At 38.9% G+C, this 118,059-nt stretch overlaps 7 protein-coding genes across 8 annotated transcripts; 5 read left to right on the forward strand and 2 right to left on the reverse strand.

The window, feature by feature from the left end:
* The first annotated feature begins 6,527 nt into the window (after positions 1–6,527).
* LOC135462033 (uncharacterized) lies at positions 6,528–17,069 on the forward strand. The gene is made up of 9 exons (XM_064739367.1): positions 6,528–6,563; positions 7,914–8,096; positions 8,828–8,946; positions 11,083–11,146; positions 11,595–11,708; positions 12,254–12,338; positions 13,204–13,292; positions 14,987–15,097; positions 16,515–17,069. Exons 2-9 carry the CDS (start codon positions 7,914–7,916, stop codon positions 16,701–16,703), a joined length of 954 nt encoding a protein of 317 aa, XP_064595437.1. The 5' UTR covers positions 6,528–6,563; the 3' UTR covers positions 16,704–17,069.
* A 6,032-nt stretch (positions 17,070–23,101) lies between these two features.
* Positions 23,102–32,593, forward strand: LOC135463502 (uncharacterized). Its single transcript, XM_064740764.1, has 9 exons — positions 23,102–23,233; positions 26,778–26,960; positions 28,244–28,362; positions 28,842–28,908; positions 29,747–29,860; positions 30,195–30,279; positions 31,221–31,309; positions 31,776–31,886; positions 32,405–32,593. Exons 2-9 carry the CDS (start codon positions 26,778–26,780, stop codon positions 32,591–32,593), a joined length of 957 nt encoding a protein of 318 aa, XP_064596834.1. The 5' UTR covers positions 23,102–23,233.
* A 4,717-nt stretch (positions 32,594–37,310) lies between these two features.
* On the forward strand, positions 37,311–45,562 carry LOC135463513 (uncharacterized). Its single transcript, XM_064740775.1, has 7 exons — positions 37,311–37,346; positions 39,154–39,291; positions 41,947–42,065; positions 42,709–42,775; positions 43,229–43,342; positions 43,708–43,792; positions 45,420–45,562. Exons 1-7 carry the CDS (start codon positions 37,311–37,313, stop codon positions 45,560–45,562), a joined length of 702 nt encoding a protein of 233 aa, XP_064596845.1.
* Positions 45,563–49,771: 4,209 nt separating this feature from the next.
* Positions 49,772–59,035, forward strand: LOC135462043 (uncharacterized). The gene is made up of 9 exons (XM_064739381.1): positions 49,772–49,863; positions 52,379–52,561; positions 53,318–53,436; positions 55,411–55,477; positions 55,753–55,866; positions 57,022–57,106; positions 57,942–58,030; positions 58,338–58,448; positions 58,805–59,035. Exons 2-9 carry the CDS (start codon positions 52,379–52,381, stop codon positions 59,033–59,035), a joined length of 999 nt encoding a protein of 332 aa, XP_064595451.1. The 5' UTR covers positions 49,772–49,863.
* A 3,479-nt stretch (positions 59,036–62,514) lies between these two features.
* Positions 62,515–69,936, forward strand: LOC135463523 (uncharacterized). The gene is made up of 3 exons (XM_064740785.1): positions 62,515–62,734; positions 68,558–68,827; positions 69,620–69,936. Exons 1-3 carry the CDS (start codon positions 62,515–62,517, stop codon positions 69,934–69,936), a joined length of 807 nt encoding a protein of 268 aa, XP_064596855.1.
* Positions 69,937–74,309: 4,373 nt separating this feature from the next.
* Positions 74,310–80,093, reverse strand: LOC135461312 (tripartite motif-containing protein 2-like). Of its 2 annotated transcripts, XM_064738336.1 has the most exons (4): positions 79,980–80,093; positions 78,598–78,771; positions 76,210–76,354; positions 74,310–75,845 (listed from the first exon to the last, which is right to left on the reverse strand). In XM_064738336.1, the coding sequence occupies exons 2-4, from the start codon at positions 78,731–78,733 to the stop codon at positions 74,909–74,911; spliced, it is 1,218 nt and encodes a 405-aa protein (XP_064594406.1). In that variant the 5' UTR covers positions 78,734–78,771; positions 79,980–80,093; the 3' UTR covers positions 74,310–74,908. The 2 variants fall into 2 exon arrangements, with proteins under 2 accessions (XP_064594406.1, XP_064594407.1); XM_064738337.1 differs by lacking the exons at positions 78,598–78,771; positions 79,980–80,093 and adding an exon at positions 77,236–77,743.
* A 4,069-nt stretch (positions 80,094–84,162) lies between these two features.
* On the reverse strand, positions 84,163–113,993 carry LOC135463532 (uncharacterized). The gene is made up of 9 exons (XM_064740793.1): positions 113,888–113,993; positions 99,761–100,027; positions 97,950–98,090; positions 95,226–95,408; positions 94,744–94,878; positions 92,811–92,945; positions 92,160–92,309; positions 88,072–88,215; positions 84,163–86,657 (listed from the first exon to the last, which is right to left on the reverse strand). The coding sequence occupies exons 1-9, from the start codon at positions 113,991–113,993 to the stop codon at positions 86,512–86,514; spliced, it is 1,407 nt and encodes a 468-aa protein (XP_064596863.1). The 3' UTR covers positions 84,163–86,511.
* Positions 113,994–118,059: the final 4,066 nt, after the last annotated feature.

Here is a 118,059-nt window from a genome sequence, read left to right on the forward strand (position 1 = left end):
TAAATATTACGAAAGTGTGCATCTCAATGTTTTGGGCAAGATAAATATGTAGTATTTCAACGTCTCCAGTTAGCTTGTTTCTAGATAGAGTAATATAACCGTAATCACCCCCACTTTCACAGCAGTGTTTCTTGGTACACCTGGTCGGTCTTAGTGCAGACATCTGTATAATACTGCTTCACTAAAACGCCATGTCAAAGCCACCAGGTTTCGCTGCAGACGATTTGCATGAATCTGGCCAGTGAGATTGTAGCTCTCACTGTTTCTGCTACAGGTCCAAGTTAGGAGGTTTGTAGGCTACCTGGTGAAAGTCGGGTGGTTTACTTAGGCCACTCCGGGTTCGTCCTCCCAAAGCCCAACCGACCCCCTGTACGAGAAAAATTCTCAAGAAGGGCGTTAAACACCAATTAAAGTAAAGATTTCATTGTTACGCCTGACCCAATGGTATAAATGCAGCTTTTCTTCGTGTGAAATTCGAGGATTGAATTCACATAAGCCTCCCTGGTCACTGTGCATTGTTTTAATGTGATTGTCTGTAATATGTGATGACAGCACAGCATTTTGAGTTATTGTAGACCAGAGGCGTCTAATAAATTAAAATTAACATCACTGGATTTTCTTACCTAATTGTATTTAAAGTGAACATAAAGTCTGCAGCTATATATATATAATAGAAAAAATGATATAGGATATAAAAATTCTACAATTTTTTGAAAGCCCAGAAGATGAAGTTCAGCATTAGGGATATGGCACTGACGGACAGTTCACTCCGAGTAGTCATCTTGTAGAAGCTCTTATGAACTTGGCCAGTCACTAGCGCTGAAAGCGTGACGTGATAATTGGCGGTCACGTCAAAAAACCTATTTGCTCTCGATTGTCAGTGTGGTTTTTTATAGTCGATAGGCAGATATCAATGCAATAAACTAGATTTTGCGGTTAGCTTAAGTGTTAAACTGATGCATTTTCAACCACACATTTGTGAGCAGGGAACTGAGAACGGCTGCCCGTGTCACAATGCGTACATGTTGGACAGATTACTGCTGTAGCTTGTCAGGGTGAGCTGGCAAGAAAACTGCCTCGGGAGAGTTATTGGTTAAAGAAAATATTGTGACTTAGCAAAGTCAGATTTATTACGATTATTATATCTTCCCAAAATCTGAATGATTGGGTCTGTTATCAATCAGAAACTCCTGCTCTGTTCGGTGAAGTCGGTACAGCCAGCTAGACCAAATGCTTAGAGAACGAGCAGAGCAACTAGAACACAACGGTTGTGTCCACAAACATCGCCCCGACCGAGCGCCAAACTAAAAGAATCAATGGCCTCATGAAAACGGAACAGAGCTGATGCTCTTTGATTGGATATGAGGCGTTTTTGTATTTTCTCATTGTCACATTGTTTAATCCTGACTTTACGGGAGAGTTCCTATGTTTTGTGACGTCACTCTAGGCAGCTATAGCATGGCAAAATGGCGTCACCTAATGAGTGGCTAGGTACTGACGATTGTTTGCTATTTACTTTGATAATCAGAGTAGAATTCTTTTTAAATATTTTAGAACATTTCTGGAATACTGCTTTATTAACTAATTCAGCTTTAGTGGCTGACTTTATGTTCACTTTATGTCAAGGTGATAGGGGAGTACAATCTGCCACTATTTAAGCATTTAAACAGTTAAAATAAAATCCTGCCTGAGATAAATTGATAAGAGGCCGTATTTCACCGGTAACGTGTGACTATTTGCCAGTTATCACCATGCCGTCGCTGATCTGGTTCACTCTTTACGCCGCAAGTTTATAATCATATTTCTATGTCATGTTGTCTCGATGTTCACTAAAAGGGGGTCACTGTAAAATTAACGTCAAAAGCAACAAGGTACTATTTCATTCTACTGTTATAAATTTTAGGATATATTGGGAATTTTCATTGTTTACTGTATAGCTGGAATTCCTTTGTAAGAACGCGAAACGACTGTGTGCAGAAATTATTTAAAAATATTCTTTATGATGCTCGAGACCTTGACAGAGATTTACACACAAAAAGACTTGGGTTCAAATCTAACACAATTTGTGTTGTCTTCTTTCAACACAGAAATCTGTCACCCCAACCTAAAACGTGTGTTAAATAAATGTGAAGTGCATATGTTTGTGTTACAAAACAATAAAACACAAACTTGTGTTGAACCAAAATGAGGTAATTCATGAAATGCAACAAAAACTTGTGTACTTTGCAACGAGTGTTGTGTCAGATTTGAATAGAACGAGATAGAACGAGATAGTCCTGGGGCAAAACTCATATTTTGAACCTATATCTGTGTAGGGATCAGGTATGTTCACTGCTCTCTTTTTGACAAAAGAAATAATTTCAGTTTTGAAATTATAAATATGGACAGTAATTAAACAAAGAGTCCAGCATGCATTTCTCGCTTTGCAGCTTTTGCTACAACAAGTGTAAATGTGACGATTTCAGTCAACGTCACCAGCTATTCATTCAAAAATTGGTGTGTGAAGGACACTTCATCAAACGCCTTCAGTATTACTTTCTTAAAATCTACAGTGAGCGCAACACTCTTGTTAGCAATAGTGGACAGAGTGTTCAGGATCTGTGGCGATTGTGTCATAATTTTGTTTATAAAACGGCTTAACCCGGGACTATGAATGTATAAGCATGCAAGTTTTTTTACGTCAGCATGGTGCTTTTTGGAACAGTTGAAATCACAGTAGATCTAAGACAACTGTATTGAAAAACAGATGGAAGTTACTTGAATCTAATGTACAATTTCTACGCATGATGCCTGTGAAAAAAAATGGTGTATTGTGTTACTTTTTGTTTCATCGGAGGACAAAAGTAAGGTCAAATGCAGATTTCGCCAGTATAAAGCTTTTTCCAGGAGGGATCTCCTCTGTGACTTTAAAAGTCTGATATCAAAAGTTTTTACATTCTGTTGCCTAGAAAATATTTGTAACTGTTATCACCTACATACTGCATGCTTTGATAGGCGAAGCCCCACTTGTCGTAGCTTCACGCCTCAAAAATCAATCAAACCAATAAAGTCATATTCGCTGTCGTGTAACAAGGGAGATAATTCACAGCCAGCCTATTCACCATATTACACCAACAGTCCAGGCGGCAGTTCAATTCCTGTCACTGGTTCCACGTCGTCAGTGGTTAGTATGTTATGGAGACTGCGATTAAACCACACAAGAAACTAATCTTATTTGTCAATATTTTGCCAGGCTCCATATTAGAAAAGTTTCAAAAATGTCTGGATGATATATAGTATATATTTTACTTCCAGTCAAAGAAGAGTGTAGCCAAATGTGTTAACGTAGTGTCCAAGATGTTCTATTCGACGTGCCACGTGTTAGGTGTCAGCGTACCGTAGAAATGCACTGTGGGACAGACCCTTTCATACGTTTATCAGTCCATCCACTTCATAAATGTCGTCGTCAGGTGGATGAAAAATTAAACTGAAAAAAGTACGACGTTAAACCCCAAACATACGTGCACCCTGAATAAAAGCCCCACAAATGCCCAGTTATATATTCACCTAACAGTTTGCAAGACAATACATTGCCAAAAATCATCTTACATATCTGACGGAAGAAGATATTAGCCCATGTATTTAAAAAGAAAGACACAGTAGGCTATATACAGTAGCTAATGCCTATACCTGTTATGTTTGGGAAGCGCTCATCTTTTCCCAGAAGAGCTGCTACTTTGAGTAGGTTGGCAATCTGCCTAAGTGACTGGCGCACGTTTTCTCATCCCTTTACAATGAGTCTTTTTAATTTGATTTCATGCCTGGAATATTTACTGTCTTTCCTGCATCACTGAAAACTGACGCCTCTCTTACTTGTTACACTTGCATGTTAGCAGCAGTAGTTGCTATTTCTTTATTACTTTTTACATATTCCTTTGGTACCGGTAACTGGCCTTTTAAGTAGTTTCAGAATAGTTTTGCAATTTAGGTTTCAAGCAATCGCCTTGAAACGCCCCTTCCTAGTCTACAACTGGTATATGAATGTCGGACTTGACGCTTAGACTTCTGTTACACTTTAGAGACCTATGTTTGAAACTAACCTTTGACAAAACAGCTAAAGTAAGATATAGTAGTAGGATCACCACGAATGTGCATAATATTGCCCTCGTTCTGTCTGGCCGAATGATGACCTCGTCCTATATTTACGTGTAGTAGTATACTGGCACGTCTGCATGTACTCGCATAGCCTCAGTGTAGTTTTCACATAACTGGCTTTTGTATTGCCAAGTTAGCACTCAGCGCTGCGATTACTGATTACAAACGGACTGTAAACTGAGATAAAGACTTCTGGAAACTTGTGCCAGCAGTGTAAGTAATTTTGTACTTTTACAATGATAATGTTTGATCACGTTTCCACACAGACTGACCCACTTTTCTTTATCGGTGCATCGGAGACCTAACTATAGCGGGCCATCTGATCTGGACTGGACGTTTGTGTTTTGCTATTGCATCTGTCAACCGTAAATGAGAAAACTGTATGTGTAACGAGTACCCCACATCACCACCAACCTAACATTTACAATACTAAGGCACATTACATAGTTTCGTGGAAAACAACCCCGAACATGTAAGTGATTTTGTGATCACACTCATCACACATGACAACTTCTGTGGCCCAAATTTAGACCATGCGCCTCGAAAGTCGGGAGACGTGGCACACCGAATGTTCAACTGGAGTAGACCCAGAATCCTCGTGGCAGCGGGGTGTTCCGGCCCGTCACAGTAGTGGGACGCTACTGTAAGCCCTTAAGTCTGACGCAGAAGCAATCCATAGCCAGAAAGCAAGATGGGAATATTTTATCACAGCTGACTTGGCCATGCGAACTTTATCAAATATACCATCAGGAAAAAGCACTTTGAAGTATGTGGTGTCGAAACCCATTTTAAGGTGTTCGCGTTTACGCACAATATGGCATGGACATACCTCGCCAGGAAGCCGCTCCTGGAGATCTTACCGGGTTCTAGGTGACGTAATGGAGGATTGAATTACGAAATGAACTACTCGCGGGGGGAGGGGGTTGGGGCGCAAATCTGTTAATAAACTTGATGAAATGGAGGCCCTGCAACAAAACAGCCTGTAGCTGTCAGCTCCCAAAACAGTGATTGGCCCGAGCTCTTTGAACATGTTGGTCAAGGCTAGATCTCAGCCACCCATCATCGAATTTTCCAACAGCAACAACTTTCGTGTTCCAGTATTTCTTCGGCGCTAGTAATCGTCGCTCGTGTTGTTGAAGGTTGAGATATTCTGCTGTCCCCAGTGGACGTTATGATTGCCGGACATGCTTCCCAAAACAAAGTGTCGTGGCATGATAGCCCTCCACAAAAAGTTCGAGACGGCCCATAAAGGGGCTTCACTCTCATCGATATATCGTACTCCCCAGTCCAAATGATCAACTGTGGATTATCACAGATGAATCGGTCAAAATAAAATTGCAGTGGCGCAGCACTGTATGTTTCCCGTCAGTGCAAGCGGCCTTTCTCAAGATTCTTCAGCGTTGCTGTTAAACATTTCAGCCCTTACCCGATTAAATCAGAACACAAGGTATTAATTAACAGTAAACCCTGTCCAATCTTCAAAAAAGCTTCCTCAGTTATCCGGAGATTTTCATTGGCAAAATATCTGCCTTTCTTCGCCGTCCAAGTTAACACTGACCAGCCGTACTGCCTATCGTCGAAGAAGCTTACCAATATGCAATAATCTGAAATAATTCCTCCTTTCAGTTAATATTGCCATAGACGGCTCGTTAGTATATGTCATTGATATAAAAAGACATATGGAGTAAAAGCAGAGCAGCGACAATAATGTGGTTGATGGCATATTATCGCGTGTAGCTTGTGAAATCCGGTCTTATTTTGTGCTATATCCCAACTGTTCATGTAAATGATAACTTAGTAGCAACTTAAGCGCCTCCTAGTTCTATGGCTTAGGCAAAATTAGATAATACTCAATATCTATTCAATCATCTCGTGACTGCACCGTTATTCCACTGCAGTTCTTTGTTAGCCTTCCTCGCCGCCTTTAATTTTAAACTTGATCATCCATCATCAAATCAGTTTAAACAGGTCGTTCCTCGTCACTTTTCCCGCTCGTTAGCGTCCAAACCAATTCAGCCCCCGAATTTCAAGCTTTCAAGCCTCAACCAAACCTTAATTATTTGTTTACAGTCCAAATAAAGACTGATAAACATGGGTCGAAAGGTCCAAAATGTACATCAATAGGCAAAAGACAAGCAAATGTATTATGGTGCAAATTTTCCAAATCTCATGTCCTATTTGTAAAGATCTTGTATAAACATTGTATACTGGCAAAGGTGAGAACTAGTAATTATACATTACAGATAGCTATACATCCATTAGGCCACGAGGTGGACAACCTCTGCGATAACCAACTTATGTGAGGTGATAAGCGGCATATAAAGAGCGGTGCGAATTGATGAAACAGTCAGGTCGGGACGTTATCCAGTTTGGAGAGACGCTGTTAGAGTAATCGCACAGAAGCAAAGGATACCTGTAGGAACGTCAAGGTAAGCATTCGACGAAGTTTTAGTTTGAATTTTTTTTTCTTCTAAGGTGAAACTACTCTTACAAATTCATTCTTTAGGTTTTCTTTTGTTTTAAGCGAATAATCGTTTCTAAGTCTCTGCACTAAGAAATGTTGCCCGTATTCTCATCACATCAGTGTGCCATGACATAGTGCAAAGAAAAGGGTTCCATATCGAGACGCTTTGACATTCTAAAGCTAAATTTTTACATATTCTCTTTCTGATATGTCATTTATTTGGAACTTACGTGATGCTTTCACTTGTATATCCGTTCCATTACCCATTTGTACCATTATCTTAAGATTGACTTCCAGTGGGCTTTTGAGATATTGTGTTTCAGGAGCGGAAAAAACACCATGAAACGATATAATTTCAAACCTTAATCATATAAATTACAGCCCTTTCGCACCATAGTATATTTCTTTTAGCCAGTCACCTATATTCAGCTGTCTGTAAAATCAGCTATACTCGCTACCAAAATTGCCTTTAGTCAGTGACACGTAACAAACAAAGCCCTAAATATTGACATGTTGAACGTTCATACTATTACAAAGAAAATGAAAATATTTCATAATGTTAAACTCCATAATGAAAATATTTCATAATGTTAAACTCCATAAGCTTAGTTTCCACACCAAGAACTCATTGCCTCGGGTGACGTCGTAATTACTCAAAAGCCACCTGCATGCTGGACAATTGGCGTGGAGAGTAATTTGTTTTACAATGGCTGCACCAACAAACGGCCAGAACAAACTGCACGCAGTAACACAACCTACACTGCTATGTCTGCAAACAGATTACATTGCTTAAATTTCCTAACATCATTTTCTTGCCGTTGAAACCGAGCTTTTGGACTTTAAAAATAATGGAGTAGAAAAGAGTTCTATCTTCATTTTCCTGGCAAGAATATGGACTTCCAACATATTCCTTTGTAGGGGTTGTGTTGTTACGTGTAACGCTTAATAAAGGGTAGATTTTAGACGTAAATGTGGAGTGATAACAATATTTCCGGACAGGAGTTCGCTGGCTCGAGCGGTTAAAACACTGGCTCACCGGGACTGATGAGGAACAGGCGCTATTACTTTGGCTGTGGCTTTAGTCAGGATGTTTGTAATGTGCCCAGGGAAGGGCGGTGTTTTATTCCCGGATCTCCGGTTTCCTCCATCCATAAGCCTGATCACTGAGTGAAAAAATCTTGAGCACTGCGTTCAACACAAATCAAATAAACCAATGATTCATGTCTCGACATTTTACTTGACTTTCACTTCGTTAGTTCCAGTAAGTACAGTTTTTGTAGGACGTTTTAACCCTAATACAAAGTTTCCCTTTTAGATGGGATCTTTTGATTTTTCTGTCGTGGACTTCTCCATACTGAACATAGCAGATGTTAGGGGAAGCGAAGTGCCTCTGTTACGGGAATGTGATCAGCTGACGGCATTGGCTGATGAAGTCATGGCGGCTTTAAAGGAATTTGGCATTTGCTACCTAAAGAATCATGGTATATCCCCCGAAAAGGTTGGATTTTTTGTTCTATGCAATTTTTTGTTTAATATCAATTTCTGTTCGATCATACTGGCAGTAATAAAAGTGGCCTGTAATTACGGCCTTAGCACATTTGTATTATTTACCTCCCAAAGAAACGTGTACTATTATTATAATTATATTAAATATACATATATGTACATATTTCATATTCTATAGTGGAAGTTTATCCAACTTTTCAACCATTACAGTCTTTAAGAACTAACTGTAATTGACAAGAGCGTAATTTTAGCCTTAAAACACAGGCATTGGTCTAATATGTTTACAATAGTTTAATGATGGAGACAAGGTGTCCTTCATCTAATGGTATGAAAGATTACGCCATTAGTTACTGGCAAATGGGCTCTCTCTGATTCCTCTGTTGTTAGCAAGTAACAGACGAAGTGAAAAAAGCGGTAGTATCAAATGCTTTTAACAAATCAGGTCGCTTGGTCAAATCAAGAACTCGCTGGTTTGGCTTGCTCTTTAAATTTTGTCATGAACAATCTCGATTCCTCCACCCATAAACCTGACTTTCGTCAAATGAATTAAACATTCTTGAGCACGGCGTTAAGTAACAATACAATAAAAATTTTAAAAATCAATAAATCAGTGAATCGATAAACTGAAATCATTTTACGGCACATCTTAAAGAACATTAATAAAAATAATGTGAGACTAATTGCGCAAATATGAGTTTAAAATATTCCTCTTTTCTTTTGAAGACAAAGACACTCTTTGACCTTACCCGGGAAGTATTCGCACTTCCGACGGAAGTGAAGATGCGCATGTCCCGACGACTGGATGCTCTTTACCATGGGTATTGTACTAGAGAGATAGAAAGGTGAGGGTTCAGTTAATAGTAGTTCTGAATCTGCGAATAGTCTGGCGTGGTTTACAGAATGTGCCGAGCGATTAAGGGCCAAGGGTCAGTTTCACAAAGTGCACTTAGTTCTAGTAAGCCCTTAACTATCATGACAACGTATGTTGTAGAGATATAAAGTACACTTAGCTGTGGGCTACTTATCACTAAGTACTCTTCATGAAACCGGCCCAGTCGTCAACATACATTCTGTCGCCACGCAGCTCTGCAGGTTCTCGGTTCCAACAGCAATAAAGGTGAAAGTTATCAAATCTTCTAATGACAACCCACATAAAGCTGCCAATTAAAATATATACACAACAACAGCTTCAGGTTCATAGAAAATTAAATACTCAGACACCTACTTTAAACACATATCATTTTCCGGTGTTCGTTACACAATAAAAAAAAGTGGCGGTAAGTAACCCGTTATCTATCTATCTACTTATGCATTTGATTGCTGTTTTACGCCGTACTCAAGAGTATTTCGCCTATTCGACGACGGTCAGCATTATAGTGGGAGGAAACCGGACAAAACCTGGGGGAAATCCACGGCCATGAGCTGGTTGTTGGCTCGTATGGCCGGAGAGAAAGCCAGCATGAGCTTTCACAGCGACCGTATTGGAAAGAGGCTCCTGGGTCATTGCGCTAATACCTCTGCCCTGGATGCCATAAAATGATGCCCTTGTACCCAACACGGTTCAAGACAAACGTTGTTGAGTGGGTTGGCCGATAAATGAATTATTTCAGTAGCCAGCTCTGACAGAAAACAGGTCACTGGTGTGCAGAGTAGTGAGAGAACTACATGTTTTAAAATGTCCACAAGACTCTTAAGATATGTCAGAATCCGTGGTATCCATTTCCATGAATTTTGATAATTTCATAGCAGAAAATGGTTTACCCTTTATACGAAACAGCATTTATGGAAAAAACATAACGCAAAACAGAAAGTACGCTAAATAAGTACTAGGAAGTGTCCAATGGAAAGACTTGATTCTTACATTTAAACACCTTGTCCCGTGTTACATGTCCCGTGTTAAACACCTTGTCCCGTGTTACATGTGCATTAAAATGCGATAAACACCCAAAGCATACATATACAAGCATTAAAATGAGCATTAGTTATAACATGCTAGTTAGTTAGGAATATAACATGCATTTCTTATTGCCTAAGCTGTATGTAACCGCCTGGTTACTCACCGATATGATAAGTATTTATCTATCAATACGAGGAACATATCAGCCGATAACCTGTGGTTTGCAGATAACTGCTTTTATCTACCTCACGTGCTAACCTTTTCAGATAATAACTGCTTTTTTCTACCTCACTTGCTCCACACTTAGTTCGCATATGTCATACTAGTGTTTTAAGCGTTGGTCTTGGCGACCGATAACAGCCCCTGACAGCTAAAGGAACGTTAATAATGGTATATCCTAAAACATTCAGCATGTATTGAGCTCCGATGGTGCCTATAATACATGTTAATCAAAATGGGGATGAGATGGGGTCTTCAATCATTGATGCATATTAGCATACCGTAAACTACCAAATTCTCCATTTAACTGATTGTACATTGGAATGAGCCTGGGGGAAGTCACGGCCACCCGCAGGCAGGTTACTAGCAAACGCTTCCCACGTAAGACCAGAGGGGAAGTCTCTCAATACACGAGCTGAACTCACAGCCACGGCATCAGTGAGAGGTTCCCAAGTCAATATGTCGTACCAGCAAGTTAACCACTTGGTCAAGGACTCCTCGTTGTATATATATATAAAGCACAATAACTCGAGATAGGTGTTCCATTGTTGAGTTTGTATGCGTAAATTTCGAAATCGCGACTTGCGCACTGGAGCTGGGATTAAGATAGTCTATCTTAATCCCAGATTAGAGTACTGGTACTGAGAGCTTAACCCGACTAACTTGACATTCAGGGCCATAGGCTAAAGGTCAATGAACCAATAAAGTTGTTTAATAACGGAAATCTAATGACAGATGTAATGTAATGTTGTATAGCGCCATCAGCGTCAGTTTTATTGAGGACGAAATCCTGTTATTTCACCTTCACACTTATGGTCATGTGTGTGCAAGTTATGTAAGCTGTGCTTCTTCATTTGAGCAGGCCAAAAGACGTGACCTCTGTGGAAAGGTACGAGACTTTTATGACGTGTCCTCGACAAGCCTTTGTAAGTACAGTAACATATAAAATGCCAACAAAACCAATAATAAAACAAGTTATTTTGAAGTATCACCATCCATGTTATTCCCTTTTTCGGTAAGGCCTAATCAGTGGAATCGCACACCGTTCCAAACTGTAGGGACATTTTCATGTACCATTTCGAATCTTCTTGTCTTATATACAAAAATATCACATTGAAGATTAAATTGCCCAATTATTCATCTGTCATTTATCTATTATCAGAGATCAATTTATTACCTTTATATTATTATGTTGTTTTCACATGCCTATAAATAAATATACATTGTATTCGTTTGCCTAAAATGAAAGGTACACGTCTGATGAAATTGTTGTGTAGTGGGTTTAAGGTTATAAATATTCATTTATTTATTTATTTATTCTGTTGACGTGGTATACAGTGGTTTACATTTTGTTTCGTTGATCATCTCCTCCAGGCCTGGCCGGACGAGGTGCCTGCTTTTAAACCGGCATCCTTGGACGTGTTCTATGAGTTCGAGGAGTTGTCTTTTCGTGTCTTTGATGTTTTGGCAGTTGGCCTCGGCCTGCAGGTAACACATCTTCAAATTGAGGTTACAATGCATATGTTTTTTAAAATTCTTGAAGACAAAGAAAACACTAAAGTGATGAAAGTACCAGATGAAAGATCTGATCAAGATTTATTCGGAGAAAGCGTGCATATGTAGGCCTATACACATTTGGAGTGGTGAAATCTAGCGGTCCATGAGTGTTCAGTGGCAAAATCCTGATGTGACGTCACTGGTCCCAATAAGTCAGAAAAGGTCAACGTAGAACCAGACGTTTCAAATACATGTACATTTTACTAGGTTGTACAATTTAAAAAAAAAAAAAATTTCTGTACAGTGTTATCTGACATATATTCCACATACATTCTGACATATGTTTTCTTTGCCTTTAAAATACTTATGTGAAGCCAAATGTTTGAAAATCAAGTTAACATGAAATCCGAAATGTAAATCGATTACCCAAATTCACATGTTCGTACATGTATGTTCCAAAGCAGGTTATAGGTTACGAGTGATATCTTGTGTTTAGGTTTTAATCACTATCGCGGTTTTGAACCTTTCTTTTTCAGGATCGTGGATTTTTAAGACGAAGCCACATGGAAGACAGTGGGGATCTGAGAAATTTTCTCTATCACAGTTATCCCGATGATTTCGGTAGGTAAAGGATTCTATTCCATCTTACCCCGATGAATTCGGTAGGTAAAGGATTTTATTCCATCTCACCCCGATGATTTCGATAGGTAAAGGATTCTATTCCATCTCACCCCGATGATTTCGGTAGGTAAAGGATTTTATTCCATCTTACCCCGATGATTTGGGTAGGTAAAGGATTCTGTTCCATCTTACCCCGATGATTTCGGTAGGTAAAGGATTTTATTCCATCTTACCCCGATGATTTCGGTAGGTAAAGGATTTTATTCCATCTTACCCCGATGATTTCGGTAGGTAAAGGACTCTATTCCATCTTACCCCGATGATTTGGGTAGGTAAAGGATTCTTTTCCATCTTACCCCGATGATTTGGGTAGGTAAAGGATTCTGTTCCATCTTACCCGATGATTTCGGTAGGTAAAGGATTCTATTCCATCTTACTGGATGATTTCGGTAGATAAAGGATTCAATTCCATCTTACCCCGATGATTTCGGTAGGTAAAGGATTTTATTCCATCTTACCTCGATGATTTGGGTAGGTAAAGGATTTTATTCATATTAATCTCACATACTCAGTGATGTAACACTGTTATACACTGAAGTCGGGGATAGGTTGTGCCTATGTGTTCATCCATGCAAAGTTGAAGAATGAAAAGATAGAAACACAATTTTAAGGTAAATTTTTGTAAAAACAATGCATGCGGGAGTAGTAAGAAAAACACTGGGACACAACGCTTGCGCACTAAATCGAGATCGGATCGGGTTGCATCTGTGCGTCGATCCAAAATATTGTAAAAAAAAAACCAAATCTGCGGTGATCTGTCGTTGTTACAGGCTTATGTCTATTTTATGTTTCTTCCTTTGATCAGTTCCAAAACCGCAACAAGTCCGACTCACAGAACATTATGACGTTGGAACTGTGTCATTTGTTTACCAACGTGACGTTGGAGGACTAGAGGTAAATGACATATTAAAGACAACCTTCCAAGTATCTCAACATAATTTTTTTTCCAATTTGACCAGCTATGAACCATCATGTCGGATCCTTTCTTAAGTGATTATCTATGTTATTCAAGAGATATGAATATAAAAGATACTGAAAATGAAGCAATGAGAATATGTTGTGAGAACATGACTATAACGTAACTATATGTTTAAATAACATATTTGTATTCACTGGAGGATTTTATAAGATCGCCCTTGAAGTATTCAACACAACCCACATATCTTATACAATATATTAGTGCAGCACAATGATTCCGGAACTTCTCACCAGTGCTGTCGACGTGAGTTCAAATCCAGCTCATACTGTATAGCTTCCTCACAGGAAGGTCCTTAACAATGAAATACATGGATAAATCAGTATGTTAGATTTAATTTGTTTAAGATGGGATAGCACTGTCTATGATCATCTGTCATCTGAGAAGCATTTCTGGGTTCCTGTAAAGATCTTGCCACGCAGATTTTATTGAATGTGCGTAACCATTACGTGAATGGCTTTTAATCATAAGTCAGATAAAACATCATACATCCGACAGGTTGTATATGTGGGCATGTGTCAAGGTGCAGAAAAACAGGCGCATTTTGAGTATACTACTGTGTGCATGGAAACCTGTTTTAACAAATGAATTGGTTGGCCAGGCTGCGACAAGCACGCGACAGCAGATTATAGTTACAATGTAACTACGAATATATCAGTATAACTCACCATAGGCGTTACACTCGTTGCCCTTTGAGTACGAATGCCTCAATACATTTCAGCTATCATGCCGTCTTGGCTACTTCTACCTAGAAATACCCCATAACATTCCAGTTACAGTATCATGATTTGTTCAGTTGCCTTCCGACTACGAGTACCTCTTCAGGCACAAATTACCCCACGCTGGTATAGCCACATTGCCCCCCCCCCCCCTTATTACTTGCTGAACATCTTACCACATATCATATTGTCGTAACTACTTTGGTTTAGCTGACCTCACAGGTTTTCCTCTTTCCAAACTCTGTAAACTTGACTTCTGTCCATTGAGCGAAATAGTAATATAGTTTGGAGTAAAGAATAAAGTCCTACCTTTCTTCATTAACACAAACCAGAGAAAAGACTAGAAATTCCCTACCCACCTTACAAATAAAACTCAGAAACACAACTTGAATTAGTGTATGAGTTAAGAAATAACACTGATATTTTTTTATTCCAGGATGTAAACTTTGCCACGATAAGGTTTTTTGGGGGGTTTTTTTCGCCAACAATTTTAAACTCCAACATTGTTTCTCTTGAAAGATTTGTTTTTGATCCACAATCTTTTTTCCATGCAAGTTATTCTCGTTCATCGTTATTTTTCCTCCAAGAATTATTTTTTACCTCCACCATTCACATGATCACTTCAAGACTCATATGAATGGCCATGGATGAAAATAACAAGTCTTCCACTAATAAAGAATCTTTGAATTAGTAATCATTTAACTTGAAACTAATTTTAGATCAAAAAAATTAATATTTCATAAAAGAAGTAAAATAAACGAAAAAAGAAACTTATTGGGGTAAAATCCAGCCTTGGTGTTTTTTTTTTTACACTTTAGTATTCCATACTTTCATCAGTATAGTGATGGAGCTGTATATGCAAGCTATATAAACCCCTTTTTGTTTACCGCAAGATTCAAACGAAATCCGGAAAGTGGATTGGCGTCCCATGCATCCCTGGCACAGTGCTTCTGTTAACTGGTAAACTCATGGAAAGATGGACGAGTGATAGGCTCAAAGCTGTGGTGAGATTTTTTTTCTTTGTCATTTAATGTCAATTCAATTTAATGCCGATTCAATTAAGTGCAAGTAACAAACGAAAAAACTAAATATTCTCTATTTACCTAAAACAGTAACTGAAAGAAAGCAACATTTGCATCAACATCTAACACTATAAATAATTAACTAACGTTTATATGAACAATCTTCATAGTTTTGTATTTTGTTCACTATAGTGGGAATATTTTTGTGACATTTCAATCTAGGGTGCTCAGGCTTTCTTAGACCACTCCGAAAGCCCAATTCAGTTCATTTGGTTTATATTATTCGAAAAGGACCTGGTATTATAAGGCAGGAAAATCGGCCTCAGTGCAAAAAATTGTGACCCTCTAAAAGCGAAGCTGACTATAGCTGTAATTCACAGCTGTTGGTACCTTCGTAAGGCCACTTCGGTTTTCAGTTCCGTACAAATCCTCTTTTCCTGCTATATGACAAACGTGCGATTTATAAACCTTTCAAAATATCCACTGAAGCGAGTCTATATCCGTGTATGGCGACATAGATCATAAAATCCAAAAATTGTAGCCCATGGTCTAGTCACACCGAAACACATCTTCGATTTAGACACTGTAAAGTGGGGCACAAAAACTGCATCCCACATGTAACTTGCTGAAAAATAAATATATAACAAATGTAACTTTCAGCATTATAATTCCAGTACATATTACACATACTGTAGCATGGCAAGGTAGTGATAGGCGACCACATGTGCTCTCAAGCAGGATTCACGTATGATTTCGGTGTAGTTGCTACACGTTACTCATGAGCATACCTAACAGTTATTGATTCTGATTCCTGAAAACACGTATTTAACACAAGTTATATCTTGATTCACACATAAAAAATGTTTCCAGTGAAAAAGAAATGAACAACTGAGATTCTAACTCTTTCTCTAAGTGCTACGTATTCTCCACACTGACATTGTTAGTTCACTATTTCATGAAAGATGCCTTTCATATCTCGTCAGAAATTCGTATTTTGAACTTTGTATAGCTTATGCTTTACATATGAGGGCAAACGTTAACCAACACGAAACTTTGAGAGCACGTACCAATTCATACGTGAAGGTTTCATTTAAAATGTTTTTGGTTAACGTCTATCTGCATACATTAAATTAAAATCACAGTGCCTCGGGTTATTACTAAACAATCACCTCCTCTATTACTATATAACTTCACGTTAGCGCTTAGCGCTTGGACTGAGTTTTAGTACTTCTGCTTCAGAAATTTACAGAATTGTTCTACATGGGGTTTTGAAATTTGCACTTTCTTATAGTTCTTAGTCTTAATGCACTTTATCCGCCTAACCGTACCAGTCTTTTCTTTGATAAGACTGACCATGTTTATCTCGATGTGTTATATTACATTCCAACATTCCTTCCAGTTCCATCGGGTTGCTATCCCAGAGGACCAGGCTTCAAGACGCAAAGATAGACAGTCGCTAGCGTTTTTCCCGCTTACGGCCGATGATTTTGAGTTCCGTTGCTTGGATGGGTCCAATAAATACGACCCCATCACTCTGAGAGATTACTGCGCAAAAAATATATTGAAAGGAGAATATGTCGACGTCTAGCATCACCTAAATACACTGGGCTGAGCGACATTCAGACTACAGGATGTCGCCATTTTCGTTATACATAATGGACGTAACAATTAGACAATTACAGTTTTGCTTGTTTACATAACCGGATAATGCTCGGAAAAACGGAAATTATTGTGAAAGTGATTTTCAGTTTCTAACAAAAAACGATCTTAAAATTAAACTTCACTGCGAAATCATGTTTGTTTTGAAAATGGCAATATCTTGTGTGTGTCTTTTTGTAACTTACTTTTGTTATGCATGTCTTGGACTCATCTCGCCCTTCGAGAACACCAGAATGACACCTCTACAATATTCTGGCAAAGGTTTAACCAGAGCGTGGCCTGCGACTTCATTAAGGAGCCCTAAAAAGTGACATGGTGAGAAAAAAATAGAAATAAACACACACACAGACAACTTTCAAAGTGTCAATTATGTTTTTAATAACAGTATAATTGATTAGTAGAATGCATAAGTAAGTTGTGCGCACGATTTAATAAAGACCTTTTAATAAACTTTAAAAGCTGTGTTTTTTTTTCTATGTACAATTTTTTTTCTACAATGCTACTGTTACGGCTTTATTCATCTCTTCAGATGAGAATCATATGACAAGCTATGTGCACACGAGAAAATCATCGCCGGTTGGCTGTGTTCACGTCACAGATCTAGGAAATCCCCTGAACCAAAATAGCTAAACACTGTACTCTGCCCTGAATATATGAAAATGGTTTATCCCTTATGTTGGCGAGAAGGCCAGTTTATTACCTGACTAAATTTTAACCACATTTGCAAAGCATTAAGTAACACTAACCAAACTGACACCGAAGGCTAACAACGTGAGGGCACCTGGAACGTGAAACGATTTTCTTCTTTCATATAATTTATTTATTAATTTATTTGAATATTGTTTAACGCCATATTCAAGAATTTGCATTGACAAAAATCAGCACATGTGTGCAGCCCGTTTACAGATGTGTGTCTTGGTATCTTTTGCATCCCCCAGGGCTTTGTTCGCTTTGACCATCTATACATTCCGACTGTAACGCTTCAACAACATATACAATCATGCACTACAAAGCGCAAGATCCATAACATTGTTCACCAAATGATGTTCTAAATATCTCACAACAAAACCATAAACACAACGAAATACCATGGTCATACAAATCCTCAATAACATAAATATAATGTTTCTGAACTTTACATATTTTTCTTCGGTAATTTCGATTATCTTATCTTCTACAAACTCTTTACACAAGGACAGCTGATATGAACAGTCACAGACTCCACACATGCTTGGAATAACTGGAAACATGATCTGCTTCAAACACAACCTCTGCAACAGCCACTTGATGTGAGATGTAGAAATAAAATGCGCCTGTAAGGTGTAGATGGTAAATGCGGCTGGAGTAGTGGTGCGACAGCGTTGTAAAACAGGCTCCAGGGCGTGTGCTCCAAGCTTCAGGATGGTTAATGCGCCTGGTGTAGTTGTTCGATAGGTTTGTAAAATAGGCCCCAGGGCGTGTATTACAAGTTATTTATTTATTTGAATAAATTTGAACGTCGGCCAGCATTATGGTGGGAGGAAACCAGGCAGAGCCTGAGGAAAACCCACAGCCATCCGCAGGTTGCTGCACGACCTTCCCAGGCCGGAGAGGAAGCCAACATGAGCTGGACTTGAACTCACAGCGACCGCATTGGTGAGAGGCTCCTGGATCATTACGCTGCGCTAGCGTGCTAACCAACTGAACCACGGAGGCCCATGTACTACAAGTTTCAGGCTGGGATTCGGATTAGAGGTTTATATACCCTTAGAGAATCTGGCTTGACAGTACGAAAACAAGCTTCAGCCAAATTCAGCTAAACTGTTCTGTGAGAATATTCTGAATTTACAAAAGCGACGAGGAGCACTGAAGCGTCATGCCGAAAAATCTGACATGATACCCGACTCAATAACATAATATTGACACCAGGCCAGTAAGTCATGTTCCCGTGCTCTAACCTCTCAGTGCTGAGTGACAAGCCAAGTATCAACAAGTACCATTTTTAAAGCTTTTGGTATGACCCGATCCGGGTTTGATCTCAGAGGCGGATCTCAAAAACCATTAGTCCACCGAAGTTACCCTTTAGAATCGAATTTCTTAGTTCAATACAATGTGTTTTAGCATTAACATGCATGCAGTATGAACTAAATATTACGAAAGTGTGCATCTCAATGTTTTGGGCAAGATAAATATGTAGTATTTCAACGTCTCCAGTTAGCTTGTTTCTAGATAGAGTAATATAACCGTAATCACCCCCACTTTCACAGCAGTGTTTCTTGGTACACCTGGTCAGTCTTAGTGCAGACATCTGTATAATACTGCTTCACTAAAACGCCATGTCAAAGCCACCAGGTTTCGCTGCAGACGATTTGCATGAATCTGGCCAGTGAGATTGTAGCTCTCACTGTTTCTGCTACAGGTCCAAGTTAGGAGGTTTGTAGGCTACCTGGTGAAAGTCGGGTGGTTTACTTAGGCCACTCCGGGTTCGTCCTCCCAAAGCCCAACCGACCCCCTGTACGAGAAAAATTCTCAAGAAGGGCGTTAAACACCAATTAACTGACTCAGTGTAGTAAAATGACAATAAAGTAAAGATTTCATTGTTACGCCTGACCCAATGGTATAAATGCAGCTTTTCTTCGTGTGAAATTCGAGGATTGAATTCACATAAGCCTCCCTGGTCACTGTGCATTGTTTTAATGTGATTGTCTGTAATATGTGATGACAGCACAGCATTTTGAGTTATTGTAGACCAGAGGCGTCTAATAAATTAAAATTAACATCACTGGATTTTCTTACCTAATTGTATTTAAAGTGAACATAAAGTCTGCAGCTATATATATATAATAGAAAAAATGATACAGGATATAAAAATTCTACAATTTTTTGAATTCCAGAAGATGAAGTTCAGCATTAGGGATATGGCACTGACGGACAGTTCACTCCGAGTAGTCATCTTGTAGAAGCTCTTATGAACTTGGCCAGTCACTAGCGCTGAAAGCGTGACGTGATAATTGGCGGTCCCGTCAAAAAACCTATTTGCTCTCGATTGTCAGTGTGGTTTTTTATAGTCGATAGGCAGATATCAATGCAATAAACTAGATTTTGCGGTTAGCTTAAGTGTTAAACTGATGCATTTTCAACCACACATTTGTGAGCAGGGAACTGAGAACGGCTGCCCGTGTCACAATGCGTACATGTTGGACAGATTACTGCTGTAGCTTGTCAGGGTGAGCTGGCAATAAAACTGCCTCGGGAGAGTTATTGGTTAAAGAAAATATTGTGATTTAGCAAAGTCAGATTTATTACGATTATTATATCTTCCCAAAATCTGAATGAAAGGGTCTGTTATCAATCAGAAACTCCTGCTCTGTTCGGTGAAGTCGGTACAGCCAGCTAGACCAAATGCTTAGAAAACGAGCAGAGCAACTAGAACACGACGGTTGTGTCCACAAACATCGCCCCGACCGAGCGTCAAACTAAAAGAATCATTGGCCTCATGAAAACGGAACAGAGCTGATGCTCTTTGATTGGATATGAGGCGTTTTTGTATTTTCTCATTGTCACATTGTTTAATCCTGACTTTACGGGAGAGTTCCTATGTTTTGTGACGTCACTCTAGACAGCTATAGCATGGCAAAATGGCGTCACCTAATGAGTGGCTAGGTACTGACGATTGTTTGCTATTTACTTTGATAATCAGAGTAGAATTCTTTTTAAATATTTTAGAACATTTCTGGAATACTGCTTTATTAACTAATTCAGCTTTAGTGGCTGACTTTATGTTCACTTTATGTCAAGGTGATAGGGGAGTACAATCTGCCACTATTTAAGCATTTAAACAGTTAAAATAAAATCCTGCCTGAGGTAAATTGATAAGAGGCCGTATGACTATTTGTCAGTTATCACCATGCCGTCGCTGATCTGGTTCACTCTTTACGCCGCAAGTTTATAATCAGATTTCTATGTCATGTTGTCTCGATGTTCACCAAAACAGGTCACTGTAAAATTAACGTCAAAAGCAACAAGGTACTATTTCATTCTACTGTTCTAAATTTTAGGATATATGGGATGTTTCATTGTTTACTGTATAGCTGGAATTCCTTTGTAAGAACGCGAAACGACTGTGTGCAGAAATTATTTAAAAATATTCTTTATGATGCTCGAGACCTTGACAGAGATTTACACACAAAAAGACTTGGGTTCAAATCTAACACAATTTGTGTTGTCTTCATTCAACACAGAAATGTGTCACCCTAACCTAAAACGTGTGTTAAATAAATGTGAAGTGCATATGTTTGTGTTACAAAACAATAAAACACAAACTTGTGTTGAACCAAAATGAGGTAATTCATGAAATACAACAAAAACTTGTGTACTTTGCAACGAGTGTTGTGTCAGATTTGAAAAGAACGAGATAGAACGAGATAGTCCTGGGGCAAAACTCATATTTTGAACCTATATCTGTGTAGGGATCTGGTATGCTCACTGCTCTCTTTTTGACAAAAGGAATAATTTTAGTTTTGAAATTATAAATATGGACAGTAATTAAACAAAGAGTCCAGCATGCATTTCTCGCTTTGCAGCGTTTGCTACAACAAGTGTAAATGTGACGATTTCAGTCAACGTCACCAGCTATTCATTCAAAAATTGGTGTGCGAAGGACACTTCATCAAACGCCTTCACTATTACTTTCTTAAAATCTACAGTGAGCGCAACACTCTTGTTAGCAATAGTGGACAGAGTGTTCAGGATCTGTGGCGATTGTGTCATAATTTTACTTATAAAACGGCTTAACCCGGGACAATGAATGTATAAGCATGCAAGTTTTTTTACGTCAGCATGGTGCTTTTTGGAACAGTTGAAATCACAGTAGATCTAAGACAACTGTATTGAAAAACAGATGGAAGTTACTTGAATCTAATGTACAATTTCTACGCATGATGCCTGTGAAAAAAATGGTGTATTGTGTTACTTTTTGTTTAATCGGAGGACAAAAGTAAAGTCAAATGCAGATTTTGCCAGTATAAAGCTTTTTCCAGGAGGGATCTCCTCTGTGACTTTAAAAGTCTGATATCAAAAGTTTTTACCTTCTGTTGCCTAGAAAATATTTGTAACTGTTATCACCTACATACTGCACGCTTTGATAGGCGAAGTCCCACTTCTCGTAGCTTCACGCCTCAAAAATCAATCAAACCAATAAAGTCATATTCGCTGTCTTGTAACAAGGGAGATAATTCACAGCCAGCCTATTCACCATATTACACCAACAGTCCAGGCGGCAGTTCGATTCCTGTCACTGGTTCCACGTCGTCAGTGGTTAGCATGTTATGGAGACTTCGATTAAACCACACAAGAAACTAATCTTATTTGTCAATATTTTGCCAGGCTCCATATTAGAAAAGTTTCAAAAATATCTGGATGATATATAGTATATATTTTACTTCCAGTGAAAGCAGAGTGTAGCCAAATGTGTTAACGTGGTGTCCAAGATGTTAGTCCTATTCGACGTGCCACGTGTTAGGTGTCAACGTACCGTAGAATTGCATTGTGGGACAGACCCTTTCATGCGTTTATCAGTCCATCCACTTCATAAATGTCGTCGTCAGGTGGCTGAAAAATTAAAACGAAAAAAGTACGACGTTAAACCCCAAACATACGTGCACCCTGAATAAAAGCCCCACAAATGCCCAGTTAGGCTATATATTCACCTAACAGTTTGCAAGACAATACATTGTCAAAAATCATCTTACATATCTGACGGAAGAAGATATTAGCCCATGTATTTAAAAAGAAAGACACAGTAGACTATATACAGTAGCTAATACCTACATCTGTTATGTTTGGGAAGCGTTCATCTTTTCCCAGAAGAGCTGCTGCTTTGAATAGGTTGGCAATCTGCCCAAGTGACAAGCGCACGTTTTCCCATCCCTTTAAAATGGGTCTTTTTAATTTTATTTTATGCCTGGAATATTTACTGTCTTTCCTGCATCACTGAAAACTGACGACTCTCTTACTTGTTACACTTTCATGTTAGCAGCAGTAGTTGCTATTTCTTTATTACTTTTTTACATATTCCTTTGGGAAATGGCCTTTTAAGTAGTTTCAGAATAGTTTTGCAATTTATGTTTCAAGCAATCGCCTTGAAACGCCCCTTCCTAGTCTACAACTGGTATATGAATGTCGGACTTGACGCTTACTTCTGTTACACTTTAGAGACCTATATTTGAAACTAACCTTTGACAAAACAGCTAAAGTAAGATATAGTAGTAGGATCACCACGAATGTGCATAATAAATGATGACCTTGTCCTATATTTACGTGAAGTAGTATACTGGCACGTCTGCATGTACTCGCATAGCCTCAGTGTAGTTTTCACATAACTGGCTTTTGTATTGCCAAGTTAGCACTCAGCGCTGCGATTATTGATTACAAACGGACTGTAAACTGAGATAAAGACTTCTGGAAACTTGTGCCAGCAGTGTAAGTAATTTTGTACTTTTACAATGATAATGTTTGATCACGTTTCCACACAGACTGACCCACTTTTCTTTATCGGTGCATCGGAGACCTAACTATAGCGGGCCATCTGATCTGGACTGGACGTTTGTGTTTTGCTATTGCATCTGTCAACCGTAAATGAGAAAACTGTATGTGTAACGAGTACCCCACATCACCACCAACCTAACATTTACAATACTAAGGCACATTACATAGTTTCGTGTAAAACAACCCCGAACATGTAAGTGATTTTGTGATCACACTCATCACACATGACAACTTCTGTGGCCCAAATTTAGACCATGCGCCTCGAAAGTCGGGAGACGTGGCACACCGAATGTTCAACTGGAGTAGACCCAGAATCCTCGTGGCAGCGGGGTGTTCCGGCCCGTCACAGTAGTGGGACGCTACTGTAAGCCCTTAAGTCTGACACAGAAGCAATCCATAGCCAGAAAGCAAGATGGGAATATTTTATCACAGCTAACTTGGCCATACGAACTTTATCAAATATACCATCAGGAAAAAGCACTTTGAAGTATGTGGTGTCGAAACCCATTTTAAGGTGTTCGCGTTTTCGCACAATATGGCATGGACATACCTCGCCAGGAAGCCGCTCCTGGAGATCTTACCGGGTTCTAGGTGACGTAATGGAGGATTGAATTACGAAATGACCTACTCGCGGGGGGAGGGGGTTGGGGCGCAAATCTCTTAATAAACTTGATGAAATGGAGGCCCTGCAACAAAACAGCCTGTAGCTGTCAGCTCCCAAAACAGTGATTGGCCCGAGCTCTTTGAACATGTTGGTCAAGGCTAGACCTCAGCCAGCCATCATCGAATTTTCCAACAGCAACAACTTTCATCTTCCAGTATTTCATCGGCGCTAGTAATCGTCGCTCGTGTTGTTGAAGGTTGAGATATTCTGCTGTCCCCAGTGGACGTTATGATTGCCGGACATGCTTCCCAAAACAAAGTGTCGTGGGATGATAGCCCTCCACAAAATTAAAGTTCCAGACGGCCCATAAAGGAGCTTCACTCCCATCGATCTATCGCACTCCCCAGTCCAAATGATCGACTGTGGATTATCACAGATGAATCGGTCAAAATAAAATTGCAGTGGCGCAGCACTGTATGTTTCCCGTCAGTGCAAGCGGCGTTTCTCAAGATTCTTCAGCGTTGCTTTTAAACATTTCAGCCCTTACCCGATTAAATCAGAACACAAGGTATTAATTAACAGTAAACCCTGTCCAATCTTCAAAAAAGCTTCCTCAGTTATCCGGAGATTTTCATTGTTTCTGTCGATAGTTATTCGTTATCAACCATCCGTGCGCCGAACTGTGTTAACCACCGGTGCAAAATATCTGCCTTCCTTCGCCGTCCAAGTTAACACTGACCAGCCGTACTGCCTATCGTCAAAGAAGCTTACCAATATGCAATAATCTGAAATAATTCCTCCTTTCAGTTAATATTGCCATAGACTGCTCGTTAGTATATGTCATTGATATAAAAAGACATATGGAGTAAAAGCAGAGCAGCGACAATAATGTGGTTGATGGCATATTATCGCGTGTAACTTGTGAAATCCGGTCTTATTTTGTGCTATATCCCAACTGTTCATGTAAATGCTATCTTAGTAGCAACTTAAGCGCCTCCTAGTTCTATGGCTTAGGCAAAATTAGATAATACTCAATATCTATTCAATCATCTCGTGACTGTACCGTTATTCCACTGTAGTTCTTTGTTAGCCTTCCTCGCCGCCTTTAATTTGATCATCCATCATCAAGTCAGTTTAAACAGGTCGTTCCTCGTCACTTTTCCCGCTCGTTAGCGTCCAAACCAATTCAGCCCCCGAATTTCAAGCACTTCTCCAAGGCAGGCTTCCGCTCCACCACGACATTACCATAAAATTGGGCGAACCCCTAGACATTAACAAAAACTACCCTTGCTGAGAAGGCTATCCAATTAGTTACGCTATTGTAACGGCAGATGCCTGATGGCGATCGTCCACATTCACAGCCATGTTACATTTCTAATTGTTTTCCGCACATAAAATGTCCATTTTTCAGTATTCAGGAGAGAAAATTCCTGTCAATAGCCAGGAAATCAGCGTTGAGTATTCCTTATGTAAAGTAAACCGTAGCCACCGTGTCCAACGTGTCCCAAGGTGTCTTGCCACTTTCTGGAAACATAACAATTGCAGACCTGGTCTATAGATTTCCCCCCACAACACCGTACTCGTCCTTGTGAACGGTACCTTGTTGTGTCCTATCGATTGCGCATCTTGTGAAATTAACAAATTCACAGGTTTCCAACTTTTCAAAGTATCATACAACGTCCGAATACCTGAGTGTTACACAGTGGCCGCCTCAGAATTGAATAATAGACACCAAGATTCATAGTCATCTGAAGATGAGAATAATACCGATATTGTTCTATCACCCCACCCCACCCCCTCCACTCCTCTGTCCCGTTTATCCCTCCTGTTTTATCCGTTGCACCCTTACCGCCTATATTTATGACAACATGTACACCCGATTTGTCACGCTTGACTTCACACATGAACTCCCAAAAGTAGAATTCAACCGCCAACAAAACAGGTGGAAGGACCCGTTTACTTGTAGTGCCACCTGTAGGGAAATTTGCGGTAACTCCTGCCATTACAACCCCGCCCCCGTGTCACCCATCCACGCTGACTTCACAGAACAGTGTGAAAGTCCCGTCTTTGACAGATTATGTTCTGCAACCATTGCTTGGCTCGAAACCTCTGTAGTCATCAGTGCATTCTGATGCTGCTCTGCTTGATTTGGATCAAGGAGAAGAATATTACTGGGAATCTAAGGTCTATATGGCCGGTGATAGCTTTCCAGGGAAGATACACACCTGCCTTCCTACGGCCAGTGCTAGTCCCACTTTGAGTAACTTTATGGGGCATATTAATCTGCATTTAAATCAGCAATTGTGATGCTCAGTTTGAACTGTTGGACATTAAAATTTGTTGCCTGTCTCGTTGAAATATCGGTTTTCCAATTTCTGCATCACTATATTTGACATAAAGCGTCTTGCCATGTACCCGGGTTACTCTTACTGTGATTTACTTTGCTTCACTTTACGTGCTATAGGACATACATTCTTGCCTTATCTGGTGTGAGATACATTTCCATATAGAGATGTCCAAAAGGGAATCACGCCAGTATTATGTCTGTGTTTGTGTAGTATCCACAGCCGCGCTTGCGCGCAGCACTCTCTCTCTCTCTCTCTCTCTCTCTCTCTCTCTCTCTCTCTCTCTCTCTCTCTCTCTCTCTCTCTAACAAAATGTCGTATATCAAATTTTCGCAATTTTCCTTGTAAATGATGTTACGTTATGGCACTATAACCTTGACAACGTCTTTTGGGAGCAAAGGTATGAGAATTATAACGTACGAAGTTTTGGGAAAGTGGTACCCCACGTCTCCAGTTCGTCTTGTGGCAAGGCAACTCAGAGTATAATTCCTTCGATCAATATTAATGTTGCCGAATTTTTGTGTTCCAGATGACATCAACTGACCTCCCTGTTGTGGACTTTTCCATGCTGAATATTGCAAATGTTAGGGTTACCGAAGCACCAGTCTTACGGGAGACTGGCAGACTGAAACCATTGGCTGATGACCTGATGAAAGCCTTAGAAGAATTCGGCTTTTGTTATTTGAAAAATCATGGGATGTCTCTTGACAAGGTTAGATACTCAAAGATATTCCTTGAAAAAATATGTACTTGGATATAGTTTTTGCTGGATTTGTCGGGTATTTCTCAAGGTTATATCGCCCGCACAAACATTCTCAAGCCATTCGGGACAAAACGTCATATTTCTCAACGCATCCAACAAATCGCGTCGCTTTCTTTAGGAGATGTTAGTTTAGTGTTTACGCTTGCAGCTCTTACTTATCGACAGGCAATTATGAACTTTACGTAAGTCTAAACTATAGGAACTCAGGCATTTAAATGTTTTTTTACTGAAAGTCTAGCCGATCAAGTAAAGGATGACAAGAAATCTATGTCCACTGTCGCCATCGGCCACCCGGATTATGACGTCTGGTTTGTTGAATGCAGTGTTGTAATACCATGCCTGTCTCACTTGGTATATACTGTGATTATAGTCAGCAGTCCTTTTAGGCAACTTTAAAGACAATTCTCGCATTACATGTGGTAAATGTAAACTTTAATGTTGAACGAAATTTAATTAGTATCGAACTTATAAATAGATACAAATATATATGAACCTCTACGTTTGATATCGGAAATGCAAGGACATGTAATATCAAAGACAGGTGTGACCAAAATATGCAAAACTTGAAAAATAACCCTATAATAAACATAGATCCTTATCATGGGTTGTTTTATATTTTATCTTTTCTGAGCTAACACATGGTGAACACATTAACAATTCCAAAGTATTGTTGGTCAAAGTCTGGATAAAATTTCTTATGTCTCACCAACCTATACATAACCCTATAATAAACATACATCCTTACCATGGGTTGTTTTTATATTTTATCTTTTCTGAGCTAACACATGGTGAATACATTAACAATTCCAAAGTATTAATGGTCTAAGTCTGGGAAAAATTTCTTATGTCTCACCAACCTATACATAACCCTATAATCAACATACATCCTTACCATGGGTTGTTTGTTATTTTCTCTTCTCTGAGGTAACACACGGTGAATACATTAACAATTCCAAAGTATTAATGGTCAAAGTGTGGTAAAAATGTCCCACCAACCTATACATCCATGTGTAAAGGTAGTATCACGTCAGGGCTGCATGGATTTTCTCTGTTACAAATATCACAAAGCGCATGCGTAACCAATAAATGTAAATGCATGAACATAAGGCTTTAGAATGACTTGAGGTGAGGTAACAATGATCCAGCCAACCAAATTTCAATAGTCTAGACTTAATCACGATACTTATGTTTGAGAAATCGTCTAAAATATTTTAATGCTGTATATTTTCAAGATGAGACACTTGTTTGAAGTAACCAGAGATGTATTCGCATTGCCTGAAGACGTAAAGAAAAAGTACTCCAGACGAGACGACGCTCTATATCACGGATACGGTACCAGAGAGATTGAAAGGTAAAAAAAAATCCAATGAGACTCTTTCGCTGAAAGCCATGTTATGCCAAAAAAAAAAGAAAAGAAAATTTCATGTTTGAGGAATATTTTGAATTTTATATAACCTCTCTTATTTATTCTCCCGGTCTGTTTCTTCTGCCCTCACTGAGTTGTTTTGACAGTTGTCATGGTTAACGTCACAACTGCAAGATACTTAATTTCCAGACTGACCACTAAGGCCATAAAAAACTGTATTTAAAGCCCTTTTAACGTCCCAAGAAAGAAGCTGGGAAACATTTTTGTACATGCATTGAATATTAAAAATAAATATTGTGAAGCACATTTTAACTAGATCCTTTACAATCAGAATAGCAATGTATACTGTATCAATTACTGATATATATTCTTGTGATATGACCCCGGGAGAGTTAAAGACGTTTTATATAAGAGTTAGTAAAGCATCATGTCTACTTATGTATATTGTACGTTTTGCTCACAAGGTCCCAGGAAGTGAACTCTGTGGAAAGGTACGAGACATTCATGGTGTGTCCCCGACAGGCTGACGACGTACGTAGTGTAAAGATGATTTTTGACAGTGTTCAAATCCTGGCACTAGATACTGCTTTAGGCTAGCTGGAAGTTGGAATTATGTAGCTTCACCTTGTGCTTTCTAGTTTCAAAGGCTTTGCATTCGCTTAGAACATTTCTTCCGCCTCTCCAACAACATTAAAAACTGGTAAATGCTCTCTTTGTATAATTCTGTCATAATTTTGCGCTTAGTATACTTTCTTAGTTCTTTAGTTCTTTGGTGGTTTGGGTTAAGCACCGTTCTGGGAATCGTCCTTGCGATTATTGACCCGGAACGTCCATTTTAGATGGTTCTTAGTATGTATATGTTACAACACTAGTTATATCAGTCAATGTGAGCGGGGTTGATGCTAAGGAGGAGGAGGATGGTGATGATGGTGGTGATGGTGGTGGTGGTGGTGGTGATGATGATGATGATGATGATGATGATGATGATGATGATGATGATGATGATGATGATGATGATGATGATGATGATGATGATGATGATGATGATGACGACGACGACGACGACGATGACGACGACGACGACGACGATGATGATGATGTCGGATATGAGGAAGTTCTCTCCCCTGTTAGCATAACGATTATTCATGACGACGGTACGTGTTTTGACAGACAGGATGAATACACTAATATGCCAAATACAATCACGACATCTTTGGCTGTGGCACTAGTAGTTGTCACAAGTTTTATATCAATTGTTAATCAATACACATTTAAATATAAGAATGGTTATCAAATTTAGCTTCAGTCACGGGTTACGTCACTGAAATATGTAAATACAACTAAATATATGACTTGTTTTATCACTCAGCACTGGGCTCAGGAAGTGTCCGAGTTCAAACCCGCCTCTCTGGACGTGTTCTATGAGTTTCAGGAGTTTTCTTACCGTGTTTGTGACGTGATCGGGGTCGGACTTGGATTAAAGGTTTGTGTATATTTAGAAACAACCATTTAATGGTCGATGATTTGTCGTTTTAATGTTGGATTTACTATCGCAGATTCAGGAAAGAAGACGGTTTTGAGAATGTGATTGATGTTTAACTCCAGATCATGCTGGCTTCTTTCCGGCCGTAGATGGAAAGGTCTGCCGCCGTAGTGTAAGTAAAGTATTCTTGAGTACGGCGTAAAAACACAAATCAAATAAATAAATAAAACTGATTTGCGGTTGTACTTTACTTTAGCTTCAGAATATGTTTACCTCCCTGGTTTTTACGCTCCAGAGTATTTTCCTGTAAATCACTGTAACTTATCCCGTTTAGGATTGTGGTTACATCAGACGATGCCACCTGGACGACCACGCGGAATTGCGAGATTCTCTCTATCATAGTTACCCGGATGACTTCAGTAAGTGACAGTGGTTCATTCTCTTCCCACTGCAAATCACTGTCAGTTCTTACCAAAACATTGCGGCTATTATGCATAGTAGTTTTATATTAACACTCAAACAATTAATCTGATAAATTTAACAGAAAATCTGTTGCCTGAATGACGCTAAAGTATATTTTGCTGTGATAACATAATTTAACATCATGTTAGTCCAATTTATTCTTGAGTACGGTGTAAAACATCAATCAAATAAAATAAACATAAATGTTAGTCTAATAGAATATTTATGTTGAATTAATAGAATTTGTGTGTTATATTTAACATTAGAATTTGCTGCAGTAACAGAATATATTCTAGCATCACTCAGATGCCGTTAATTAACTGAAAAAATTAACAGATTAATTTTTTCAGTGAAGGAAGAAGTTTTCGGTCTGTTTCCAGTATAGCATATGTGGTTCTTACAATCCACACATTAACATGCTTAGCCAGTGAAAGTGAGCTTCTTGGTATATTTCGGTATAGATCAAATAGCCTTTTAAAGACAGTGAAACAGAACTGGAAAAATCTCCAGATACAACTGACTCAAAAAAATACACACAAAAAAATTGTGATGTATGAACACAAGCTTGTGTGGTTTCCAACAAAAGTCTTGTGTCATATTTGAACAATTCTGCCTTGTGTTGAATTAACACGACATCTTGTGTTGAAAAACTGAAAACAAGATGTGTTGGATTTTATACACAATACTTATTGCAAACTACACAAGTTTTGCACATTAATTGCCTCATTTTGGTTCAATACAAGTTGAAGTTTGTGATTTATTAATTTGCAACACAAACATGTGTAATTCACGTGTATTTAACACATGTTTTGTGTTGGGGTAACACAGGGTCCTGTGTTAGATTTCAGCACAAGTGTTTCCTTTTTTCGTCTTCTCGTCTTTTTGTTTTCCTTCGTAGTACCTCAGCCCGGGCAAGTTCGTTTTCTGGAGCACTACGACCTTGGAACCGTGTCCTTCATCTACCAGGACAGTGCTGGCGGACTTGAGGTAACTACAAACACTCAATCTTAATTATTTATCTTCACGCTACAATCACGTCCGCGCTAACATTTTCCAGGCCTTGATATCCAAAACGTAGTTTTTACTCATAGTTCCTGTTGGAGATTTGATGGATTGATACATTATTGGCATTCATAATAGTTATTGGTGTTCCCAATGTATAAAGCGTGAAAACTTCAGGTGACAACAGGCCTCAGTAGCCTTAATTAATTACTTCAATGTCAAGGCCTTTCTACAAAACGTTGCTGTATTGCATTTATTTCAGATTTGATGGATACATGCAAATCGAGCATTCATAATAGGTAAAACCTTCCCAATCTTGCAGCCTGTTCATAGGTTCTTCCATTACGTTACCTGCCCTATTGGATTTTTTTTCTGCAAATTTCTGGTTATATTTCATACCTGTTTAAAATTTGCAATTTTTAAAAAACAATTGAAATTCGTTTATATCTAGGTGATGCGAGAATCGGGAGAGTGGATGGCTGTACCGTACATCCCGGGCACAGTGGTCATGTTAGTAGGCAAACTCATGCAAAGATGGACCAGCGACAGGCTAAAAGCTGTGGTAACACTTAGGGAACATGAATTGTCCCATCTTGTCAACCCTGCCATGTGCCAATATATTACAATTTTAATGTCTAACTACGGTGTATGGTCAAAAACATGCTTCAGAGTGGCTGACCCTGAAATATAGGATCGGAAAATAAGGGTTCGAATTGTTTGACGCTAACAGCAAGGGTCATTGTTCTGAACAAGACAGATTTTTAGGGTTGAAACACTGACCTTATATATTTGGGACCCTCATTTTTAGAGTTGAAAACACATGCAAGTTTTTCCATTTGACTCTAAAATTTACACTGAGGCCCCGATAGCAAAGTTGGTAGAGAATATCAGGGTCATATCTGACTGTAGTTTTTCTGGTAGTTTTGACCCTTTTCTCTTAACTGTGTAAATTTGACCGTTGACTTTCCTTACATATAGTATATAAAGTACAACATTTAATGAGGTGAATCCGTTTCATATCCGTTAATAGTTTGAGTTGTTTGTTATAATTGAATTATTCTTTTCTTTTCTTTCTGCCAGTTTCACCGTGTAGTTATTCCCCCTGACCTGGAATCCAGACGGACAGACAGACAATCCTTAACGTTCTTTCTGGTACCGGCCGATGATTTTGAGGTCAGGTGTCTAGACGGCTCAGATAGATATGAACCTGTTACAGTAAAGAGCTACGCTGCCAAGAATACTTACGAAGGAACCCTTGTTGACGTTTAATAGTGTATCTTATCATACATGATAAAAATAATCATGAATGATTTAAAGATGGAGAAAAGACAAAAAATTAAAAATAAAAAAGTTCAGAGTTCAGAGTTCAGAGTTCAGAAAGAGTTTAAAAAGTTAGTTGTAAATTAGTTTTCTACTTTCCTTTACTGAAAAAAGGACATTAGAAAATCATTTTTGTAGGGTGGGTATTGGAATCTTTTCTTGGTATATATTGTTTTAGCATAATAATGTTCTATATGAAGATGTAACGCTTGTTTAATAAATATATTTGTGGTAGAATTTTGTCTGTTTTGTGGTTGGTTCAGCCTGAGTTTTGTTCATATTAATATTTTTAATATATTCATAAATATTATCATCATGCAGATTAAATGCATGTGTTTGGATATTAAAAAAAGTTACATTCAATTCAATTTATTAGATATGCATCACATCCTTTTTAGAACATTATTATGCAAGAAAAATAAATACCAAGAGGTGGTCCAAATACACACTGTTGATACTGATTTGTGATTATTCAGATAAGGGTATTACAATATGTGAAAATTTGAAATCTTTGTAGTTTACATTAAGATTTTTACAGAGTGATAGGGTTTCTGTCACGGTTAGCTAATGTTAAAGTCCGTATCGGTTATACATGTCGGTTAACATTTTTTACAGTGAAATTCGTAAATAAAAACATGTGTTTTGGTTTGAAACAAATTGCTTTGTGGAAGGAACTGTGTATGTAGTTAAAGTGTAGACGCCAGAAATCGTAAAACAATATTGCAAATAGAGCTTAAGGTACAGAAATCTCACCGTAACTAGTAACATGTCGTGGTAAAAGCTGTGGTACCTCAAGAATACCTCAGATAAACAGGGCTGTGATAGCATACGTGATCACATGCGGTCCTACAGAAATAAATACTGAGGTACTGTTGTTCAGATAAAGTAATCACTTAACTGCTTGGTTTTATCAGTCTTAATACATGAATCTGCATAATTTTTCTGTCCATTACCTGACCATGTGGTAGGCATTAAACATCCTTACTGCGCATCGTCAAAAATCAGAATGAACCCATTATTGACTTATCGCCAATTCAAATTGAACGTCGGAAGCCTTTATCCGTGGAGAAAAGATATGGAACTGGAAATGACACGCTTTTACATACGTCTTTTGCAGTAATGAGCATATATGTGAAAACTGAATGAGATTGTACAATGAGAAGAGCTGTCATACCTTATCCTGACGTCTCCGCCCCTTGGTTTAGAGATATGGACGAGAGTATGTCAGAATGCCGATCTACCTGGTTTCTTCATGCCGTTTCCTTACAGCTGGCTGGTCGAAATTCCGACATGTTTATAGTGCTTGAACTGAAACGCCAAGTCGAAGTTATATGGTGGCGTTTTGTTAATTGTAACTAGCCAGTCCAAATGCCAGCATACTATTCGTGCTGCTTCACTCGGAGGCTCTGCACAAGTGTAGCCAATCAGATTGCTGGCTCGAGTTCAGATCTCGCGTGGTTGTCTGTTGCTTTCAGGTACAACGTTTGTCAGGTACCATAGCGGTGGTTTACTCCGGGCACTCTGGTTTGTCAGGTGCCATAGCGGTGGTTAACTCCGGCCACTCCGGTTTGTCAGGTACCATAGCGGTGGTTTAGTCTGGGCCCTCCGGTTTGTCAAGTACCATAACTGTGGTTTACTCTGGGCACTCCAGTTTGTCAGATACCATGGCGTTGGTTTACTCTGGGCAGTCCGGGCACTGTGGTTTGTCAAGTACCAAAGCTGCGGTTTACTCCGGGCACTCCGGTTTGTCAGATACCATAGCGGTGGTTTACTCTGGGCACTCCGGTTTATCAGATACCATAGCGGTGGTTTACTCTGGGCACACGGGGCACTCCGGTTTGTCAGATACCATAGCGGTGGTTTACTCTGGGCACACCGGGCACTCCGGTTTGTCAGGTACCATAGCGGTGGTTTACTCCGGGCAGTCTGGGCACTCCTGTTTGTCAGGTACCATAGCGGTGGTTTACTCCAGGCACTCCGGTTTGTCAGGTACCATAGCGGTGGTTTACTCCAGGCACTCTGGTTTGTCAGATACCATAGCGGTGGTTTACTCCGGGCAGTCTGGCCACTCCTGTTTGTCAGGTACCATAGCAGTGGTTTACTCCAGGCACTCCGGTTTGTCAGATACCATAGCGGTGGTTTACTCTGGGCACTCTGGGCACTCTGGTTTGTTAAGTACCAAAGCTTTGGTTTACTCCGGGCATTCCGGTTTGTCAGGTACCATAGCGGTGGTTTACTCCGGGAACTCTGGTTGGTCAAGTACCAAAGCGGTGGTTTACCCCGGGTACTCCGATTTGTCAGGTACCATAGCTGTGGTTTACTCCGGGCACTGCGGGCACTCTGGTTTGTCAAGTACCAAAGCTGTGGTTTACTCCGGGCACTCCAGTTTGTCAGGTACCATAGCGGTGGTTTACTCCGGGAACTCTGGTTGGTCAAGTACCAAAGCGGTGGTTTACCCCGGGCACTCCGATTTGTCAGGAACCATAGCGGTGGTTTACCCCGAGCACTCCGGTTTATTCCACCCATAATCCTGACCGATATGTAGTATGGGCCTACATGTGAGTGAAAATTCTTGACTATGGTGTTAAACAGCAAATCAGACATGTCAAAAGAAAATAATGGGCTATTACTTGTTTACTTATTTATTTATTTATGTGATTGGTGTTTTACGCGGTACCCAAGAATATTTCACTTATTCTACGGTGGGCAGCATTATGGTGGGAGGAAACCGGGCAGAGCCCGGAGGAAACCCACGACCATCCGCTGGTTGCTGGAAGACCTTCCGACGTAAGAAGCTATCACTTATGCGCCAAAGCAGAAAAGTACCGAAGTTACCCGATTTTAGAGTCTTCGTAATGACACAACTCGCAGTTTAATTCCAGGTCACGTGAATGTGAAACTCGAGGACTGGGCACGCATAGATTAACATTCACTGAATATGAGGGGCCTCCGTCGCTCAGTCGGTTAGCGCGCTAGCGCAGCGTAATGACCCAGAAGCCTCTCACCAATGCGGTCGCTGTGAGTTCAAGACCAGCTCATGCTGCCTTCCTCTCCGGCCGTACGTGGGAAGGTCTGCCAGCAACCTGCGGATGGTCGTGGGTTTCCCCCGGGCTCTGCCCGGTTTCCACCCACCATAATGCTGGCCGCCGTCGTATAAGTGAAATATTCTTGAGTACGGCGTAAAACACCAATCAAAAAAAAAAAAAAAAAAAAAAAAAAATCAATGAATATGATCATGAATAAACAGCTGAAGTAAGTCACACTGCTTTTGATACGCACAGAGCATATTATTGTCGTTTTATATTCTTACCGAGTGATAACACTGTCTTATACTTTGAGCGGATTATGCATTCCGCATTACTGTCTTCATGTATTCTGGCGAAATGAGAATACAATTAAAGACTTACACCATAGAGATTAAAACCAGACCTGCGACGACAGTGTGATATGTTGCAAATGGTCACACATAAGCGATGAAATAGGGCCTCTTTGTCAGTTTACTGTCAGGGTTTTATTCTGACTGTTCATGTAAATACATAAATAGAACAATTCACACCACCCCTAGCACCAGGGCTTGAACAGAATAATGACTCCGCCCTATATTAGGAGCAGACTATGCATAATACATGTACTGTCTTCATGTATTCAGACCGAATGACAACATCGTCCTATATTATGAGTAGGGATGCACTAACACGTCTGTGACGCGTTATCGCAGGAAATACATAACTGACTTCAGTACTGCGCTTAGTGACTTAAAGCCGATTGCAAGACTTCAGAAAATACCCAGGAGCAGAGTAAGTCTTCTTCCGCTTTTACATTAATTATGCTTGGTTTCACTGGTGTGCGGACAGACCCAAATCTCTGTTGACGTTATAACTGTACGTCTCACAGCTCAAGCTGCTACATACACGCTGACCGCGTATCGTGTACCATGTTCTTTTTGTACGAAAGAAAACACAGATATTTTCCAACCTACATGGGATCATAAGTCATAAGGCCCAGATCTTTGCTTGCACATACACGCGCATCAGTGTGTTTAAACGTTTCTTTCTCATTCTTTGAAACCTGGTAAGAGGTATTTCTGTCCGGCATAAAATGCAGGCGTACAGCCCAGCCTTGAGCTTGATCCGAATTTTCCGTGCCTCTTGCAGCGAATGAAAGATAAGCATATCAACCCTGCGGTCACAACTCAATTTAACCCAATTTAGATTTGTTTGTTGTAAGTGGCATGTGACTCGCAGGTAAGCATCACAGCAAATGAAATTTCATGGGTATTTTAGCGCCTGTATTAATACAGGTCCTAATAATGCATTGGATAATACTAAAAAGCGATGTATTTGAGTATGGAAGCCGGATGCGGCAAAGCTCTCTCCTACATATTTCCCAAAACATGAACTGCGATACTTTTAGTCGAGATTGGGTCGAGATTAGGACGACAACACGAGATTCAGTCGAGATTCCCAGGAGACTCCAACGACATTTGGTCGAGAATCTCGTGCAAATCTCGCGTCCTCGTTGAAATCTCGCTCCTTCGTTCAATTCTCGACCAAATTCCGTCTGAATATAGATCAAATCTTGACTTAATTTCGTCAGAATGTCGCCTATTTTTTTAACCTCGTCAGATTGTTGCTCTCTCTACAAAATAATTAACCATATACCGAAGATGAAGTCTCATAACGAGCGACATTCGGACAACAAGGTGATATTTGAACGAGATTTGATCGACAGTGCGGCATTCAGGCGAGATTTAAACGACATTGAGTTGAGAGGGTGACATTTTAACCTATTCTCGCTCTGTCGTTCGAATCGCGGGTTAATATCGACCAAGTCTTGTGCTGTCGTCTGCATGGCCTTGAAATCTTAACTAAATGTTGCGTTCTTGACTAAATGTCGTCTGAATGTTGCCCTGTCATCCAAATCTCGACAAAATCTCGCCGTCCAGGCTAGTCGGGGCTACAGGCGGAGAGTTTGCCTGGTGACCCATATAACTTAGTGGGTGTGAATGCGCGCGCGCGCGTGTGTGGGGGGGTTGGTGGGGGGTGGGGGTGTGGTGTGAAAGAGCCATATAGTAGCTACTTACATACCGTTTACTGTTAATTGTAAGCCAGGAATAAAATAAAAATAATAATAATAATGGTGATGATGATGAAAAACAACAATAACTAAAGAAAAAGGATAACATGAATAAAAAGACGAACTCCTGCGCTTCTCCTTTGATAACAATCAAAAACATGCTCATTGCAGTGCAGCATGCAGTCTCTGTTTTAAATAATCGTTTATTTATTTATTTATTTATTTGGTGTTTTATGCTGTGTTCAAGAATATTTCACTTTTACGACGGCGGTCCGCATTATGGTGGGAGAAAAACAGGTCGAGAAAAAAAAAACCAAGACCAATAGGCCAGCCTTGCCTGAGCAGATCGAGAAGCTTAAGTGGCCCGGCCAGGGCAAAATATAGTTTTATCTGTGTGTACAATATCCGGAGGGCCCAATCACTCACTGATGCAGAGCAGAGTAGCGACGACAGTGTGATAGATAGCAAATGGTCACAAGTAAAATACGGCCTATTGTCAATTTACCTCAGTCAGGGTTTTATACTAACCGAATTAGGTATTAACAAATGCAGCGATATTAATTGCAATTTATTAGACGTGACTGGTCTAGAATTACCCAAAATGCCGTATAGAGCAGACAGTGACTGCCATACATTGTGCAAATATATTTATTTATTTCATTGATGTTTTACGCTGTACTCAAGAATATTTCACATATACTACGACGAGCAGCATTATAGTCGGAGGAAACCGGACAGAGCCCGGGGGAAACCCATGACCATCCACAGGTTGTTGGCAGACCTTCCCAGGTACGCAATTTTTGATTACATGTAGAGTATATGTTAAACCATGCATCCCCTGTTGGAGCCTTTGACACAGACTGTTGAATTTAATTCTTTGCAGCTTGCTTGGTAAGCAATAGAAAGCTATATCATATGGAGTTAAGTTCATGGATGTACATGCGGCCAAGAATAACCCATCTTGAATGTGCTGACGCTGACACTTAGCTGAGGGTTGCAAACAGGGACGCGAACCTGCCGCTGATAGCCCTGACTAGACAGGAAGCCGAAATTTGGTCGAGATTCGGACGACATTTAGTCGGAAACGCTAGATTTAGTTGAGATTCAAGCGCCATTCAGACGACAGTGCGAGATTTGATCGAGATTAACACGCCATTCGAACGACAGAGTAAGGTTAGGTTAACATGTCGCCTTCTCTTAAACAGTGTGCATTTGATCATACACGTGCAAGAAAATCAACTGCAACTTCTCAACGATCTAGAATCCGAGTATGCGCACTTTTCAGAAAACATGAAGTTCTTGCCAAGTTTTGACATACCCCTGTGCTACGACAGAGTATGATGGGGCATAAAATCAGAAAATATCGTCTACATAAATATATCTTTCAAAACCCATCGATCATCTATGATGATACTTAACCATTGGTTTTTCAGATGACGTCATTTAACCTCCCAGTTGTAGACTTTTCCAGCCTGAACATTGCCGATGTTAAAGCTAGCGAATCGCCGGTGTTGCGGGAGACTGGCAAATTGAAACCATTGGCTGATGAGCTAATGGAGGCCTTAGGAGAAGTTGGTGTTTGTTATTTAAAAAATCATGGGATGTGTTTAGAGAAGGTTAAGTATTCAGATGTGTAGTTTGATAAAGAAAAAGATTTGCTTTATTATGCTTTCAACCTTCCCTTGGAAGACGATTGTTCTCCCTGCAGATTATTTCTTCTCTAACAACAGGTTTTTTTTTTCGTTTGCAAGAAAACTGCGTGTCACAGCTGTTAACTTTCTACACACATGATCATTACCATGTCGCTTGGGCTACCCACTGGAGAACAAAATTTTAAGCACTTGTAACCCACTTTTCTGCCATACCGCAGAAGCATGAAAACCTGGGGAAAAAACTTCTCCAGAACCGCTGATCCGAATGCGTTGAAAACTGATATGCATGTACTAGGCTACAGGGGGTATTAAGATTGAAATTTTATGCAAATCGGTTGACAAATGTTGAAGCTCGTTATTGGTCGTTTCATTCACCTGATGAGCTATGGTTAAATTTTGAGAAAAAAAAAAAAACATGACAGCAATGACATGTAGTTTGACCTACTGAAGACAACCGCGGTTGTAGTTTTTCCCCACGATGTAGTTTTTCTTTAAATTGCAATTAAAACTTATTTTAGTGTCATTTTCAAATGTCACGTGACCGGACACCGTAATAGTTATGAAGCTGAAAATTGATCAGCAGGCAGATCTACTGCAATATCTCCAAAAGCGGAAAAGCAGAAAAAACAAACTTGGCATTTTTAATAACGAACATATAAAGCAGTTTTTGACGTTTTGTGCTATTTAGCCAGTTGCGTGATTTAGCAGTAATTTCGAATTTTATTGATAAGCTTAAACCATCTTTTTGCGTAAAACGTCTAATGAGGAAATTTTATTGGCAAATGGATCACCGTACATATATTGTGAAAAAACTTTTTTTCGTCTTTTTTCTGGTAGTCTGCTATCTAAAAAGTTTATGATTATGGAAAAGAAGAAACGCGAAACTTTCCCACGTACGACCAGAGAGGAAGCCAACATGAGCTGGACTTGAACTCACAGCGACCGCATTGGTGAGAGGCTCACGGGTCAATGCGCCGAGCAAGCGTGCAAAGTCTCTCGGCCACAGAGGTCCCTATCTTTAATTAGCTTGGAGAAGTATGGAAATCCAGAAGGAAAAAAACCCCTTCTGCTCCAGAACCGCTGATCCGATTGCATTGAAAATGTACAAGACATACTGGGGGTATCATGTTTGCAGATTTTATGCAGATCGGTCGAGAAATGTAAAAGCTCGCTATTGGTCGTTTACGTCATGAGATAACCTACATGTATTTTTTAATATTGAAACAAACAAGATAACATATATAGTTTGACCCTCAGAAGACGAAAGTGATGTTAGTGTTTTTCCTACGATTAACAGTTTTTCTTATACATGTAATTGGTATTACATTTCGTTTTAATGTCACTTTGCGAACGTCATGGGACCGTTGGCGCTGAGAAGGTGAAAGTTAGCCAGTAGATAGATCAACTACTATTCTTCATTTTTGTCATGGAATCGAATGACTACGAGTGATCAGTATTTTGCTCTTACTTTTAGCTGGTAATAGTACAGTGCTGAAAATAAGTTATATAGTGATACATTGTTCATTGTTCATAGCTCAGCAAAGTAACCTAAGCGTGATAATGTAAATGTAACTAAACCCGCCATACCCCTCCCTCCACCTTTTCCCCAGAAGCATGTAAATATAGCTTTGGCTCGCAGGTCAGTGTAGACTTGTGCCAATATTTGTTCTTAGGTATACATTTTTTCAAGGTTATTTAAGTTTTATTTTTGTTTCAAGCATTATGGTAACTGTAAACTTTAAAAGAACTTACACCTTCTCATTTAATGAACGCTTTCTGACGAAAGCATAGTAAATGAAGAAAAGGATGGTGAGAATATGAACAGCTTTTGCCACTATTATTCACCAAAATTTTACAACGCTGACAAAAGTTCATGTACACCACTCGGTCAACTTTCGCTAGTCATAGTGTTATACACAAGATCTTGTGACATGTAGCAAATAGATGGCCTATTTTTCCGATAACCTACTTGTAGTGTTTTTAACGAGCGTAATAATATAATGATATAGGAATGATATAAAAAAAAAACATAAGGAAAATACGTAAGGCCTACAACTTATTTTTATTTTTTAATGACATGCTGCGTCCTATGACGTCATCGCTCGCGCACGACCCCTCCACCAATCACAACGCCCCATTTACGTACCCTCACCCCTCCTTCCCCCCACCCTTACGCACCCTCCGCCCCTCCTCGCCCTCCCCATAAGAATAACCCAGAATTCACTCCGCCGCCTCACCCGCCGCCCCTTCCCTATAAGAATAACCCACAAACGGCGAAATTGACCTGATCTATTACTCGCGTCTCACCAACTTGTAATTGCCCATGTTAAAGTATTAAAGTATAGTGCTGAAGGAGTTTTGAACTCAGTGCCTCAGTGCGCATGCGTAATGAATAAATGTAAAGGCAAGACAAAATAACACAACCAGCTTTAATACAACCTTGTACAAATGAAACATTGAACTACATCTAACAACAAAGACATAGCAACAGTTGTCAGCAAACTTTGAATACGTTTGACTTCATTAACCTACTGATTTGAAAACTGAAACATTATATTTCTGTGTCATTTCAAGATGAGACACTTGTTTGATGTGACCAGAGAATTTTTTGCTCTGCCTGAAGATGTAAAGAAGAAGTACATTCGAAAACCCAACGCTGTTTTTCATGGATATGGTACCAGAGAGATCGAAAGGTAAAACCCATCCAATCAGACTTTCACCCAGAATGTTCTGTTGCTTGCAGGCTCGGCCAAATTTCAGTGTAAGCAGTACAAGTACGCCGGATTTCAGATACGTTGTATGATAGAATCCTAAGATGATAGGTACCTGGTATGATAAAATCCTAAGAAAACAGGTACGTCGTTTGACAGAATCCTAAGATTACAGGTACACGGTATGAGAGAATCCTAAGATTACAGTTACCTGGTATGGTCCAATCTTAAGGTTAAATGTACGTCGTTTGAAAGAATCTTAAGAGTACAGGTACCTGGCAAGGCATAATCATAAGATTACAGGTACGTGATATGACGGAATCCTAAGACAGACACCGGATCAAACACGGGTCGGGTCATACCCAAGACAACAGAAATTTGTCGCTGCCTCGTTTGGCGCTCAGCACTGGGGCGTTTAGTGGTGGCAGCTCTTTCGCGGCATGGACTCGCCCTGCTTTTGGGAGACACAGTATATGTACACACACTTACTGACTTCTCGTCGTCAGATGACTGAAAAATTGTTAAGGACGACGTTAAACCCCAAGTATTCATTCATTCACAACAGTAGGGTAAATGTTACGGTATAAAGCTATATCTCTAAATTTGTATATTTTTGTTTGATTAGGCCTAAGCACGTGGATTCTGTGGAAAGGTACGAGACTTTCATGGCGTGTCCCCTATATGCTGACGAAGTACGTTGCGTAATCATGCGCCCATGGCGAATTAATGCTTTAACATAGCTGGAAGCCGAATCAACTTGAATTTTCACCTTGTGCTTTCAGTGCGGAATGTTGGACATACGCTTGACTAGTTTCAGCGGTCTTTCTGTACATGTTACTACAAAATTTCTTGTGATATCAGTTAGTTTAGTATACGTGGTTGTTGATACCTATGATGATGATGATGATGATGACTTTGATAAAGGTGATATCGATAATGACGATGTTCTTTCCGCCTTAACAGTTATTGGTGACGACAGAGAAGATGAATACACTATATTTGTTGCGATATTTTTTCAGACTTTAATTATAAAGCAAATATGTGTTGATATGAGAGTGATTTTTAAATTTGGCTTCGACGACAGATTACATCACTGAAATATGTAAATAGTATTATGTGTATACATGACTTGTTTTATATTTCAGCTGTGGGCTCAGGAAGTGTCTGAGTTCAAACCCGCCTCTCTGGACGTGTTCTATGAGTTTCAGGAGTTTTCTTACCGTGTTTGTGACGTGCTCGGGGTCGGACTTGGATTAAAGGTTTGTTTACAATAAGAAACAACCGTTACCGATGTGTCATTTTCAGAGTTTATTCTCTGGTATTCAGGGAGGAAAAAAGCTTCCGAAAATGATAACGTACTAAATTCGCTTTAAGTTTTTTTTTTAATTTCCTGCTTCTTGCGTTTCATATTCAAACCCGGGTTGGGTCATATCAAAGGCTTGATGGAATAATGTGGTTCGGTGGGGTGTCATGTATGCTGTCACACTCTTAGGCATGATATTTCAGTGGCGGCAGCACTTTGGTGGCATGAACTCTGCCACAAGAAGACACAGTATATACAGACTAATCGTCGCCATATGACGTTAAAAACCAAAACATCCATACATACAAGTTTCCATTTCAGGACCCTGGTTACATCAGACGATCTCACGTGTTCGACTATGGAGAATTTCGAAATACTCTGTACCATAGTTACCCCGATGACTTCGGTAAGTAACAGTGATTCTGTTCCAACAGTAAATCACGGTCAGTTCTTAACAAACCGTTTTACCGTCCTTGTTAAGGGTTACAACAAAGAAGTTTTATGTTTATCTCGAGTTTTGCTGATGTGGGCTTTGAGTCTTGGAACTGGGACCTTACTATGTTAAATGACCATCTTGTTTCCTGGTATCAAGAGCTCCATAATTTAAAATTTGAATCGCATGATCGTGTATTTAATTAGTCATGTCCACACATGGGCAGTTTATTCCATGCATTTGGCTATCTATTCGTCTTACATGAATTTCTCTTGTCCTCCGGTAAACTAAAGTTTTGAGAGTTCATTGCCCACGATGCTAAAGAAATCTCGTCTGTATAAGTTTAAGACGTTGAACATTTCTACCACCAAATATGTGTGGGTGATGTCCTCCAGGTGCCACTAAAACAGCACAAGCCTAGAAGTGCCCCTGAAAAATGATGCGCAGCTCACTGTTAACAGATTCATCATGACCATGGTCATATCATGAGTTCCATTAGCCCTAGACCAATGTGGTCAAACGTAAGAAAATACATCAACAGAATTGGTGGAAGATTTATTATTAGAAATATGGCATGTAACTGAGTATGCGCAGTGGATTCCTTGACGTCCGCGATATCTCACTGGTTTGAGTATGCGCAGTGGATTCCTTGACGTCCGCGATATCTCACTGGTTATCTAGATGAAATGTCCTTGCGAAAAGCGTCAGGAAAAAATGGAAACCATATAACACGTGTATAGGGAGGATACCATGGCTACGTTGTGACTGTGTAAACAAACTTAACCATAATATATAAATCAAAAATTCATCATGTGTTAAATCCCCGTGCTGCCAAGCATTCGCATTTTCGATGGACCCAAGTTCAGTACAACAACAACGGCCGTGAACCAGTTCGCCAGAAATGTTTGGAGGCTATACTGTTGTTATAGTATCCCTTCTAGTCAGCCTTATACAAGAGAATAAACTTATCTCCAATGGGTTTCCAACCGTAAGTCTAATGGGGAATTTAATGACGAATACAAAAAATCGTCGTGAGGTACACCCGCTAATTTTATGCGAGAATTAACCACTAGCCCCCAATGCTGCTGCCTCGCTTAGTAAAGAAAAAGGACTGGATGGCCCGGTGTCAGTATAATGCGATGGGCTGAGGTGTCATGTGTGGTGCTTTTGGCAGGATACTGCAGTGGCGGCAGCACTTTGGCGACCCTGCCACAAGAAGACATAGTATTGGTACATACGCCCAATGACTCCTCGTCATTACATGACTGGAAAATTGTTAAGTACGACGTTAAACGTCAAGCATACATACATACATGCATACATACATACATACATAAACACACACACACAAATACACACACACAAATACACACACACAAATACACGCACACACACCCTCACACACACACACACTTACTAGCCCTCAATACCCCCTTTCCCCACGTCCACCAGCCACCCTCCCCTTCAGGATACAGATGCTGCATGTCTTTGTTTTTTGTTTTTATACTTAAACAACAGGTTATCGACCTTAAGAAGCGCACTGTACTTCTATTTATAAGACTATACAGAAGAGTGCAAGCATGTATCTTTTCCTTCACAGTACCTCAACCCGGCCAGCTTCGTTTCGTAGAGCATTACGACTCTGGAACCGTGTCCTTTATCTACCAGGACAGTGCTGGCGGACTTGAGGTGATCGCACACACTCATTCTTATCGATTACCTTATGTCCGTATTCTGGGTTAGCGTCACTGCCCTGCCCTTGCCGCAAAACGTTGCTGTATCGCTGAACCTATCTTGGATGAACGAATGGAAGTTTACATGCAGCGGGCGCGTTCATAATAGCTAAAGTATCCTCAATGTAAAGAGCTACAACGGAGTTAAAGGCTTTCTGTGTTTTGTAGAAGTCAGACATGGCCATAATCATACAATCGTTCGACGGGGAACGTTACTGATGCGAAGCGATGAAACGATAATTTGAGGCCATGAATCGATGGAATGCAGCGATGGCACGATAGTCCATTGCTTCACAGTATCGTGTAATCTCTGTGCACTATATATCATTTCATCGCTTGGGACTGTCGTGCTATATCTTCGTACTATCGTGCCATCGCTTTGTTGCATCGTCGGGCGGTGAAACGATAGGACGAAGGTACACTGATGGCATTAACCGGCTGGCATATATAAGCCTACATATAGCAGGGCTACTACCCTGCAGACAATTTTAAACATTCCTCCATTGCGCCACTTTATTAAGTACTGATATTTCTAGCATATATCTGCCTTTGTTGCATACCTGTTTTAAATTTTCAAACTTCCGTCTTCTGTGCCAAGCTAATTTTTTATTGGTCTATGTATAGGTGAGGCGAGAATCCGGAGAGTGGATAGCCATACCGTACATGCCGGGCACCGTGATCATGGTAGTCGGCAAACTCATGCAGAGATGGACCAGCGACAGGCTAAAAGCTGCGGTAATTCTGACACATTCACGTCAATCGCCAATCATCAAAACAAATGTAAAATGCATGTCTGTGTGAATTCCTTGCAGTTTTAAACACTATTTGGGGGTGGGCATAAATGGTCGTTTTAGTGCGTCTTCACTCATTAACATATTGGAATTTCCCCAGCTGACTGACGTGTGGCTTTTACAATGTAGGCCTACCTGTTTCAGAGATTTTCACCTTTATCTTCTTCGCTCCCACATATTTGAGGGCATAACAGTAATAAATTGCATCCATTTCGTATCCGCTCCGAGTTACCGATAGCACAGTCGGTAGAGCATCCGCGTCGGGAGCGGTACATCTAGGGTCAATTCTGGGTCGAGTCACACCTAAGACTTTAATACGGGAAGTTGTAACTTCCTCGTTTGGCCTTCAGGGGACAGTGCAACGACTGGTTGACCCGTATCAGTATAATGGCTCGGGCGGGTCATCTTACTTGCCTGCGGTAAGTCGTTTCAGTTAAGCAGCGCTAGATAAAAGAGTGGTGGAAATCCGTCCTGCAACAAAGAGGCACATTACATGCATTCTAAGGATTCCTTCGTTGTCACATGACTGAAAAATTGTTGAGTACTCACTCACTTACTCACTCCGCTCCAAGTTTGAATTATTTTTTTTTTTCATCGTTAAATTTTTCATTAAAGATCATCATTATTAAGCAGTTTCCTTTTCTTTCCTCTAGTTTCACCGTGTAGTTATCCCCCCTGATCTGGAATCCAGACGAACAGATAGACAGTCCCTGGTTTTCTTTCCGTTAACCGCCGATGATTTTGAATTCAAATGTCTGGACGGCTCCAGTACATACGAGCCTGTTACGTCATTCAACTACTGTGTCAAGGATGTTTTCGAAGGAAAATATGTTGACGATGATATATGAGCAACACGCCATGGTATCTTCGAACCATTTCATTTGCTATTCAGAAATTGGGCATGGGTATTGAAATGTTGAGGTGTATATATAATCAGACAAAATGCCGTTTAGAATATATTTTAAATGTCGGGTCTTAGCCTGTCCTTAATAACCTAGAATCAGGCATCATGTACGACTATTTCATTGGTAGGGGTATGACACAGTTTTTACAGGTTCTGCAGTTGTTGGTTGATTGACTTGAAATTGTTTTCGTCTGAAGCCATTTTCAATTTCATCACAACTTCATAGACCTGATAGAATAGGCTGTTTAGCGAGCTCACTTGTTTTGTCGACCCTCTCGAAAAGTGCGAAGACAATATACCATTTTCAGACCTCGCTAGCCACAAATGTGCTACCCAAAATGATCTACTACAGTTAGCTCACTGATTTAGAGTAGTTTGCAAAAACACTTATCAGTTACACTCGTTCTGCTAGAGCCAATGCACGCTGTGCTATTTTGGTTCAACCGTCAATGTGACCTCTTACAACCACGATGTCCATATACAGTGATTTCTGGTTTTGATGCCTGGGAATTTAACACTTCTCTTTGTGCTGGTCACGAGAGAACACCTGAATAAGACGGGTAAGGCATTAAAATGTGCTGTGGTTGTGGTGATATGCAGTGACTTAGCCATGATAAAAAAAACTACCTCTCCACTATTCCAGCCCGCTAGGCCGAATGACCTAGAAGCTCTGAATCGCAAGACGGCCACAGATATATTCTTTACGTTTTGTAAATCTAATACTCAGGCTAATAACTATTTCAAAAACAGTTACTCACTTACTTAACTAACCTGCAAAAATGTTTCATATAAATGTCGTTTACTATGTTGTGAAAGTAAAAGACTACAGAACCAAATTATTGTTTTAAGAGGCAAAAGTGGTCTCTAAACAGTGTAAATCTAGAAACAGATTCACAAGTCAATGGTTGCTGTTTTGTGTTTTTTTTTTCAGATATTCCAGAGATTCCTTATCCTTGCAAAAACAAATATAATATATACATGAATAGTTTATTGTTAACATCCCTTCAAGGTTGTTGTACTTCACAAAAGTTACACTCACAGCAAAGGCAAACTAAATGCCACCAACCACAAAAAGTCTGTCAAATGATGTTTTTTGGAGAGAAGAATGGTACAGACAGTTGAATTACCATTTCAGTGGACATAAATGGGCTGAGATTTTGTGAAACCATTCTCGATATCGATATTTGAACTCTCTGTATTGGCACTGGCAGCTGAAGGGCAACTTACTAAAATCTGTATGGCGACACTGAAAGCAGTGTCGCCATACTTTAGTAAAAAAAAACTGCCTTCTGAATATAAACAGTTCTAATCCCCACCCTGTTATATTGTTTTTAATTTAAATGAGGGGGCCCCCGTGGCTCAGTTGGTTAGCACGGTAGCGCAGCGTAATGACCCAGGAGTCCCTCACCAATGCGGTCGCTTTGAGTTCAAGTCCAGCTCATGCTGGCTTCCTCTCCGGCCATACGTGGGAAAGTCTTGCAGAAACCTACGGATGATCGTGGGTTTCCCCCGGGCTCTGCCCGGTTTCCTCCCACCATAATGCTGGCCGCCGTCCTATAAGTGAAATATTCTTGAGTACGGCATAAAACACCAATCAGATAAAGAAATAATTTAAATGAAAATAAAGGGAAGGGGTCTGGGACAGTTTCCAGTCGTTGTGGCGATAACCAACTGAGCCCCCAGCTGGCTTGAACAACAGTCACTTCACATCTTGTAGTTAACCTACATTGGTGTTTTAGCTAAGTTGAGTTGAACTATACAGTCACCTCACATCTTGAACGTAGGCTATAAAGTCATTTTAGCTAGATTGACATGAACTGCAGTTGCAGACACATTTTGTAGGTAGGCTATTTGGTCATTTTAACTAAGATGACTTCAACAGTTACCTTACGTTTGTACTGCTAACATACGTTTACTACCCCTACCGCACATCTTTATGTAGGCGGCGATGTCATTTTAGCTAAGATAACATGAACTGCATTTATTGCCGATCTTGTAAGTAAGCTCTTTTGCCAAGTTAGTTCAAAAAGTTGACCTAAGCTATGATTATATGACATTCTGTACGCAAAAACTGTTGTCATTCTAGCTATAGTAATATTTCTCTGGTGTTAAGATCGTTCTCTGCAACGAGTGCTCGTGTTTATAAAGGAAATTATAAAGACTTAGGTCAAAAATTGCAAAGAAAAGAACTCAAACTGTGGTTAGTACATTTTTCAGCAGTACAGAATAAGTGTACAAATTTAAAACTTGCCTGACCTAAACATTTTAACTGTAGCTGTGTTTTTGCGTAAGTCTTGAGACACCTGTTGACAGATTGCAAACTCTGGATAATTTGTCCTACCTTATCACAAATTGAAACTTTTTAAAGAAGTTTTAAAGAAATTATGCAGGTTGACCAGGAAATTCCTCGGGTGCAATAGTTTGTTCTTTATCAGATGACCTCCACTGACCTCCCTATCATGGACTTTTCCATACTGAACATTGCCAATGTCAAGACAAGCGAAGCACAGTTGTTACGAGAGATGGACAAACTGAAGTCTCTGGCTAATTACCTAATTGGAGCCTTAGAAGAATTCGGATTCTGTTACTTGCAAAATCCCGGTGTGCCTGTTGAAGGTTAGTTGTTAAGACACATGTATGATGTATGAAATAGCTGTATGCTTCTTTTCGGTTTCGCTGGTCACAAGAGGTCTTTCGTCGTACAGTCTTAGCCGAGCAAGCAAGAAATTCAAATAGCGGACTGCAATAAAACTGGAACACCAAATTTAATGATCTGAAGTTTTCACTTAGATCGCTTCATGATCCCGCGGCCTGAGCGATATCACAATCTGACCTACAGTGTAGATATGTCAAACTTATTTTGACCTGCCGCTATAACAGGTGGCGATGATTACGTACATGCTAGTAACACATGACTAGGCCTACATTCTAGATGCGTACATCAGCCCGTGGTTGATTGGGTAGTTCTTTCGTAGCTGGATTCAGTACTGGCGAGTTAAGATTCAAATCACAATATTTGATGTCCTTTATGAGAAACGAGATCTGGAACTTTTCGCAGCAAAGTAAGTTCCCTTGTACTTTTACAATGATTAGGCTATGTCTCTCATTAGTGTAATCCATTTCTATATCAGGACGAATGCAGGAGTCTCCGTGGCCGAGAAGGTTAACTCGCCAGCACAGTGCAATGACGCAGGAGCCTCCCACCAAAGCGGTCTCTGTGAGTTCAAGTCACGCTCATGCTGGCTTCATCTCTCGCCATACGTGGGAAAGTCTGGCAGAAACCGGCGGATGGTCTTGGATTTCCCCCAGACTCTGCCCGGTTTTCTCCCATACTGCTGGCCGCGGTCGTATAAGTGGAATATTCTTGAGTACAGCGTAAAACACTAATCAAATAAATAAATAAACATATCAGGACGCTATAACTCCCTCCCTACATGTTAAGTACTGCTATATACACGCTGGAGGCATGTCACACGATATTATGGTCCAACATTATGATGGGAGGAAACCGGGCAGAGCCCGGGGAAAACCCACGACCATCCACAGGTTGGTGACAGACCTACCTACTTACGACCGGAGAGGAAGCCAGCATGAACTGGACTTGAACTCACAGCGACCGCATTGGTGAGAGACTCCTGGGTCACTAGCGCGCTAACCAACTGAGCCACGGTGGCCCATTCATGATATTTGGACGTTGAAATCTTAAACATACAGATACAGATGATATGCTCGGATATAATCAGAGCCATGTTCTGTAAAAGGTTTACCTGTTGTTCACCTGTTGTGATTACCTTACTTTTTCATGCCAGATCGTCCTAACCTACCGACCGTTGTACGCTCTGTCGAAATACTCTTCATATTCAGATACAAGTAGGCAGTGTTGTAATCATGTTAGCCAATAAACGCTCCGTACGATAAAAAAAAATATGGTAGTTCAAGTTAACTTGCAAGCCACACAACTATTTAGTGACCCTATGAACTGATCAATAGGTATTAAATTCTTTTCTTAATTAATTTTTTACCACCATACTCAGAAATTTTCACTTGTACAATGGTTGGTGGTAAGTTTTATTACAGGTGGAGAAAACCAGAGATAAGTCACTGTCCTTGGGCCAGTAGCTGGCTTACTTCAGACTTGCATTCCAAATTGGTGGAGAGAGGTGCTTCTCCTTAAATGTGAAATGGATGAATAACCCTTGGTATACAACTTATTGTCACAATGAGAGCAAGGGAATCTAAATTACCTACAGCCTGAACTGAATCTGTACATGGTGTGCCAGCAATTAGGAGTTCACCACCTGAACACAGAGCCATGCTCTGTATTTTGCTATTAAAAATAAGATCCATATAGAAACCGTTGGTAATAGGGTGGTGAAAAGGTGTTTACTGCAGAGAAGGTTTCACTCGGCCATCGTTTATTTCTCATCATAATTGTACTGGTGTTCAGTGTTCTACCTGAAACCTGTAGCTGAATTAAACTAGGTACTCCATGAAAACGTGAAAGAGAAATGGCGTGGCCAAGCGGTATTATACACCTGTACAGTTGATTTACACAGAGTGTACCAGGTTTATTTATTTGATTGTTGTTGAACACCACACTCAAGAATTTCTTTATGGGTAGAGGAAACCGGAGCCTTTCCTAATTTATTCAATAGCACAGAACAGAACACAGATATGCCCCCTCCTTTCGCAACAACAACGTCAGGAGAAGACGAAATGGAATGTCCCCGGTAGCTCATTTAGAGATCTTGCTTTCCATCGTCACTTCACGCCTTTGGGATACCAAAATACTATTGTTCACTGATGATACTAGTTGCGCTGCACAGTTTTTATAGTATACCAGAAATCTACAGCATATTTCCATTTTTTTTCTTTTTAGCGTGGACATCAAACAGCATCATTGTCGTAAGCTATATCTATAGAACAAGTCAACTCTCATTTACTGTTTACAAATATATAAAAGAATTAAGCAGCATTTTATCTTGTACACAGGCTGTGAAAATCTTCAAACTGAATTTAGCAGCATTTCATCTTGTACACAGGCTGTGAAAATCTTCAAAATGAAATTGTCATTCCATTTTAAGGAATCACCAAAATGATTTAAACCATCGATGAAAACAATTTCCTGCAGATGACGTCAACTGACCTCCCTGTTGTGGACTTTTCCATGCTGAATATTGCAAATGTCAGGGCAAGCGAAGCACCGCCGTTAAGGGAGAGTGACAAGCTAAAACCATTGGCTGATAACCTAGTCGAGGCTTTAGAAGAATTCGGCTGTTGTTATTTGAAGAATCATGGGATATCTCTTGAGAAGGTAAGCTACAATGGTGAATACCTTAGGAGCATGATAAATGGCTGTATGCTGATTTCGTCACTTACCTTTGCTTTCACTGGTAATTTTGTTCTTGTTGGTTGTTATTTTTTATTTGTGGCCGAGGAGTGACGGTGTTTGTCATGCGGCGATGGAAATAGTTATGGTTATAGACCAGGGTTATAGACTTCGCGACTTACAGTCTCAAAGTACAGATTTAAAGATTTTTGATCGCTCTGCCTCCCAGTGCCCATCTCGATATATGGAAAAGCCATAGCTGTGAAATATGCATAAAGTCACTAGTTTCTCCGTTACATAGCGATAGCTTTCACTGACAGAAGAAAGCATGGCATAGTGTTTATCTTTCTCCAAATCAGAAACCTTCTGATGTAATTGGGCTATATATAGTTTATTTTTCATTTCTGACGATTACTCTTTGTGGGCAAACTGGCAAGGTATGGGTTGATCCACCACATCCGATGTAACATTACCACTTCTCATGACAACGTTAGTTTTCATTCAATTCCAGGTGAAAGCAATCGTGACGCCATGGCGTCACAAAAAGATTTAACATTTGTAACCATCGTGTGGGGCATCCGGGTGACCTATTTGCAACAGTACTGCTTATGATTAGTGAATTGCGTATTCTTGATTGAAAGTTCGGAAAGGTCTATTACTGACATTGGTCAATTTAATTTGGACCCGAGTTGGGAAAAAGTATTCAGTTATATAATCTTCTTATCTACGTGTCTTTTAAAGGCTAAACACTTGTTTGACGTAACAAGAGAAGTTTTCTCTTTGCCCGAAGAAATCAAAAATAAGTACGCCCAACGAGACAATGCTATTCTTCACGGCTACGTCACAAGGGAAATCGAAAGGTAAAACCCGTGTCATTACTTTTGCAACCAAAACGACCAGTTGTCTGCCTAGAAGTGTTCAGTATTTGGTAATGTTACGAATGACTTATAAATGAACTGCACTAACATAAACACTAATATCTGCCCGCTTTCCTCCACCATTAATGCAGGCCGTACACGTCAAATATTCTTGAGTGCGTCGTAAAAGACTAATCAAAGAAATAAATGTACACATAAATGAAAAAAGAAAGGACACGTTAAGGGGGCCACCATCTTGGACGTGAACTACGCTCTTATCTTACTGCACGCATAAGAACTATTGCCTTGATGATGATTTAATCTAGCACATTAAAAGTACTGTTGACTATTGACATCTAATAATTTGCAGCAACATGTTTTACCTGTTTCTCCTTGAGCAGTTGTGCTGGTTTTCTATTGAGCTTACGTTTCTACCTTTAGGCATATATATGGACAGTTAGAATAAAACCCTAAATGATTTAAATAGACAAGTGGCTGGATTTCACCGGCAATACCAGTGACTATTTGTCAAGAATCACTCTCAAAGTATTTTATTTTATCATAACTGTTTCACACCCTATGTGCAGCAATCGAGGAATAGAGTTCAAACTCTTTTCTCGTTGAAGGTATTAACAGTCCGGCTGTATCATGTGACCTGTGAAAAATGTTAGGCAGCCCCTGTAGACATTAATTTACCGATCACTTGTCTCATTGTGATTCAGAGGCACAAATGACACCTATTTCCTTTAGAAACTTGTCAAGGTCATAGAACTTCAGCTCCTCAATTTTCTCCAGCGTTTGTCTACATGAAATAAATTTTGCAGAACTTTTTTCAGAAGCCAAATCTTATAGTAAGTTGACCCCGCAATTGTTGCCTATCATTTTTGAGAGGTCACATGATACAGTAGGGCTTGTTTTCCTCGACCAAAAGAGTTCGAACTCGAAACCCTATTGTGATTTATCCAATAGCTAATTTTTCTATACCACCACATTCAAGGCAGCCCATCAATGTGAAAAATATGACCCGTCTAAAAGAAGTCTCTCTTTGAGCAATATATTTTGTTCCTTTTCCTTAATATCTCACTGTTTCTGTATAGATTTGCTCGTGATGCAAAGAGGTAAATTTGCAAGCTTTGCAGCGTAACAGCAGAACCTGGAGTGTTTTTACACCGCTGGGATCCGACTTTCTTGGTCGGGTGGGGAATGTTACCGGTTACTTTTTGGAGTTGTATGATTGTAAATCTACGCCTAACTCTGAGCTGGTTCATACAGATCGCATAGCGGTTAGAGTAGGCAGAGAACCCTCCTCATAAGTCTAAACCTCAGTCGGGTAAAACCGTATACCTAAAATCGTAAACGGATATAATCGCTGGCAGTTCATTTTCATCTTACCTTGGCTTTCTCTTCGGTCATACATGGAAAGGTCTGCCAGCAACCTACGGATGGTTGTGGGTTCCACATGTCCCGGGATCACGAAGTCAAAATTTCGTATCACTTTAAAACTTTTATTTCTTACATAACATTGTAAAAATATTGCTTGAAAACGTAAATTCTGGGTAAATTACTGTCATACAAATTTCCTCTAAATAACGGAGAGGCACATACCATATTTAATGATTGAAATTTTGACTGAAGCCTAAGATCGCTTCATGATTCCAAGGCCCGGGCTCTGTCCTGTTTCCTCCCACCATAAATCTGGCCGCCATCGTATAAGTGAAATAGTTTTAGTTGCGGTGTAAAACCCCAGTCAGATAAATAAATAAATGATGAGTTCAATATCAGGACAGTCTTTGAAAAACGTGATCTGAACGGTCAATTAGTTCGACGATAGATGTAATCCATTAAAGATTAAATCAAAATTATGTCTGTCATGTAACCACTATTCTTACGCTATATGCTTTAGTTTCACATTTTCTTAGTTATTAAAGATAGGATAATATCTAAATACTTGTTAATTCTGTATGTTTTGCTGACAAGGTCCAAGCAAGTGAACTCTGTGGAAAGGTACGAGACGTTCATGGTGTGTCCTCGACAGGCAGACGATGTACGTACCTTCATTGTGTTCAGGCCTATGTTGACATTGAATCTTGCAACCCATGTCATGTAGATATAGACTTTAATATATAGATATAGACTCACCATGGAGTTACTTTATACATTGTAATAGAAAGCAGGAACTGATTGCTTGTTTGACATTTTAGCTACAAAAGGGTGAGTCAAGCAAATATGTTTGTACTGTTAAAGTACATGAGCAGGCTGGAAATCTGTTGTATGTTCTTAAAATACAGTCCTAATTCCTTGGTTTTGTCACTGATACAGCTCTGGGCGGACGAGGTGGCTGAATTCAAACCCGCAGCTTTGGGCGTGTACTACGAGCTTCAGGAATTGTCCAAACGGGTCTTCGACGTGTTGGGGGTCGGACTCGGTTTGAAGGTTTGTGTGTAATCAAACTCCTCGCAACTTTGTGTAAGCGAGTTCCTTTCCAATATTAAAATGATGTTATAAACCGTACAGGCATAATTTCCCCATTTATAATAGAAGTGTGGTGATCCTTCATATATGCATATTCAACCCAGCTTTTTTCATTAATCCAGTAAATGACCTTGTGATAGATTTTTACGACTTACAGCATATAGAGTAAAACCAGAACAGCGACGACAGTGTCATAGTTAGCAAATGAGATGAGCCTGTCACGATATATCAATATGCTAAAGTGGATGACAGTATCACGATACTATTTATTGTAAGATAGGGAAGACAATATCACGATTTGAATACCTTTTTTGTGTTACATGGGTTACAGCTTCTAGTTCTTTAAACATATTTTAAAATAGGTAAGAGAGTATCGCGATTCAGTAACAATATTGCGAGGTAAGGAAGAATTATCTCAGTTGTATTACCGCGATATGTTGTAAGACACTGAATGCTGTAATGCAGTTCTGTTTATCGAGAAGAGAGACAGTATCGCGCTTATTTTACCGTATTGTAGGATAGTGAAGGCAGTAATACGGTTTTATTTACGCATTGCAATATAGTAGGACATACGGTTATGTAGTCATATTGTAAAACACGGCAGTAAGTATCACGATGATGTGGTCATATTGTAAAATACAGAAGTCGGTGTCACAATCATGAGGTCATATTATAAAATACGTAAGTCAGTATCACGATTGTGTTACTATATGTCACGGCTCATTGTGCCATCGTTTTGAACCTGTGGGTGTTGCTACTGCGTCCTGAACTCCTTATTAGCTCCCCTTCCAAATTATTTTAAAAAAACGCCAAAACAAAATAGAATTCACCGAGCCCAAATCACATAAACCGACAGTGAATAGTTATCTCCCCTGGCCTATAAATTTAAAAGTGTTCTTCACAAACAACCACAGGTAACAGGCGTCACATACAGTAAATTACCTTTAAATATTCAACATTGGGAAATAAACATGTTACTGGGAATGATAATTCGTTAACTTGGAAACGTGCAGTGAAATTACATCACGAGCTGGGAGAATGTCGGTCGGTGCTTGTTTATTGATTAATTAATTAATTAATCAGTAGAATACCTTTATGTAATTATTGATGTTTCAGGACCGTGGCTACATCCGGCGTTATCACATGGACGACTTCGGGGAAATAAGAGATGCTCTATATCACCGGTACCCGGATGACTTTGGTAAGTAGTTGTAAATCAGTAGGCCTACCAGGTTAAATTTAGTAATTAGCTGTAACTTAGAACCAAGATGATCTTAGAACAGTCGCTGTAAATCAGTATTAGTATTATTTCGTTAATTAGCTATAAGTCAGTACTCGGATAAAAAATTTGATAATTATATGTGAGTCAGAATCCGGATAAATTTGGTTAGTATTTGGAAGTCACCATCCAGGTAACTTTGTAAAGCAACTGTAAATCAATACCCAGATGATTCTGGTAAGCAGCTGTAACTCGGATGACTGTGAAAAGCAGCTGTAAGCACTCGGATGACTGTGAATAGTAGCTGTAAGTCAGTACTCGGATGACTGTGATGAGCAGCTGTAGCTCAGTATTCGGATGACTGAAAACGGCCGTAATAATTTGGGATGACTGCGCGACAGGCCCTAAGTAGCTGTGACCCGAGTGTTTTGGTTAATGGCTGTATTTTGGTACGAAGCTGTATGTTAGCACTCGAAAACCTTGGTGGGTATATAGCTGTAAGTCAGTTAAGAATAACTGTCAATACAAGGATCATTTGGATAAAAAGGGGCCAACGTATAAGTCAGTAACCGGATGATTTTGGTAAGTAGGTGTGTAACAGGGAACGAATAATTTTAATAAGTAGCTGTCAGACAGTACTCAGACATGAACTGTTATGGGCCCAGCTCCTACTCCATCGGCAGATACTGAGCAAATGCTGCTGTTGTTGGTATTCTCACACCAGAAAACAGCAGCACTTCTAATCATCTCATTTTGCATTTACTGTGGTATAGAAGAAAACGGCTAATGATGTGGCTTTCAATCTTTCTCTCTGCAGTGCCTCAGCCCGGACAGGTTCGTTTCCACCCCCATTATGATATTGGAACTGTGAACCTCATCTATCAGGACAGTGCAGGCGGACTGGAGGTGACAAAGCTCAACTTTAGTCCCTTTAATAGTGGTTACCACGAAGGAGATGATCCTTTGTCCATTTCCACATAACGGCATCATTTCCATATAAGGATATATAGGTCATATCACTTACCAGGTGTAGCTAAAGAAATAGCTTTTCAGAGTTTTGACCGGTATTTCATAACACTGCAATGCTTGGTTCCATTTTTCAGGAAAGTTCTCTTTAGCTGAAACTCCCAAATGTGTAGCCATAAAATATAAAACTTGTTTAAATTTCTTAATGTCTTAATGTGCATGAATAATTGTGTCTGTGTATATACAGATTAAGAAAGAATCGGGAGAGTGGATGGCTGTACCGTACATCCCGGGCACAGTGATCATGTTAGTCGGGAAACTCATGCAGAGATGGACCAGCGACAGGCTAAAAGCTCCAGTAAGTCTGCGTCAGTCATTCGGAATTTTTATCAGCCTACTATACTAATGGATTGGACTGATAAACGTTTAACGCCGTACTGACGAACTAGATGACGAGGGTCAGGTTTATGAGTGGAAAACATCGGAGGAGTATAACAAAGATTTGGCAAACCTCTTGACTTAAATCCGCGGCCGAAACAGCGAGATTTGGATTTGATTTCAATATTGTCAGCATTTGCGTTTGTTTTAAAAATAATTCTAAAATACAAGCCATTCATTCTTGCTTTCAATTCTCCTTGTTGTCACTTACTATGCTGTCATGAAAAAAAGTGGAAAGGCCTACATCTTCGAAAAAAATTTTTCTGTTTCTTTCAGTTCCATCGGGTTTCTATTCCCGTTGATCTCGCGCCTAGGAGAACTGACAGACAGTCGCTGACGTATTTCCCGGCAATGGCGGATGATTTTGAGGTCAGGTGCCTGGACGGCTCGGACAAATACAAACCTGTCACATTTCAAAACTACACGTACAAAATTATTTATGGAGCAAAGCTTACCGGGGCACTGGACTATCAAATAGATGAGAAAACTGAAGAAACGTGTCCATGAGAATGAAATACATAATAATTCAAAATCTGGAAACCTTTGCTACATGTACTCACTAATTGAGTTTTTCATTTTTTGAGCAATGGTACATCTTACCATCGTTTCCCTTGTTACCTGGTAATTAGAAAGTTATGTGTAACTCGATCTACTTTACAGCAATAAAGCTTAGGTAGTTCTCCATCATATAAATCAATCTTGGCTCTTCCGTTTTAATGGTTAGCACTGTATGGCAACAGAGACATCTTTTTATGAAGTTAGAATAAGACGTTTTTTCTGTGAACAAGCAAAGCGGTGATATTCGTGATTTTGTTAATTTGAAATGTTTCTTGAAAACTTGGGACTAATCAGACAATTACATCCGGGTTTCCTTAGACAATTACATCTGGGGCTCCTTGGATAATTAGATCTGGGGCTACTTTGACAATTAGGTCCAGGGCTCCTTGGATAATTAGATCTGGGGCTACTTTCACAATTAGGTCTGGAGCTGCTTGGACAATTAGATCTGGGGCTACTTTGACAATTAGATCTGGGGCTCCTTGGACAATTAGATCTGGGGCTCCTTGGGAAATTAGAGCTGGGGCTCTTTATTCAGTTAGATCTGAGTATCCTTGGACAATTACATCTGAGGCTCCTTAAACAATTAGGTCAGGGGATCCTTGGGCAATTAGGTCTGGGACTTTTTATACAATTAGACCTGGGGCTCCTTGGACAATTAAATCCGGGGTTCCTAATACAGACAGATCAGGTGATCCTGGGACAATTACATCTGGGGCTCCTTGGACAATTAGACGTGGGGCTCCTTAGACAATTGGATCTGGAGCTCCTTGGACAATTAGATCTGGGTCTCCTTAGACAATAAGATCTGGAGCGCCTTGGACAATTAGATCTGAATTTATATACTCTCCCAATGTCACTGTGGGTAGGGGACAATAAGCAGTGGACGGAACTGGTATGGTCGTTTGACTTGTCTTACGTTCATTGAAGACGGGCTCTGCACCCAGAAAACTTACCGCGAAGGAATAACTGCAAAAATTCCACAGTACGGTGTTGAGAAACAATCAGTCAATCATGGACCGCATTTGGCTGAAATGTGGGCCTACATTATATCTACAACTTTATATACTTTCCAAGTTCTTTGGTGGATTGTGTGGAACTCTCTGGTACTCGCTGGTTAGGATGCTGCTTTAAGAACTGAATGACATTTAGGAGGTGAAGGGAGTTTCTTCCACCCAACAGGTAGTGGGCCGTGGGCCTATGAATAAACGTGCTTGTCTTTCAACAGTTAGGACAGACGTGGTGCAGGCTCAAACCCCGCCTTCGACAACGGAATTGTAGAATTCACCTGTCTAACTTTTGGTCGACAGTAAGCGGTCGACAGTACTCGAAAGAGCGTTTGCGAAATCTCTTTCTTGAATATCACTTGTCTTTCACAACTGTGGTGTGCATGCCTTCATGTATCTGTATGTAACGCGTGGAAAATGTCCGGAATGACTTTTCAAGGTCGGTGGTTAACCCAGGGTACATCGGTTCCCTGCACGTGGAAAATGTCCGGAATGACTTTTCAAGGTCGGTGGTTAAGCCAGGGTACATCGGTTTCCTGCACGTGGAAAATGTCCGGAATGACTTTTCATGGTCGATGGTTAACCCAGGGTACATCGGTTCCCTTCACCATTAAAACTGCCATGCACTACCATCGTATAAATGAAAAATTCTTGAATGTGGCGTTAAGCACCAGTGAAAATAAACAGATATAAAACCTAGTTCCGTACAATAAGTGAAGCGTTTTTATTTATTAATCAGTGAAATAAATTAACTCTACGCTCACGAAAGTATTCGAACAAAGAACATTTGCATGAAAACCAGATGTGTAAGTAAACACCAAAATAGCTTGTCTCCAATCTAACAGAATATGTCCAGAACCTATGACATTGATCACGACTGTGAATTAGTCGTTTACAGAGCCAAATGACTAGAAACATAAACTGTTGAAACACATCAGTTCTGCCTCTTTGGGCTAAACTAAATGTTTAATTACCTCTGGTGTTTATTCACGTGCAAGATAACAGTAGATTGTAAACATTTTCTTGACTTTCACAAGCTACTGTTTCAAGACTACTGAAGACGTCAGCTGTTTACCAGTTTACCGTGACGATTCTGAAATGTTGTGTTGCTGTATACGCACATTATTCCTGTCTCGTGAGACCAGAAATCTTCTACGGTGACCTCTGGTGTATACGGTCACCATTTTACCTGGATCGGTGTTGCTCTGATATCGTATATTTCAGAATGAATTACTTCCCATCTTAGTGGCAGTTTAACATGGCCGTTATTTACTTGAGAGTTTCGTAAGTTTTCTCAGTTGACGACATGTTTACAGTTTCCCTGACCTGAGACAATGAATAATTAACAACGCGAAGCAATCCACATTGCTCTGCCCGCCAAACTGACGACAGTCTTTTGGAATTGACGTCAACTGGGCAGAGTGTATAAACTATAAACATTGAGAGACCAGGACAAAGGTTTGTTTTAATTTTCTCCACAGAGTGAGCCACACATAAACCTGACTTGATCTTCGAAAATGATGGCACTGGTGGTAAAACCACAGTGAAAGATGACATACTTAATTTATTACCTTACGCAGTGTGAAACACAAGGTTCGTCAAACAGGGCCCAAAGGTTCAAGATAGACATGTTGTATTTCGTTAAACATCAGTCATACGCGTGTAATACAACGACTGAATTATCGTAGATCACGAACTTCATTCTGGTTTATAGCTATGTAAAGAAAGGCGTCTTAAAGATAAGAAACCATGGATTTCGTGATCGTACATTTGAGGTTGTGATAAACTCTCTGGACGATAACATTTAGTAATAATACGGAAAGCCTAAAGAAAGTTCAACAAAGATCAACGAAAAACTAAATGAGTGGGCACCTATTTTGGAACATCAAATTGGAGGTATCTGGGACTTGAAGACATCATTACGTTACCTGTACAGTGTTAAACGTTACCTGCCCTAACACTGTTAGGTGACAGTTTCACTGAAACTGTATCGGGGCTCCGTCTACCTGAGCTCGGCATGTGGTCAAATTAAATATGGTCCCGATCAAATTTGGGGAAGTTCAGTCGATGGTAAAGACGAGGACTAAATTAGCCTTCCATTCCAGTGTTAAGTCTCTAGGGGCAGGAGATTGTTTGTGGACCGCGATAAGGCCGTGGTGTACCCTGGGGAGGTCAACAGGCTGTCCCATTGCCCTGTTCAACGTGATCGGTAGCGGACCTGATAACTAGCCTAGTATCGACTAGTTGTGTACAGATATTACGTTGTCTGTGTTGTGATTTTGAATTGCTCAGGTGCTCTCACGTACAAACGCGTTGATTTAAAGCATCATTGACGCCAGCATCACAAAACTTTATATCGGGGATAAGCATATATATTCTCAACGACGTCTTTCAACTTGAGTATAGCCTCCCAGGACAATCATGGATAAAGAAGTAGACAGATACCTGAACGAGAGCCTGCTAAGTTTCAAACATGCCGAGACCAAGAATTCCGCCAGACGCGGCTCATTAGTCAAGAAAACGAAAGGGCTTGAACTTCAAAAAAAGATGGCCACAGCAAAAATGTCTAAAGAAGAGCGTCAACTGAGAGAAAGTTTGCGGCAGATAAAGATAGAGCAGAAGAGGAATTCGACAATAAAAGGTAAGAATCGATCGAGAATCGGTAGGCTTTATTTCATGTGTCTGTCGTAATACTGCTGATTCGGGGAAGACGGTTATTTTTCAAAAAATTCATTGAAAGATATCGACTTTGATTGGAACTGTTGATATCATGTACCGCGCGTGTGATTAGTCCTTATCCGTAAAATATTTCATCACATATTAATTCTTTACGGGCCAAAAATATAAAGATCCTATGACCCATTTATACAGTTACGCCCTGCACTGTATTTAAACACAATCAACACCAGCTACAAGGCTTTCATATTTTACAAAATCTGAAGAAATGATGAAATAATAGTAATTATGTACTTAGTGCAAGCATCAAAAAACCATTTATAGACCTATATAGTTAGTGAAGCGTTCCCCTCACAACTATGATTTTAATACCATGCAACTATTATAATCCCACTCCTTCAGCAAGCAATTATAAAACCGCGGTGGTCAGACATGGATCCAAGATGATATTAGGTTTCTTGACCATTCGCTTTTGTATTTTCTTGTGAGAAGAATACCAGCTGAACTGAAGACTTCAATTTCCCCAGATCTGAAGGACTTCGGTAAATATCACGCGAGATCGTTTTTCTGTGTAATCCCAAACCGTTGATAGAGATCAGGCAGTGGACATGCACCACTGAGTGAACAAGGGATAGGGGCAGTTTGCTTTCTTATTATTAAACTTTGGATAAAGGAACTTTTTTTACAATACACCTAAATCTCAAATACTGCTAGTTTGAAACATATGTACATATATACCCTATTATTTTTTTCCCAAAAATAGAACCACGTTACCAGTTTCTCGTATCGAGTTAATACAAAAGAACAGGTATATTTAGGAATATTACAGTGTTTTCATATTTTTCTTTGCAAATTATGTATGTACATTGATTCATTACTGTAAAATGGTGTAACAACCACAGCTTGAGTTCTTCCCTGTTCAGAGTTTGTCATTTAAAGCGTTTGCAATTCTTGACCAAAGTCTTAAGCTGAATGATATATTCGAACCAGTGGCTATGGAAGTGCAGGGGATGTGTGAGTTACCTTGCAGAATGTTTGCTGCTCATTAATATAGAGAGCACTATTGCCGTATCATCAGCAAGAGTAGTCTTTTCGTACATGAGCAAAGAGCAAAGAATGAGTGCATGAGTATACTAAACGCCATGTTGGAACGTTTTCAACCGTGTGCGATAGTGAGCAAAGGAATTAGCCCCCCCCCCCCCTCTTTTAGTTGAAAGGGTAAACTTACCCGTCTTTAAAGATGAAACAGAGATGCCAGTGACGTGGAGTAATTTATACTTTGCTTGAGTCTGAACACCACAGTAGATTGACCGGCAAATTAACTCTCATCACACAAACTGTATACAGTTACCGTAAGCTCCATCTGTTGACCGTAAAATCACAGCTTTTTGGCGGGTTGTGTTAACAGCCTGTTTATGGGCAGCCAGATCGCGCCTCCACTACACTGGTGAAATTCTCTAAGCATTCCGAAGCCCAATAGCTGCATTGTAGGGCGATGTTGTTGTCGTTGTTGCTGGGGGTACTGTTCTCTTGAATGATCTTGTTTTTGGGTTTCGTTTTGGAATGCACATGCCTCGGAGCCTGTAACGGTACACCTGTCATTTTTGTTCTTTGTGCTTTGATCTCTTTTAATATAATATTTCGTTGATGTCACAACGGTACACACTTAATTGTAGCTGGCTGGTGCCAGTGTTGGCATATTTAAAACTCTGCCGTAATGGAATGCCGCACAAGACGCACCAGAAAGTAACACAAAAGGTTACACGTATTAATTTTTCTTACTTCTTACTTCTCCCGGACTTTTACATGGTACCATGCCATACCACCACATGCGACTTGCAATTTTCTCTACAACATTCACAAGTTCGGAGGCAATTTGGGAGGACTCAAATGGCCGAACTGCGTATGTCTAACTAAAACTGACGCCGGGCAGTATTCTTGGACTATCTCAAAGTTTAAAGGCTTGCATGCTTATAGTTTGAATGAGGATTTTGCTCAGGTCTCACGCTTAGCAACATAGCCCTTGGGGTAGTTCTTGACCTGTACAGTGAACATGCAATGACGTTTCTCCTCTCTCCATACCCAAATCGAAAAAAAGGGACAATTTACCTTTGATGCACAGCTGATTCCAATATACTTCTGCGCCATTCCAATTAATCATCAGCAATTAGATAAATCAAAACACATCGTCTGCGGTGGACCGCTTATACACAGTGGAATTTGTATTCTTATTAATGTAATTCTTCAACTTTTTCGCATGTTTGGAAGATCTTTATTCATACATGTTCTGGGTGAATTATTTATATAATTAACATGTTCTAAGATAATGATGATGTTTGAATCTCCGTCAGTGTACATAAAGCACAATGGTGGGTTCTGTCATGACTATACCGTAACTCTATGTCACCAGTGTTGTTTTCAACACAAGCTGGGCACCAATATGCATGATACTCCAATGGGACTGGTGCTAGAGGGCGTGTAATTTGCTACTATTTACGCATTTGCATGATTAGGTAGAATAAAACGCTAACTGACGTAAATTGACTACAGGCCATATTTCAACGAGTGCGTGTGACCATTTGCCAGCTATCAAACTGTTGTCGCTGCTTTGCTCGCTTTTTCTCTATGCTGCACTTCTTGAATAAAAATAATGTATTCCTGCATAAACCAGGATTCTGCTGGTGGACTAAGCATCTCCGAGGCCTATTTTGCATTGTTTTAATGATAATGTATGTTAAATGTGATGACAAAACAGCATTTTGAGTAACTCTACAACAGTGACGTCTAATACGTTGTAATTAACAACATTCACTGCATTTTTTTCTTTCCAAATTCTGCTTAAGCCATGGTCCTAGGGGATATGTAAGTGTATCTTTTTATGCATTTACGTGAACATTTGGAATAAAATCCTGACTGAGGGAAATTGACAAGAGGCCGTATTTCACCTGTTACATGTGACCATTTGCCAGGTGTCACACTGTCGTCGCTGCTCTGCTTTTTCTCTCTAGTCTGTACGTCTTAATTATAAGTGCGTTATTAATTATTTATACACTTATTAATACACAGATATCGTTGAATGCTATATTAAATCAGAAGTAAACATAATGCATATATCTATATGGCAACTCAGGCCCACGTCGGACTGATCATTGTTCTCTTGTAATACATGGCTATAGTTTAAAAGACAAAGATGAGCAGTAGGCTGCCCAGCTTGAACCCGAAATACTTTAGGAAGGGAGGATCCCCGCATTGTTGCTACTGCCTGAATCATTGATACCCGTATTGAACACGTTTAAAACATTTATGAAGCTTTGAATATCCTAATTTGCTTCAAGTCGAGTGATACAATCTTATCATGGAACAACTCGGTGGCTACTCAATTGCAGTCAGAGGGTTCAAGCCACACGGACAGATCTAGGATAAGCCTAGTAGCCAAGACATTCTTGAACTGACAAGCTTGTAATCTTACATGTAAATAATGTCTCAAAGATTGACAGAGCCTTCGATTAGTGCGAATAAAGAAAAGGTGACAGAAAATCAATAACAGCTTGAAGATCAGTCAATATCCTGGAAAGCAGAATGCAAAAGATATTGTATATGAAATCCAATTTACCGAATACGGCTTATGTTATATTCCTTTCGCCTTCATTGAAGTTCTTTCTTTTCACAGATCTCTAAGAATCCCTTCGTCATCATATAACTGAAATATTGTTAAATACGACGTTAAAGCCCAGGCACTCACTCACTCACTCACTCACTCTTTTCACAATTAAAACAATAATAAGCTGAATATAATTAAAATGCGTACTGTAATGTCGTCGATCTTTACTACAGAAATATCTTTCCTAAAATGGAATTCCTGGGATGGAAAATTGTTGTCTCAACTTGTATCTTGCAAGTTTGAAAATTATAGTTAAAATGAAAACTGGTAACTATGACGCGATTAGCTACAGGGCTTTGTTCGGCAGAAAGAAATAAAGAAAGTCATAATTTATGGTCTATTATACCTTTCCGAACAGTCAATCATGAACACGTAATTCACCAGTCATAAGCAGCAGTGTTCACAAACATTTTGACACAAAGATTTTAGTCAAAGTTCTAACCTCTGATATTTCAAAAGCTGTTTAGCAATGGCTGCTTAAGATGTGATTGCAAATTTCATTTTTAATGGAATTTTGTCAAGATGGCTATGGACAAAAATGCAGTGGGTGTGGTCAAAATCATGATCATTGTCAAGAAAGTATCTTTTTGGTTTACTAATTACGTTGGTGCATGTAGCTTGCTTCGAGTATATCCTGTTGGTGAGATCATAAATATCAGCTCAACCGTAGAGGATCTGTGCAACGTCAACAGACTTGTAATATTTACATATGTTTTCGCCTTCCTGATCAATCAATAACTAAACTAAGACTGTGAACAAAATTTATACAGTGACATAGACCTATTGTACCTTAGCTGAAACATAAATGGTAAACTTGACAATTTGGTATACGGGTAGGTGAGACAATGACTCTCCTTGTATGGTTGTAAGCGTTTACTCACAAGATACAAGAGTCTCACAAGTCATAGAGAGTCAACTTTACCGAGCAAACTGGGAACTTGTCTCTGTAGAATGTCAATTGAAATGGTGACTCGGTACCAGCTCCCCTCGTACGCCATATCTTAATACAGCCAATCACGTGGAGGAGTCTGTAATCCCTAGCTTGCTACTCAGAGGTAATGCTTATATTTTAGGGCGCTAGTAAAATGTATCAGAATAAATGAATATCAAGAAATATTATCATTACAATAACCCTTTACTCTTTCAGAAGAAGTCATCAAAATATATCTCGATGGTAATATGTTTGTCCTTCGTGTGTCTAAATCACTTCTGTATATGTTTCCTAGATTTTTGTTTTCTTTTTATTCGTTTTTTTTATGTGTTCACTGTGTGGAGTTTGGCGTGTGCAGTGCAGTGCTACTTCTGCACATATGGCGATGATCTGTGTCCGATCACGTGTCAAATATTAAGGTGCAGGGAGGCCAATTGACCTAATGATAACCTAAGACATTTTTGTTAAGAATTTTAACGACAATGTAAAGATCGTAACATTGCTCACTTACCTTTGCACCCTGACTTTACAAAAGTAAATCAAACGTAATAAAGAGTAAAACACGTACATTTATATAAACTTAATACGCAATATAAACTTTTAATTTGTTTCAAACACGATTTTTATGACAACCAGTGTTACGTGAATATATGAAAGACTTCTGTATGAAGGTGTGTGCAGAGAAACACGCTGCACTCCTCTCAGCAAAACTATATAGTCATTTGAGAGTACAAGGGTTGTAATTAAGTGGTAGATAACGTTTATTAACATAATAGTAACAGTCTGCAATCAGCATTCTGCAAGCAAGTATTAATGTCACGTTATAACGTGTTAATAATGTTTACATCAATATATTAACAGCATTTAACAGTTTGATTATAAACGAGGAATACAATACGATACGAATAGTATGTAGCTAATGACTTTGTTGGTGTTTTATATTGAAGGATTTGTTAATTATATAACGATAGTAAGGTTTATGGGTGGAAGGAAATGGTAATGCACAATGAATGGTAAGAAATGCACTAATCATTAAAATTCCTTAAGTACGGCTAATTATATAGGTCAAATCAAATCACCTGTATACGTATACATAACTCACGTTTATCGATTGACATGAATGTACGCAAAAGATCATTTCGAACCAAATATTTTTTGAAAATTCATTTCATGAAATGAATGTATATGTCCTTCAGATTCGGTTGCGAAATCAAGAGAGCTGGAAAAGCAAAGAACCAAGCCCGTGGTAAAGAAATGTCCTTCGGCTGATGTGGATCCTTACCCAGTTACATTCCCTGCCATTAGAACTCCGTCTCCTTCCAGATCACAACATCCGAGTAACCGAAGCTCTCCAGGTCTTGTGCGGAGAAGGCCAGCAACTGGGTCGTCATGGAAACGACACGATGTGCCGGCGAGTCATAGATCCAGTGGATCACCGAGAACCAATGAAAGAAGAGAAGAGACAGGTAAGTTTCTAAACTTTGCGAAAGTATAAGATAATGTTTAATATATTCGTAGAATACCGATTTTCTGTGAATTTCGTTGGAAATGTTTCGATACCGGTACATATATCATTTTAAAAAAATAGATTTAATTAGAGAAACAATACGTCAGTAACACAAAGACATCTGATGAAAGAAACGGTATATATCCCTACTTGAGGTTTAGTTGCAATTCAATCAGTAAGAAGTATGGAAACTGACTGACAAAGTTTGAATGCAAATTTTGAAATGCATGTAAAAGCTTCTGTAGGGTATAGGTGTGTGTTATAGGCCTAACGATTAACGACACGATGTGAACATCAACTGTATTTCACATTCATTCACATTTTTATATTTTCGAGAAATTTCAACATGAACTGGAATTCCCGATGGTTTTTAAACACTATATGTGGACTGATTAGACTAAGCATTGACTTTTCATAGGCCATTCATCGACCTATGTACTTTGAGCAAGGATATATCCATTATTATAATAATACTCATAGCGTCTGTACGCTAGTTGGAAGATGGTCTCCTGTGTTATGAGCGTCTATCAGACAGCATTATATTCTTTGTTCAATCGATAATGTTGTTTAACTTGAACCTCCGAACTTATTTGTAGTTGATAATTACGAGTAAAGTTACTTTTGAAATATTTTATGAAATTAGATGGAATCAGGACTGAAATGTCCATATGACGTTTGGTAATGGACTGAAGCTTGGAACCAATATTTTTCTTTTGTTGTATTTCCTTTTCACTCGTTGTTTATTTTCCAGCACGACTATTGGCTGCCAGGGTGAGAGGTAGAAGGGTTTCGCATGAATTCGAAGATCTTCAAATGGACACAAAAACCGGAAGTTTACAAGCTCTGAAAGATACGTCTGCGCATGCCGTTGCTGCTCGTTTCCTGTCACATGAGTTAAGTTCCTGCGAACAAGGAGGCTCGGTGTCGAGTTTGTCTTCTGTGGAAGATCTATACTGGGCAGGAGAACCGGAAGCAATTACTTCAGTTCGACGACCTCGGAAGACTAGTGAACAACAAAGCAGAGATGCTCTAATCAAAAAGTCGCTGACTGATGTCAATAAAAAATAATAGAAAATAATACTTCTGTCGTGCTTTTTGGATTTTAATCATTTGTAGTTCGCCAGAAAGACGTTCTGGATACCATTGCCTTGTATGGACAGAAAATGTGGTTTGACTGCCACATTTATATCTGATATAATTTATCTATGAGTTGACTGTGATATGTGTTCTTTTATGTGATGTATTTATCTTATTTTAAAAAGGCATTATAAAATGTTAATCATAAGTAGTTTTGCATTTAGATATTTATTTCCAAGAAGTCTTCTAGAAAAAAGTTTTTCTTTAAACCCAAATCTTAAGTTAAGTTAAGTTAAGTTAAGTTAAGTTAAGAGACATTTTATTGTGGCATTAACCAAATGAGTTATTGACTCGGTACCGTTATCTCACGTTATAGGGGAGATATACATGTACACTGTCTTGTTCATTTCTCCTGTTGTGCATATCCAGCTTACATGTTTATCGATTATATATATTCTATGAAACTTAAGAATATAGATTAAAAGAAACTCCTAAGTTGTATAATTTATGGCTGTTGTCAATCAAGGGTTCATGTTTTCATTTCCTTAACAGGGGCCATTTTATTGTACTCGTGTAGACACGCTTCCTGTAAATAAAAGATTTTGTTTGACAAAACTCTCTTCGAGCAACCTCTTTCCTGTTTAAAGATAGGCTAATAGCTCATTAAAGGTGATGAAACAGTGGACGGAATTCTAGTGTTAACATTGTTTTATTATCGGAAGATAACAGAAAATTGTCTATACAAGTGATGCGTGAATTTACATTGATACCACATCTATGTAACACATTCTTCGCTCCCTGCCTTTGATATGCTTCAGTTACATCACCTACATTGTACAACAAACATGTATCCATACAAGCAACATGTATGTACAGTGGAGCTTCGATCAATAACCCGATTGTTCCCATGCCTTCTGGTACCATATGGCCTTTGCAGGTAGCGTGACTTCCTGGAGTTACTACATAGGAAAGTAGGAAATGACTTCTACACATACCCGAGCATTAGGGTATTACGGATTCATTAGCGGCAAGGGATGGGCTATCTTCTGTCTGGCCGATTTTAAAACAGGTGATCAGTCCAAAAGATGGATGTGACATTAACTGCTTAGTCACCGTAACGTGAGCGTCATGTTCCTGATGTCTATATACGAATAGAGATGGCGTACTTAAACCCGCCGAACGTTGGAGAAAAAACCGGATGCACATGCCTTCTATACTTGGAGACAGGCCACCGTGAAATCATTACAAGGACGTAAGCAACGTACAGGTATTACGGTGACAGTCCGCGTGATCCATTAGCAAAGAGTCTGGACCACACAATCATCTGTTATTTGGGATTCAATGTTCCTCATTCAGACAAATTCAAATATCTTCCAAGACTCCATCAAAAATCAAGACAAAGACAGGGACCAAAGATCAAGCTTAGCTACTGGAGATTGCAGAAATTATACCTCTCACAAAAATCAACTGGAAAGATGTACCGAGGACAGGAGCCCAGAGTTCCCGGGAAAGAGGGAATACTGTTTCGTGCTGACTTGGAAGTGTGAAACGTCTTAATTTGCGGCCAAATTGAAAGATGGAATCTTTGATGCATTTTTAACGGAGCGCCAGGTAATGGTGTTTCATTGCTGTTACGTTGCATAGCTAGTTGTAAAGAACTCCGCGTTACATTTTAAACGATTGCAGACTAACAGGTTGGCTGTCGATACAAGTCATCGCACCTGCTGGATTCCCAGCAAAACCAATAGAATATCCGACTTCAAAGCAGAGTCAAAACGCCAATTCTTGACATCATCTTGAACGAATAAGTATCCACAATCGGTACAAAGTTCGTAGCCATTATTTACTGCGGTCAGATGTAGTTTAATATGTAGTTATAGGAAATGAATCTGACATATCCTGAAATTATCCCAGGATGATGACAAGACGAACTGAGCAGAAAGACGTGGTTGTCAAAATTCTAGAGGTGTATTTCAGACGAAGTAACTTCAACATCTGGGAGAGTACTAACAAATACTTATAATTCTGGTTCAGTGGATTCTGTTTCATGGTCCGTGAAAGCAGACACAGCTCGTTCAACTATATGTAATACGGAGCAATCATTACCTGACAACAGCCCCAATCCAACGTCGACAATCGTGCCTTTAGAAACGACAAAATGGTGTCCAAAATTATGGATTTTACAACATTAATCTATCACACAGTCGCCTGAGTCATGGCAGATAAAACAGTAAGTCTAAACAGTAGGCACGTGAACCTCTCTCTCAGAACGAGGTTCCAGGCAAACAATAACCAGCTCCAGAGACAAAAAGTGGAATTAGAAGCGGAAATGAAATATTCGAATCAGCAGATGGATATGAAGCAAAGGGTGCTGCAGGACAAACTGAGAAAACTGCGGCTTCGACAACAAGTCACATCGGCCTTCATGGCACCCAAAGGTAAATAGTTTGTGGTTCGTTAATATCATTTGGGGGTAATATTAAAGAATAGACGCGAGTTGTGAAAGCTCCTGTTAAAATTGATTTGTTTATTTATTTCTTTACGGTTGTTCCACATGATCAACAGCGGTATTACTTAACAAAAAGCTTACAAAAAGAATTCCCTGTCGTCTACATTTTTTCGGGCAATTACAAAAAAATTAAAAAACTTATATTTTGTAATCTTTTCATTTCTTCATCATGTTATTTTCTTCATTTGTGTGAAACTCTTAATTCACGGAGAATGCTAACAGATCTAATGTAAAGTTCTTAATTTTCCATATGGTGGAAATTGGCTTTACTCCATTGCTTAAATATTTCATCAGTCAGGCTAATTACCGGCGACCAGTTCCTTCTCCCTACGCTGCCGTAATATTAAAATCTGCTGAGCTCTGTAAAAGGTCTCTACAGCACAGTATTCTCGCCTCAGAAGCGCTTATCTTACATCGAAAACCGGCTGATAACGATCTCTGTAGGCTGAAGTTTCTACTGACACAGCCTTAGATTTTCTGGCACGCGATGTGAGCATTTTGTATCCCACACTAATTCTGGGTATAACGGAGTCTCTGTGCATTTGTTTGGTATGGCGTTGGTTGCAGTAAACACCGTCCGAGTGGTCAGTCTGCTCATTTAACGAGAAATACAGCACTGCTTAAGGCAATCAAGGCCTTTCATGTCTACTCTGTAAGGCTTAATTAAATAGCTGCTAGGAATAACCATGAAACAAGATGTATAAATTAATCATTCATAGGCTGGGTATTGTTGGTACTTTGGAAATAATAACAGAGCAGATGTCGCTATTCACCTAATGATTATTATTATTATTATCAAGAGAAAGCTAAGTTTCATCTCGTAACGTATTTCGCTTCATGCTCACTACATTGTATAAAATCTGTTAAGAAAACCCGAACGTGCAATGGTTTGACATTGTATTGCCGCGTATTATCTTCTTGCTATGTTTTGAAAGCATTGTGCAATGTTCACAGCCAAACCAAAAGAGGTTACACAGGTCATCCAAGATCCCAAACCCGGGGCTATTTTGAGGCCGCTGGAAGACGTTGTAAACCCCTACCCAATAACATTTGAAAGTTCAGGTGAGTGTTTAGGTAATTAGAGTAAATCCAAACTAGCCGTTAAAATGGATTTCTGTATGTTTTTTGGAAATTTTAGAATTTGAGGGTTTTGACAGAAGATTTGCATTTCTCGTTTTGCACCTGAGGTGAGGGAAGGGAGCTTTCTGGCGATATATGAACCAATATAAAAGACTACAGCAACCCCGGGGCTCTGCCTGGTTTCCTCCCACCACAACGCTGGTTGCCGTCGTATAAGTGAAACATTCTTTAGTTCGGCGTAAAACAAATCCAATCAAAAAATAAATAAATCACAATATTTCCCTATGTTGGTGAACGCAGTATGGTACATATTCAAAAGCCCCTCGCAGTCCGGGTCGTGTACGGTGTCGCTCGGTAAAGACCACAGTTTATTGGGGGTTCCTCTCACAATAATACTGGTCTCCGTCATATAAGTTTAATATTCTTAAGTACGGCGTAAAACACGAATCAAATAAATAAATAAATTTATTGTGGGAAGTTCCGTATTCACAGTCCATTTCTCACTGGGTCGGCTGTAGGCTTTTTATCTGAAGGTTTGTCAGATAGCAATCCAGTGGTCGGCTCCAAACTCATTTATAATTCTGCCAACAATAAGCCTGGTCACCGTGATACACGTAAAGCATTCTTGAGCACGACGTATAACTCCAGTCGAAACAATAAATCGTCGACCAACATGAGATTCAATCTGTCATTCAACTAACCTTGTTAATGGATCTCCCTGTACATCGCATACTACTGAAACAACGTACAACACTGGAAAGAATTAATAGGTTCTACTTTAATTAAGTTTATTTTATCCATTTTTTATTTTTATTTTGAAAACAAAAACTGATTGTATTAGAGTTAGCACCTCATATGTCCAGAGTGAACTGACCACAAAACGGTTCTTTATTTAATTCAGCTTCTTTTTTTCTTGTCTGTATCCCAATCTAGGCCGGCGACTGTCACAGGGTAATCCGGATAAGCCCCTGTCCAAATCTTTACAAAGACTTCCCTGTATCCCCCAAAGTCACAACAGCAAGTCCTCTGTCTCTCCTAGAAACCCTAGAGGACAATGGCTTAAAGCGGCAGAGCGAATCACGGGGAAGTATACCTTTTAACATGATAAAAGCCTGAAAACGCTCATTTGGAGAACGGAACGTTTCAGAGCGGAAAGTTGCTGCATTTCGCTAGGTCGCCGAAGGTAAACAAGACATGGTAAATTTTCTCAGTGGCGAATGAAGTTACTGTGTGGCATACTCCGTGTTTAGGGTGTATGCTAAGAGAAGTTGCTTAAATGGTAAGGGGTACGATGTAAAATAGTACATTCTAAAGTTGAGAGGGTTGGGTTCTCTAGTATCTACTTAATCCGTAGTTAACTTATGGATGTACGCTTCACTGAGGACTGTTTGAACTGCTCCGAGACAATGTGTGTTCTTTTTCTGCCGAATTCGTGAGCGTTCTCCTCTTGGTTGACCCCGGTCTGTTCAGATGACAAATACATTCTACGAAGCGGAATATTTTTACGCAGTGCTCTCCCGTGACACTGAACTCTGTTACCCCTAGGTGGCCTTCTGGTCCTATGTCACATGACTGGACAGGACCTAAACTGTCATAGGGTCCTAGGATTTGGCCGAGAAAATCACCAGTATCGTCATACACACTGATAGTGTGATTGAGAGAATCACCAATGATTATCCGGTCTTTCGAATCAAGACATATACAGCTAGCTGTCATCGCTAAGCCGTCGTCGCCGAGCTCGGGTTGGAAATGGCGCAGGAATCTGCCTTTCTGTGTGTAAAATTTCACAAGTTTCTCCTCGGGATCGAGAACGACTATTTCTTCACGTCTGTTACAGCGGACATAAACCGGGACGAAGCCTTTCCCCCGTGTCGATTCGCTTGTTCGAAATTTTCTTACAAATTTACCGTCACGGGAGTAGATTTCAACACTTCTAGCCGTCGTGCCAACAACAATATTGTACGACCTGTCACATGACACTGAATACGGTACGCCATTGGTGGAAAATGTTTGGTCGAAGCGCCCGTTTCGATGAAATACTTGGATGCGTCTGTTCTTGCTATCAGCCACGACATAACGTCCGTTTGGAAGCACGGCTACACCCGTTGGCTCATTGAATTCTCCATTAGCTTCGCCTTTCGTCCCGAACGAGAACTTGAAGACGCCATAAGGATTGAGGACCTGCACACGGTTGTTAGCCGTGTCTACTATAATCAAGTCGCCTGTATCAGTAACCACCAGAGCCCGGGGATAACAGAAGTCTCCTTCACCGTTCCCACGAACACCAATCTGAAACAACAGCTTGTCTTTCCTGTAAAAACACAGAGAACATATACTTTGAAGGATAAAATAGTTTGCTTTAACGCTGTCCACAGAGTGAGTAGACCTTGACGAATCTGCCAGCAAACATGTATGTATCATACGTGGACGTGATTACTTTCGTTAGACTGAGTGATTGATATGATTGAAATGTATGATTTGCTGAAGGATTTAGTAGTGCTATGGTCTGCGCATCACATAAACCCCCAAAAGTTCATGCAGCCTGTTGCACAATTCAGAACTATCAAAGTGTTAACGGGATCACGTGGCACCTGAAATGCTTACACCACTTTATTCATGATTAGATATGACTTGTACTTAGAATGTAGAGATCTATACTGTTTGTACAACCGTACCTTTTCACGTTATCCTCTGTCTTCCTGTGCGTACGAAGACGACCCAGGTCAGCGCAGGTCTTTCGGAGCCCATGACAAAGAAGTTGTGTCTCCCAGTCCCGTCTGTCCACGTGATCCTTGATGACTTCCGGTCGGCAATCGTGAACTGTGAATGTATGTAGATGAAGTTGGTTGCTGACTACTGACAGACTTTTAGGATCAGTAGAAAATGGAAAATTGTTTGGTTAAGAAACTTTAAATGTACCTTAAAGGCAAAAAACAGAAATCTTACCCAAGTGTCGGTAAGATGGTCTGTTGTATCAGCAAACTGTTATATGTACATTATAGACATATGTATGTAGTGTGTCACCTATAGTGTGTAAACCAACTGATTCAACACACTGTTCATATAACACATCAGTTTAGTGTGTAGGCCTGTAGATTTGTGTAGCACACTGTAAATGTTCCGAATCGCATTTAGTGTGTATGTATGTGTGTATGTATGTATGTGTGTATGCTTGTGGTTTAAAGCCGTACTCAACAATTTTCCTAATTCGAGGCGGATGCTGTAACGATTAGGCCACCGAAGCGGTTGATATAATGTGTAAGCCTACGTACCGGTTCAGTATGTATGAATGTGGTATGAATGTGCAGTACTTGACAGAACATTATATATCTAACACATAGTTGATGCCTGTTATTATAACCCACCAACTTTATACAGAAACGTGTACTCTGACAGTAAGCAAGTCATAAATCCATGGTCAATATCCTAAGTAATAATTTCATTTCTTAGATCTGGAATCTTTATTTTTTTTTTAAATAGTCATCACACCAACGTGAATAGTTATTGCTTAGACTGCCATCCATAATCAACAGTTTGGTGAGTAAACCGTAATGAGAAATCATGCCTAGACTATAGGCTATACACTCGTATAAACAATGTACATTTGGGACCAAAATGGATGCCTCCATGGCTGATCATTCCAATCAGTTTTGAAATTCAGCTTCGCCAGGGTGAAAATTGGGCAAACCAACTTAACTCACTTGTGGTAATCCACGTTTTCTTGAGTAAGTGCAAGTATTTTCCACTGAACAGCTCTCTTTGTAGCAAGAGGCATATCTCCGGAGCCAACGGCCGCAGGGTGTATAGTCTGTTGTGAGCTTGGTTGTCTACCATCACCACATCATGATATCACCCGTAACGTCAAGTTGAGGGTCTACATCGTGACAAGTGACAGGCTGACTGCATAATGGGCGGCACGACTCCCGCACACACTAGCGTGTCAGAACCCCATGACAACGAATGACGTCACAATGTAACAATCGCTGACGTAGCGTCACATACGTTTAATGTTAGAGGCCCTATTTTCCACTAGACACGAAACCTAATGGCACGATAATCACATCGTGTCATTTGATAACGTTTTTATTTTTGATAAATAGTGATAAATGGTAAGTAGGCCTATGTCAAATATTCTATTAAAACTACACTGCGGCCTGCAGCTTGGATTGTTTCGTTTTGTGGAAATTGAGCTTAATTTCAATTCTATGCAACGGGTTAGCGAGAAATCACATGTGACACGCTCACAGACGAAGCGATCGACTATAGACCTACTGTTTGCTGTAACTAGGATAATGGTTTGGTTGATGTACCGCATGAAAGAAAGAAAATCATATACTAGACTAGGGCAGTTGTTTAAAATTACGTCAGGCTTAAATCTTAAAATGAGTCAACCACAGAAAGGTAAGACAGGGATTAACATAAGGTAGCAGAAACGAGTTCTGGAACGAGTTCAGAAAGAATTCAAACTATGAAGTAAATATACCAGCAAATGATTATAGCGATGTGAGTATTGTACTGCCTGAAAGATTGTACACATTTGCTTAGTGATAAAAATTGTACTTATATACAACATTCTCTTTGTCATTCCGCTATAACTGAAAACTGTAGACGCATATTTAGATGAATCCGTCGTCGTTTCTGATTTTAAATACTTTCTTAGTTCTTACTGGTGATTTGTGTTGAAGGTTGTTTCGAATGTAGCGATGCGATTCTTGAGCACGACTACTATATACATGTATCTTTCGACGCCTAGATTCTCTATTATTTGCACAGTTTTAATGATTTAAAAGAAAACACTTAAAATGAATTTAAAAGAAATAACAATCGTACAATCACACATAATTTTGTCTAATTAGCTCTCCCACACGCTAAATACCAGGCTAACGTTTCATTATATGTCCAATGCAATGAACAAATTTTAAGCTATGTGGGAATGCATGTAGTTTCTCAGAATATTCCATCTGTAGTATAATATAAATTCAAGTAAAGATTTGTAATATTCCGGACTCCTTGGGATCCTTTCTTTTCCGTCATAGTGTCGCCTTGGTTTAGGTGACACTTACTTGGTGTCTGTCCTGACTTGAAGAGGTAAGGCGCCGTGTTTTTGTAGAGCTCACTGAGAGAGGGGCAGGACTGTCTGAGTGGTGGTTTGGAGTACCCCAGTCCGTAAAGGCGGTACCGTGATAGGTAGTCCACCATCCTACTCCAGTCTCCTGGCTACTGAAACAGTACAGGTCCTGAAATGCACGGATACAGAGTTTGCTACACATCACCAGTATTACTTCACATCGATAGAACTATACATAGGCTCATTAATCGACATTGGCAGTTGTCGACAATATAACGACACATCGACAGTGTTAATCAACATGAACAGTATTACAACAAATCGACAGTATTGATCCACATTGACATATTTCGACACATCCATAGTATTACTATATATCCTCAGTATAACACATCGCCATTATAACGCGCATCGATAGCATTACTTCATTTAGGCTGTGTTACTACAAATGGCTTAAAGAGTCCACATCGACAGTATAACATCAAATTGTCCAAAAAATGTGCTCGTTATTTACTAATAGCTAATATTTAATAATCTGACGACAGTGTCTTCTTCTAGCAGGATCACCCCTCTGTATAGTATCTCACTGGATCGCAACCTACGTGCCACCAAACATGATATCTTATCTTTTCATTATACTGTTTTCAGCTATAAGGCTTACAAAATAAAAGTTTACCAGTTTAAATGAACTATTAGGCCTATATTGTTGGCAGTATATATCGTTAATTTATAGAACGACAAAACTGGAAAGTCAGAAAGAAACCAAGCACCATGCATGTGTAGGCCAAATACGTCGCCATATATACCTATAAGCCTTGCAAAGGTATAGCTGCAAAAGTGAAAGGCGTATGGATTTTTGGAAAACACACCTTATGCGTTCACAGATTTATACTACTTGGGAAGAATTTGTCGGTGATGAAATAGTATTGATGGTGAGATTACATTTATTTGAGCATTGTCCGCACTTCACCTTATAATATGAACCGGGGCTCGAAAAGTTGATTCCTATATCATGTTAATCCCTTATCGTTTAGATACGAAAAGGTACTGGAGTTGCTTGAAGGTATAGCCAGTACAGTGTATTAAGTATAATTTTACACTTACAAGGTTTCAACTTCAACGACACTTCGTACGCATCCACGCATTTCCAGAGGCGAGCATCTATACATAACAAGCCTATCTGTTATATACACACTGGCCTACACGACGTCAAACCTCATACATTTCGCCTTACATCTAATACTATCAGGTTGCAGTATTCCGGCCGTAAAATAATAAAACATAGTTTTTTCGCGCCTACACGTCATAGTATACAACTGAGTTTAAAGTTTATAATCACACAATTAAATACCTGTCCATATGCACCACACACATTACCTGCTAAACACCTGTAGTTATAGGTGTTCTACATAAGTTACAGGTAGAGAGATACGTCCGCCATGTTGAGTGTCCCCAATATTCGCCTGTGTACACTTGAAGGCGAGTGTTGTGATTGGCAACGTCTCCTAAAGAGTCGCCTCGAGTTGGCACAGGCTTGAGGTTTTACACTGAATACATGCTGGCCGAAACATAAAGAGACTGAACAGCGAGTCCTTGCATGCATGCGTTCATGCACACCTACTTGTGTATGCCCCAGGAGTGTTCCACATGATAGGGTTAAACGCTGTCAGCTTGAATCAACGCCCTTATTTTATTTACTAAATCCAATAAGATCTATAAGGAGCATTGTTACAGACTTAACCTTAATACCCGCATTGACAGCTACCCACGCTAAATAAGGACGTAAATGACACATTGTGAAGCATAAAATACAGTTCTCTAAGCGAATCATAGCACTAATATCCACGTCTATAGCGGCTTTTATTTACTCCAGACTGAGTGCCAATATAACTCTCCTTCAACAAATGCGCTTAACCTGAGCCTTTAGGAAGTTCGAACCATTCATCCTCTCGTTATAATTATAATATGTACTGGTCTCTCGCGTTAGTTTGTTGCATCACTGAATATTTTCACAGTGGCAGGATTTCCTTGACATACTGTAGGCCCGTGCATGACTTCTTCATAGGGTTTTCACAACGCTGTGGTTGGAGACTATTAAAGTACCTTTATCCATATTCTGTTAAACTGCATCTAGCTATAGGCACCTTTGCTTAAGAAGTATGAAATCTGATAAATAAAACAGCACTTATTTATTTATTTTCTCGTTGTTTGACCCCCTACAAGAATTTCCCTTTTAAACAGTGGCGGTTACTTTTTTCTGAGTGGAGGAAACCGGAGAGCGTGGGGTGGACCTTCTGCAGGTTACTGACACACTTTCACACATGTGATGTACAGATATGCACCTCGTAGTAGTTGAAGACAATTGGTCTATCATTAAACTTAGACTTCTCAAACGGCCACAAGAGTGTCGTCGGCCGCTTTTTGTCAACCAGTTGGACACAGACCCCCATTACAACTTTCGGTTTTTCGGTAGGACGAATGTAATGCTGTGTATTTTAGGGTATGAAGCCTTTTTTTTTGCTCCCAGGCGGCCATTTTTGGTGTTCAGGTGCATGCATGGTATAAAAATGTTGGAAACTATCTACACTTTGATGAGGTATGAGCTTTATTGATGAAAGTTTGAAATTCTGGGCGAGAGGACACACGATGTGAGGTAGTGATGAGGCTGCGAGTGACGTCCCCTTGGCGTTGCTAAGCACGCCTCCCAGCTGCCGGTATGGAAAGGTCCAGCTCACAGGCTGGACCAGGTATGCACCAAAGCTTATTGGCCACGGAATGTTTGGGACTGAGCTACAGCGCTAAACGTTAACACTGTCGCTTATGGAAAATTAATGGGGCTCTGTGGCCAGTTCCCACGTATTTCTAGGGCGGAGGCCTGTACAAATTCTAAAATAAATACAGTCACATACAAACACAGTGTACTCCAAGATCGAGCTTTTAACAGGCAGAAAACTCGAGAAAAGCGATATTCCCTCATTAACGCATGTGTTCACTTCCCGTATTTAGCCCTGCTACAAATTTTGCCGACAAGTAAAGTTGTCATTGACCTTACGTCGTAAACATGGGCAAAAAGAGACTCTGATATGGAAGGTTCCCAGCTAACTTCAACTTTAAAACCCAGCTGACAGATCCCTCGCCATTTTGAGACAAATTGTCATTCTCAGGACAAGTGCCGAAGTCTTGAGGGAAAGGTGTGACGACCAGGAAATCCAAGGTGACCGACAGCCGCTGTACACATGTGCCTGAATGTATTCTTGGAACTTCACGTCGATTTAGTAATGAAAATCAATGTGAAAATATGAACCGTATTGGTTGCAAAATGTCAAAGAATATCACAATGATATATTTGTGAGGAAGAGAGAATCCACGATGGCCGTCTGTAGCTGTACTGGGTTGTATTGAGTGATAAAAATCAATACTGGCCTGAAGCCACCGTGCAAATATTAACTTGATTAGTTGAAACCAGTTCAAGATAGCTTGTTCACAAAGGGCAGACAAAAGGACATATGGAAGGCATTTCCATGCCCCCTCAATATTATGTGGAGAACAAATGAGGAAAACAGGATCTCCGTCAACTCTGGTTACAGCCAAGGAAAGGACCTGACGGGGAATCGGTCCCAGTGCGAGAAACTGAAGTAGCGAAACTGACTAGCTGAGTGACAGCTACTGAGAAACTCGAAAGGCTACTTCTTTATTCAGTTCTCTTTTGCTCTTCGTTTCCTGTTATTAGCAAGCATGCGACTTGTAAAGCTCCAAACATGCACTGAAGCGATGTATAGGTCATAAAATCGAAAAATTATAGCTTGTTTCAGTCATTCCAAAATATTTTTTCTTTTACATTAGACACTATAAAATTGCGACAATCGCTGCACTACAAACGTTACTTTCTGAAAAATTCTTGAGCACGCAGCTTTGTACCAATGAATTAAATAAATATGTAACAAATGTAACTTTCAGCCTTATACTTTTGCTACGCATAAGATGTTGATGTTAATGATAGCTAGTGGAACACGTATTCTCATCAGGACTCTCGTAAGATTTCGCTACAGTTGCCAAATGTTAATACCATAGCTTATCCCTTCTGATTCATAATAACATTTATTTTATGCAAGACGGCCATTATCTTTACTCAAAAGTATGTCTCCAAAGAAATAGCCACAAAGATTCGACCTCTTCATCCAGACGCAGCCTGTTCTCAACAGCAACTTCGTTAGTTCACTGTACTATGAAGGAAATAGCAGAAATGCGGATTTTAGACTTGCCAAAACTGATCACATTATGAAGACAAACGCTACACCAGAACGACACTTTGACAGCACGTAGAAATACACGCTTGAAAGTTTCAGTGAGGATGTTTTTCTGATTAACGTTGATCTTCATACCGTAAATTAAAAACACAATGCCCCATTTGAAGGAAAAGTTGGCGTTTTTGAGCGAGAGTGCATTTATCGCGGGTTATTAATAAGGAAGGATTTCTTTTATGGCCACATAACTTTTCCGGGTGCTTCCACCGAGATTTATACTTCTGATCGGGAAATTTTCAGAACTGTGCTGGGATTTTGAAATTTGCACTTTCTTATCGTAGCTCTCTGGGGCCGATTCTCCGCCTTACTGCAACAGTCCTTTGCATATTCCTCCAATTTTCTCCAAGATCAATTTCCTGCCGCTTAAAGCCAATTTTTAATTTTCATTAACATCTGAAGATTAGTTGTCCTTGAGAAACCAAAACACCAGACACAGAATGAAAAAAGAAAATGGTAAATTTTATTACAATAATGGCGCTATCTATAAAGCAAGTCAAGACATGAAAACATTGCACTGTTTATACTTACATATGATACCCAACAAGTACATTAGAATAAAGAAGACCAGGTCAGTTATTAGTTAGACTGTAACCATCAAATAAACTGCAGTGAACAAAACTTTTCACTGAGTACGTGTTGTATAGCTTTTTACTTTCATCACATTTTCATAACTACGACACTGATTATGATAAAGAATTCTTCTAACCATTACCTTAAAATCTACCGTGAAATAGAGAACATTCTATATTTGTGGAAACGGAATTAAAGCCCAACCAATTAATGCCAGATGGCATTTAGTATGTAAGTTCACTGTAGTGTGAACACACTAAACGTTAAATCACACGACCCTAGTAACTGTTAATATCAGAACTTCATCTCAGGAGTTCACTTCTCTGGTGATATTTTGTCAACTTGAAGTATAAAATCGCAGACTATAAAATCTACAGGCCGACATGTTTGACACACTGTTGTCAATTATGTATAAAATAATGTATGGTGAGAACTGTTAACAGTTTAGACAGGTATGTACATCATACCAACAATCAAAATGGCGGCCGCTGACTGGTTTTTGTTACCATACAGATTGTGCTTTTTAACACATTGAAAAACGCTTCTCAGTTTCCTCTGTTCATGAAGATGAACATAATATATATTGAGAAATTACTACTTAACTGAGCGGTGTTACTACGCTATACACAGTTCAAAAGGCAACCATTCCACACATACACATGAAAACAAAACAAAAAAAAACAAAAAAAAAAACAAAAAAAAAACAGAACCTGTGTACAAATAGATAAGAAACCACGCTCTCAATGGCGCCGTCCATCTTTGCGGAAATCAATTGGGTTGATTGATTGTTACGCACTAGACCTGATCACAGATAATCCTGTCCAGTGAACACAAGGAATTCTTGAGGTTCGTCTTAGACCAGATACACTCAGTCCTAACAGAGTACAGCGATTCCCCATGAAGGGAGGTAACTTGTGTACATGACTGAACAATCTTGGGCATGCTCAAATCTGGTAAATACCTGGACACTATAGGTTTACATTTAACATCGAAAAGTCAGATCTATAAAACGCTCCATTCTTAGGGCAGAAAGTCTTGGTTGCTTTGTAAGTTTCATACATAAGTCACCAATCGAGATAAAAAGTAACGTAAAACCCACCATTAGCACACTCTAAATAGGCTTCAAACAGTTCATTACCTTTCAATAGCCTTCATTTACAAAGAGTGCAGACACGGCACTGGGTAAGTGGATATCTTGGCAAGCCAATCATAACTTTCTATAACCAGTCTGTATTTGTTTTTGGAGATCTCCAAATCAAGAACACTGAAAAAAATTAAGTTTTCCAAGACATAGGCATGAAATAAGCACCTAATTCTAACAAACAACTAACATGTTCATCCCATAGCATTTTTCTAAATGCTACATAACAAATATACTTCCACTTCTTAACACAGTTTTCAAAAGAATTAAAAATCAATAATACTGTTGATGCTTCATGTTATTTATTATCTTTGTAGCCTACAGTGATAGCACATCCTTTTCAAATCATATATGGGTAACAAGACTGGAAGTGTACTTTTACACCTTAAAGTTTGTCTATACACCTGTGTGTAAATGTCTATACACAGTGTGTAAATGGTGTCTCTATACACTGAAAATGTATGAAGTATAACAAAAAAAATTGGCATCAAATCATTCCCATTATATAAAATATACAGGCTTAATACTTCAGGAAATTCAGAAAAAAAGCTGTAGAGGTTCAAAATTATGTAACTTGTTACATCCTAATAAAAAAAAGTGAAAAAAAAAGTAAAAACATGAAAAGTTCTGAAGATATTCAGAAAACAAACAATCAAAAAAAGTCCACAAAAACCTAAAAAGAAAAGTTCTGAAGACCATGAGAAAATAAACAGCTATCTATGAAAAGAGAGTTTTCTATTTCCAAGACAAAGTACACTATACCAAGTAAAGGCAGAAATGATCGTCATGTCTTGCTTTAAGGAAATATTTGGCAAAACCAAAATGTAAATACTTTTCTTACGGCACAAGAGCTAGGTAGATCACTAGATTACTCTTAAAAGCTTAATAAAACAGCTCTCAAAGTGGTAGGTATTACATTGATTGCAGTGAATGACTGAGACAAGTTTATCAACACTGTGAAGATTCTGAAAAGGGAGGTAAGTTATTATTTAAAGTATCGTACCAACCATGGATGACCTACATTGAATACTATTTCCAAATGAATATGAGGATCCTTAGGAAGGTGAGTTTTACAAGTGAATAACAAAGTTATGAGATTATCAAAAAAACTACCATGTAAATTATCAAATCTCACAACACCCCAGCATATAAGTTGTGATGGACATCTTTATCAAATACTGCTTGATAGTACGTGCATAATAAGTCTTACCAATGTCTTAAGAAAAAAGTGACAAAAGTCAGAACAGTATGCAGTTGTAACCATGTCTTTATATTTAACTACTGTATACTCGTTCATTCAAGAACAAAATCAAAGGACCGATCTCACTTGAAGTTTTTCCTCATAGTTCTTCTTGCCTGTGCAAAGATTAAACCCGTGAAGAAACCAAGTTGATGATTCACGTTATGATTGCGGTGTTAAAGGCAAACTCCGTATGTTTAAATGCGAGTGGGACTGTGCAATGCATGCTTTGTTCTCAGTTAACATTATGGTTAACTGTTCATACCAAACATTAACATTCTGACAAAACGACAAATAAACAATATTAAAGTACAACATTGTATATCATACACATACACTGTAGTTATCAGAAAAATCACTGTAGATCATTAAAAACTTCTTTTCACAATTCAATTTTTTATTTAATGTTTTAAAAACTTCCACAAAAGTACAATCGCAGGTATATGTATACAGTTGTCAACCTTGGATTTCCATTCACAAATTATCAGACAAAGAGTATAAACAGATATTCCTATACAAAGACTGCACAGTTTTAAACAGTTTCATGTTTTAAAACAGAATTTGGAAATTAAAACGAAATTAAAGTCTAGCTCAACTACTCATGTAAAACACAAAGATTTTGTTCTAAAAAAATTTTTTTTCCATCCTAGATACTTAATTAGCATTCCTACTCTTGCATGGTCTCATTTTAACAGCTTTTCTCTGGCAAACATCTGGGCCACTGATAACTGATCTAATCTTTGTCTTAACTCCATTCCTACACTCATTAAATTCGCCCCAGGGTCCAAAAAAGCATCGTTCTGAAAAAATAAAACAGGACATTTGTTAAAATATCACCCAGGAAACATTAACAGCCACATAATGATATAACAAAGAACATGCAATTTCAATATGGGTCTGTATAGAACTTTTGGACATTAGATTTTTCTCGGAGGAAATCTTCCTGTCTTCCAACCAAAACTCAACATATTTTTTTAACATCGACAAACCTCTCAGGACAAGGCAAAATGTGAAACTTAACCAGGGGCAAAATTTTTGAATATCTACCTTAAATACTGTGACCTTTATTTAGTTTTTAAAAACAAATACAGATTTCCAGTTGTATTACATACATTTACTGTCAACAGATTACATGTGGTCATTAAAAATTTAAGATGCATGCACATGTCATTTTATCACAGTTAATGTCTTTAATAAATCTGACCTCAAATGCTGGACATTTTTGATGAATAACATCTAAAGAAAATTTTTTTAACAATTCATCACAAAATTAGTTTTAAAGCACAGAAAACATCACCACTTTCAGCAGCATCCAAGAAATGAAGAGAAAAATAGAAATGATGAAAATTTAATGGCACAAGCTGATCCCACATTAGATGGTATCTCTAATAAAGCTGATCCCACATTATAGGGCATCTCTAATAAAGCTGATCCCACATTAGATGGTATCTCTAATAAAGCTGATCCCACATTAGATGGCATCTCTAATAAAGCTGATCCCACATTAGATGGTATCTCTAATAAAGCTGATCCCACATTATAGGGCATCTCTAATAGAGCTGATCCCACATTATACGGCATTTCAAATAAAACTGACTGCACATTATACGGCATTTCAAATAAAACTGACTGCACATTATACGGTATCTCAAATAAGGATGATCCCTTATTATATGGCATCACAAATAAAGATGATACCACATCACATCTCAAATTAAGTCTGCCAAGCATAAGGCAATGTTTGCTTTCACATGATAACTGTAAGAAATATTCAGGCCCAAGAAAGGTAACTCCTAGTTGGTATCTCATCAATACAGAATTCGTTAATATAAAATTTCTTTTTTCTTAGTGATGACACCAGTGTCTAGTATAAATAATAAAAACCAATGAATAAATTTTAACTCATTATACTGTATGAAGATTTCCTTTTGAAGCCATGCAAGCATCATTATCAAAACCAAACTGAAGTCCAAAGCCTATCTCTATCAAGCAGACCCACAGTTTATCATCATCCACGAAAATACAAAGACCTACCATAAAACTGTTAAGCATCTTAAGTCATGTGCTAAACATCTAAAGTTGAGATCAAATGCATTTATCAAGAGCAGAGTAAGCCATATATACTTATTTTTCTAATGCAATTGTTCAAAGAAGCAGTGCAAGCTGGTGTAGAAATTCAATCAGACGCAATGCCCGTGGCAGGCCTAACTATACCTTCCCCATTATTTTTCCTACACGAGCGGCGTATGGTTTTTGTAGCCTGGCATGTGGCCCCACCCTGTAACAGTACTTTTTCCCGCGTTCTCTCCTTAGTTACAGGGTCACACTCACTCCAGGGTTTTATATCATACTTACACTCTGAAATGATACAGAAACAAAGGTCAAATAATCACGAAAAAGTAACAGGGACGTCTTCAGACACATCAGATCGATCAGTAGGAATGCCATCTATCCATAAAACGTCCAAGATTTAGAAATTCTAAGAAGTTTTTACAGCTGCAAGGTCAAGTAGGCCTGTGATTCCTTCATTTCTTTGTCTGATTGTTGTTTCATGATTGTATGTCTGATTATCAGCAGCGTAATGTCAATAAGCATCAGCAGGTGCCCCATCCAGTTATATACATCAGGTATACATGCATATTAATACACATATATTTGATAGCAACGTCCAATGAACACTTCACACAAAAGAATTATCAGGTTCACGTGTAAAGCCTGTTAACATCAGTGTTGCTGGAAATTAAATTGTCAACATTACAAATATCTCTGGAGAAATTTGGGTATTTTGTAATTATGTTTTTTTTTTTTGGTTTTTCCTTCTTAACCAAAAAGTACATACATAAAATCAATTCAACACCCCTTATGTGCTGAATGTATGCGATAAAATAGATAACAGTAATACACAGAGAGGATATTTCAAATAACATCTGTTAGTATGTTTACCTTACCAATAATATGTCATCTTGCTTTTTATTTGTATAAAAACATTTGGAAAATTTGCTTTTCTTTTGTCAATATAATTATTTCAGGAAGGAAAATCTGCATGTTGCGTTTATTTCCAAAAACAGTACGTTTTCTTCACTAACCCTTCTGATGATTGGTCTAAATTCCATGACCTCCGCAGGGGGTATGGAGAGGGTATAGACTAACACATTCATCTTGGTACAAGTTGTATTACCTGATACCTCTGAACTGTCTAGTACTAAGCCAAATCACTACCATGGATTTGATTCAGCATGCATAACAACAGATCTGACTCAGTAAGAAAAAAGGTTCACCATTATCGGGTAACACAACTGAAGCTAGATCCTAAACACAGAAATCAGATACATAACCAGGCTCATTTTCTGTATCATTGCAAGTAATCCTAACAAATATCAACTGTTCATGCTTGTACAAGTCTAAAATCAAATCTGACATTTTTTTTTTTACAAAATCATTCAATGTTTTTCATATTAAGTCTCAAGAAATGTCTATGGTCAGAGTATTTTTAAAGGAATAATACTAAAAAGTGAATTTCTTTGATTTCTCAGCACAGCACACCTGTCTGCAGCCCTTGGTTTATATCACCTGTCAGTGGCCCTGAGCTGCCCTCTTAACTCTCCACAGGGGCCTGTCACCTTTATCAGTCTACAGCACTGTTAGTACCAGCTCTCTAACCACATCAGGCCTTCCAACACTCCCTGTTTTTTTGGGCTTGTCAGCCATCATTACACTAATTGGATAATACTATGATAGATTGTCTGGGCGAGAGGGAGGGAGGGAGACAGTGGAGCAGATGTTAACCCAAGAGCCTGGTCTAATGACTGGCTGGCTGGGAGGTGAGGGTACAACGCTGGGCTACTTCACATTTTCTCCCCTCAGGCCAAGCACAGTGATAAATTTGCTGCTAGGTAGACTCTACAAAGGACTGCTTACAAGCTTGGTTTAATGAAGATCTGAAAATGTCTGGCTTCTTTTAATACTTTTATTACATTTTTTGATAAAGTTTTTAACAAACTATCCAATATAATGGATTTAAAAGGATGTACCTAACTTGCTTCAGGATACTGTCATGATTGTGCCAATGCAGTAATTACCTAAAACCATTCTGGAGTTCCAAGATGCTACTTCGTCTGTTAATGACTGATAAGCATTAATTCATTGCTACGTAGCACCAATACTATCCGTAGTTCTTGCAGTTCCATGTTGGCAAACTATCATGCTAGTGTAGCAACTTCATGTAGCAAACTTTGGCTTTATCTTATTCTGCATACATGTATATTCGAACTGTGACATTTCGTTTTGCAGAAATAAAGGCAAGCAAAAGTGTAGTTTCAATCACCTTATGTATTTCCAATGATGTTGAGAGATTTGACATCAAAAAGACAACAGTAAAATGTTCTTATCAGGCAAATTTAACCAGTGGGTAAACAAATGGTGGATAGAAAATTGAACTACATGCGTGTGACCAGCAATCACCGCATGTTTGTGGGTTTTCACCAAAGTTCACTCAGGTTTTGTGCGACCATAATGCTGACCATCGCTGTACACATGTAAGTGAAATATCGTTAAGTATACAGTAAAATAACTCCAATCAAAAAAATAAACTAAATTACTGGATGAATACTGCATATAAATCTCATTTTCCTGTTGTTTTTTTTTTTCTCTGAAAATCATAGTAATTATTTCAAACAGTCTATAAACAAGAGTCTATACACACTGACCATCCAAGACAGACTGCAATATATATACACACACACACATGATATCTTCCATGTGCATGTGTCTGCATTCAGCAGTCCCACACCTGGCTGCCTAGGGAAATTACTGATAGACAACACACCCAAAACACTGAAAGATTTATCAGCTACTATTGCATTAAGGAATACCAAAAGAAATCCTGACAATCTCAATTCTTTGCAACCTTTTAGCAGGATTCCAGAATGCTACAGCTGCAGTGTCAGTACACAGCGTTTTTACCTCATAAACCTAGGTGCCCTAGGTTTGCAGGGAATTAAAACCTTAAGCAATCAGCGATGTTCACGCAAGCCTGACGAGGAAACAAAACACAAGAAAATTTATAGGGGAATCTTAGATTTCGGTGCCAGTCTACAAATCAGCAGCAAATGCCTGCAGTAAATGGGGTGCTACTAAAACTGAGAACATGCTTCAGGGGCTCACAGACGGCATGAGAAGAGTCAATTTATCTTATTAATTCTCGAATGTTTCATCCCCCCCTCCCCCCCCGGAGATCTGTCATAAGTGATGGATGTTCTTTCTTCTATTATTGACGTGCAATGTTTTATGCCACTTGACGGATGGACACTAATCATCATATAACCCTAACTTAACAGCCCATTTCCTGCGAGCATAGTGACTTGGAGAGCAAAATTCTCCTGCCTCTCTCCAGCCATAATATGCTACGACTTGTGGATCTGAATAAAGGACTACTAACCTACCCATAAACCTCGCATCACATTTCCTTAAAACGTTTGAAACATGCCCGATTCAGTCAATGAAAACTGCATTTACATTTTATTCTTTTTAACAGCTTCAATTAACACTTGTCATGAGTGTTTCCTGAACAAATTTTACAATATTGCAATCTACATTAGAAGTTTTAAAGGAAACAGGAAATATGTCATTAATACATAATTTTCTGTTTTTTTTTTTTTTAAATCCATACAATCTTTTTATATTACTCATGCCACATTTTCACCATCACTGGTTTACTGTTTCAAGACACGTCTACAATATTTTTCTCAACTGTTTATGTTGTCGGCTTTAACAAACAAAAATATACAAACCAACTTTTAAACAGCACTATGCCATTAAGCCACCTACAGTTTGAACTTATCTCTACAACATGAGAATGACTCTTGCTTTTTAACTATAGCTGCTAGAATTCAGGTTTCAAAGCTACAGTAATATCAAGGGAATGCGCATTAAGTAAACATGACTTCCGTGTATTACATGTATTAATTCTTCCTGAACCAAAACCATTACTCTTACTGCACTATGTCACAAGAGAACTTTGCTAACAAATCTTTCACATCTACATGAAGCAAGCCAGTACAATAATTTGTCTTTAACAGGAGGTTGGTGTTTGTCTCTAGTAAAACTTGGCCCCAAAAGCCGTTAAAGCCACTGTGGTTTTACAAGAACATGTTTACATGTACCTCATGTCTTTTATTATGCTGTCTTTTATTATGAGTCTTTTATTATGCTACTTGCAGTAGTAATAGTGCCTGTTTTAAACATGTTTAGGATCAAAAACTTAAGTTTAACAGGTTAAAACAGTTTGAGAAGTGTTGACTTACTGGACTTGTCCTTGATTTTACAAGGCTTGGTCACTTTCCTTGTCTGGTCACACACTGTTTCACTGTTATCCGTCTTCAGCTGGTCAACCCGTGTCTTCATCAACGTGTCCGCATCACACTCAGACCACTGACCACGAGTGTAACGACATGCTGGACAGGCACAAAGGGAGACAATCAATCACAGCACAACCAAACAATAAAAAACTTTACATCCACATATGTTTAATATCAATTTTTGTTAGACATACATGGAAGCATTTCTTTGAAATTCTTGAAACTTACATTTTCAGTACATACATGTTCAGGGAATGCTATCTTATCTTATCACAGAGGCAAAGCTCACAAAATTTTGGTTTAATTTACATGTCAGGGGCCACTTTCACAAAACTTCATAACTCGAATTTTCATTTTTTAACTTATATATCTTTATGTCTATATCATATCAGGTGACATCACTGACCAGGAAAGTTGCAAACAAATAATTCAAAACATTTGCTGATATTCTAAGGGAGATAATTATTATGAACAAAGGGTCTTCTCAACATTAGCCAACATTAGCAAATGAAGTCACAGAGATCACATCCCTGATCTCAGCTCAAGTAGGATGGTATGTCGCCTTCCATGACCCAGGACTACAACAGGAGAACTTACGTTTTTTGCATTTCCTGGTCACAACTTTTGTAATTTCGCACGTGGTTGAATCCCCTTTCCGTAGCGTAAGCGTGCGTAACCTCTGGTTTGTGACCGGGTTACAGGGCGACCAATCACCACGGGTGTATTTGCATGCTAAGACAAATAAATAAGCAATGCGCCATATTTCACCAGGCAGTATAAAAACACTACGCAGTTTTTGGGTTTCGTAAATACGATAAAAGAGTGAGATTCCCGGGCAAAATGCCATGGCCGCTTTATGGCACAACAGGGTTGCATGTACTTGCCTATCTTCTAACATGGCAGTATTCTTGTTCAGTTAAACGTACCTGTAGAATATTAATATTTTTGCAATATTTGACATCCAAACACACCCACGAACATAATTCAGAAGAAAAATCTAATTTCCGTATTCTACATCATGTATCATCCAATCTATAACATTCCACTAAAAAATGGTGGACTCATACTACTGTGCCAGAAGGGACAAGATCACATCTAGAAGGGACATCACTCTGTTATTGTAATATCATATCTCAAACATCTGCATATTCCATCACTTCTACTGCTCACCACATACACATGTGAATCATGCAGTATGATATCTGACCATGTAAACCTACCACCAATTCTATCATAATATCAGCAATGCTCAATAAACACATGCTTCTGAGTCTTTTATCCATAAAGATTTGCTATAATTTAGCATCCAACAGAATCTTTGATTTTTAGCTGTGAAAAGCACTTTTATTGGAGGTTGGCATTGTTGTTATGAAGTCCCTGGGGAGGTCATTCTGACTTCATCTTGTTATTGATCATGGGGTGCATTTTCTTTCAAAATGTGCATATGTGTCACAGCCTGTGACCATATATCAGTCAGTTTTGTTTTTCATAACAAAAAGCTACAATTACATCAAAATCAAGAGCCTATAGCCTGCCACTGGTTTGCCTTTTGTTAGACTCAGAAGTCTTAAAGGAATCCTTATAGAAAGTTTCATTGAGCTTGTCACCATTCATATTTACCATGTAACCCTTAAATTTCACAGCCACATACCACAGCACTAGACCTTCACCCTCTGCAAATAAGAAGTAACCTTTACAACTGGAGAGAACTGGAGTAAACCAGCTATATGCCCCTGACAAGTCATAGACAAACCAGTCAGAAGTGGATTGAAGCTGGCAGCCTTACTGTTCAAGGGCTGACTCGCCTTGGGAGTAGAATGCTTTTAAATAGCTGGATGATGTTCATCACAATTACAGACAATGAAAAAACTAAAATGAAGAATATATCAGATGAAAGATCACTAACCAATGTCCAGAAAAACAGTTTGATCCATTTTTTTTTTTTTTTTAGAATTTTTCCATCAGAGTGAAATGGTTTGAAAACATCAGATTCATTGGTGGATGCTTTAGTGACACATTGAGTATCAATGATGCAACACCCATAGTTTTTGCTTGAAATACAAGTAGTTCACTTCAAGAAACATTCCATGAATGCATTCATAGACCTATACGTACATACATTTTGAATCATGAAATCTAGTAGCCTGTGTGTGTTATGTGGCAAAAACCTGAGCTGAAATCACTGGTCCTGATATAGTCCAGAAAAGGTCACCACCGAATCCAAAGTTTCAAAAGCGTTTTACTAGGCTGAAAAAATTCCCCTCCAAAAAATAAGTCGAACTATTTTTTTCAACAGTATTTATTGGTCTGTCATCAGACATCTACTTTGTGTTAGTGTTTTCTTTGCCTTTAAATGTAATGTTCTTTTTCCACAAGATACCATAAAAAAATAAAATGCAAGCTGAAAAAATCCCCCAATTATGGATTACATGCACTAGTTCAATTCCCCTTCACCCAAGCTTTGTACATCATATACATATATTACTCATCACAATGGCTGTCTGGTGTCATTACACCATACAGCACTTACCTTTCTTGCACTTCCTCTTAATAGTGATGGTGGGCTGACATCTGTTGGGGTCACCCTTCCTTAATGTCAGCACTCTGGTACGTGAGTTTGTGGCCACATCACACTCAGACCAATCAGCACGGGTGTACTTACAGCCTGAGACAAGAAAAAAAGACATGCTGTGCATCAGGGCATCATTGCGAGTATAGTGAGGTAAAGAAACAGTAGGTTGTGAAATTTTGCTACCTAAAACAAAGCTGCACAATAAACTTTTAACTTAACATCCTAACTGATGACCATTGGCTATATTGCATTTTATATTGATTTACAAAAGCTAATCAAGTATAAATCAAAGGTCAATTATAAAACCTCTTAATATAAGTTTCCAATCCACGCTTTGCATAACTTTTTTTCCCACCAGCACAGAATCACAAAAACACATAAGAAAAGATAAATGAAGTCATTCCTAGCAGTGTTGTTTATGGTTTATGCCTGCCACAAACCTTTGGCTCTTCCAACCTTGTTCTTCCTCTTCTTCTTGCCCTGCTTGCCTTTCTTACAGCGCCGACTCACTGTTTTGGTGGGCTTACACTTACTGGTGTCGCCCTTCTTCAGGGTTGCTGTCCGGGTCTTGTAACCCGTGATAGGGTTACACTCTGACCATGCTCCCTTTCCATACTTACATTCTGCCAGGAAAAAAACAAAAACTCAAAAATGTAGTCTGGCTTTCACCATCCAAAATGAGGCCAAGATGAGGTATCATTTTCCTGTCACAATTTGTAGGATATAAAACCAGTCAACTTAAATACCATATGGAATATGTTTACTCATAATTTTGTTGATTTCAAAATATTTCTCTGATTTTGAGATAAATATATCCTAAATGACCATAAATTTCTAGTTAAATGACTAACTTGGCCATTTTTTATGATTCTGAGAGTTCTATTGATTTCAGAAATGTGTTCTGAAGTTTGCTTGGAACATGGGAACATTTAGGTAATGGTATACCAGACCTATACGTGTAGATAAGTATCCATCAGGAATGAAGAAGCAACTCATGTAAACTGTTAATGCAATTTACTAAATCTTTGAAAGAAGAAATGGGCTTTATAAAATTATTATTTTATAAATCAAAACAAAATTTCATGCTTTTAATGTTTTATAATCCTTATAAAAACAAACCAATGGATGTTATTTAACACCATGATCAATGCTATAAATGTCAAATAGGCAAATAAAATAAATGTATCGTAAAGCAACAACAACTTTTTATTGTGAACTCCAACTGCAGTCCAGGACATAATATGTTGATAAGCGATGAATTTAATCACTGCACAAGCATTCTCAAACTACATGATGTTGGGTGATAATCCATTAGCAAGATTTCATTATTACATGACCTGGGTTACATCTGACACTCCATCAACATCCTTAAACTCGTTAGATTAAACCCCTCTGTCTGGTGGATCATTGATCTGCACAGTTGATTTTACGCTGGTCATTAAATTCAAAACACATGAGTAACTTTTGGAGCAGGTGATTGGTTTAATTACAAATCGATGTTCAGGGCAGAAGAGTGTGTATTAAAGCTAGGGCTGGCTCATGGCTGGTCAGGTGGATCCTTATGTGAGGCTACTTCAACTCCGCTATTTGTTTTTATACCTCTGTGGAATTGCAATGGGGAATCTTGATTTGCACTTGTCTACCTGAGTGTATCCACTGTATGAGTGTGAGTTCATTCAGGACACCATTTCTCAAAAACTATTAAAGATATACTGTAATTCTTCAACCATTTTGTATCTTTACAAGGTGTTTATTCACGCAAATCCTGATAATATATACTTTTTGTGAACCCCTGAAACTGCCCAATCCAACTAATGTAGTTTTGTGGATAACTAAAAACATTGAAGGCATGATTGATTTAACGGTGTGAATTGTACTTAATGACAAAGTGAGTCAAATCTAGCTTCATGTTCAGGTAGCAGAATAGATCTGTGAGGTGAGACTGTCTGCTAATAGTAACAGTCAGACAATCACCACTCAGAATGAATTATTATGGCTACTATTTCAACTATATCACGGCGATCACCACTCTGACACCAACTCCCTACACTAATTCTTATAATTTTAGGGCAGATATTAGCAGTGCTGAAAGCAAAGAATTGCATTTCTCTGGAAGTTTTTTGAAAAAGTAACATTATGAATATGTTGCTTATTAGATGGACTAACAATGAGGGGAAAACAGAAACGATAAACATTCCTGCTACAATTACAGGTACATTGACTAAAAAGAGCAGACCAGGTGTCCCAAAACTTACAGTACTCACATATTAACACCATCATGGTTTTTGGTGAAACTGATCATAACAAAGAAAATTCTGAACATGTCTGAGCTTCAGCGTTAACTTCGATGGTACCAACATATTATCACGTGAAAACTACATGTATCTCAGTCTCCTGGTAGATGTTTTCTCGAAACAGAAGCTTGTGAAAGTACATGTACATAGGTCAATATATATGCACATCAAGCACATCATGACACAAGCAGTACATACATGTTAATTAACTTCTACATTATATATATGTACGTATTAACAAAGCACTAGATATATACAATGTAAATGTATATACATGTACATTGTTGATAATAATTTTATTATTTTTTATTGTCTGGTTAGTGTTTTAAGCCGTGCTCAAGAATATATGATAACACCCACAAGTAGATTAGTATCTTCAAAGTAAAACACATGCTGTAAACAACAATTCACTGAGTAAATCAAGATTAAAACTTGTCTGCATTTCATTTCTTTCATCAGATGTCTCATTACAATTGATAAACCTTTAATCTATTAAGGATACTGAATACTTCATGTAATTTGTTTTTCCAATAGTAAATTCATCAAGGAAATCTCTTCACGTTTGTGAGAGTCGCCCTCTATAGGGTTAATGTCATTGTGTGTATGTACTGACGACTCTACAGATACATGTTTATATCTACTCCATGCAGAGCCAGGTCGTAAATTCATGTACATGTGGATACTTGGCGTGCGGTTATGTTGTGGGTAAAGATGTACCTCTTAGTCAACCACACCTGTAATTTATAAGCATACAGAACTAGTGCTAAGAGCAGGCACTGTGTTAATGGCAGCCACATGCAGACAGATACTGTCCAGGTGACAATTAGGCTGCCTACAGCAGGCCACAGACAGGCTGTGATATATAGTCACCTTTTCTACACTTCTTAACAATTTCTTTAGTTGGCGGGCAAACACTGGCATCCCCGCGTTTCAGTGTGAGCGTTCGCGTTATTTTCTGTGTTTCAGGGTTGCATGGGCTCCAGTCACCTTTACTGTACCGGCATTTTTGGTCTACAAGTCAACAACACCACATTGTTTCAGCCTGTAACATGCCAATGAAAAGATGGCCGTGTGCCAAACCATAATCTACCCCGCTAAGGCAGGTCATGCTTGTCTGTGCCCCCCCCCCCAAAACCTGGTCTTAATCATAACTGTTGATTTCCACACCATAGTCTAAAATTGGCAAAGCAATGTGAGGAGACATTGTTAAAACATACCCCGCTTTTCTCCCTCCATGCATCTGCACCCTAGAAACAGCTGCCCTTTAACCTCTTTACAATAACATACATGTAAATATACATATATACATATGAAAGCACAGCTGCCATACACTTACTGTAATTCTTCAACCTTTTCGTGTGTGTGTGCAAGATGTTTTATTCAAGCATATTCTGCAGGCGTTATTCTGTGTTGACTGATAAAATTATACTTTTGTGAAGCCCAGAAACTGGCCAATCCAACCGATATAGTTTTGTCTCCAAAGTCATATTATAAATATGCATAGCGCACCGTAATGACCCTGGAGTCTCCCACCAATGCGGTCGCTGTGAGTTCGTCCAGCTCGTGCTGGCTTCCTCTCCGGCCGTAAGTAGGAAGGTCTGTCAGCAACCTGCGGATGGTTGTGGGTTTCCCCCGGGCTGTGCCCGGTTTGCACCCACCACAATGCTGGCCACTATTGTATAAGTGAAATATTCTTGTGTACGGCGTAAAACACCAATCAAATAAATAAATAAAAATAAATGTGCATAAGATGCAATAAAAGTTGCTCTTTCATATGCGAAAAGGTGGAGGAATTATCGTATGCATAAAACACACATACATGTATACAGAAACAATCATGAATTCTACAAGGTTTCCTCAACCAATGAACCAAACTGCTGTCAATATAAGCAAAATTACTCCCGAGTTCAGTTTGAACACCTACTAAATTCAAGTACATGGACAATTAAACTGTAATAACTTTTATAGCCATATAAAGCTGTAATGCATGTCTGTAATCGTATAACATGATGATTCAGTATCCACCAATACAATCATGTGCATGTACAATCAATATTCAGCAGGATATGAAAGCAAAAACATCCAATTAAGTAACCTACTCCGGATACAGCAACAAATAATATGTAAATTACTATGAAAATTACAAACATGAAGTTATCTAAAAAAGGGTTTCTAGTTATATTTATATGGTAATACTTTTGATATAATATAAGTCTTATCAGCTGAGTACTTTAAAAAATATCTCAAGAAAGAAACACAAATAACCTCCTACAGAAAAGGAAAAAACCATTAATTCACCTTTGAAAAATGATTGCTGAAATAATTTCCAATTTGTGCAAATTGGTAGGAATCGTTGAATGACTGGCCTTCTGGCACACAGATTAGCAATTACAATAAAATGATCATAATGAACCAGCTTTTTACACCACACTGGCTAGCACAGTCTACTTTGAACCTTTTCCCGAAAACGTTTACATACATTCCTTTTTGCAACTCTGCGTTACCATGAATGGTTGTTAATTGTAAGGCTTTTACATGACCACTGGATGCACATGAATGACTGTTCCATATTATTACTCAATCCCTATAACATTACAAGGCCTTAAGCCCTGAAATGATTTTCTATGACCGTATCAATAAGTTAGAAAACTTCAGGTAAACGGTGAGGGAAATCCACTGACCTTTATTCTTCCTGTTCTTGTTGTTGCTGTTAATGGTTGAAACACTTGAGCTGACAGCTTCTCCCCTCAGACCAGCCTCACTCGGAGACAGGCCTGTGATTGGTCCACGAACTTCCTCCCGACACGGAATTTTGCATCGTACCTTTTTGGTCTTGGAGGGACACCCTGATCCAGTAAGGGTGGCTGTTTGGAACCCTTTCCCACACCTACCCTTTTTGGGGTTACATTCTGACAACTGCCAGTCACAGCCTGGTATTTGCTTCAAAGCTGAAACAATCAAACAATTGGTGATATTTTTATTAAATTTTAAAGCACTGACAAATTATTCATATGTAATATTCACACCTTGTGAATATAATGTTCTACAATACAAAATACATGAACAAATGTAATTCTCTTTCCAAGTGCTCAAACTGTTCTCCATTTTAGGAAACCAGTAGTGATGCACTCATCAACATTAAAAGTTATATGTGAAGTATGCATAAGAGAATGAAGTTTTCCTTCAACTTTTTTACGACTTGCTATGATACATGTACATATCTGTAACTCATTCAACTTGTTGACATGCAGACTGACTGAGTGATTGGTCTTTCAATACAATACACTCATGAATATTTCACTACTACAGGTGGTTGAAATTTATTGGTGGCAGTAGTCTTGTACACTATTTGACATATTCTTGGATAATTGCACGTGTCCATGATGTACAACAGAAAAAAATAATATCTTTGTAATATACCCTATTAACCATATTAGACCAACGTACATAGTAGCTAGAGAACAACAGTTCATGCAGTCGAGTGACCTAATTACTATCTCTCTATATCTGAGAAGTCATCAGGCTTAGGGGTTGGGTGTTATCTGTACATCCGGTCAGACAAGCTAGACACCTTTTCTCTCATGATATTACCCAACCTTTAATATCAGCCTACCAAGGTTTGATACCAGATGCAATTTCTTGTAAAATATTACCATGGAAACAAGGCATAATTTGCCTTGAGGCCAGGGCAGGTGATAAGTAAAGCGCCTCCTCTGGTTGCCAGGGACAACCTCCATGGCACACCAGACTACCCTCTGGGACAAAGGCAACTGAATTCTTCGACATTCCTTTTGTTGGCATCTGGAAAAGCTGCAGATGTGTTTATCTAATATAAATTTTTAAAGACTGAATTGACAGGAACAAAATTAACTTCAAGTCAGTGGCATCTCAAAACTATTGGCCTCCATTTTTTCGTGAACTGAATTTTCTGGAAATGTTGACATTTCATGAAAACCTTTCCAGCTGGCTAAGACACGAACAAAAGGACGGGTTTTTATCTGTCTCCAAGACAGTCCACAAAGCAGTGTTTAAAATGACATTTCTAGGTTAAACGCCCCGTACTTCAATGACATTCTTCTGTCAAGAAGTTTTTTTGCTCCAAAAGAATTCCACAAAAATCAATACATTTTCTTTCAAAAATTACTGCATTCCAAGTGAATTAATAATTCATACACAGAGTGGCACAAAAAACAGAAACGATGGAATTGGCCATTATTATTTTTTTCTTTGCCCATCAACGATAACAAGCGCAACAGTGATATTCAGCAAGGATCAGATTCTATGCTTTTATGGGAATGTGCCTAAATGATATATTATGTACATATCAGTTCAGAAAAATAATCAGGTTTAAACAAGATGTGTTTTACAAGAGTTAACCATACACAATAAGTGGCACTGTTATATCCTGTGATATTTGTTTTAAGAAGATGCAAATCAACATGTTTTAATAGGATTGCATGTTTACGTAAAATCAATAATTTAAGTTTTCATACAGTGCAAACCCTACTGATGGTCTCCATTGGCTACCCAGCAGCCAACCAGTAATCGACCTGTGATTTGCCTGTGCTGCGTTAGTGGAATGATTTGGGAAAACTGAAGGAATGTTTCAGTTCTCGTTGCCTATATGAATACCGTCAAACAAGTATAAAGGGGAAGAACGCGGGCTGGAAGACTAAGCTTGTCGTTGGGTGCATAATAGCTTTAAGGTGCATATAACTGTTTTTATAGGCCTACAGTGGTCATTCTGATTCGCATCTAATGTAACTTTCAAAAAATCACGCATGATGATGGAAAATATGCTTATATGGACATTCTAATGAAAAAAGAGCAAATATGTTCCCACAATGGAAAATAATTTTACTCCAGTATTTTTTTCTTTTCTTTTTCAAGTTGCTGTATTACATGTAGCTCAACAAAGATTCACGTCATTTAACAGTTACATTTCCTTTCATGAATCCTTGAAGTCATGGTGGGAAGGTCTGCAGCAGCTTGCAGATGATCGTGGCTTTCCCCCGCCATATAAGAGAAATATTCTTGAGTATGGTGTAAAACACCAATCAAATGAATAAGTTTAAGTCAACATATCCTCAAGCAATAGGAATAATTCTGCATTCCTATTGAATGAATGTTAAGGGAAACTGGCAATATGTAGCTATTACTGGCCACTGGTTCCATATACATGTATATCTTTTAAGCCACTAAGAACTCTCGAATTGGCCATGTAGCTACATGTATTACTAGTGGCCAGCTATGCATATACATGTACCTTGGGCCAGAGAAATCCATGTCCGTAAGTCCACTGTCAATCTAAAACTTTTTTCAGTGGAATTTATGCATACAAGTTTTATGAAGATGACACTAAAAGTTGTTTGTTTGTCTCACAAAAACTGGGCTCATTAGTTCTACACACCCCACAGTTTCTCTCAGAATGTTTCACAATATTGGTTGCAGAGGTGGTTGAAAAAGATGAAGAATTAGAGTACATATATATGCAGTGCCATTACGGAAGGTCTGCAGGTGATGTTTCTTCCAGTCTTGAAGAACAAGAGATTGTCCACCGTGTTTGGGCATCATTACCAGCAGTTCATAGAACAGCATGCACTCCAAAATGGCATTACTCCAAAAGTATGTCCTGATAACCATCTGCCTGTATATGTATAATATAATCCATGCCGCATACATTACTTATCAATTCCCATATTCAACTTTATAATGCATGTCTTTCCTAATGTTATATTTACAGTGAACATACCACTAGTCCAAAGAATGATGTTACTCACACACAAATAAAGTCACTTTCAAATGAGCATATTATCATGTACAAAATATAATATATATAGTACATGTGCACTTAGTGCCATTTCACGTGGATCAGCTGAATATCATCAGTCATTAGAATCCAGTAAAAAAAGATACATATATAACATGAAAAAAAACTTCTAGGCTTCTAAAAACTTGTATCTACATGTAAATCCAATAAAATTATTTCACTTTTAACAGTTTTATAACATGGACAGAAAGTCCATTACATGCAGATATGTATCTCTCCTTTGTATCTCTTTATGTATGCACACTCTCTCTATTCAAAAAAAAAAAAACAAGCTATGCAGGAGGCTTCAGAATGCTGCCAATTACTATATAAGTACATGTGCAGATATATTCTTTCATTGAGGTTTCATGCTGTAATGACAAATTTCCTCTAATATGTCAATGGTTGGCTTTATTTGTGCCCAGATTAAAACACAGCCATGTACATAATCTATAGTAAAGCCATGTGCATACATACATGGACAGCCCAAACTTCAGGGAAATGTAATACAAACAGATTTCAGTGCACCCATACAAAACTCAACTACACAACATGTGCACATAAATGTGACATACACTTTACAATCGTGAAAAACCTAAAAATAATCCTACCACAAGTACCATAATAAAACAGAAAGAGTAACTCTGATGCCTATCTGTTTCTCATGTTATTACATCTGACATGTTTAATTTTAGCTAGGAATATTTAGCTATATTGGCACAATCCAAGACTAACCTTTGCTTTACAGGCTTCTCTGTCACGACCTACCCAATACTGCTCTCGTAAAACTCCCGGCCTATTACTGGATTCTAAGCCAAGATAAACCATTTATTACGCAAATGGTTCTTCAGAAATGGATTTTCAGACCTTGAGCCAATTCCAAAAAGCAATTCCTGACAACCATGTTTACAGTTAAAATTCAAACTTTCTGTATGATGCAAAGTTTACGGCTCTAGAACATGTATAAGTTCAAATTCTGACAGATTTATCACTGTAATACTTGCTCTGTGCTTTTAGTGAGTCAAATTAAGTGCTACAAATCACATTCTAAACTGTTACTTGACATTGCTGCATTACTACATAGAACACAGGGAAAGAGCAAATGTCATATTAAAACCAATAGCATATACATGTACCTCTTTTATTTATTTGATTGGTCTTTACGCTGTAGTCAAGAGTATATCACTTATATGACAGTCCCCAGCATTATAGTGGGTGGAAACTGGGCAGAGTCTGAGAGAAATTAACCCACGACCATCAGCAGGTTGCTGGCAGACCTTCCCACGTAGGGCCAGAGTGGAAGCCAGCATGAGTCTGACTTGATCTTATTACGCCACAATGTCACGCTAACTGCCTCATCCACGGATTTCCCCATTTTTAAAAAAATCAAATCATGAAATACATGCATCCTAGATCTTGGAATAATCCACTACATGCTGGTATGTTTACAACCAAAAGGCACAAACAAATATACATTGTACATGCATCCTTGATCTTGGAATAATCCATTACATGCTGGTATGTTTACAACCAAAAGGCACAAACAGATATACATTGTACATGCATCCTTGATCTTGGAATAATCCATTACATGCTGGTATGTTGACAACCAAAAGGCACAAACAGATATACATGCACCCTAGATCTTGGAATAATCCATTACATGCTGGTATGTTTACAACCAAAAGGCACAAACAGATATACATGCACCCTAGATCTTGGAATAATCCATTACATGCTGGTATGTTTACAACCAAAAGGCACAAACAGATATACATGCACCCTAGATCTTGGAATACTCCACTACATGCTGGTATGTTTACAACCAAAAGGTACAAACAGATATACATACACCCTAGATCTTGGAATAATCCATTACACGCATGTATGTTTACAACCAAAAGGCACAAACAGATATACATGCACCCTAGATCTTGGAATAATCCATTACATGCATGTATGTTTACAACCAAAAGGCACAAACAGATATACATGCATCCTAGATATTGGAATAATCCATTACATGCTGGTATGTTGACAACCAAAAGGCACAAACAGATATACATGCACCATATTTTCTTCAACTCTTTGATTATAGCCATAATTTTTGTTTAAGGGGGTTTGCCAAGACCAGGGCTTAACATAAGGTTGAAGAATCAGGGTACATATGTGGTAGTGAGTGCAAGCAAGTGGTATCCAGATATCAACCATTCATCAGTCCACGACCATATTCTGGCCTCTGACAAGCTTTAATCTAGGATAGAAACTGAAACTGTCATATATCGTCTACATGATACAAATGGTGTCACCTATTTCAGTCCCCTCCCCGAGGCTATCCAATACCTGACACTGACAGCCATGTACTGTTACACCCCCAGGCCCTCAGGAACTGGTTATATGACCCTGAAGGTATAGATACCACTTTAGCAGAGGGCCCTAAGGGAAGACTGCACAGTTCAATGATAGTGATGAATGAGTCATGATTAGCCCCACAGCCCCCAACCCCCCCAACAATCCCACATATATCCTCCCTCAGGGCAGTATCACCTCTGCTTCCCTGGTCAGAATTCCCACCTTCAAACCCACCAGCCCTAACTACAGTCAATTATCTTCACTGGTCCAAGCCTGTCAAAATACAAATCCGCATTTTCAAAGAACCCTTCAGAGCCAATCAAAAACACATGCTTATCCATGTATCTAGCTGTCATATCACCTCAGTACTCATAGCCCAATTAACTCAACACAAGAGGAAACACCGTAACCAAAAAAAAAAAAAATGCACAGCAGCAAAAACGCTACGTATGTATCGTCAGCCAAAGTTTGTCATGCATACAGGGTGGATTCCTTGTACGAGCTCAACAGCTTTTTATGTCGAAAAAATAAATCAAGTGAGAGGAATTTCTGTAAGTTACGTCAATGTAATTAGAGTGTCGCCTTTCTCTAAAAGGGGCAACACAGCGGTATGAAAGTGTCACATCCTGACACAAGTCACCCAACATTTCCCCTCAGGAATATCCACAATAAGTGAATAAGTGTAAGTATATTCATACATACATACATATACATGACTGTAAAAGCCACACTGTATTCCAAACGCAAAAGTATGGCATCACAAATCTGTATTCAAATTAAATGAAGATAACTGATGGAAAGTTAAAATGATTAATATTTTGCGAATATTTTGGCAGCCTGGTTCAAAATGTGCATCCCGAGCAAACATGCAGACTTGGATTTTAATTTCACAGGTTCTACATGTTCAAGACTACAGATTAAAACATTAAAATCCCCTATAACTTCATTAAATATTTACGAGCTAATCACCCTGCTGTGTGCTCTACAGGTATAGTACAGAAGGATGCTTACATGAAGTTGGTGAAAAAATCACTTGAAATGATATGTGATAAGAATGTTAAGTCACCAAAAAACTTAATAACGAAAAAAAGTTTTGTTTCTTTTTAACATTTGACGAAAAGGAAGTCTGAAATATCTTCCTACTGAAGATAATCCACATTTATTACTTTACCATAACCAGGCTAAAGGCTGTCAGAGGCAAGCTACAAGTTCACCAACAATGCACCTATAGCAGGCTACCAACATTCCACGAATCTTCCTGTGATGACAGTGAAGACCATGATTTTCAACAAGCAGTTCTCATTCCACCATTCCAGAAATATACAAGTCCTCTTCACAGACTAGATTAAGGCAATGTCATGCTACTGGGGTGCTTACTCTTAAAAATCTTCTAACCTGCACATTGTCCTATACATGTACATTGGAGGGCTAAATACACAACAGAAGTTACATAAAGTTACATGTGTGCATGTACCCGGAGTTGTACATGTACATCACAAAAGTTCATTATCACAATTTATGATGTATCAATGTAGTTACAGACGAGGGCATTTCTGTATCATAAATAGTATTTCATATACTGTATTTCAAGTTTAGCAAATATCAAGTTACATTTGCTGGATTCTAATTGATTCCTCCATCTCATACAGAATGGAAAATTAAAGACTTTTTGTGAAGTTTGATTAATTTCTTATCAATTCCGGAAACAAAAGTGGCATTTTAAGACTTTCATGTGATTTTGAAAGTGCAGTTTTAAAGGTCAAACTTTAGGTGAAATAGAGTAACTCTTGACTGTCAAATGATAAGGTACATTGTTCAACATAACACGTGACCATTTGAGTTCCCACTACATGATCACTTCCGTACTGGTATGGCAAATAAATTAACAGTCAATAATTCAAAAAAAAAATGTTACACAACATTTTCTACTTTTCCTCATGCCCATCCATCTTTACACAAAATTCAAACCATTCAAAGATTTTCTTTTGACATGAAATAATGAAAAATAAATCAGTGGCAGCATCCAGCCTACCACTATCACTGTAACCCAGCTGGTAGCTGCTTCAGCATGGCTGGGTAACACCAGATGTGATTGGTTACAATTCTGACCTATCAGCTACTTACAAGTGATTTGGTGCTGATGACTTCTGGCCAGGTCACAGGCATAAATAATTTAATAACAGTCCAAAGGTTTCCTGATAGCTTCTATCTCAGATTAATCGGTTTCCAGCTGAGTCTCTACTCTCATTTCAGCAACCACTGACAACATGTTCGGGCAAAAAAAACCTGCAGAGGTTCCACTTGAGCCATTCCATCTCATTATTCTTTCCACGGCCATTTCGTAATTACAATGTTATGTACATGTAGACTCCTTTCTCCTTCACTTAATTTTTTCTTCAAACAATGGATAACATAATGAAAAGACAAGGACGGACTAACTTACGAGACAACCGACACTGAATACATACATGTACACAAGTAGATGGACCGTGTGGCTGACATAGCAGTAATTCACCATAAAGCCACATAACCATTACATGTACTTCTAGGTACAAGTAATAAGCAGTTATACCTACAACAGGCTAGATGTTTCATGTCTTTATTTTTTCTCACCAAAAAAAAAAAAAAAGATTAATCCACCTAAAAAAAAAAAAAAGAAAAAAAAACTGCATTGATCACATGATTAAAGACAGGTTACAAAAGTAACTTTCAATATACCTGCACAATGGAACTATGTATGGTTTGGCTGGTCTATCCAAATAAAGCTTTAACCCCTCAAATACTGTAGCCCAGTACAGTATGCCTGAGAGGCGCTTCTGCTTCAAACGTGTACTTTCACATCTCCACACTTCTGTCTCACAACTGCAGTGCGTGTAGTTTTTCTGAACTGAAGTCTGTGATACCCATGATAGATGTATCTTCTGTTAGCAGCCATGTGAAATACACATACACTTATAGATACAAACTAATAACTTGTCATGACTATCTCGTGCCAAGCCCGGCACACCCTACTATTTGCAGTATCATTCAGATCTATGAGCAGTTCCTAACACTGGTAAATGATCGCAAGGTTTAGTAATGCACCAAACAACAAAGTTAGCCTTAATATGACAGGGTTCCTCATCATCATGAAAAGGTCAGCTGATAATTGTGTCATTTCTGGTATCTAGGTACAGTGTAATGCTCTTGAGACAATTGGTGGGTCGTTCACTGTAGTGAAGTGGGCTCACACACCAGATTAAGGTCAAGTGTTATATCAACCCAGACAGACACATTACCCTAACCTTTTCAAACAAATGCATAAAAGAAACACAAATGCCTCCCTATGAATAATATATTTACACAGCATTTGTTAGTATCTTCCATTAACATGTTACAAACAATACTTCAAAACTTGACATGAGACTAGGAAATGAACACCCCTTAACACATATATTATATGTAGATGACTGGCTTAAGAAAACCGCGATACATGCAACCTAAATGCAAGATGAAAACAGAGTAATGTAACTTGGATGAGGGCCATCTAACATACGGTCACCCAGAGGCTAGTAGACCTCTACGTCACAATTAGAATTTTCTTTTCAACCCGTGCCAGCATAAAGGAGAAGAAAACATAAAAATGAATGTGAAAACTTATTTGCCAATGTAGTCTTTAATGTTTTTTCTTTCAGGTGAAGAGAGTATTTGAAAATATATTTTATAGCTCAAAATCTAGGTTTAACACATGCGTTCACTGAAAAGACCTAATTCTAGCACAATATATTTATTAAACATGTGTTACATCCTCATTTATAACATTATTACACAAAGACAATTTATACCAAAAGGTGGTCCAAAATACCCACCACACAAAAATTATTTTCAAATGTCTTTTTCCCTTTAACAAAGATCAAAAAAAATACTGAAGACAACATTTAGAAATAACTTTTTGCACTCTTTCATCTGAGCTTGTTTTATGTTTTCTCCATCTTTCAGATTACCTGATGGTGGTCTTTAGGCACCATGTGGGTGACAGGAAGCTTTCTTGTAGCCAGTCCGTAGATGGCCTCGAGCTTTCCTCTACCTCTTATACCTGTGGTTGCCCCAAAGCTGGCATGACTACAGACTACAGAGTTAATCAATTCAGTAGCACAGATCATGAATGTGAACATCACCTGCTCTTCCCTTATTCCTACCAGACATCGACATGTTTGTGTACATGACTACGCATGCAACAATTACATGTAGTTACGCCGTTAAGAACATTAGAAAAAGATACACTTAATTCCTTTGTCTGCACACAAAATCTGCAGCTATAACGTTGCAGAACAATGAATAAATGTGTGACGCACTCAACCAAAATTTTGAAATTTGTTGATAAGCAAGCTGCCTGGACATTATACGTGTATATGTTTTCCAACTGCAGTTTCGAACTTTCGTTCTCATCAGGAATATGAGAACAAAAGTTCGAAACTGCAGTTGGAATACAACAACATAGAAATCTGAGAAGGTTTCCTTTTGTTTTTTCTTGTAGCTATCCTCCACATCAGAACAACCAACTTCTTTCTCTCGTATATGTATAAATGCAAGTAGGCTGCTTGAATACTGTATGTATTTATCATATGGGTACTATGACTTATGTTCAAAATAATGTGAACTGCACAGCAGTAATACGTTGTATGGTACAGTATCTTCTAGTATGTAATATAGGCTATATATGTGTAGCTGAAGGATAATTTATGTATGGATTCAACGTCCCAAAATACCCATGTCATTGAGTTAAGCAATCCTACTAGAACTACATGTAACATCATCTCCATCAAGATACCCCTCGGCAGCCATAGTGTGTGTGTGTGTGTTTGTATCAGACAAGATCTAACCACACTAAAAGGTAACCAAACAGTAGAATTCAAGGCATATAGCTATGCGCTTAGTTCCCAGAAGAGCAGGGAATGTCAGATGGACCCTAAAAGCTTTGAGAGCCAGGGGGTTCCCTTGGTATACAAACGTTACCATGCACAGCCAGTTCTATCATGTATCAATCAAACCAAGCTCACATGACAACGAATGAGCTTGGATGCTGATAAGAATTTAAAAGGTATCCGAAAATTAAAAACCTAGACAAAGAAAGGAAATTTGAACACAAAGGTTGTAGGATTTCAAGAGGAAATCTCAAAAGTGCTCTAATACAGACGAGAAGTGTCTCCAGGTAAACAAAGAGTGGAAGAGGAAAATGGGACTTTGCATTAAAGCAAACAAGGAACAGCTCAGGGCAGTCACAAGATAACATCTATCATATAGTGTACATATACACAGGGGAGCGAAGTCATATTGAGTGTCATACTGATCATGTACATATAGATCTCACTGTTTCCTGCTGGTGCAAATGTAACCCTCAATAGAGAGCATCACACCTAAAGTATGTAAAGGGCTATGTAAGACACAACAGGACAATGGTGTCAAGTCACACATGTTAGGGTTAAAACCCTCTTCAGATGTCATCTTTACTGTATATAAAAGCCAGCTGCCACACATCCTTGTTCATTGTCACTGCAAGTATTGTGATTAAATCGGGGACGGAATGTTACAACGTGCTAATCTGAATGTCTTGAATTTCTCCAAGACAACAACTGCTACAAGTGTTGGGTATGTCGTGTGGGCACATAGTGCAGGCACATCCAATAGAAAATCTGACACTTCCGCTAAACTGCATAAAATGACACTTTTAAGACTGACATTAAACTAAATTGTTGTCAATGTTTGATACAATTATAATCAAACAGTAACAGTGAACAAAAGAAGATTGATTTGTATTAGTGACAGCTGTATGTAATTATATCGAAGGATTATTTAATCTTTTTTATTTCCTAAGCTTTAATTCTAATAACATTAATCAAACGTAATCCTCACATCTATAGATCTGATTGGTCAGTAGAAAGTATCTCTGAAATATAACTTCACTGTCACAAAACACTTTATGAGTGAGTGAGTGAGTGAGTGAGTGAGTGCTTGGGGTTTAACGTCATACTCAACAATTTTTCAGTCATATGACGACGAAGGCATCCTTAGGGTGCATGTACGTGTAATGTGCCTCCTTGTAGCAGGAAGGATTTCCACCGCTCTTTTATATAGTGCTGCTTCACAGAGACAACTTACCAAAGGCAAGTAAGCCACCCCGCCCAAGCCATTATACTGATACGGGTCAATCAGTCGTTGCACTATCCCCTTCATGCTGAACGCCAAGCGAGGAAGTTACAACTTCCTCTTTTAAAGTCTTAGGTGTGACTCGATCAAAGATTGATCCTGGATCTACCGGTCCCGAAGCGGATGCTCTACCAACATTGTTATCCGGGCCGGTCAAAACACTTTACGACTTCACAACCAAACGACATAATACTGAACATACATGTGTTCAAGGTTAATTGACTGCAACCTGATTTGGTTTAGTACAACTACAATGGCAATCAACTGTTGTATAATACAGCACATTGCCAATATTGTTTGTGACCTTGAAATCAAAATCATATTTGTGTGGTCAACATCTCTCAAAATACTAGTAAAAACAAACCTTCCAATAATATACAGGCATTAGCAGTATAAACTGGCTTAGCCTTGGGTTTGATAGTGATTGGGTCTATACTGGGAAGGGCCACATGTAGGGTTGGATTCAATTGAACGGTGACAGGAGCCCACTGACCTCTCAGCCAAACATGGCCCTCTCCTGAATTTGATTAATGAGCGACACTATAAATACTGAACTAAATTTATTTTTCAGCAGAAACAAAAATTTTTAAACATACAAGTATCATTGTATGACAAAATACTTACTTAGTAAGCATTAGACCAATGGTTTGCTCATGTACATGTGAAATTTTTTTCACTTGTATTTCCTCAATTAAATGCGATATAGTCACCTGAAAATTACAGGCAAGCATTGTTCATATATTGATATGTTTGGTGTTCTACACCGCAAGGCAAAATTATTCAAATCGCATGTAAATGCACAGGACATGCAAAAAGTTAACTTGGAGGATACAGTAACGTCACACTCACACTAACAACAAGCACTGCACATGTATACACACTATACATTACTTACACATGGTTACAAAGATGTATGTTTTATGTTTATCTGCAGTGTTTGGCAGGCTTATCTCATTTTCATTCAAGGCAGTCAGGTTTACAAGTTCAAAAAACCCTGAGAAAACTCACAGCATATGTCCAGCTACTTATAACTGACAAACTTTCTGTGTTAATGAAGCTGTTTACAAATGATAATGCACACAAGGGCGAAATTCCAGCATGGAGTTCTGGGCCCAGTTTCACAAAGATGTCGTACATGTACAATAATCGCATATATAGGACAGAGGTGACGTGCAAAATATCGTACGACAAATGTACGTCATAATAAATGTCCTACACCATTTTGTGAGACTAGGCCCTGGGCTTTCAGTGTGGAGAGTGTCACTTCAGAGCACTCTGCCAGCACAGGTCCTCAATTACATGAACATTCAAAAGCTGTTAACAGCTATTTCCCGGTAGTCCAGTGTATCAGTACATCAATCAACTCACAGCCTGTTAAAAGCTGGAAATGAAGCACCTCATTATGACTATTCCCCTTAAGTGTAGAATTCCATTCTTCACGGGTTTTAGCAGCTCAATCAGTGCTGCTAAGAAGGAAGACTGAAGGCAAGAGTGGAGTGGACAAGCTTTATCACTGAGGGTGTGGGTGGAACCCTGCTTTATTATAGTCTTGTAGCCGTAGTCCAGCTGGTGTTGATGTTAACAATCTTTCTCTGTCCACCACCCCTAACCCCAACCCCCAGTCAGAGAGAGATCACTCATATGATAAAGGTGAGAGGGGTAGCACCTTGAGCTATATAAATGTACACTGATAACAAGGAATGTGGGGTGTTGAGACAAGATACTGCTACAATCACACTGTGAAGAAGTCCAATTAAGATAATATAAACCATACAAATGTACATGCAGAATCTTCAAATCAGTTATTTAACATGATGCTGTTTTTATTTAACCGCAGGGTGAATTTGAATCAGGTGTATGTAATTAATTAGATGATCTCCAACAATCCTGTCTTAAGACATGTGCATGTAAAAAGCTTGTCAACAGTGCAATATCACCAAGGCCCAGAGAAAAGCGCGCCTAGGAATATCAAAACTTTAATGTCCGAAGCTGGGTTTGAACCAACACCTCTTGGTGTCCTAGAGATTCAAAGAAAACAATCACCTGGCCATGACCGATCTACTCCCCGAAATGAAACAGTACAGAAGTCTTAATTATTTCAAAATGCTCTGTGCTAACTCAAATTGAAAGTGCTTCTGACCAACTACCATTGTGATATTTATCTAACCAGATATGAGAGGAAGTAAAAATAGTACCTTCTTGTCTAAAACGTCAAACAATATACAGTTCACATCTGAAATGACATTCTGTCTAATAGTCTGTTTTATTTTGGTCTGTCACAAAAAAATCTCTAATAGTAGGGTATCATCCTGCAAGTATGTTCCAAACAAACCACAAACCACACATTCATGATTAATATAACTCTCAGAATCCAGCAAAATGAGCAACTTAATAATACTCAGGGGCAAAATTTCGGCCAAAATATCAGAGGTGATGATCTGTGATGAGAATGCAGGCTTACCTTTCTGTTGACGTGCTCGCCTCTCTTGACGCTGAAGCAATTCCTGAGATACCACAAAGTGCAACAGTAACAATGTCAATGCAGCAAGGCATAGCTGTCGTGTCATCTTGCTGGAAAAGAAATAGATGCTGTTGTAGTATAACACACTCCTGAGGTACAGGTAGGGTAAGGACGCGCACTACCGCCTGTAAATGCACATGTACATGTATGTGCACAGTGTAACAATAACAGCCAGCCACAAGCAGTCCCAACCCAGCGCACTGAGACTTTCCTACAGCACAGCCCAACTCCCTACCCAAGGTCTTCTTGTAGGTAAACACTGCTGGGCTCCAAGTGCCCAGGCCAAAGGGGGAAATAGAAATCAGGTTATAGGAAATTATCAGCTTATTTTGCCCATGCTCAGCTGCTGACAGGGGTTGATTGGAAGATAAGCTAGAGTCCAGGTCGTTTAACAGTGGGCAGATACTTAATCAAATTAATTCCCAATACAGTGAGCATGATAGGAGCTAGAAGACTCAACTGTACTATAAGCTAGGCAAGGCTGGTATTACAGCGGACTGTTTGAGGAGAGGAATGAAAACTTGACCTCACCCCCTCCCAGCTTGCTAAGCATTCTACACACCCACCCCTCCTTCCTCCTCCCCTACCCTACAACTGCCTCACACATTGCTCACAATTCATGAATGCAATGGTGTAGTACAAGCTCTGTGACATGAATTCCACAGTCTACCCATGCAACCAAATATGTGTGTTTAAACTGAGATGAGAGCTACTCAAGAATAAGCCAATAAGTAATTTTAATTATTAACATAATTATGACATTTATCAATTTGAAATTAAATGCCATATTATCATGGTACATGCATCGCGCATGTAACATAACTGAATTGTTCAGAGTTAGAAACTATTTAAATCTCTTTCTGAAATATTAAGACTTGCATACATGTATATATACAAGTAAGTAACAGATCATAACAGAGAGGAACATATAACATTACAACATCCACACTACACTACAGTAACATATGAATGTAAAGTATAATGTTTATGTTATCGTCTATTCTAGGCTTTGGTGCATCTCTGTGTCTTGATTCTATACTATTACTATTAGGCCAAACAATTTAAATTGTTGTTTTAGGCCGGACAGAGTAAATCTCTTATCAATGTCATCAGAGGGTACAAAAGAAAAAGAAAGCTTTAAAATGAACTCTTCATGTCGACTATCCCAGAAATTTAACAAGTTAACAAAATAAATGGTGAATTTTCAGTTATATTTTTCTTTCATTTTTGGAATTTTTTAATGTCATTGCGCCCATAAAACAAAACAAAACTGGTGTTGCTAAAGCTTATATTAATTTAAATGTATAGTGTTAAGCTGCAGAAACAGGAAGGGTCTAAGTTATCTTCAGGGGAAAGCTTTCTCACCTAAACCAATAACATGAGGAATGATATGTTAATCTACACAAACATCATTGTGCAAATCACCTAGCTATAAATATTAAATATCAAATTTTTTTAAAATTATTCAGTATTTTTAAAACACTTAGGAACATATCATTAATCACTAGTACAATGGTTATCAAGGTGATAATTTGTTTACGGATGGGAAAAGACCCCGCAATCCAGAGAAAGCCAATCTACCTGTCCTGTTACCTGACAACCATTCAGTGCAAAGCCACAAATCTGCCATTGGGGATCCACCAATATACATGGAAGTATCCCTAGGGAAGGTTAATCATGTTACCCCTTAGAGCATCTGAGAAGAGAGAACAGCATCCAGTCTGATCACTGCCACAAGAACAGGCCTTCAGGCAGCCTTAGTCAATATTAATAGAACAATGCCAAAACACACAATATAAACAAACATGCCTAACTAAAACAATCTATGGGTACACACTATGTACACAAACACACTACCCTGTACACAGTTAGATGTCAATCACCAGAGATGGGTCCATGCACGCATCTGTGCAGCAACACGCCCCTGGCATTCCAAATTCTCAGGGTGTTTTAATTCTACTGAACATGTAATATTTAAATAATGTAATACACTTATAAAGGTAAAAAGAAAAGGAACCAATAAGCCTATAACTGACTAAAAGAACATAAAAATACTATATTTAGGTTAGATATGAATTCACACACACTGACTGTTGTCCAGGCATGGGGAAGTAATCTCCACTTGTTGCTGTTTTATTATTTCATTGTTTTACTAACATCTGCAAGTAATGTGTTGACACAGAATGTTATTTACATGTCATTATATCTGTATGATCATACACTTCCATCATACTTATGAAATGTTTTCACTTAAATTATATACTATCACACCTAATAAAATTACATGTAGTTACTATCTGCGGAAAAGAAATTGTATATTTTGCAGAGATACATGTATTAACTGGACATCTTTCAATACACCTGCAGAGGTAAATATAGCATATTTTTCACATGTACATAAAATGTATCACTTTGTAACACTTGCAATTATTTCAGCATGAATTTAAATCTGTTTCACTGCAATGTAGTCGCCTGCATCCACTTCCAGTCGCCCACCCTAATTACCGTCACCATGCCGACTGGGCGGACATCTATCAGGCTACAGTACAAGTACAGTAGCTGTACTGTGTAGACGATTATTTCAAAATACCTAATTAAGATCAGATTCCCTAAATAAAAAGGAATTAAATTCTTTACAAACTCCTGCACCAAAGAGCTTGCCCCAAATCTGAGGCATGCATGTATATTTCAGGCGTACTTGGACATGTATTCTCCTGGCTACAGTGCATGTGAATAAATAATACAATTTCCAAGCCCTGTCAGGGAGTAGAGATTGTGGGTAACAAATTCATCCTGCTGAGGACCTATCAGCTTAGTACAGAATACCGGTTAACGATGTAAGGATTACTTATCCTTACATTAATAAACATTATACCATTGCTTCAACAGGACAACTAGCTGCACACAGGAAGCTACATATGGCACTGACTGCTGATATTGAAAATATACATGTATCCCCAGGGCAATATCTGGAAAAAGTCTAAAGATTCTAATCCCACACTTTATAGGAGATTCTGTGACCGTGTGCTTAAAGGAGTTTTATGAAATGCCTTGTAAGTCTGTGGAGACAGCTTTTAAGTTTGTGAATGGAAGAAATTTGTATTAAAACCTAACTTTTTATCAGTAAACCATCATATTTTTGTTCAGTTTACTTATTAGTTTTGATACGATTTGATCAATTCGGGAGCCTGAACGTTTCCCACAACTAGAATGGTTCTATATATGGCCCTGATGTCCCGTGTTGCAGTGCATCCAGAGAAAACTGAGGGTTTTTTACCATGTAAAGGTTATCTTTACGATATACTGACATCCTAAAGCTATATGAACATATGAATAATGCTGCAATATCATCATTTCCATAATATACCATGAACTTCTGAAAATCCACTTGGTAGGGAGTGGGAGATCTCCTCAATACAATAGCCAAACTAATCAAGATAGAGGAACCAATTTGTTTGTGCCAGTACAGCATAAATACATGAACATATAAGTACACATTTATGGACGCCACACAACTAAGGGCTGAATTCAAAGTTGGATATGTACTCATGTCCAGTCTAGCAGAATGGTGGACAAAATTTGTTTGTCAATTGAAGCAACCATCTCTTCATGTACATTTTCCTATATACCAAATATAGCAGGGAACAGGTCCAAGGTGATTAACACAGTGTAATACATATATTACAACAAAAGTACAGATTTACCAAAATACAAAGAAAACTCTTCTACCCTAATTCCTCAACCTTTTCACATATGATAGAGCAACTTTCAATGAGATTTATGAGCCTTTTTAATTTTCTTTCCTGGAGGTTGAGTTGACGAACTGCAAGATTACTCAGACACCCTAATGTTATCAGTCCACGGAGAATAATGTTTTCAGAAGAGGCTTGAATAAATACCTTGAGAACATGTGAAAAGGATGAAAAATTCCAGTAATGTGGCTTTCTCTTTTCAAAAATTCTCTGAAAAATTAACATTATAGTGTAAATTATGAAAAATGTATACAACAAAAATAATAAAAACCTACATAAAATACCTTCTCAGGAATGGCACATGTTCATTTATGCTTGTACACTGTAGAAGCCATAGACAGAAGACGGCTTCGCATTTGT

The sequence above is a fragment of the Liolophura sinensis genome, chromosome 1, assembly GCF_032854445.1.
Source record: "Liolophura sinensis isolate JHLJ2023 chromosome 1, CUHK_Ljap_v2, whole genome shotgun sequence".
NCBI lineage: Eukaryota > Metazoa > Mollusca > Polyplacophora > Chitonida > Chitonidae > Liolophura > Liolophura sinensis.

What these genes read in the sequence shown, in the direction of transcription:
- LOC135462043 (XM_064739381.1), top strand. Translation starts at nt 52,379, where the DNA reads ATGACGTCAACTGACCTCCCTGTTGTGGACTTTTCCATGCTGAATATT. An exon ending in GTCACAAGGGAAATCGAAAG is followed by an intron (nt 53,437 to 55,410) that starts GTAAAACCCGTG and finishes TTTGCTGACAAG; the next exon opens with GTCCAAGCAAGTGAACTCTG. An exon ending in ACAGTGCAGGCGGACTGGAG is followed by an intron (nt 58,031 to 58,337) that starts GTGACAAAGCTC and finishes GTGTATATACAG; the next exon opens with ATTAAGAAAGAATCGGGAGA.
- LOC135462033 (XM_064739367.1), top strand. Translation starts at nt 7,914, where the DNA reads ATGGGATCTTTTGATTTTTCTGTCGTGGACTTCTCCATACTGAACATA. An exon ending in ATGGTATATCCCCCGAAAAG is followed by an intron (nt 8,097 to 8,827) that starts GTTGGATTTTTT and finishes TTTCTTTTGAAG; the next exon opens with ACAAAGACACTCTTTGACCT. An exon ending in GTGATAGGCTCAAAGCTGTG is followed by an intron (nt 15,098 to 16,514) that starts GTGAGATTTTTT and finishes CATTCCTTCCAG; the next exon opens with TTCCATCGGGTTGCTATCCC.
- LOC135463532 (XM_064740793.1), bottom strand. Translation starts at nt 113,993, where the DNA reads ATGACACGACAGCTATGCCTTGCTGCATTGACATTGTTACTGTTGCAC. An exon ending in TAAGAGGAAGTGCAAGAAAG is followed by an intron (nt 92,946 to 94,743) that starts GTAAGTGCTGTA and finishes TATTTGTCTTAG; the next exon opens with CATGCAAATACACCCGTGGT. An exon ending in GACCAGGAAATGCAAAAAAC is followed by an intron (nt 92,310 to 92,810) that starts GTAAGTTCTCCT and finishes GTGCCTGTCCAG; the next exon opens with CATGTCGTTACACTCGTGGT.
- LOC135463502 (XM_064740764.1), top strand. Translation starts at nt 26,778, where the DNA reads ATGACATCAACTGACCTCCCTGTTGTGGACTTTTCCATGCTGAATATT. An exon ending in GTCCCCGACAGGCTGACGAC is followed by an intron (nt 28,909 to 29,746) that starts GTACGTAGTGTA and finishes TTTATCACTCAG; the next exon opens with CACTGGGCTCAGGAAGTGTC. An exon ending in GCGACAGGCTAAAAGCTGTG is followed by an intron (nt 31,887 to 32,404) that starts GTAACACTTAGG and finishes TCTTTCTGCCAG; the next exon opens with TTTCACCGTGTAGTTATTCC.
- LOC135461312 (XM_064738336.1), bottom strand. Translation starts at nt 78,733, where the DNA reads ATGGTGGACTACCTATCACGGTACCGCCTTTACGGACTGGGGTACTCC. An exon ending in CAAGTCAGGACAGACACCAA is followed by an intron (nt 76,355 to 78,597) that starts GTAAGTGTCACC and finishes ATACATTCACAG; the next exon opens with TTCACGATTGCCGACCGGAA. An exon ending in ACAGAGGATAACGTGAAAAG is followed by an intron (nt 75,846 to 76,209) that starts GTACGGTTGTAC and finishes GTGTTTTTACAG; the next exon opens with GAAAGACAAGCTGTTGTTTC.
- LOC135463513 (XM_064740775.1), top strand. Translation starts at nt 37,311, where the DNA reads ATGAAGTCTCATAACGAGCGACATTCGGACAACAAG. An exon ending in AGCGACATTCGGACAACAAG is followed by an intron (nt 37,347 to 39,153) that starts GTGATATTTGAA and finishes TTGGTTTTTCAG; the next exon opens with ATGACGTCATTTAACCTCCC. An exon ending in TAGTTACCCCGATGACTTCG is followed by an intron (nt 43,793 to 45,419) that starts GTAAGTAACAGT and finishes TTTCCTTCACAG; the next exon opens with TACCTCAACCCGGCCAGCTT.
- LOC135463523 (XM_064740785.1), top strand. Translation starts at nt 62,515, where the DNA reads ATGGATAAAGAAGTAGACAGATACCTGAACGAGAGCCTGCTAAGTTTC. An exon ending in GAGGAATTCGACAATAAAAG is followed by an intron (nt 62,735 to 68,557) that starts GTAAGAATCGAT and finishes TATGTCCTTCAG; the next exon opens with ATTCGGTTGCGAAATCAAGA. An exon ending in TGAAAGAAGAGAAGAGACAG is followed by an intron (nt 68,828 to 69,619) that starts GTAAGTTTCTAA and finishes TTTATTTTCCAG; the next exon opens with CACGACTATTGGCTGCCAGG.